Source organism: Saccopteryx leptura, chromosome 2 (genome assembly GCF_036850995.1).
Source record: "Saccopteryx leptura isolate mSacLep1 chromosome 2, mSacLep1_pri_phased_curated, whole genome shotgun sequence".
Taxonomy (NCBI): domain Eukaryota; kingdom Metazoa; phylum Chordata; class Mammalia; order Chiroptera; family Emballonuridae; genus Saccopteryx; species Saccopteryx leptura.
The window spans coordinates 6,453,601-6,579,339 of NC_089504.1; the positions used below are offsets into that span (position 1 = coordinate 6,453,601).

At 53.2% G+C, this 125,739-nt stretch overlaps 5 protein-coding genes, 1 non-coding gene and 1 pseudogene across 10 annotated transcripts; 4 read left to right on the forward strand and 3 right to left on the reverse strand.

Moving 5' to 3' along the window:
• Positions 1 to 4,467: 4,467 nt before the first annotated feature.
• USP20 (ubiquitin specific peptidase 20) lies at positions 4,468 to 41,990 on the reverse strand. 5 transcript variants are annotated; one of them, XM_066366922.1, is made up of 26 exons: positions 41,881 to 41,947; positions 38,254 to 38,422; positions 31,148 to 31,253; positions 29,515 to 29,611; positions 26,649 to 26,702; positions 24,820 to 24,882; positions 24,092 to 24,271; positions 22,954 to 23,050; positions 22,418 to 22,487; positions 21,617 to 21,730; positions 20,384 to 20,462; positions 16,307 to 16,754; positions 15,801 to 15,941; positions 14,981 to 15,096; positions 14,561 to 14,733; positions 13,830 to 13,924; positions 10,942 to 10,975; positions 10,703 to 10,748; positions 9,613 to 9,793; positions 9,396 to 9,522; positions 8,824 to 8,993; positions 8,652 to 8,733; positions 7,617 to 7,725; positions 6,646 to 6,748; positions 5,638 to 5,709; positions 4,468 to 5,158 (listed from the first exon to the last, which is right to left on the reverse strand). In XM_066366922.1, the coding sequence occupies exons 4-26, from the start codon at positions 29,593 to 29,595 to the stop codon at positions 4,998 to 5,000; spliced, it is 2,796 nt and encodes a 931-aa protein (XP_066223019.1). In that variant the 5' UTR covers positions 29,596 to 29,611; positions 31,148 to 31,253; positions 38,254 to 38,422; positions 41,881 to 41,947; the 3' UTR covers positions 4,468 to 4,997. The 5 variants fall into 5 exon arrangements, 4 of the variants coding, with proteins under 4 accessions (XP_066223019.1, XP_066223020.1, XP_066223018.1 ...); XM_066366923.1 differs by lacking the exon at positions 38,254 to 38,422 and having other exon boundaries at positions 41,881 to 41,945; XR_010749164.1 differs by lacking the exons at positions 31,148 to 31,253; positions 38,254 to 38,422 and adding an exon at positions 5,828 to 5,999 and having other exon boundaries at positions 5,018 to 5,158; positions 41,881 to 41,990.
• A 103-nt stretch (positions 41,991 to 42,093) lies between these two features.
• On the forward strand, positions 42,094 to 50,771 carry C2H9orf78 (chromosome 2 C9orf78 homolog). The gene is made up of 9 exons (XM_066366925.1): positions 42,094 to 42,253; positions 42,611 to 42,670; positions 43,593 to 43,644; positions 43,778 to 43,848; positions 45,072 to 45,149; positions 46,790 to 46,987; positions 48,145 to 48,281; positions 48,389 to 48,487; positions 50,430 to 50,771. Exons 1-9 carry the CDS (start codon positions 42,171 to 42,173, stop codon positions 50,519 to 50,521), a joined length of 870 nt encoding a protein of 289 aa, XP_066223022.1. The 5' UTR covers positions 42,094 to 42,170; the 3' UTR covers positions 50,522 to 50,771.
• A 156-nt stretch (positions 50,772 to 50,927) lies between these two features.
• On the forward strand, positions 50,928 to 51,031 carry LOC136396571 (U6 spliceosomal RNA). Its single transcript, XR_010749832.1, has one exon. It is a non-coding gene; the product is annotated as a U6 spliceosomal RNA (small nuclear RNA).
• Positions 51,032 to 52,946: 1,915 nt separating this feature from the next.
• TOR1A (torsin family 1 member A) lies at positions 52,947 to 62,939 on the forward strand. The gene is made up of 5 exons (XM_066366927.1): positions 52,947 to 53,175; positions 53,765 to 54,030; positions 56,420 to 56,595; positions 56,679 to 56,806; positions 62,108 to 62,939. Exons 1-5 carry the CDS (start codon positions 52,995 to 52,997, stop codon positions 62,356 to 62,358), a joined length of 1,002 nt encoding a protein of 333 aa, XP_066223024.1. The 5' UTR covers positions 52,947 to 52,994; the 3' UTR covers positions 62,359 to 62,939.
• A 1,714-nt stretch (positions 62,940 to 64,653) lies between these two features.
• TOR1B (torsin family 1 member B) lies at positions 64,654 to 73,061 on the reverse strand. Its single transcript, XM_066366926.1, has 5 exons — positions 72,761 to 73,061; positions 71,876 to 72,141; positions 70,325 to 70,500; positions 68,362 to 68,489; positions 64,654 to 66,679 (listed from the first exon to the last, which is right to left on the reverse strand). Exons 1-5 carry the CDS (start codon positions 72,993 to 72,995, stop codon positions 66,438 to 66,440), a joined length of 1,047 nt encoding a protein of 348 aa, XP_066223023.1. The 5' UTR covers positions 72,996 to 73,061; the 3' UTR covers positions 64,654 to 66,437.
• A 1,129-nt stretch (positions 73,062 to 74,190) lies between these two features.
• LOC136391169 (ubiquitin-conjugating enzyme E2 variant 1-like) lies at positions 74,191 to 75,709 on the reverse strand (annotated as a pseudogene).
• Positions 75,710 to 85,761: 10,052 nt separating this feature from the next.
• PTGES (prostaglandin E synthase) lies at positions 85,762 to 117,562 on the forward strand. The gene is made up of 5 exons (XM_066365568.1): positions 85,762 to 85,870; positions 87,492 to 87,708; positions 104,791 to 105,154; positions 108,514 to 108,596; positions 116,894 to 117,562. The coding sequence occupies exons 3-5, from the start codon at positions 105,026 to 105,028 to the stop codon at positions 117,141 to 117,143; spliced, it is 462 nt and encodes a 153-aa protein (XP_066221665.1). The 5' UTR covers positions 85,762 to 85,870; positions 87,492 to 87,708; positions 104,791 to 105,025; the 3' UTR covers positions 117,144 to 117,562.
• The last annotated feature ends 8,177 nt before the right edge of the window (positions 117,563 to 125,739 follow it).

Consider the following 125,739-nt stretch of genomic DNA (forward strand, 5'->3'; position numbering starts at 1 on the left):
GCGACTCCGCAGCAGCTGGCCAACGCTGGCTCTGATTCGAGCTTGTTCCAGGCGCCTGGACGGTGTCCGTGTTCCCCCGATATGACCACACTGCACCCTCGGGTCTGACCCACGGAGCTGCTGCCCGCGTGTCCTGTCTTTATGCACCTACTTGGACCAAGCGTTTCTGTGGCTGGCACCTCTCCCGCCATCCACCTGGGCCTTGCGGCCACTCGCGCCTGCCCCTCTGAGGTCGGGAGCAGGTGGCGCAGCGCAGCGCAGGGCGGACAGTTCGTTTCCTGGTGCGCTCTGGAGGCCGCCTCCCTGACGCACGGAGACGCCCGCGGCGGAGGGCTCCGGCCTGCCGGTCTGGCTCCTCCGGTAGGTCTAGGAAGCTCCTCGCCTCGGGCGGGCGTGGCCGGCCTCTCCTCCCGGACCTGCGGGCCACACCTGGGCCCGCCTGCTGGGTGCACGGGCGCGACGGCGCCCCTACTGGCAGAGGAGTCGGTGCCAGGGGAGAACTGCGTCCCCAGCAGGCTGCCTTAGAAGAAAATGGAAGTGGGCAGAGGTAGGGGTTCAAGTGTGCCCTGCCATGTTTTATTCAATCTCTGGAACTGTGACATCCACGGGACAGTCTGGAGACCAAACTCTGAACTGCGGCCGCAGAGACGGAGGCACGGGTCTGAGTGGGATGGGAGCAGGGGGGGCAGATGGCATGAGCAGCCCGCCTAGCCCTGTGGGGGTCAGTCCCTGGTGTCCTGACCCGAGAGGAAGTCTAGTCCCTGCCTCACCCGCCCCGCCGGAAGGAGAGGCTGTAAGCCCTCTGAGACCAGAGATTTAAGGGCAAATGCTGCACACCAGCCCTCAGCAGCCACTGTGGCTGTAGCTTTTTCTTGTTTCACCCATTAGGCCCTGATTTAAACACTTCTGTCTCTGTCCAGCTGGTAGCGTGAGTGACATTTACTTAAATGACCTCTCATTAGCTAGGGCCATCGCTGAGCCACAAAGGAACCGAGAAAGCAGGAACTGAGACAGGCCCGTGTGACTCTCTGAGCCAAGAGGCCAAAGCTGGAGGAGGAAACAGGGACTCCCCCCTCCACCACGGCCCCCCAGGAAGCAGGGGGCCAGGGTCTCTGCCCCCAGTGGGCCCAGCCTGCCACAGTTCCAGCTCTCCAAACACCCCCTCATCCGGCTGCTGTCAAATCCAAGGACAGGAGAGCATGTCCTAGCTCATCCCTGGGGCAATTTCCTGAACACACTTTGTGCAGAAGGCTGACTGCTCTCCCTCAGCTTTTCCTAAGGGCACCCGTTCCTTGGGTGCAGGCCCTCCTGGCTGGAGGTGAAGCTGTCCGAGGGAAGGGAGCCAGAGGGAGGAGGCTGCCTCCAGAACACCACTCCTTCCCCAGAGGTCCCTGGGGCTCTCACACTGGGACCGAGGAAGGCTCGCAAGTAATTCGTGTTTGCCCTGACCTCACGCCAGAAGGAAGGTAGGAAGTGACCCGTTTTGGAGGCTGCCTTTTGCAGATGTGTTTCTGATGCGGGTTTGCGAGCTCACACTCCCCAGCCTGCAGGGCGTGGCGCAGCTGGACGGAGTCCCAGCCTGGCCCACCCAGACCGGGGGACAGTGAGTGGGAGAAAGAAGACCAGAGGCACCGCCCAGCACTTCCTGTCTCCGCTCAGTCTGCAAGGTGAACAACCGCAGACTCCTGATCTGTCTTCAGATTCCAGCATCTAAGTTTGGCTGAGCCGCCTAAAAGCATGGAATTTCAAGAGAAAATACACAGCTCACAAAAGTTAGGGGATCAGGGAACGTACACTGCATTTTCACCAATGAAATAAAGTTGGTTTTGCATCTCATTTGCATAATCAGACAACTTTGTCTTGTCATTTGCTTTTCTGATGTTTTCGTTTAATTAATATAAAAAATCAAATTCTTTCTTTTTATCGCTTCATATTCATTTTGAAGCATCCCCTACCTTTTGTGAGCAGTGTATAAAGCAGAGGTCCCCAAACTACAGCCCGCAGGCCGCATGTGGCCCCCTGAGGCCATTTAAACGGCCCCCGCCGCACTTCTGGAAGGGGTACCTCTTTCATTGGTGGTCAGTGAGAGACGCAAAGCATGGCATCGCTCACATACAGTACTACTTCCAGTGACGTGGGATGCACGCCTCACGGCTCCGGAAGCACGTCACATCACTTGTTACATCTAGCAGTGACAAATATGGAACCGGACATTGACCATCTCATTAGCCAAAAGCAGGCCCGTAGTTCCCATTGAAATACTGGTCAGTTTATTGATTTAAATTTACTTGTTCTTTACTTTAAATATTGTATTTGTTCCTGTTTTGTTTTTTTACTTTAAAATAAGATACGTGCAGTGTGCATAGGGATTTGTTCATAGTTTTTTTTATAGTCTGGCCCTCCAATGGTCTGAGGGACAGTGAACTGGCCCCCTGTGTAAAAAGTTTGGGGACCCCTGGTATAAAGGAAACATTTTAGGGAACCACTTGGTGCCTGTTTCTCAACTTCCTGCAGAATAAACATATGAAACCCCCAAAGTCACTCAGTCCTCCAGACAAAACATTTCCACTCTCATCCTCCATGTTAAACGAGAAAAGCCAATCACAATACACACACCCTGGGATCCCATTTACATGTTCAAATGTCACACGCATGTGGTAAACTGCAAGGAAAAGGGAGGGAGGAAGGAGCCGCAGCCGGGCGGGGCCTCTGGTGGGCAGGGTGGCGGCGTTCCGAGGGCCCCAGAGGGCTTTCTTGGGCACTGGCGGGCACTGGCACCATTCTGTCATTCCTTACGTGAGCACGTTTCTGCACACTCAAGTCTGGGAGGATCTGATAAGTTAATGTTTAAAAACATACAAATCTCAAAGCCCTCCCCCTCCCCAACTGGGGAGAACAACTGTGTTAGGCTTGCTGGCTGGTGTACCGGCTGCACGGCCTTTCCCTGATGAGTGCTCCCTGTCAGAGCCTATGTAAGGCCACGGGTGCTGGCCCTCAGGGGAGGCTGTGGATGGCCCACTGGGAGGGGCCGTTTTGCTGTTCAAGCGTCTGAGGAGTGGCTTTCCCTGACTGTCTGTCTGTCTGCCCGCCGTTGTGAGACTCTATAAAATGGGAATGGCCCATTGTCTTCGGCCTCCACAGCTCCTCTACCGTCTGCCCGAATCCAGTGTGGACCTGCCTGGCTTCAGCCACCGGCATTACACCAACCCAAAAAATATTTTTAAAAAACAGCCCAGCCTCAGGGACTGTAACACATTAGCATCACTAAATGTCAGGGAGCACCCAGCGAGGACGAACCTCAATATGCAATAGGCCTTGGCGAGGAAAGGGACCCTAGGCAGTGGCGCCCTTGGGGTCCAGGGAGGGTAAAGGTGGCTCAGTGTGGTCAGAAGGGGACCAGTCTGTGGACGTGCTGGCCTGTTCCCTGGCCACACCGGCCCACGCCTCTGGGGCTGGTTCCAGGAGAAGGGCCCTGACCGGTGACTAAAGCAGCTCAGCCTTTCATACCTGCAGCCCCTGCTGCCTCTGGTTTCAGAGCCTGCAAACCCCCTCCCCCCACACGCGGCCTTCAGGTTTCCCCTGCAACGACAGACGGCAGCCAGGGCTGTAGGGAACGCCTATGGGTTTATTATGCCATCCCAAACACAGACTAGACCGGGCAGAGCCGGGCGGGAGTCCAGCCTGCAGGGAGGAGCCTCCAGGTCACACAGGGCAGCATGCGCCTGCAGGGAGGAGCCTCCAGGTCACACAGGGCAGCATGCGCCTGCCGGGCCTTGCGGTGGGGTCGCCGCTACAGCAGCTTTCCAAACAGTGGGGTAAATGTCAAGAAATTCCAGCAATGTCTCGTTCTGTGATCACATGCTGCGTCAGCGGGGAAGGTACCAGGTCCCAGTGGACCGAGATCACAGGCCTGAGCCACATGTTGCAAAAGCTTCAGGGGCTCGGCCGGGACCACTTGCCGGAATTTCCGTGACATCTGCTTCTACGGAGACTGAAGGCCACAGCATTCGAGAGCTTTGGTGCCCGGACCTTCCCCACCCCCACATTCACTTTAGTCCTGCTGTTTCCTCCAGCGGCTTCAGTGCCACCAGAGCTGTGCTTGGTGGTCCCCGGGCCCCGGCAGTGGCCTCACAGCATCCAGAAGGCACACCTCCATGACGGCTGCCCTTGGGCCACCTCCAGGGGGCAGAGTGGGGAGGGAAGTGCTTTTCTCTAACATCAGTAAGTGACAGCAAATAGCAGCTGGAGGTATTTCTGTTCCACCCAGTTCTGTCCTCTGGTTCCCTGGCCGGGCAAGTCACAGCCGCTCCACAGCCACTCTGCAGCCCCCGTGACGGGTCAGCTGCCTCCAAAAACAACCCCCTCTGAGTCCCAAACTCCAGTGAGTCGTTCGTTAGTCGCAGGAAAACCACGAGAGCAGCCCAGGGTTCAGGAGCCACTGGGCGACAACCAGGAGACGCAGGGCGGCACAGCGGGGCCTTGGGGGAGCGGCCCCAGGCCCCCCACTCCTCAGCTCTGACTCTGCCCCGCGTGCTCGGAAATGCTGACCCTCTGTCCCAAGGCCGCAGCCCAGCTGAGAGCTCAGGAACAGGAGCTGGGCCTGCTAGCGAGAGGGCCAGCCGGGGGATATGACCACAGCGACCGCGACAGTGATGTGTGGGCACTTCCAGGACAGACCCAAGTCAACGCCACAGAGCCGTGTCGTCGAGACCAGCCTGAGGTGGGTATACTTGCCAGTCCCAGCGGTCACACCGGGAACCTGACAATTCTGCTTCTTTACACACCTGGGCTTCCATGGCACCAGCCTCTCTCCCAGGTGCAAACATACCCTCCACAGGACAGGGGCCTGTGGGGACACCAGGTCACCCGGCCCAGCGGGGCCCAATCCACTGTCCTTCCAAATAGCCTCATGGAAGGTGTGTTCAGGGACCAACACTCAGGGGACACAAGAGGGTCTCTGGAGAGGGAAGAGGGGGTTTACAGACCCACCCAGCAAGTCACACGGCCCGGGTCTCAGCTTCGATCTTCTGCTCCCCGTGGAGGCTCTCTGGGTCCTGCAGCTGGGCCACACTCTGCCGGATCGCGATCTCGGGCCCGCCGCCGTACAGGTGGTGCAGGTAGGCCCAGGTCTCCTCCGAGATCTGCCCGTAGTCAGCGCCTGCGGGCCCAAGAGGCCACTGCTCGGGGCAGAGCTCACCGCCCACCCCATGCTCTTGTCCCCTCAGTAAAGCCACTGTCTTGGCAGTGGGGGCTCCGGGAGGGCCAGGCCCCCAGGGAGGGAGGGCCGCCACGGGCTTCTGTGCAAAGCTCTCAGAGGGAAGTCTCAGGATTCTCCAGTACAGCCCTTCTTGGGGGACCCAGAGGGCACGTCTCTGGCTGCGCCCCTCACCTCCCAGCGCGGGGTTCATAAGAAGGAGGAAGGACCGGCAAGCACAGCCGGCAGAGGGGCCTCAAGGACCCCCAGAGGGCCAAGCAGCTCCGTGCACTGACTGCGGCCCTGGGCCTGGACCCGGGGAGGGGGGGGTGTCTCAGCCTGACTCAGACAGCGAGGGGGCTCCCAGAGGGCCCGACTGACAGCCTGCAGCGACAGAGGGGCGCTGCTGGCTAGCGGGGGCGGCCAGGGCCGGGGAGACTCACCGGGCTTGAGTTGGATGTGGCCACTTCCTTTCACCTGCGCGATCCTGCTGTTGTCAATGGGGCCCGGGGGCTCTGGATCAGACAGCTCGGGCTCAGCACCTCTGCCCGGCGGGTAGAAGCCCCACTCCCCGCCCCCACGTGGCCCTCCACCCTACAGGTAAGAGCCAATCTCAAGGTGCGACTCCCAGACCTTGACCTCAAAGAGGCTGTCCTGGGCCCAAGGGGGCAGCGTGAGGTCCTCACACGGGGCGGGTCTCGGGGTACCAAACGCTCATCTCCAGACGTCTGAGTACCAGAGGGGCTCGCAGGGTCCCCGGACCCAGCAGAGGGATTTTCAAGGACTGTTGCACTAACTTCTGATCCTAGGGTGGGGGCACAGGGGCAGGGCCAGCACTGGGTGGACATCACCCTAACTCTGATGGCAGTTGCCACTCACTGAGCACCCTTCCCATGTACCCCAATACCTGACGTAACCCTCAACTACTGTGTCGGAGAGACCTGTGCACAGAGCGTGGGGAGGTCACCGCCCAGGTCAGAGCTGGCAGAAGGCAAAGCCAGGGCCCCAGTTGGGGCCCATTGCCCCCACCAACACCTGGAAGGCTGGGGTGTCCCGGTCCACTTGCTGCCCGGGGTAGGGGGTAGGGGGGCTGAGGCCCCGCCTGGGGGTGGCTGAGGCCCCGCCCCCTCCCCAAGTTCCGGCAGCTGCTTGCGCTCTGAAGGCAATGACCCCTGCGCAGGGCCTCCTGGCTCTGTGAGGGGCTCTGGGACCTGCCTTGTGAGGGGCCTGTTTCTACCCCGCTACATCGAGGGCTCAGAGGACACTGTCCTCTCCTACGAGATCTGACAACTAGGGCAACAGAAGCCCCAAAGGAAAGGGCCGGGCCTGGGTGGAGACAGGCGGCTGTTCACTGAAGAGGTGGGCAGGTGCAATGGTGGGGCCCCTCCTACGCCTCCCGGGACGCTCCCAGCAGACCCTTCAGGCGTGGAGCCAGGGCCCGCTCCACTCACCGTTGTCTCTCCCCTTGACGAAGGCCTCCCACTCCCGGAACCACTGCATGCTGACGCAGTAGATGACGCCCGGTGACTCCTCGGCCTGGAACGCCTTGTTCAGCTGGGCGGGGCGGGAGGGACAGGGAGCCGAGGGAGGGTCCCCGTGAATCTCCCGACACCGCCCAGCCCCACCCCCGCTCTGACACACCACCAGATACCAAGGCAGGAGATGCAGAACTCCCACACAGTGCAGAGGAAGTGTCTCCCACGTCCCACCAGTCACACAACTGCCGCTAACATTTTGACGAAGGGCTTTCCACGGCCTTCTAAGAACTACCGAGAGCACGTGATTGCTGCTGCTTTCCCCGCGGTCTAGAAGGGGCTCCCGCACAAACTCTTCTGTCCACACCGTGTTTCAGTGGCCACAAAGCACGGCGCCCTCTAGCGTCTTTTGCCCAGCCCTCTACTGTTGAATGACAGACGGTCCCCAAGTCCCCAAGTGAGCGGCAGAGGGGAGCTTGGGGCCTCCATCCTCACACACACCTGTCCAGGTTGCCACCTGTTTTGTTCCCTGAATGCACCTTCCCATGCCACTTTGTTCTCAATAGGGGGACTCTATCCCCCGGGAAAACACCTGCCAATGTCTAATCTCAGTGGTCACCAGCATCGATTAGATACAGGCCAGGGATGCTGCTAAGCCTCCTGTGACACATGGGACAGCTCCCACAATACTCATCCGGCCCCCAGTAGCAGTACCCTGTTCCTTTAACAGCTGCTTACTAGTACGCCAAGCAGGTAGACCCAAACTTACCAAACCCAACCACTCTGCCCCTACAACTCTTAAACATCTGGCCAGGCCTGCGGCCACTGATCTCCCACAGAACGCAGCCTCCAAACCGAGCCCGACTGACTCTTGTCCTCAAGTCCCCACGTGTCCCCAGCAGAGGCTGGAGGCTCAGCTCCCCCACGCCACCCCCACCTGCATGTACCTTAATGAAGGTGTCGACCTCAATCCGCCTGCGCCTGGCCAGCGCCTCGATCTCCACCTGGCAGATGGAGCACACGTAGAGGTGGTTCACAGCAGGGCCGCCCCCAAACCTGCAGGGGGCGGGGCAGAGCACACACACAGCCTGAGGGGGGTCCCAGTGGGGCAGGCCGTGGAACTTGCTGGAGTGATTACTGCTGTCCACGTGGCCAGTCCTCCTCGTCCGTGGAGGCAGCCTGGCACTGGTCCCCTGTGCGCCCTGGGCACAGCCTCTTCACCCATCTGTCTTCCTCACTAGACTGACAAGGGTGCCGAAGCACCTGCGGCCCAGTACCTCTCTCATGGCTGAAGGACACATGAATGCTCTCGCTTCCTCTCCTGGCTACTGGGCAGGGCTGTGGTGGCTAAGCGCCTGACCAGCTGGACCCTAAGGACAGTGTCAAAGGGGAGCTGCAGGTCCTTGTACAGGTGGGAACATGGATCCCACAGGATTTGCGATGCATCACCCTGTGGGCTTCTGTCCCACCCACCGACAACAGGGCAGAGTCTGCCCCTGACCTGCAAGTGGGTGGGCAAAGCCGGTCCAACAGGAGGCCGGGGCGCCAGAACTCCGTGGCCTCTTCTTCCACACCCGTCTGACCCCTCTCTTGAGGCCATGGCACATCCTGCCCGCCTGGCTGCAGTGACTCAGGCCTGAACTGGTCCTCAAGAGAGCCACAGGCTCTTAGTCCTAATGAACTTGAACTTGGAAGGCTCTGGACAGCACCAGCCCTCGGCCACTCGAGCCGGCACGGGGCAGGGGAAGGACGCCACCAGCCTGCCCTGCAGCCAGCACCCCAGGACTATCTGTGAGGGGGGCCAATACGCTTGCTTTTCCTAGGGCGAGTTTCCTGCCCCTTGTGACTGGAAGGACCCACCAACGCCCACAGATGACATCTTTTTCAGGGCGGACCCAGCTGCAGGGGAAGCCCCGGCCGAGTGGAGGCAGCGTGGGGGACAGTCCTCCCTGCCGTCCTGTCCTGCCCTCCCGGCGCCGTACCTGCCGTGCAGGTGCTCCCACACGCTCTGGGGCAGGATCACCACCAGGTCGTCGATGTAGTGGTGCTTGTTGGGCGGGATGCCTGCAGGGGAAGGCACAGGGAGGGAGAGGTGGGGGCTCGCCCGCCTGCCCCGCCTGCCCCACCCTGCGACCACAGGGAAGGCGCCCTCACCTCCGTGACAGCAGAGGAAGGTGTGGTTGGTGATGGGCCCCGGCTCAGCGAAAGTGTTGAACTTGTTGAGCCATTCCCGGGACACGTAGAACCGCAGCAGGCTGGGCTCCCGCATGGCGGCCAGGGACACCACCTGCTGCCGCTCCCTCACAGCCTCCTCGCTGCTCTTCCTGGGGCAGGGGGCGGGGTGGGGTGGGATGGAGACTTAGCAGCAGCCCTGGGCTCACCGCCCTGCAGGGGCACCAGACGCCCTGTCCAGGGTTCCCTTCAGAGCACTCCCACTTTCCGAATCGAACCCCCGAGCCCCTCAGCCATCCATCCATCTCTCAGCGGCCCCACCACCTCTGCCAGAGACCTGACCACCATCACCTCCCACAGGGACCACCTAGAAAACCCAAACCCAACGCCCTAGGCTCCCCGCTCCCCACGGCCAGAGGGCTCTTTCTTAAACACCTGAACCCTTGCCCTGGGCCTTAAAACCCTGCAGGCTCCCCAACGCCATAGTGCCCAGAGGCCAGCCCCGGGGAGCAGGGGCGGGAGGTCCGGGCGCAGCGCCTGCCCGGGGCGCACACCTGTAGAAGAGGACGTAGGCCTCGGCGCTCTGCACCACCGTCTCGTGGACCTCGGTGACATACTGGTCATCGAACTCATACCACTGCCCGTTGATCACGTTCTGGCAGTAGGCGATATAGTGGCCACCTGTGCCGGAAGAGGCGGGCAGGCTGCAGATGCCCCAAGGAACGAGCGGGGGCAGGGCGGGGCGGGCTGGGGTGAGGTGCCGGGACTCACTGCCTGCCGTCCCATGGTGGCAAATGACCGAGAGCAGGTCGTAGGTGGTGATTTGGGACGTGCACTCCTTGGCGAGGAAGGGGCGCAGGTCGAGCCCCTCAAGGGGGAAGGAGACGTGGGTGCTGATTTTGAAGGAATACATCACCTCGTGCCGAAAGCGTTTCAGGTGAATGCACAGGATCTGGGGGCGGAGCGGGAGTGGTGGTCATTCCCGGGCTGGCCAGGGCCCTGTGACCCTGGGGACCCTGACAGAGGCCTCAAGGCAGGGCTCTGGGACACTCACTAGCTACTGTTTGACCCACTCGGGTCTTGTCACTCAAGTCCAAACAAGCAACCCAGTGGCTAGAGCCTTCCCAGGGCCCAGGCTGCTGGTCGCTCTGCCCCCTGACACGGAGGAATTCTGCGTGGGAGCCAAGCTGGCTCCTTAAGTCCCACAACAAAGCAGACGTGAAGTGGGCTGAGCTGTACCAACAGGACCGGCTGCCGAGGGGCCGTCCCGAGAGCTGGCCCGCCGCGTTTACCGTCCCCAGACTTCGACAGCCAGTGCTGTTGGCTCTGACTGTTAGAAGGCTTCTCCGCAAAGGCTTTCCAAACCTGCTTGGGGCCATCCCGGGCAGCCACGCCTCGGGCCACGCTCCTCTGCTCCCGCCACACGGGCCTCCCTTGGCTCAGCCCTGCCCGTTCCCACTGAGGGGCTTTGCCACCTGCCCCTGCCCCGCTCTCCCACCATGAGGCCAGCACCAGCCCACGCCATCGCCTCAGAAAGGCCTTCCCGAAGCCCCGTCAGCCAGGTCCCCTCCCCTCCCAGCTGTCTGCGCCAGGGGGCCCCCTCAGCGCCCCGACACCTGCCTCGTGGAGGCCACGAGAGAGAGCGCACCATATTACAAAGTAAAATGAGCCCTGTCCCTGTGCCAGACCCTCCCGGGAGATCCCTCGGCCACAGCAGCAGCACCCCCCCCACACACACACACACAGGCCTCTTTAACTCGGAGCCTCTGAGTCAGGGAGGGGCTGGCCTCTGCCTGTTCCGCTGCCACCGGCTGGCGAGGAGAGGGCCTGGCAGGCTGAGGCGCAGGGCTGCTCCACTCACCTCGGGCAACCGCAGGACCTTACAGTACTTCACCCCGTTCCGCAGCCTGGGAGGAGAGAGCAGTGAGGGACAGTGGGTGGCCCGGCGTGGCAGCTGAGGGCCGGACGAACGCCCCACCCACCCTGGTCCCCTCTGCAAGGTCAGGCTCGAACCTCCTGGGGAAAGCGGGGCCTGAATGTGGAACAGACAGAGGGCGGACACAGCAAGTTGGGGAGAAGCCCCGGAATGCACACACTTACTTTTTACACCGTTCACAGCTGTACATGTTGTCACCTGGGGCAGGAAATACAGACACAGGTCAGCAGGGACGGGAAATGGGGAAGCAGAAATGCACGTAATGGTTTATGCTAAAGAAATAAACCTGCAGCATGCTGCCTGCAAGAGATGTACTTCAGCCTGCGAGACACACAGGCTGCAAGTGAAGGGATGGAAACATAGTCCATGCAAATCGTAACCAGAAGAGAGGGAATGGCTACACTTATGTCAGATAAAACAGACTGTTGAAATCAGAAGAGACAAAGAAGGTCACCATAGTGACAAAGGGGTCAATTCATCAAGAGGATGTGACTGTTGTAAATATAAATGCACCCAACACTGGAGTACCCCAATACTTAAATCAAATATTAACACAACTGAAGGATGATACAGAAAGCAACACAATAATAGTAGGGGACTCCAAAACTCCACTCTCAACACTGGCTCAATCATCCGAACAGAACAGGAAGGGACCGCAGACCTGAAAGTGTGGATCCCATGGACCTAACAGGCATGCAGAACGCCCCACCCCGCAGCAACAAAACCCACGTCCCCAGAACAGGTCACACGCCAGACCACAACGCAAGCCTTAGCAAATTTAAGAAGACCGAAATCGTATCTAGTATCTTTTCCAATCACAATGGTATGAAACCAGAAACCAATAATAAAAGGAAAACTAAAAAATTCACAACAACCGGTGGGTCAAAGAAGAAATCAAAAGGGAATTCAGAAAGTATCCTGAGACGAATCATACACCAACAAATTGGGTAACCTAAAAGAAATGAATAAATTCCTAGAAATGGATAAATGAAAATAAAATATACCACCGCTAATGAGATGCAGAAAAAGCAGTCCTAAGAGGGAATTTTATAGCAACAAATGCCTATAGTTAAGGGGAAAAACCTCAAATAAGCAACCTAACTTTAAACCTCTAGAAATTAGAAAAAGAAGAATAAACTAAGCCCGAAGTGAGAACGAAGAAAATAATAAAGATTAGCACAGACCTGAATGAAACACACTAGATAGACAACAGTAGGGGGGAAAATCCATAAAACTAAGAGTTGGGTTTTTTTGGGAAAAGATAAGGAAAATTGACAAACCTTTAGCTAGATTAAGGAAGAAAAAAAGAGGACTCAAACAAAATTATAAATGAAAGAGGAGATGTTACAACTGAAACCACAGAAATACAAAGGATCAGAAGAGACGACTATGACCAATCATACACCAACAAACTGGATAACCTAAAAGAAATGAATAAGTTCCTAGAAACATACAACCTACCAAAATTGAGTCATGAAGAAACAGAAAATCTGAACCAATCACTAACGACTAAAAAGACTAAAGCAATAAAACAAACAAAAAATACACAAAAAAAACCTCTCAACAAGGAAAAGCCCAGTGGATTCTACCAAATATTCAAAGAAGAATTCATGCCAACCCTTCTCTAACTCTTACAAAAATACTGAAGAGGAGAGATCCCTCCCAAGCTCATTTTACGGGGCCAATATTACCCTTATGCCGAAGCCAGATAAGAACACAGAGAGAAAAGAAAACTACAGGCCACCATCCCTGATGAGATTCTCAACAGAATTCTGGCAAATTCCACAGCACATTAAAAATGATCATACTCCACAATCAAGTGGAATTTATCTCTAACACACCGATGGTTCAGCATATGCAAGTCAATAAATGCGTTATACTATACTACATTATCAGCAGAAGGAAGGACGAAAATCATATATATAATCCTCTCAGTAGATACAGAAAACCACTTGACAGATGTCAGTACCCATATTTTCATGATAAAATTCAACTAATTGGGTGTATAAGGAGCATACCTCAACACAATAGAGGCCACACGTGACAAGCCCACAGCCAACACCAGCCTCCACAGGGTAAAGGTGATAGAAGAATCAGGGACACTAAAAATCACTCTAAAATCAGGGTCAAGGCTGGCCCTGGCCGGTTGGCTCAGCGGTAGAGCGTCGGCCTGGTGTGCGGGGGACCCAGGTTCGATTCCCGGCCAGGGCACATTGGAAAGGCGCCCATTTGCTTCTCCACCCCCCCTCCTTCCTCTCTGTCTCTTTCTTCCCCTCCCGCAGCCGGGGCTCCATTGGAGCAAAGATGGCCCGGGCGCTGGGGATGGCTCCTTGGCCTCTGCCCCAGGCGCTAGAGTGGCTCTGGTCGCGGCCGCCCCGGAGGGGCAGAGCATCGCCCCCTGGTGGGCAGAGTGTGCCCCTGGTGGGCGTGCCGGGTAGATCTCGGTGGGGCGCATGCAGGAGTCTGTCTGACTGTCTCTCCCTGTTTCAAGCTTCAGAGAAGTGCAAAAAATAAAAAATAAAATAAATTAAAAAAAAATCAGGGTCAAGGCTGCCCTCTCTCACTCCTCCTAGTCCACATAGTACTGGACGTCCTAGCCAGAGTCAACAGAAGAACAGCAAAAGGACAGAAATGGGGAATTTCAAAATAGGAAATACTAACAGCCAATACACTTGCAAAAAAAAAGTTCAAAGTCATCAATAATCAAGGAAATGCAAAATTAAGAGAAAAATAACATTTTTGTCTGCCAAATTGGTGTAAGGAAGGAAGGGAGGGAGGGAGGGAGGGAGGGAGAGAGAAAGAGAGAGAAAGAAAAGAAAAGAAAAGAAAGAAAAGAAAAGAAAAGAAAAGAAAAGAAAAGAAAAGAAAAGAAAAGAAAAGAAAGAAAACAAACCAGGTGAACCCCTAAGAGCTACAAGGTTGTGGATTAGGAGAGTAAGCGGTCGCAGGTCCAGCCTGGTGGGCAAGCTCGGGACACTGATGGGTGAGACCCGGGAACCTGGCGCTGCGTGCCAACCCAGCGAGCCCGCCCACGCCGGCCTAGCCTCCTCACCCTTCAGCTCATCAGCGGCAAAGAAGGCAGCGAGGCAGTCTTCCAGGGTGATGACCGGCCCCCAGAACCAGCTGGGGGTACAGGATACCACGAACCTATGGAGACAGAAAGGGGGTGGCAGGGATGCTGCTAGACCCTGGGCAAGGGTCAGAGTTGGGGACCTCTGGGCTGAGGCCAACCTGGGCCCAGGAAGGCATCTTGGCCCAGTGGGTGGTGGCATGGACAGAGTCTGGAGCCAGATACCTGGGGCCACCAGCCAGCAGCTCAGTGCCCTTGGAGAGTGACGTCATCTCTCCCTGAGCCTCTCCTTCGCCATCTGTGAGGGGCCCTGGCCACGCTGGCCATGCCCCAGGCACAGCACAGGTTCCTAGGCCAGGCTGCTAAAGCAGGCCACGGGCACCAGGGGGCTATGGAAAGCCTGTTGCCCTCCGCCAGGGCCAGGCCTGCAGTCCAGCTGCCACCCTCCTTTCTAGCTGCTGCTTGGCCACTCCTGTCATTACCTGCCTTCCAGTCCGAGGGCCCACCCAACTCAGGCCATCCCCGTACAGACAAGGGACGCCCCCACCCCACTTAGCCAGTACCACACATCCTTCAGCCTTGCGCCCCTCTGGGCTTGGTCATGCCTCCAAACACATACTTTGCTGTTTAGGGTCTGTCACCTGCCCTGGCCATGAGTCCCAGGAAGGCTGGGCCGGGACAGTCCTGTGTCTGCAGCGGGTGGAGGGGCGTACCGTCGGATGTACTCCACGATGAAGGCAAGCCAGCCCTGGGCGCTGTAGCCGTCCCCACAGGCGCCCGGCTTGGCTGGCACATTCTGGTAGATGGCCGAGTGGAGCTTGGCCAGGTCCTCCTTGCCAGGAATGGGCAGTGAGAGGTCCTGAAATGTCTCCACCGTAGTGGACACCTGTGGGGTTAAAGGTCAGCCTGGGTCTCCACCTTCTAGAGTTCCACCCTGCTCGGACCAAGCAGCGTCTGCACCCCAATCCCCAGCCATCAGCCTGCAGGTGAGGCAGGGGGCTGCTCCCCAGCCCTCCTCCTGGAGGAAGGCAGGGGCATCAGGTGACAAGTGCCCTCTCACCCCACCCCCGCCCCCAGCTGAGGCTGCTGAGGCTGCTGCAGGCAGCAGTCCCTCCCCACTGCCGGGCACTCACCCGGTCACAGGTGAGACACTGCACCAGGCTGAGGATGGAGCCGTCGAAGATGTCAGAGATGACGCTGCGGTAGCGCTGCTCCTTCCTCCGCCGGCTGCCCGTGCTCAGCACCTGGGCTGGGGGCACAGCGGGAACTAGGGCCACCCCCCCGGCTGCCCGTGCTCAGCACCTGGGCTGGGGGCACAGCGGGAACTAGGGCCACCCCCCCGGCTGCCCGTGCTCAGCACCTGGGCTGGGGGCACAGCGGGAACTAGGGCCACCCCCCCGGCTGCCCGTGCTCAGCACCTGGGCTGGGGGCGCAGCGGGAACTAGGGCCACCCCCCTGGCTGCCCGTGCTCAGCACCTGGGCTGGGGGCACAGCGGGAACTAGGGCCACCCCCTGGCTGCCCGTGCTCAGCACCTGGGCTGGGGGCACAGCGGGAACTAGGGCCACCCCCTGGCTGCCCGAGCTCAGCACCTGGGCTGGGGGCACAGCGGGAACTAGGGCCACCCCCTGGCTGCCCGTGCTCGGCACCTGGGCTGGGGACACAGCGGGAACTAGGGCCACCCCCCCGGCTGCCCGTGCTCAGCACCTGGGCTGGGGGCACAGCGGGAACTAGGGCCACCCCCCTGGCCTGCCTGGGCCCAGGGGCCAGAGCTGGGGTGTGCCTGGCCAGCACGTGGGGCCCTATCTCTGGCCGGGTGTGCAATTCATCTCCTGGCGCCTCAGGCATGGTCCGTAAGGTGGGGCTCCCCACTCGTGTCCCGGGGGTTTGGCAGGATGTCCCCTCCCCACCCTGAGAACAGGCGCGGAGCCCGCCCACCCAGCCGGCCCACAAACCTTTCTTGAGCACATAGGCTGGCCCCACCCTCACGGGGCTCGCTCGAGGGGGGCTGCTGGCCAGCTTGGCGTGGCCCTCGTGGCGGCGGACGGGGCTGCAGGGCCGAGACGTGCTGCGCATGTGGGCCTCGTTGTCGGGCTCTGTGGGCAGAGAGGCGGCCGTGCTGGCCAGGGCGGCAGAGCCAGCTCCGGGGCCTGGAGTGGAGGGGGGCAGGGACGACCCACCAGCACCTCCTACAGGGACTGAGGCCTGAGCCCACCATGTGCCCCGTCTGTGCCCACGCACACACCTCATGTTTACCGCAGAGGACTCGGCTCCGGGGGGCTCTGAGTCCCACCCCAGCTTTATCAGCTTTATGAGCCTGGACACATCACTGAGCCCACTTCTCACCCAGCTGGGCCTCGTGGGAGACCCCAGTGGGGGCAAACTGAGCATGTCGGTGCTCGTCCTGCAGGAGGTGCTGGACAAACAGCTGTGGTTCCCCGGGCGGCCGGCCGGCCGGTACCTGGAGTCCGGCAGGGGCTGGTGGACTGTGGGGAAGGCGGCTGAGCCTCTGGGGGCCGGTGGTCCAGGGTGGCCACGGCGGTGTCCACATCGGCGTCCTCGTCCACTTGCTCCGAGTTCGTGCGCTGCTGGCCCCAGGAGAACTTGCGGTCCTTCATCCGCTCCTTCTCGGAGATGGCGCGGCCCGCCTCGTCCCCGATCAGCAGCTCCGTCTCAGCTTGCGAGCCGCCTCCACTGCGCCCCTGCCCGTCGCCCTCACCCCTGTCGCTGCCTGAGTCACAGGACAGAAACTCGTCCTCGGATGGGCTCCGGTCACTCTCCCTCTTCTCATCCGTGTCACTGGAGTCCGAGTCCCGGGCCTCCGACAGGGTCGTTGCTGCTGCCAACACTGGCTCCTTGAGCTCCTCATGCAGCTGGTCCATCAGGCAACGCAGGAACTCCTGAGTGTCCTGGAACCAGGGGCGGGTGGGCCGTCAGCAGGGCTTCCCCGGGGTGGGAGGAGCCTGCCACAAGCCCCCTGCTGCTTCTGATGACAATAGTCACTTTTTTTTAAAGATTTTATTTATTCATTTTAGAGAGAGGGGGGAGAGGGAGAGAGGGGGGAGGAGGAGCAGGAAGCATCAACTCCCATATGTGCTTTGACCAGGCAAGCCCAGGGTTTTGAACCAGCGACCTCGGCGTTCCACGTCGATGTTTTATCCACGGTGCCACCACAGGTCAGGCCAGTCACTTCATCTAGCAGGTCCTCACTGGTGCCCTGTGCGGGTGTACCGGTCGACTCCTCCCAGAACCCTCCATGGCAGCCTGTCCTAACCCCCGCTCTGCTGAGCACACTGAGGCTCAGAGAGGGTGAGTGTCCCCTGCCAGGTCACACAGCAGCTGTAAGGTGGCGGAGCTGAGATTCCTACCGTGTCTATCTGACTCCCAGCTGCTGCTCTTCATCACCTGTAGCCTGGCTTCCGACTCAGCGCGGGAGAGAGCAGAGGTATCACATTTAGCCACTAAAGTCACCGTGCTCTCTAAAGGAAGGGACACTGGGGGCAGGCAGGGAGCCCCAGAAAGAAGGAAGGTGACGTGGGACACGAGGCCTCGGCTAAGTTCCACAGGCAGCAGTGCCACCTGCAGGCCAGGCCGCCTGTACCCTCGACCTGCTCTCATTCTCGGAGCCCTGCTGCGGCCACCATGCCCGCCTTCCCAGGCCCTGAGCAGGAGCACAGGACCTCACCTTCCCACAGACTGGGTATGACTTGCGCTAAGCTGTCACTTCAGGTCTCAAGTCACAGTGGTGACACTCTACTCTGCCTGCTCTCTGACTGTGTCACCAGCCCAGCAGGACGCCGGGGCAGCACAGTCTCTGGCACAGCCGGCCCCTGAGCCTCGCCGAGAGCGACGTGCACCTGGGAGGGGCTTTAGGGCGGTGTGTCCCGACCGTCGGCCTGCGGCCCAGTGCCGGCCCGCCAGAAACCCGGAAACCGGACCGGGGTTAAACAACACTACTCAGCCTGGCCTGTGCTGGTGCAGCGGATAGTGTCCACCTGGAACGCTGAGGCCGCCGGTCCAAAGGCCTGGGCTTGCTCGGTCAAGGCGCATACAAGCTACCAACGAACAACTGAAGTGTGGCAACTCTGAGCTGATACCTCTCGCTCCCCCGCCCTTCTCTCTCCTTTCCCTGTCAAGTCAATAAACAAAATCTTAAGAAAACAAACAAAAACTCATGGTTTTTAAAATGTCTGAAGATGGTGACAGCAGCTGGTCTCCTAAAGCTGGGGGCATTTCGTGCTATGCTGGGCCCCTGGGGTGAAGCCCGGATGTCACCCCCACCCCCAGCCCACCTCCTGACCACAGGGGGCAGGCATCGTGCAGTGGCCAGACCCAGCCCAGCACCCAAAGCCCCGCATCAGATATGGGGAGGGGGCCTCGCTCTCTCCATTCTTGTGTGTGGGGGGGTGCTCAGCATGGATTTCCTTGGGCAAAATGCCAAACTCAAAGATCAGAGAAATTAACCACTTCCTTATCTGGTGTCAGGGTGGGGGGTGAAGACATGAGTCCCATGTCAGGGGCACTGAAAGCTTCTTTAGAAAACAGGCCCCCTAGGCCCTGGCCGGTTGGCTCAGCGGTAGAGCGTCGGCCTGGCGTGCGGAAGTCCCGGGTTTGATTCCCGGCCAGGGCACACAGGAGAGGCGCCCATCTGCTTCTCCACCCCTCCCCCTCTCCTTCCTCTCTGTCTCTCTCTTCCCCTCCCACAGCCGAGGCTCCACTGGAGCAAAGTTGGCCCGGGCGCTGGGGATGGCTCCTTGGCCTCTGCCCCAGGCGCTGGAGTGGCTCTGGTCGCAACAAAGTGACGCCCCGGAGGGGCAGAGCATCGCCCCCTGGTGGGCGTGCCGGGTGGATCCCGGTCGGGCGCATGTGGGAGTCTGACTGTCTCTCCCCGTTTCCAGCTTCGGAAAAATACAAAAAAAAAAAAAAAAGAAGAAGAAAGAAAACAGGCCCCCGACACACCATCTACTATTCTTTCTGGTTCTTCCTTTTACAGCACCTTCTGGCCACCGAGAGGCAACGGCTGTGTCTACAAGTCAGACTCAGAAATGTCCCGATCTGGGTGGAGGTCAGGCAGCAGGCGAGTGGCCCTACTCCACAGCGTCCTCACCGAGAGTCCAAGGGCCAGCAAGGCACCTCGGGCAGGATGAGGGTGGCCCTGAGGGATGGGACGGCTCCCCCTAGGCCTAGATCCCATCCCTGCGGCCTGTGCTGTGTGACCTGGGCGAGCTGCAGAACCTCTCTGAGCCTCAGCTCCTTACCAATAACACAGGGGTGACAACAGGGCCCACTCTAAGAGTTCTGTGGGGACAAACAGGGCTGTGCCTATGTGGCAGGTGGCAACCTGACTTAATAAACGGCAGCTGCTGGATTTTGATCCCTGTGCAGACATTATCACTCGCCAGAAAGAGTGGTGTTCAGGCAGCGCCGGGCTTCTCAGCTGGGAGCCTAGTGCTCATCCAGCTGAGGGATGAGCAGAGAAGCGGCGAGCAGCTCGCCCAGGGAAGCGACGGGGGCAGGGCGGTGGGGGGCAGGGCGGTGGGGGCCGAGGCGTCCCTCACATGACCGCTGCCGCTCCTGGCCCCCCCACGTTCTGGTAGCAGAAACAGCACCCCAGACAGGGCCAGCTCCACCGGCAAGCCCAGCAGTGAAACCCCAGCTGAGTGACAGTCAGGGCCAGAAACTGCACCATGATCAGCTTGGGTTGGGGCCGATATTTCTATGTGGCTTCATTCTGCTTCATCTTAGTCTCATTATTTTATGCAACAGAAGATATCGGTTTCAAAGGGGAGCTCTAGATTTACAAGACTTCTGATAAAATGTTTATTTTAATAAAAGTGAAACTCTGCCTGTGGTTTGGAAAATGAGAAACCACATCCCACTCGGAATATGGTGCTGAGGTACATTCTGGAGTCAGCCTGCCCGAGGTCAAATCTCCCTCCACCGCCTGACCAGGCAGTGGCGCAGTGGACAGAGCGTCGGACTGGGATGCGAAGACCCAGGTTCGAGACCCTGAGGTCGCCAGCTTGAGCGCAGGCTCATCTGGTTTGAGCAAGGCTCACCAGCTTGAGCCCAAGGTCACTGGCTCAAGCAAGGGGTCACTCGGTCTGCTGTAGCCCCCCGGTCAAAGCACATATGAGAAAGCAATCTATGAACAACTAAGGTGCCACAACAAAAAACTGATAATTGATGCTTCTCATCTCTCTCTGTTCCTGTCTATCTGTCCCTATCTATCCCTCTCTCTCTCTCTCTCTCTGTAAAAAAATAAAATAAATAAATTTTCCCTCCACCATGTGTACCAGCCGTGTACCCTGGGCAAGCGCCTTGGCCGCTGAGCCTCGGTCTCCCCGTCTGTCAGGTGTGTGGGCGGGGAGAGAACCCCAGCAGGTTGCTAGGAGTCTCCAATACCTTCAACGTGAAGGGCTCAGGCCCCCTCACGGCACGGAGCGTCTGCCGCCGTTTTCCACGGTGTTCTCGGCTTCAAAGCAAGGCCTGGTCGGTAATGGCCCTGCGTGTCCCCGGGGCAGCTCAGATGGCCTACCTGCTGGGCATAGCCTCGGAACATCGGGTTGACCAACTTGATCCCGTGGGACAGGCTGGTAGGAAGCACGTAGCTCGGGCTGCAGGAGACCAGACCCGTCAGTGCAGGCGCCCTGCTCCGAGCTCCCACCCCCTGAAGGCTGACAGGCAGCCCGCCGGGAGGGCCGATCGGACTCGCGAGGGGCTTCCTGCACCTTCGGGAGGTGGTGACTGGCCAGCAGCCCCAGCGGGCCCACCCGGCCACGAGCTCTTGACCCGATGCCATCATTTCCCACTAGTCCCATGACAAATCTACTTTAAAACTGTTTCCATTCCAAAATAATTATTCTGGTTTTTCTCATTTCAAAAGTAATACATGTTCATTACTGAAAAATCTAGTATAAAATATAGTCAGTAAGCAAGCATGGTGCCAGATGGGCACTAGATTGACCAGCGGCCTCACTGGGGAGGTGATGTACGTGTCTAACCGTCACGTTGTCCACCTGAAACCAATATAATACTGAATGTCAAGTGCAACTGAAAAAGAAAAGTCTAAAATTTCAGAAAAGCCCAACAAAGAAACATATCACTAACAGCACCACCCAGAGATAAAGTACCATGCACACTTCTAGATTTTTCCATGAAAACACAAGCACATACACAAAATTACATGCAATGTATATACGTAAGTACACGTGGCCTTTTACAAAATTGGAATTATATAGCATCATACTACTTTATGATCTGTTTCTGCATTTAAAAATTTCTAAACCTTCATTTTAAATTTTCCCACTTTTTACTTTTTCTGGAGAAATGGGTCTAATCTAAGCTCCTGCTCTTTAATTCATGTCCCACTGAGCTAAAGCGCCAGTCACCACCTAGGAGGTCTTCCTGCGCACAGCCACGGCTGGGACTCAGGAGCGGTCACGATGGCTGTCTGGGCCTTGGCACTCACACCTGTGACGTGGCTTCGGCTGCAAGCAGCACCAGGTTCAAATTCTAGCTCCCTCTCTCATTAGTTGTGACCTCGAGCAGGCCCCGTCAGTCTCTCTGAAACTCAGCTTCCCCAGCTATAAAGCAGAGCCTGCAATGCCCCCCACCTCCTAGGGTTGCCCGAAGCGTTGCCTTCAGCATTGCCAAGGGCACAGTGCAGCAAGGGCCCCCGGGGCTGAGTGCCTAGGAAGTGCCCCCGGAGCAGCAGAGAGGAAATCCCCACCCAGCCCCAGACACCTGCCCCAGTCGGGCTGCCACTCACCGTCTTCTGTGCCAGACCTCAGACACCAGCTTCTGGTAGCTCTTGCACAGGGCTGGCTTCTTGTCTGTGCGCACCAGACCTCCACACTCTAGGAAGAACTGGGTCAGCGGGGGGCTGGGGCACGGGGAGTGGAGTGGGTCGGGTCAGGGGAGAGAAGGGGCATGCGGCATTATTTAAAACCAACCAGGAGAGGTGCAAGCTCTGTGTGTGGGGGGGGGGGGGCACACTGCAGCGCCTGGAGCTGAAGATGCCTGTGGATGCCTGCCACGTGCTGAATTCTGTCCCGCAAATTTATATGTTGAAGTCCTAACCCCCAGTGCCTCAGAACGGGACTGTTTTTGAATACAGGGTCTTTAAAAAGATGATTCCATTAAAATGACATCATCAGGGTAGGCCCTAATCCAATGTGACTGATGTCCTATTAAGAAGGGGAAATTTTGCCGGACTGGTGGTGGTGCAGTGGCTAGAGCACTGACCCGTGACGCTGAGACCCCAGGTTGAAACCCTGAGGGCGCCGGCTTGAGCATGGTCATGCCAGCTTTAGAGTGGGGTCTTCTGCTTGAGCGTGGGATCATCGACATGATCCCATGGTCGCTGGCTTGAGCAAAGGGTCATTAGCTCAGCTGGAGCCCCTGATCAAGGCATGTCTGAGAAGCAAGCAGTGAACAACTAAAGTGACACAACTATGAGCTGATGCTTCTCATCTCTCTCCCTTCCTGTCTCTATCTCTCTGGCAAAAGAAAAAAAGGAAGGAAATTTGGACAGCTCCTCGGCCCCACTCCCAGATGTGGGACAACCTACCAGTTGGACAGGGCCTGCAGGGCCGCGTTCATGTAGCAGGAGTTCCCAAGGTTCTTCATGCCCGTCAGGCCTAGAAACCGGTGCATGGGGGAGGGCAGGTGAGCGCCTGCCCCGCGTGGGACCCTCACAGTCCACACCTGGAGACAGGACCCAGCCAGAGGGGGACACGGGGGGCTGGGGTTCCCCCCAGAGATCTGCCAAGTAAGCTAACGTGGTTTCCACTCACTAGTACGGTCACCTGAGTGTCTCAGACAGGACAACTGCCCTCCATCCATTCCCGGCCCACTGTCCGCACCACGGGCAAGGGGGTCTGTGCAGAGGGGCCAGCCTTCCTAGTGTCACACACGGAGACCGGGCAGGAGGACCCTCCAGCCTCCAGGACTCGGCTGGGCAGCCGGCCCTCCAAGGGAAGCCACGACGTACCAGTATACAAGCCAGCCGTCACTCTGCCCAGCACCCGGTGCGGGCACAGCCTCCCCACCCAGAGCTGAGGCCCCAGCCTGGCCCACCAGCCTCCCCTGTTCTGGGGCCGCTACCTCGAGGTTTCAGGTCGTCGTCCTCCGACTCGGACTCTCCTTCATCGGCCACGGCAATAGGGACAGCTTTCAGAGGGTGGGAGGGCGGTGGAGAGTCCTGTGTGCAAGAACCGGAGAAAGGACAAGAGGGGGTGAGGAGGGGGGGAGGGGGGAGAGGCACCGACAGGCCTGCTGCGTGGAGGACCCGGTGGAAAGAGCTGGAATTGCTGGCCCCGCCCTGGGAACTTGTATAGAGAATAATAATTATTTATTTCATTTATAATACATTTGGGAAAAATAGAGACAAAGAATAACAACATGCAATCCTACTGTCCTGAGGCAACCAGTTAAAAGTCTCTATGTAACAAAAGTCTATATGTATTCGTATAAATTTTTGACTGTTAATAGACCTGTGCACGCACGCGCACACACACACACACACAGAGCACAATACAATGTTATTGTAAGCGTTACTTTATAGTCTTTTTTGTAAAAAAAATCACAAACAGCTACCACATCTGCAAATGTATTCCACAAACCCTACTGAGCACTGTGACACGAAGGTCCCTGAGTGCGGAGGAGGTGCAGTGCGCAGACACCTCCAGGCCTCCCAGAGCTCCGGGCCAACCAGACAGCTGCTTACAGCCCCAGCCCGAGGCCGGGCTGTTGCGAGGGCTCGCTGAGCCAGCCACCTGTGAGGGCCGCACGGCGTCCTGCTCGGAGCATCGCCTGGGTGGTTTCCAGGCGTTTCCCACAGAGAAAGTCACAGCCCTGACGACTCATGATTGCCCTGGGACCCGTTTTAGATCTGGAGCTGCCAGGGGCTCTCCCAGGCCTGGCAGCGTCTGCGCTGGCCCCTGGCTCGGGCTCACCCAAGCCCTGCATTTACACACGGGGTCTCCCCCTGGCGTGTGCGCTCCCTGAGGGAGGCCCAGATCCCAGTCACCTGCGCGTCCTCATCGCCTCACACAAGCCTGGATACAGAGTGGGGTTCAGTGAGCATCCGCTGACACGAGCGCCCCTAAGCCACCAGGGAGTGGTGACCAGGCAGAGGCACTGTTGGGACACACTAATCCATGCTCCACGGGGACTCTGGTCATACCGCCCCGCCCCGGACACATAGTACAACCGAGCGAGCTGAGCCTGCCGTAGCCCTTACCTGCTCAGAGAATCTGGGTGAGGAGGCCGGCAGGTGAGCCGCCGGCCGCCGGGAACACCTGTGCTCCTGCAGCGTGGCCCCAGCCGCCCGGAGCCGCGGCTCCAGGAACACCTCCTTCTCACAGGCATAACACCACACCCGGAACGTGGTCAGGTTCACCGTCAGGTTGTGCTTTTTTACCTAAAAAGCAAGGCCCAAAATAAGGTCAAGGACACACAGACCTAGGGTCTGACCTGTGGTGGCGCGGCGGATAAAGCTTCGACCTGGAACACTGAGGTCGCCAGTTCAAAACCCTGGGCTTGCCTGGTCAAGGTGCATATTGGAGTTGATGCTTTCTGCTCCTCCCCCCTTTCTCTCTCTCTCTCTTTCTCTCTCTCTTCCTCTCCCTTCTCTAAGATGAATAAATAAAATCTTGAAAAAAAGAACACACAGGCCTAACAGGTGCCCCAAGCCGGTGTCGGCTGCATCGCCCCTCAGCTCTCAGCAAAGACCCCGGGACAGAGGCCTGGAGCTGCGAACCAGTCTGCCTCCTGCCAGGAACGCAGGGCTGCCGCTGAGCAAGCGCCTGCCTGCCTGGGTTTCAGCTCCGCTTCTGTGCTGTGATTACTCCCACTTTGTGGAGACAGCCGTGAGGCCCAGAGCGGGGAGATGGGCCGGGAGGCGGCCGGAGCAGGGGCAGGAGCTCTGGGCTGCCTGACCGTGGGCCCTGCTCCGGCCGCCACACTCACCTGCGCGTGAATGGTGCTATGATCAGCGAAGGATTCTCCACAGCCAACGTAGGGGCACGCGACCTGGGAAAAGAGGGGAGGAGAGCGGATTGGGGGTGGCCCAGGAGAGGGTGCCAGCGCAGTGAGCCGGCGTCCCCCACCTTCACCTGAGAGGGCTCTGTCCAACAGGGAGGCTCCGCCACTCTGCGGAAACACAGGTGTCTACCCCTCAGGCTCCAGAGAAGCTGTCCCTCCCTCTCCTGGAAAAAGCCTGGGCAGGGCCACAGCTGGTCCTGGGCAAAGACCCTCTGTGCCTCCACTTGTCCCTATTTACCAAATTCCTGATGGGCCAGTCACTGGGGTCTACAGTTCTGGTGGGATGCCTGGGTCTCAGCCACTTTCTAGTGGGGGATGCTGGATGGGCAGAGGTGGTGGGGCCCAGAGCCGATCCGGTGCCTTGTGGTGCAGCCAGCATGGCCCTGACCACCCTGCCTCTGGTCTTGCCCTCTCCCCTCCCAAATCTACCCATCCACCAAGGGCCAGTGCGGGCCTCCCCACGGCAGGCCTCCCCATGGTGGGCCTGCGTCTCCCCGGGAGCGCGTGCGGGCCTTTCCACCCGTGGTCAGCCCTGCACAGGCTGGCGAGGGCCTTTCAAGTCAGAAGGGACGTGGTTTTCTGCATGAAGTTTCTGTATCTGTCTCTCTGGGGGAACTGTGGGCTCCCAGGAGGCGGGACCATGTCTCACACTTCCTGTCGTCCACTCGGGGGCCCAGATAGTGTCTTACAATCTCTTTTATACTGAGTGTCAGGACCAAAAGGATGAAGCCAGGGTCCCCCGGGGGGCCCTGTGTCTTCTGCAAAGACAGAATTGAACTGTGACATTGTCACCACCTCAAGCTGTCTTTTTTTTTTCTACTTGCATTTGTTTTTTAAAAAATATGAAGTCATTTTTAGTATGATTTTAAAATGTAAAACGTGTGTGTAGAAAATTTGAAAAATACTAGAGAATTAGAGAAAAATCAATATATCAATATTACCCATAATTCTAGTACCCACCAAAAACCATCATGTTATGATATATGTTGTTGGTCTTTTTTTATTTATTTAATTTTTTCATTTTTTATTTTATTCATTTTTAGAGAGGACAGAAAGGGAGAGAGAGAGAGACAGAGAGGGAGAGAGAGGAGAGAGAGACAGAGAGGGAGAGAGAGAGAGAGAGGAGAGACAGAGAGAGAGAAGGGGGGAGGAGCTGGAAGCATCAACTCCCGTATGTGCCTTGACCAGGCAAGCCCAGGGTTTCGAACCTGCGACCTCAGCATTTCCAGGTCGATGCTTGATCCACTGCGCCACCACAGGTCAGGCTGTTGGTCTTTTTAATAAACAATAATCAAAACACGACCAGATCCTACTGGATGCTGTGGACAGCCACACCCCTTGCTACGCCCATCACAGGCATCTTCTCCTGGAGTTCCCTCCCCCACCCTCCACAGGGCAGGGATGTCCTTGTGCCGTGGCTCCTAGTCATCAGTGGGACAGGCTGCTGCTAAAAGTGCCCAGGCTCAGAGCAAGAACACTAAATCAAGACTAACAGGCACGTGTGAGTAGGAAATGCTGCCTCTTATGCAGATGGGCCCATCCCGTCCAGAATTTTCTTAGACCTGCTTTTTCCTCTTGTCATTTTTAATGGCTGCCAAGGTGGCCAGCCAGAGACTTGGCTGACTCCGGGGTCTGCTTGGCTTGGGAACCGCACCTGAGACATTCACGCGCTGTGTCCCTGCCCAAGGTTCCGGCAGGGCCCAGAGGGGACAGGCGTTCCCAGCCTAGCACACCCGGCAGCTGCTCCGTCTTACCTGGAGGCAGGCCCACAGGTTCGGCCCAGAAACACCACAGGTCTGACAGCTGCCCTGTGGGAGGCGAAGGAGAAAGCTGGAGCTGTGACAGTCTGAGGGGGACCCTCCGAGCCCCAGCCGCTCCAGCCGGGGAGGGCACACCACCTCGCTGACACTCAGGACTGAATGTCTCCCCTTAGACGCTTAGTTTGCACCAGAAAGGCTCTCACCGGCCCATGGATCTAAATTTGTTCCCCATTTTACCCTTTATTGCTTGACTTGTGTTTTATTATGTGCCTGCAGAAACATTTTCCATACAATTATTGAGACTTAGACCCTTCATCTGCAATCTCATTACACCTTCTCTTCTCCCCCCCCCCCCCAGACAATGGGCTCTAGGAAAAAGAGGTGGCCTGTTTTGTGTACTCCTGTGACAGTGACAGGGTCTGTACAAATTAGATCAATATACTTGTGGACCACAAAAAACAACCAGGTTATTGGTGATCTGAGTGACAGAGCCTTCTTCTTGTCAACCAATGTCTCCCCTGCTCATTCTAATAACAGAACGCGGGAACTCTGGCTGGGCCCTTCGCCAGCCAGCTGCGGACGGGTTTCTCAACCCGCACTGTGATCATGGAGCTCAGTGCCTCACACGAGATAGTTTACTTTTTCTTCCTTGTGAGCTGCCAGCTTGTACCTCGCCCCCTGAGGGGCTCTTTAAACCATGCTGGCTTCATTCTGTAGGTGCTGAAGGCATGCTCTCTGAAACGCAGACCTAACATGTCTCCAACCGCTCTCACCCAAACACTCCGAGAGGCTGCACGGCCCAGCCCACGCCTTCCCGTGCTCTGCCTCCCCCTCCCCATCTCAGTCCTCTCCCAGTTCTCACACTCCCCCGTTCCTGCCTCCTCTGGAGGAAACGTCCTCCGGTGGGTTCCCTTAGTCCTCTGGGCAGACTCGGAAAGAAACTCAGCATCAGACAAGGCAAAGGCGCAGGGCCTAGCGCAGTCCCTCCTCCCAACCGCACAAGAAGCGAAGCTACTTCAAAAGAAGTCACAGGTACTTTGAAGAACTGATCCCTCATGCTGGCCAGGACTAAACCAGCTCAGGCCAAAGGCCAGCAGCACCTGCTGGTGCAGGGAGGCTGAACACCGGCCTGCATGCCCGGAACAAAGAGCTGACAACATGCCTAAGAACCCGACCCAACGACCCCACTTCTGGGAATGTGCCCTGCGTGGGGCTCTGTCCCTGCAGCAGTGACATTTCTACAAGACCGTTCATCACAGCGTCACTTGCTCCAGCGGTAGGTGGCAAAGAGCCCAGCTGTCCACCCACGGAGGGTCGGTTATAGAGTCCACACGGTGAAACAGAGTGCAACAAGACAAGCAATGGGAGAGCTGTCCCAGTGGACCACCGTCAGGAACCTCCAAGGCACGTTGTCATGTGAATTAAGCACGCTATAAAAGGGTCTCCAGTATGCTACCTTCTATGAAATAAAGGGGGAAAGGAAAAATAAGCCTATTTTCATATGTTTGCATGAAGAAACTGAAAAGATGCAAAATAAACTAATGGAAGTGGTTACCTGAGAGTGGGTTGGGGAGGGTGTGCACAGGGGGCGGGAGGGGGCTTCTTGACATTTCTTTCTCTTTTTCTTGAATAAGAGAAAGTCTATTTAGAAAATCACAGAGGTTAAAAAAATGAGTCGTAGAAGAAACGGGCCCAGGAAACAAGTTACAGAGGCAAAGAAGGGGCCTTGGAGCTCAGGGGACCTGGGGGGGGGGGCGGGACAGGAAAGGTGTGGGTGTGCTCAGAGGGGGAGAGCGCCCCACATTTCTATTCTTTTTTTTTTTCAGAGACAGAGAGAGAGTCAGAGAGAGGGATAGACAGGGACAGACAGGAACGGAGAGAGGTGAGAAGCATCAATCATTAGTTTTTCGTTGCGCATTGCGGCACCTTAGTTGTTCATTGATTACTCTCTCATATGTGCCCTAATCAGGGGGGCTACAGCAGACCGAGTAACCCCTTGCTGGAGCCAGCGACCTTGGGTCCAAGCTGGTGAGCTTTTGCTCAAACCAGATGAGCCCATGTTCAAGCTGGCGACCTCAGGGTCTCAAACCTGGGTCCTCTGCATCCCAGTCCGACGCTCTATCCACTGCGCCACCACCTGGTCAGGCCATTTCTATTCTTTTATTTATTTATTTTTTACATTTTATTTATTTATTTTTTTAGAGAGAGGAGACACAGAGAGAGAAAGAGACAGAGAGAAGAAAGAGATTGAAAAAACAGAGGGAGGAGCAGGAAGCATCAACTCTCATTTGTGCCTTGACCAGGCAAGCCTGGGGTTTCGAACCGACTCAGCGTTCCAGGTCGATGCTTTTACCCACTGTGCCACCACAGGTCAGGCCCATTTCTATTCTTATAATCTTTCATTTTTGAACCATGTGAGAGTCTTACCTATTCAGAAAAATTTTAATTTAACATAGAAAGACGGTGACACATCCTCCCTTCTCAGAGGCCCACCTCCTCATGGCGGGTCACCCTGAGCCCTCCCCCAGGCACGCGGGTAATAAATACTGTCCACAGAGTCTCAGCGCAGTCTCAGTGCAGAGTCTCAGGGCTGCCGGTTCCCTGCCCTAGAGAGGCTCTGCGCACCTGCTGCGGGGGCGGATGGGCGGAGCCTCGGTGCCTCCCAGACAGGCGGGAGGGGCAGTGGCTGACAGTGATGACACCGGCCCAGAAGGCCCCTCGAGCAGACGCCAGCTTTGCCTCTCCCGCAGAGAAGCGGAGGCCGTTGCGAAGCCAGTTCTGCTGCTTCAGGAATGTCGGTACTCCAGAAATGTGGAAGCCCTGAGCGTGGGTCTCGGCCTCATAATGTGTGACGCTTTACCTTAGATTTAAGCAGCAAGTTGTCTTTGGTCACCTCCCCTACAGAGTCAAGGTGAGGGCAAAGGTCCCTGGAGTCCCCCATCCTGGCCTGGTCTCACCTACAGGAAACACAGAAGAGTCCCAGGTTAGATACGGCAGACGCTGCTTAAAGGAGGCAGGGAGGCGGGTGGTTCCGTGCAGGACGCGGGCCTCATGACGTCTGCTCGTGAGCAGGGGAAGTTGCTTCACCTGTCTGAGCCTCACTCTTCTTGCCTGGGAGCTGGGGTGAACAGAACACCACCCCTGGGTTGCTCGGAGGGTTCTCAATGGGCCTGTGCGAACTGGTGGAGTCGGAATCAGTCAATGTCACCTTTCTGGCTGTGATACCGCACCACAGACACACCAAAGGTGTGGTACCACTGGCGGGACTGGGTGAGGGGCATGCAGGACCTCCTGGTACATTTTTGGCAACTTCCTGTAAACTATAATTATTTCAAAAGACAATGTTTAAAAATAAATAACTGAATAAATGCCTCCACCACCCAAATATTTGAGCAGAAATCATACCAAGGACTCTGACTGCTGATTCTAGCTCCAAACTGTTGCCAAGAAATGTCCAAAACCATCTGACCAGTGGTGCTACAGTGGAAAGAGCATCAGCCTGGGATGCTGAGGTCTCAGGTTCAAATCCCCAGAGTCACAAGTTTGAGTGTGGGCTCATCTGGCTTGAGCGCAGGCTTACCAGCTTGAGCGCGGGGTTGCTGGTTTGATCATGAGATCATCAACATGATCCCATGGTTGCTGGCTTAAGCAAGGGGTCACTGGCTCGGCTGCAGCCCCCCCCCTCCAGCATCTCACCTACCTATCAAGGTACATAGGAGAAGCAATCAATGAAAAACTAAAGTGACGCAACTACAAGTTGCTGCTTCTCATCTCTTTCCCTTCCTGCCTCCCTCTCTCCCTCTCTCTCTTGCAAAAAAAGAAAAAGAAAAAGAAAAAGAAAGCCCAAACCAGCCAAAGATGTAAGTGGAGTAGAGAAGGGTTAATGAAAGGCAGAGGCCATGTGTCCACTAGAGGGAGGTAGACACCCAGGCCCCTCTCCTGAGCCACCTCCCCCACCCCAGATGGTCAGCCAGGCATCCCAGGCTCCCAGCCAGAACAGGTGGGCCGGCGAGGTGCCAGGTGCCAGGTGAGGCTCCCCCCAGCACTGTCCGAGGCGGTGGCAGCCAGCCCCGTCTTACAGCCCCGGCAAGGGCTCCTCCGTGCCCAGGTCTCACAGACAGGCGTGCTGGAGCTAAAGCTGAGACCCAGGTTTGTCGGAGCCTTAAGGCCCCTGCTCACGTTCTCTCTTTCTGACTTACTGAAAATGCAAACCCAGGCGGGAGTGGACGGAACTACAGCATCACGCCCCCCACCTGACCACCACCTAGCTTCAGCAATTAATTCGAGGCCAGCTTTGATTGCCTTCATCTCAACCTCCCACTTCCTCTTTTTTGCAGAAAATCCCAGATAGCCTATCATTTCATTCATGTATGTTTTTCTAAAAGAGAAGGACTTGGAAAACAAACAAACTAACTAACAAACAAACCAATTCTATTATTTTGCCTAAAAAGAAAAATCCATACTCCTTCCTCAGTCTGTGCCTGAGGGCCTACCTCTGTGCACAGCGACGCCCCCAGGAAGCAGCCAACATCCACATCCTCCGTAGACAGTGGACACTGGTGGGCAGCGGGCCGGAGTGACAGGTCTCTGGCTGGGAGCCTGGGGAGACAAGCCGGTGTGCCTCAGGTAATGCTACTGTTCTCTGGTCACTCAGTGCCGACCAGCAGCGCTAGTGGGCCCTTCCCGGGCATGGGCAGCCAACATCCACATCCTCCGTAGACAGTGGACACTGGTGGGCAGAGGGCCAGAGTGACAGGTCTGGCAGGGAGCCTGGGGAGACAAGCCGGGGTGCCTCAGGTAGTGCTACTGTTCTCTGGTCACTCAGTGCCGACCAGCAGCGCTAGCGGGCCCTTCCCGGGCACGGCAGGGCCTTACCTCTGTGTTCCCACGAGGAGGGGCCTTCAGAGGTCTGAGGGACACGGGGCCTCTCCAACTACGGCTCCTTGTGGCCGTCCCAGCCCTGTAACCCTCAGGACAGAGGGCTCAGTCCCTTCCGCACAAGTCACTGGGACCCTCAGATCATCCTTCGAGCCTCCCAATGACACTGTGCTGCTCAGAACTCCTGACCCCCAAGTCCTGAGCAGCCCCAGGCTGCAGGCACAACCGGGTCATCCACATGTCACCACTGCCCCCTCTCCTCAGTGGCGATTAGCAGCTAACATTTAAAATGGTCACATGACAATGACAGGTGCAAAGTTCTCAATTCTAAGCCTCCTCACTCAAAGCCAGATTCTGGGGTCTTTTCAGCAGCTTGCACTTGGTCCCATGTTACTTTGAGCTGCAGTATGTGGTTTGTTTGCTTGTTTGTTAAGTGTCTTTGATATATAACTCGTGTGTCCAGCTACATGGTGCAGCCAGGTTATAAGCTTGATGCCTAGTGCCAGGAACAGTGCCCACGACAAGGATGACGGTGACAGGCCCACTCTTGATTCACACATACAATCAAACTATTTAAGTTTCTGTGATTTCAGATAGAAAAACCAAAAGCCGTGTGGCTAACACGCCTGTGCTCTCACTGCCCCTGTTCTGCTGATGAAGAAAACAGAGCGGAGCCTAAGCAGCTAAGGACCGCGCCCAGGTCAGCCATTGGCTGAGGGCCGTGGGCGTGGCGCTGAGGCGTTCTGCCCCCATCTCTAAAGCCGGGGTCTGCACACGTCTCTGTAAAGGTACAGGTGGTGGTAAATATTTCAGGCTCTGCTGCCACTTCGATCCTTAACACATACTCTTATTTTTGTTTTTTTATTTACAATTCATTAAAAGTATTTTTTTTATTCTTGCCCTGGCTGGGTAGCTCATTTGGTTAGAGCGTCGTCCTAATATGCTAAGGTTACAGGTTCAATCACCAATGAACGCATAAGAATCAACCAGTGAATGCATAAATAAGTGAACAACAAATTGATGTTTCTCTCTCTCTCTCTCTCTCCTTATTCTCTCGTTAAAATTAAATTTTAAAACAATTCTTAGCTCAAGGGCTTGACAAAACCACCTGGGCCTACTCCCCGTTCTGCTGGCCCCGACGCTACCGCCCTGTGCTGTCTGGCCTCACCAAAGGGAGCCCCGATCACTGGCAATCTACACCCCGCTGCACACACAAATCACCGGTTTAAATAACCGGAGTATTGGAGATCTTGCTCCCTGGCATACGTCATCAGTTTGGCTCAAATAAACTCATAAAAATTCTCAATAAATAAATAAGTAAATAAGGCAAATGGCAAAGAATAGTCCAGAGCGTTAACCTGGCTCCACATTTTTTTCTAAGCAAGTAATCAAGGGTGTCCACAAAGACAGGAAACAAAGCTATTCTGTAGCACTGCTTATACTGGGGGACACTATATATCATCTCAGTGAGCAACAGGCAACGAGGTAAACAGTGACAGTCACACACCGTTGCACTACCGAGCCACCAAAAATGGTGAACAGCTACAGCAAACTATTTTTATGAGTAGAGTACACGCTAATGATGAAAAGCATAGTAAGTGCATAAACCAGCGAGCTACTTACTGTTGTCATCAAACCTCGTGCCCCGCACATAATTGTACCTCCTGTACTCTTGCACTACGGACAGTGGTGTGCTTACACCAGCATCACCACAAATGTGGGTGCTGCCTTACGCTACGATGTCACAACAGCACAATGGCTACGACCTCGCTAGGAACTTTTAGCTCCATTATAGTCTTACAGGAGCGTCATATCTGTGGTCCATCACTGACCAAAGTCGTCATGCAGTGCGTGTCTGTAGACAAAAATAATCCTCGGCGCGAGAAACTGGACCAGTGCTTGCCTGGGGCGGAGGGTGAGGCTACACCACAAAGAGGCAAGAGGGAACTTTCTGTGGTGTTGGAATGTTCTAGATCTTGACTGGGGTGGGATTTAACCAGGTCAAACCTTGGGAAGTATAGCTGAAAAGTGCATGCATTTTTTTTTTCTTTTTTCATTTTTCTGAAGCTGGAAACAGGGAGAGACAGTCAGACAGACTCCCGCATGCGCCCGACCGGGATCCCCCCGGCACGCTCACCAGGGGCGACGCTCTGCCCACCGGGGGGGTGATGCTCTGCCCATCCTGGGCGTCGCCATGTTGCGACCAGAGCCACTCTAGCGCCTGAGGTAGAGGCCACAGAGCCATCCCCAGCGCCCGGGCCATCTTTGCTCCAATGGAGCCTTGGCTGCGGGAGGGGAAGAGAGAGACAGAGAGGAAAGTGCGGCAGAGGGGTGGAGAAGCAAATGGGCGCTTCTCCTGTGTGCCCTGGCCTAAACAAGATTTTGCGAAGGGAGGGGAGGGGGCTCTCAGAGGGAAGAGACTCGAGCACAAAAGAGGTCCGCAGAGAGACCAGAGAAAAGTCCCGAGAGGGGTGCCCCCGGGGGTCAGACAGGAGGGAGAGAGAGTTGGGAGTCCGCGGAGAAGGAAAGATCAGGAGTGGAGGTTTTAGGTCAGGTTTCTCTGGCCAGAAAAAGGCCTGTGCGGTGGAACAGGCGGCACAGAGACTAAGGACGGGTGCGCAAATAATTAGAAGCCGTGTATGTAAGAGATCTCCAATCAGTCCCCAGCTTTTTTGGCGATAGTAAAATTGGTGAGGGTGTTAAAACCGAAAGTCCCTTCAGGAGGCTAATTCAGTGGGTTCTGTGGCCTGGCCACAGCAGAGAAGAACAGTTTCTTCTTCTTTATGGAGGAAGATTCCTGTGCCCCCACAGCTGCCCTCAGTTCTCGGAGTGGTCAGATTTGAGTATTAGCATCCTAAATCTCAAGGTCTGGCCACAGATGGATAAGGTAAAGTGGATATGCTTGGGATGTCTCCACAAGCACACGCACTCGGACGGAAAGACTTCCCTGATGTAGTTACGATTTCGGACAGGGAGTCTCGGAGGAAAGAACACAAGGGTGGCCGGAGGCAGGGGACTTACCGCACCGTGTGCCAAAGTGGGTGGAAGGTCGGAGATCCTGGTTCTTTCTCGGAGGGGATGAGGAAGAGGAGCGGTCCTTGTGGACTTCAACTCCTCCTGGGTTTTGGCACCAAAATGTAAGGTATTTTTCCCCGCCGAGAAGGAATGAAGGGGCCAGAGCCACCAAGTGTGGAATAACAAAAGGCTTTATTGAGTACAGAGCACGCATCCCGCCCAGCGAGGTTCCCTGGCCCCGAAGAAAGAAAGATGGAGGCCAGGGAAGTCGCCTGCATTTTTATTTTATGTAAATTACACCTCAGTAAAGTTGATCAAAAGCACTTGAAATCACAACTTGTCTGCAGTGACAGAAAGCATCTCAGTGTTGTCTGGGGCTAGGGTGGGGAGGCAAAGAGGCGCCATTTGACAACGCTCTCTGAAAGCATGCAGATTATTGGATATAAATTCTACTTCAAAATATTGATTTAAAACTCTGGAATAAAGTAAGTGACTGAGACCTATATTATTAATACAGATAAAAATCTCAGAGAATGCTCAGTAATAAAAACAAGTTGTACCATGTCTCACCTATTGGGACGGCTACTAACGGAAAAAATAAAAAAAGAAGAAGGCCCTGGCCGGTTGGCTCAGTGGTAGAGCATTGGCCTGGCGTGTGGAAGTCCTGGGTTCGATTCCTGGCCAGGGCACACAGGAGAGGTGCCCACCTGCTTCTCTACCCCTCCCCCTCTCCTTTCTCTCTCTCTCTCTTCCCCTCCCGCAGCCAAGGCTCCACTGGAGCAAAGTTGGTCCGGACGCTGAGGATGGATCCATGGCCTCTGCCTCAGACGCTAAAAAAATGGCTCCAGTTGCAATGAAGCAACAGCCCAGATGGGCAGAGCATCGCCCCCTGGTGGGCATGCCGGGTGGATCCTGGTTGGGCACAAGCAGGAGTCTGTCTCTCTGCCTCCCTTTTCTCACTTCAGAGAAATAAAAAAGAAAAAGAAAACAGAAAAGAACAAGTGTTAGAGACAATGCAGAGAAACTGAAACTTGTGCACCGTTGGTGGATGTAGATACACCTTCTACTACGGAAAACAGCATGGAAGCACCTCGGGAATCAAACACAGCATCACCGATGACCCAGCCGTCCCGCTCCTGGGCACGTGCTGGAACACAGGGACTTGACCAGGTCTTCGCGCACCCACGCTTATAGCAGCATGAGTCTCCGGAGCCCAAGGTGAGAGCAAGCTGAGTGTCCACAGAAAGATAACTGGAGAGACAGAATGTGGTCCACCCACACAAGGGAATAGGATCCAGCCTTGAAAAGGAGACTCTGACACCTGCTGCAACACAGTGAACCTTGAAAACATGCTGAGTGAATAAGCCAGACACAAAAGGGCACATACTGTGTGAATCCACTTATATGAGGTCCCCAGAGCAGTCAAGCCCATAGAGACAGGAAGGAGAATGGTGGGTGCCGGGGGCTGGGGGGGAGAATGGGGCGTCAGGGAGTCATGGGGACGGATTTTGTTGGAAATGATTACAAAGTCCTGGAGCTGGATAGCGGGTATGGTGGCGTCATGTGAATGAACACTGTACAGGACACCGGAGAACGATTAAGATGACACCTTATAAGATGATAACTTTCCTAAGTTCTCTTTACTTTTTTAAAAGTTGCAGGAGGATACATAGTATGACACCATTAAAAAGATTTGATTCAATTCCCGGCCAGGGCACACAGGAGAATCACCCATCTGCTTCTCCACCCCTCCCCCTTTCCTTCCTCTCTGTCTCTCTCTTTCCCTCCCGCAGCCAAGGCTCCATTGGAGCAAAGTTGGCCCAAGTGCTGAGGATGGCTCTGTGGCCTCTGCCTCAGGCGCTAGAATGGCTCCAGCTGCAACGGAGCAACACCCCAGATGGGCAGAGCATTGGCCCCATGCCAGGTGGATCCTGGTCGGGTGCATGCAGGAGTCTGTCTGACTGCTTCCCGCTTCTAACTTTAGAAAAAAAATTAAAAATAAATAAATAAAAAGATTTGAAAAAGCTGGGCAGGAAGAGAGATTAGGAAGTGAAAGCGTCAAGGAGCAGGACAGATGCTCGTCCCATTCGATGCACTGTCACACTGCTCACATGCCTCTGTGCTCCCATCCTTCAGGCCTGGCTTCACTGTCCCCTGACCAGTGAAGGCATCTGCTGGCCACCCTGCTGGAGGCTGTCACAGCCACTAGCCTCTCCCCCAAGACAGGCCCTCTCTCCAGTCCAACCTGTACTGAGCATGCTCCACACCATGGGATAAAGACCCATTTCTGTCGTCCTAGTTGAATGCCTGTCTCTACTCAAGAATGCAGGCGCCCTGAGGACAGGGAGCTCTTTTGGTCACAGTTGTATCCAAAATGCCTAAAACAGCGTCTGGAACACAGTGACTTCCCAGTCAGTATTTAATGGCTGTATGTGTACTGACCAGGGATTGAACCAGGGGTTGACCTTTGCAACCTCTGTACTCTGGGACAATGCTATCTGGCCGTGGCCAAAAACTTCATCTCTAATGGCTGAATAATATAGTATAACAAGTCCAATTTAAGTTACATATACCTTACTTAACTACTTTCCTACTGTGGACACTTAGGGTATTTGTGTGTGTGTTTTGCCTACATAAATAAGGCGTCAGCAATATTTTGGAATATGAATGACTACATCTTTGACCAAAAGAAAAATTACTGGGTCAAAAATGGATGTTTAGAAGCCTCCAGATATAAATCGACAAACATCCCTCCAGAAAGATTATACAGATGTATGTGCCCACTTAGCATACCCAACATAGAAAATTTAAGATTCACTAACATTTTTTTTTAAGTTAATGGTTAAGCCTTGGTTTATATGAATGGAAAACGTTGAGCGGGGATACCCAGAACAGAGGGTGCTTAACATTCTTCACAGAGAACCTGAAGCACGAGGCGTCCGCATGTCTGCGAGGACTGTGCCTTACTTATCTCAGCTGTCCAAGTTTTCCCTCTGCTTTATCTTGGTCCCCAGCTAACACTGAGAGGGCCCCTCCCTCAGGCAATGAGGTGGATAATGGAAACTGGGCCAGGCACGGTCCGCCCTCACGGGGCTCAGAGTTCCAGATTTCAGCACCAGGCTACGTGTGCAGCCACCGGGGATGTTAGGACAAAGGGCAGCCACCTTTTATCGCAACACGCTGGCTGTTTCGCACACATCAACCCTGGAGTGGACTGTAACTACAGAAGGCAGTAACAAGATGGCCAGCCCTGCGTTCAGCTCCTCGCTCTTGTTGCTTGCAAGCTGTGTGTTTCTAGGTAAGCCACTCAACCCTCAGTTTCCTCATCTGTGAAGTGCGATGAAGACAGAAACAGGGCTACTGAAGGGATGGAGGAGACAGTGCACGGATGCAGGTACCCTAACGGCTTCTGATCACGTGGACTTTCAGGGTGGCTCAGTTTGCATTTATCTGCACAGCAAGGATACTCAAAAAATATTTAGTCCTATAATTTGTGTCACTGGCCATGTTTTATATTTTATCGGTCAGGAAACTGAGATTGGTAGGAATGTAACTCACATGCTTCCAACAGCTTTTCACTCAGGGCTCCATCGCCCAGGGCAGCCGGGCCTGACCGGCCCAGCCAAGAAATGTACTGTGTGGACCGAGTACGACACACACCCGGGAGTGCTGATTCTCAGTGTTGCTTTCTAAGATCCAAGCTCACCTCGTGGTGCTTCTGACATCAAACTAAAGCCGGGAGACGGAAGCCCAGGGAGTGAAGCCTCTCCGACAGCTCTCCTGTTCCTAGGCGGCCATCGCCACTGCTGCCAGGGACTTGATTCCCTTCGTGACTTCCAGATACAAGGCACTGCAGAACATGACTAAACTGGACCCTGGATTAATGGGAAAAGGGGCATTAGTGGGACTACTGACAAATCAGAATATGGACTGAGCTGTGCCCCTAAATTTACGTGGAAGCCCTAGCCCCAGTACCTCGGCACGGAATCTTATTTGGAGACAGGGTCTTTTTTTCTTCTTCTTTTTGTGTTTACATAGATTCTAGTGTTGCCCCAAATGCATCCCCCCTCCCCCGTATTCCCCTCAACATCTCCCCCTCCCCATAGCGCCCTCCCCCCTTCCCTTCAGGTTTATCCCATCCTATCATCCCCCCTTTCCTTCTGTCCTCTTTTCCTCTGGCCCCTTTGATCTCTGGAGACAGGGTCTTTAAAGAGGTAATTAAGTTCAAATGAGGTATTTAGGGTGGACCTTAATCCACTCTGACTGGTCTCCTCCTCAGAGGAAGAAATTTGGACACAAAAGGGGGCATCAAGGACACGCACAGAGAAAGGACCATGTGAGGACACAGCAAGGTGACTGACGACAAGCCAAGGAGCGAGGTCTCAGAAGGAACCAAATCTGTGGACACCTTGATCGTGAACTTCCAGACTCCAGAACGGTGGGAAAATTAATTTCTGTTGTTTCAGTCACTCAGTCTGGTGTACTTCATGGCAGCCCTAGCAGACTAACATGGCATTCTATCAACATTAGAGTTTCTGAAGATGTAACTGTTTTCTGGTTGTGAATGATAATGCCCTTGGTCTTAGATGATTCCCCTGAGATATTTAGGGGTAAAGATGATTCATGATATCTGCAACTTAGTCTTAAATAGATTGGCAATAATAATGATGATGATAATGAGTATATATATAGAGTAAATAGGGCTAAAATATTAATAATTGGTGAATCTAGGTGGAGGGTATGCATGGGATTTCATTCTATTATTCGCATAACTTTTCTGTAAGTTTGATTTGTTTTTTCATAATAGAAACCTATGAAAGATTCCTTTTCTCTTACTTAAGGTGGGTGCAGGGAGGGGGTCTTTTGGAAAAGGTGACCCTAACTCAACAGCAGGAGCCCCAAGATCTAGGGCCTAACCTGAGCTGGACACGATAACCACCTACACTCTCTTGAGGGAGGGCTGCTGCTCCTGATCTTTTAGAGGAAGAAGGGAAACTCCGAGATGGGAAGCCCCTTTACCAAGGTCACACAGCGAGGGAGTGACGCAGCTGAAAAAGAGCCAGGTCTGCCTTCCTAGCCTTTCGCCCCCTACCCTCGGTGCAAAGAAATGGCGTGCACACAGTAGGCATTTAACAAAGACTGCAAGGGAGAGATACGTGCACTGCTGAGTGAACTGGGTCCTGGGAACAGGCCCTCTTGAGAGCAGCTGGGAGTCAGTGACGTGCCTGCCCCTAGCCAGTGCCCACAATGCCAGCCAGAGGGGTTGTGCCCTCACCACAGCGACCCCAGGGCAGCTCTCCCTCCTGCCCCACTAGAACTGCCTGCTCTTGTCCTGGGGAGGAGAAAGCAGGGGGAAAAGAGGCTGGCTGGCAGGTCTGGCAAAGGGCCCACCTGCTCCGGGCTCGGGTGAGGCTTTTACGACGCCTCATCCTCAGTAAGGGCAGGCCCTCCTCCTTCCCTGTGGCCTGCCTCTAGAGAGGGGAAAGCGCCTCCCCAGGGACGCAGGCATGTGGGCAGTACTGCCGGGCTTGGCACCAGCTGCCAAGCCCAGGCCTCTGGTGCCCATTACTCATCGTTTTCCTGGAGGTTCTGGTGACATCCTCCTCCCAGCCAGGAACCAAGATCCTCAGGACAGGAAAAATGATGCTGCCAAGCCCCCCCATAACAGAAGGACTCCCCCTGACCTGGTCCTCAAAGCATTAGCCATCCCACACCCCTCTGCCCCTCAGAGCACACACCCTTTCCCTCCCTCCTGCCCTCTTTTCTCTAATAGACTTCCAAGCAAGTCCATTTCCCCTAAGTCCCCAACATGTACCTTCCTTTAACACAGCCTTAATTCGCTGAGTCTGCCATTCTTCTGACTCTCAAAGCAGAACTCCAAGCCTCCTCTTGCCTTGGCAAGTCCTGCTTCCCACACACCTCCTGTTATCCTCATTGGCCCTATGCACCTTGCCACGCCCAAATGGCCCCCTGTGCTAAGCTGATACTAACAGACCTAATTAAATCCTCATAAGCAGGAGGTGGGAAGGCCTGGCAACATTGGAAGCTAAATCCATCTCCACCTCCATTGCTAAAAGAGGAATGAGTCTCAGAGAGTGAGAGTTAACTGGCTAGAGGTCACAAAGTTACTAAACAGCTTTTGACCCAAGCCTAAAGGCTGTTATGAGAAGTCCTGAGTCTGCCTCAGAAGTTCATTTGTCTCAGTCCACGGGAGAGAACAGCAACCTTACAGGAAGCTATCCCAGAGAAAAGGCAGGCATTCCAGAAAGGCTACCCAGCCTCAGAATGGTCTTCCAGAAGAGGGGACCCAAAACAGTCTCCATCAGCACCCCCTCCCAGCCAATGAGCTGTGCTAACAGCAGCTGCAGCAAACATTTACTGAACTGTCAACTGTGCCAGGCACTGTGCAAAACAGGCAGCAGAGGTAGGCCTGCGACTGATCCCTGCTCCACCTTCCAGCTGTGTAACTTGAGGCACTTCCTGCCTCCCTGAACCTCGGTATTCTCATTTGCAAAATGAAAAATATCTGAATCTACTTCATCAGCTTGTTGGGAGAGTTCAATGAGATAATGTTTCGCCTAGTCCCTGCCACACAGTGAGAGCTTAATAAGAGGTGGTGCTTTCAAAGGACAGGACCGGCCTATAATGAGAAAAGGAAAACTACTATTTAAGGGGGTTCCTAAAAGTCTTCTAAGCCACTATGTATGCAATCAGATATTTCCTAAGCGTTTGTTGATGCCCGTATTTCAAGCAAGCTTAGTCTTCACAGCATCCTTAGGGTGGAAGGGGCAAAAGGCAGAGCGATAGTCCTTGTGACAAGGACGAAAACAGGCCCCCGGAAGGTGCAGGGAGACGGCCGGCTAACACCCAGGAAGGGGTCTTATGCCTCAAACCCTTCCGAGCGGATTAAAAACACCAGACGCGCATGTCCGTGCGGAGAAATGGTCGGGGTCATTTTTAGCGGGGCAGTCTGTGTTGGGACTTAAAATCACCATCACTAATGAGTGGTCATCTTTTGTCCCTAAAGGGAAAAATACAATTCAGGGTCCAGACACAGAGGAAATAAAAGTCAGCGCCCCGAGACGCCACACGTATGCTTTCAACCCTGGATCAGGCCCCGGCAGAATAAAAGAGATGGCGGCCCCCTTCCGGAGAATCAACGAGTCCCCGGGGTCTAGATTTGGGGCGGCGGGATCCTAGAGGACCCCCGTGCCGGCCGGACGGGGGATGATGGCGGCTGGGGGATCCGGGACTCCGCTCATCTGGCCTTGGTGTTTAGCGCACCTGGCAGGGCCCGGCCCCCTGAACCAGCCGGCTGCAGCCTGAAACTCACCTGCCGTCGCTACCCCGCCACCGCAGCCTGTCATTCAAACGTGCCCTCCGCTGCGCAGCTCGGGGTTTTGGCTGCCCGGCCGACCTCGCCCCGCCTCCTCCTCCTCTGCTGCCCAATAGGGAGAAGCATACGTCACCCCCACGTGGGCGTGGCCAGATGGTCTGGGAGCCGGCAGGGCCTCGACAGCGGGGCCGGCGCTCTGACATCACTGCTGCGCGCCGGAAACAGCCCAGGCCACCGCGCAGCAGCGCAGCAGCGCAGCACCGAGAGCGCGGGGGCCCGGCGCCACCATGCCGGTCACCGGGAAGACTTTCCGCCGGCGCCGGGCCGATTCGGAGTCGGAGGAAGATGAGCAGGACTCAGAAGAGGTTCGGTGCGTTTGGAGCGGGGTTTCCACTGGGCAGGAAAAAGAGAAACCGGCTTGGGGACTCACCACCGGCCGGCCTGGCGCCTCGTTGACTACATTGGTAACAGTGAGCCGGTGTTGTCCCTTTCTGCAGACGAAGAAGTGGAGGCTTCTAGGGGTGAGGCCGGCACCACTGAGGCCACATAATTGGAAGAGGTGTCCGCGGGATGGGCAGTGGATCTGACTCCCGCTGGGTCCTAGCGCCGGTGCGCCTCTGGACCACTGTGCCGGCAGCTCAGCAGTCGGCTGCGACGCTGGTCGAAGCTGCTTGTTTGACTCTGAGTGCTGCGGAGGGCTCTCAACCTGTACATTGTCTTTTTTCAGATTAAAACTAGAAGAGACCCGAGAGGTGCAGAACTTGAGGAAGAGGCCCAACGGAGTGAGGTGTGGGTACCAGGGCGGGGAGACCCAGAGGAGGAGGAGGTGGGGGTTACGGACACGCCCCCGTCCTGGTCGCTGTCACAAGATAGCTCCCTCAGACCTAGCCCCTTCTCTTGACACACTGTACACCTTCCTCTACCCTGAAAGAGGTCCAGTGGTCTTTGAAAACGTTTAACCAGGGGATTCCCCCAGCTTTGTGGTCTTAAGGTTTGCTCCAGAGGTGCAAAAATAGGTCACTAACTCGTATTTTTATTGCACTTTGCTAACTGTGAAAGCACATGGATTGTTAGTTTGGAAAATTTAGAAAAAGATAATCAAGAAAGTAAACAGCACCCGTAATTCTCCCATCCACGGCTAACTAGTGTTAACATTTAATGTTCTTTCCAGTCTGAATGCTTTCTCTCTTTTGAAAAGAGTAGTGAGAACTTTTATTCTATGCTATTTTCAACTTATTGTGACATTGTGGACATTCGCTCACATTGTGAGTTATTTTTCCAAAAACCTGTTTAATGGCTATATAGTACTCCACCACAAGTATGTGCAATAATTTAGCTAATTCCCTATTTGGGGACCTGTAGGTAATTTAGTATTTTCATCAAATAAAGCTGCGATAATATTTTCCTACATTTGTTCCTAGCTTCATTTCGCCAGAAGGCAAAAAGTCTTAGAAATGAGGTTTCCAAGCCAAGATAATGCCAACTGGCTTTATAGAACCGTTCACCACCTCATCCACCCCCTAGCCTGGCATCTAGAGTGTTGTTGAGCCCTGTTTTATTCCGGTAGACTTTCTCAGCTGGCTTTGGTATCCACCCTCAAATCTCGCCCTTGCAGGAATGTTGCAATCTAAAAACTTCCTAAATGTTCCTTCTCATCTCTGAAGCGTGCTCTTTCTCCCTCTGCCTTTTCCCTTTCTGGCTTTACTCAGTGCTGTGGCGCTGCTGGTGGGAGAGAAGGTCCAGGAAGAGACCACTCTCGTGGTAAGTGGTCGGGTCCTCTGGGCACTAGAAAGATGTGGGATGCCCCTCAGTGGGTGATGGTGGTTTCTTCAGAAAAGAAAATTTGCTGCCAGTTGCATAGATGTTTCTTCTCAGCGGCATCTGCTTTCTGCAGGATGATCCCTTTCAGATGAAGACAGGCGGTATGGTGGACATGAAGAAACTGAAGGAAAGGGGCAAAGATAAGTAAGTGTGGACACGCTGAGCTACAGGTGCGCCTGGAGCCCCTACCGGGGTCCCTGTGCCCCCACAGAGTTAGGGCCTGCAGCAGAAGCCTTAGTGGGACCGCTTCAAGTATGCTTGTTGTTTTTTTTTCTTTTTTGTGACAGAGACAAAGAGAGGGGCAGATAGGAACAGGCAGAAAGGAAGGGAGAGATGAGAAGCATCAATTCTCTGTTGCGACACCTTAGTTGTTCACTGATTGCTTTCTTATATGTGCCTTGACCAGGGGGCTACAGCAGAGCGAGTGACCCATTGCTCAAGCCAGCAACCTTGGGCTTCAAGCCAGTGACCTTTGGGCTCAAGCCGGCAACCATGGGGTCATGTCTATGATCCCACTCAAGCCAGTGACCCCACACTCAAGCCGGATGAGCCCATGTGATCTCAGCGTTTCAAGCTTGGGTCCCCTGCATCCCAGTCTGATGCTCTATCCACTGCACCACCTCCTGGTCAGGCTCAAGTATGCTTTCTGCTTTGTAAACTAGATGTTGTTTAAAAATAAAAGGAAACCCTTTAAAAGTGAGCTTAGAGAGATGAGGAACACTTCTTTTGTAAAAGTGCATTGGTTATTGTCTTTCAAATCCATGTGGAAGTTTTATTTTTCTCTTTTAAGAAATCAACGCAATTATAAGAATAATACTTCCAAACAATGCTAAAGTAAAAAATTAAAATATCTGCTAATTCTCCAGAGGAATCTCCAGAAAACCAATAGTTTGCTTACATATATTTATTTTATTTACATAACATCTTTTCCCCCAACTATAAAAAACTACACTTTTAAAAAAACAACTTTCTTTTAATTTTATTTATTGATTTTAGAGAAAGAGGAAGGGAGGGGGGAGAAAGAGAGAAGCATCGATTTGTTGTTCCATTTTTGTACATTCTTTGGTTCTTTTTTTTTTTTTAACTTAGACAAATTTGACAGGGTGACATTGGCCAACTAGAGTACTTAGATTTAGAGACAACATCTCCACATCACTCGGACAGTCAACTGGTTGACTCTTGTACCGTGCCCTGACTGGGGATTGAACTCACAACCTGGCCGATTGGATGATGCTCTAATCAGCCGAGCTTCCTAACCAGGGCAGGCTGTTCCGCTTTCCTGTGTGTACTTGTTTTGTTGGTGTACCACAAAACAGCCTTGTTGCCTTTTGCTGTTAAAGCTCTGCTTCACTGTCCCCTCCTTTCAGGATCAGCGAAGAGGAAGACCTCCACCTGGGGACATCTTTTTCTGCGGAAACCAACCGGAGGGATGAGGACGCCGACATGTAGGTGTCAGTTTGTTCGGCTGTGAGCAGTCGGGGGTGGGGGTGGGCTCCAGCCAGACACAGCGCAAGGTATTTAGTCACAGATGACATTTCTAGACTTATCCAAAGACGGAATGTGTTGGGCCCTCTTGGCCCACCTCTCAGGCTTGAGAACTTTGAAAAATCTCTGGTTTGTGAGATTTAAGATTTCTTGACTAGTAGTAACATTTCCCTAAAACAGTGGTCCCCAACCCCCAGGCCGCGGACCGGTACCGGTCCGTGGGCCATTTGGTACCAGTCCACAGAGAAAGAATAAATAAATTACATTATTTCTGTTTTATTTATATTTAAGTCTGAACGATGTTTTATTTTTAAAAAATGACCAGATTTCCTCTGTTACATTCGTTTAAGACTCACTCTTGATGCTTGTCTCGTAAGTTCGACAATTATAGTTAAAAATACCACTATTTTTACACCAGCCGCATAATTTTATTTTTGTGCATTTATCCATCCCACCCTAAAGGCCGGTCTGTGAAAATATTTTCTGACATTAAACCGGTCTGTGGCCCAAAAAAGGTTGGGGACCACTGCCCTAAAACATCCCAGGGATAAACATTGGATGGCCTACTTTTTATGTTGCCAGCAAGGCTGTTAACAACTACCATCTCCCAAGCTCTTTCTGTCTTTAAAGAACCTTACGTAGAATAAAACCAGTAGATCGGTAGGACATAATCTCACAAGAAAGTTGGTGCTTTAAGTTGTAAATTTTACCTTGATGAAAAACCAGAGTTATTTTTCTCACCCATCCGTGGACTGATGAAAACTTGATGGTGGGCATACTGCCCCTCTGAGAAGCAGGCCTGGGCCATCCGCCCTCTCTCCCACCCACTCCCGCATCTCCCACCCACCCACTCTCTCATCTCCCACGTACCCACTCCCGCATCTCCCACCCACCCACTCCCGCATCTCCCACCCACCCACTCTCTCATCTCCCACGTACCCACTCTCTCATCTCCCACCCACCCACTCCCGCATCTCCCACCCACCCACTCTCTCATCTCCCACCCACCCACTCTCTCATCTCCCACGTACCCACTCTCTCATCTCCCACCCACCCACTCCCGCATCTCCCACCCACCCACTCTCTCATCTCCCACGTACCCACTCCCGCATCTCCCACCCACCCACTCTCTCATCTCCCACCCACCCACTCTCTCATCTCCCACGTACCCACTCTCTCATCTCCCACCCACCCACTCTCTCATCTCCCACGAACCCACTCTCTCATCTCCCACGTACCCACTCTCTCATCTCCCACGAACCCACTCTCTCATCTCCCACGTACCCACTCTCTCATCTCCCACCCACTCCCGCATCTCCCCCCCCCCCCACCTTACCTTTTTGCCTTTCTCTCTCCTAAGCTCCAAGGGTCCGCTTTTGCTTCTATAACTTCTTTCTGGAGCTTGTGCAGCCCAGCTGGCTCATTTCTACTACCTCTGTAACTTTCTAAATCAACTTTCTCTTATAATTTGAAACAAATAAAAGAAAACTTCCTCATGGAGTGCCACTGCTCTGTGGGCCAGTGTTGGGCACCGCTAACGGGCAAGACGCCTGCTGTGACTTGCTGCCCCTGCCTGAGCCCTGTGCGTGTCCGGTTTCAGGATGAAGTACATTGAGACGGAGCTGAAGAAGAGGAAAGGGATCGTGGAACACGAAGAACAGAAAGTGAAGCCCAAGAATGCAGAGGACTGTCTTTACGAACTCCCGGAAAACATCCGCGTCTCCTCCGCAAAGAAGACGGAGGAGATGCTTTCCAACCAGATGCTGAGCGGCATCCCCGAGGTGGACCTGGGCATCGAGTACGTGTCAGACCCGCGGGCCCGCCCTCCGCCCCGCCCCGGGCTGGAGGAGGGCTCTCTGCTTTCCAGTTAAAAGCTGAGGGGACTCTTTCTTTTTTTTTTTTTTTTTAAGATTTTATTTATTGATTTTTTTTTTTTTTTTTTTTTGTATTTTTCTGAAGCTAGAAACGGGGAGAGACAGTCAGACAGACTCCCGCATGCGCCCGACCGGGATCCACCCGGCATGCCCACCAGGGGGCGACGCTCTGCCCACCAGGGGGCGATGCTCTGCCCATCCTGGGCGTCCCTATGTTACGACCAGAGCCACTCTAGCGCCGGAGGCAGAGGCCACAAAGCCATCCCCAGCGCCCGGGCCATCTTTGCTCCAATGGAGCCCTGGCTGCGGGAGGGGAAGAGAGAGACAGAGAGGAAGGAGAGGGGGAGGGGTGGAGAAGCAGATGGGCGCTTCTCCTGTGTGCCCCGGCCGGGAATCGAACCCGGGAATTCTGCACGCCAGGCCGACGCTCCACCACTGAGCGAACCGGCCAGGGCCTGAGGGGACTCTTTCTTTATGGGTCTCCCTGGAAACCCACATAAACCATCTTCTGTCTGGAGGGCTTCTCTGAAGAGTAGGTCAGAGTAGTTAAAGACACGTAAGGGACCCTGAGCACTGAGAGCAGTGTTTGTTTTTCTTTAGCCTGTTCACAGCTCTTTGGTCAGGCCCCTGTATTCTATTCTGCTCCAGCAGGAGCAGTGTTAAAGGCTTAGCCGCCCGACAATCCTCCTCTTGTCTTCACGACAGAACACCTGCTGTAAAGCGGGCTGTCGTGGAGAAAGTACGGTGGTCAGAATCCTCTTCGGGTGTCGTGGAAAGTTGGGAGGCCCCGGCTCTCACCGCTTCGCTGGCCTTTCTGGTTTGTGAGCCTCATGTAGGCGGTTCTCTAATTCTGGGGGCTCAGCTTCCTGCTGATCAGAGGAGAATCGCCCCGCCTCTCCAGTAGCCGTGAGGGCTCCACTGAGCATATGGCTGGAAGGCAGTTGGTAAATTGTGCAGAGCTGTGCCCCCAGGAAGGTGACTTCCTTACGCTGTGGTGGGCCGCCCGCCTCACGCATCACTTCTCTCTCGGGACCCGAGGTGCGGCGATCTAACACGTGGCACGACTCCTTTCTCCCCTCAGTGCTAAAATAAAAAATATCATTTCCACGGAGGACGCCAAGGCCCGTTTGCTGGCAGAGCAGCAGAACAAGAAGAAAGACAGTGAGACATCCTTTGTGCCCACCAACATGGCGGTGAATTACGTGCAGCACAACCGATGTAAGCGTCTGTGGGGAAACAGCCCCTCTCCTGCCTCTGCCCCATTGGTTTGAGATCCCCCAGTTCCCATGTTTTGTCTGACATGTCCCCTGGTCTCTTTTGGCCAGTTTATCACGAGGAGCTCAATGCCCCCATTCGGAGAAATAAAGAAGAGCCCAAAGCCCGTCCCTTGAGAGTGGGTGACACAGAGAAGCCAGAGCCTGACCGTGAGTACAGCAGAGGCCTCAAGGCTGCCTGGAGTGGTCACATCCCTCAGTGGCCCGTGGAGGCAGGCGGCACTCGGCAGGGGGGGGCTCGGACTTCGGGGCCAGAGCATCCGGGTTTCAGTCTGTGTTCTTGACCATGGCCTTGTGCCTTCCTCTTTGCAAGCCTGTTTCCTCATCTACAAAATGGGAGCAGTAATAAAACCTACCATTTGGGCCCTGGCCGGGTGGCTCAGTGAATAGAGTGTTGTCCCTGGGACACCTAGGTCGCAGGTTTGAGCCCCGGACAGGGCACATATAAGATACAACCAATGAGTGCACAACTAAATGGAACAACCTAAGTGGAACGAGTTGATGCTTCTCACTCTTCCCTCCCCTCTCCTCTCTTTCTCTCCCTTCCTCTCTCTCAAATCAATAGTAAAATAAAAATTAAAAAAAAAAACACAAAAAACAACCTACCACTTGGGGTTGCTTTGAGGATTCACTGGGCTATCAAATATAGATTCAAAAAATTAGAAACTTTCAATAAACCAAAATAAATGAAAAATTATTCATAATTTCACCACCAAAAAATGATCACTGTTAACATTTTTACATACAACCTTTCAAACTTTTTTTTTTTTTTTTTTGTACCTTTCTGAAGCTGGAAACGGAGAGACAGTCAGACAGACTCCCGCATGCGCCCTACTGAGATCTACCTGGCACGCCCACCAGGGGCGACGCTCTGCCCACCGGGGGGCGATGCTCTGCCCACCAGGGGCAATGCTCTGCCCACCAGGGGGCGATGCTCTGCCCCTCCGGGGCCTCACTCTGCCGCAACCAGAGCCACTCTAGCGCCTGGGGCAGAGGCCAAGGAGCCATCCCCAGCGCCCGGGCCATCTTTGCTCCAATGGAGCCTTGGCTGCGGGAGGGGAAGAGAGAGACAGAGAGGAGGGGGGAGGGGGGGGAGTGGAGAAGCAAATGGGCGCTTCTTCTATGTGCCCTGGCCGGGAATCGAACCCGGGTCCCCCGCACGCCAGGCCGATGCTCTACCGCTGAGCCAACCTGCCAGGGCCTCAAACTTCTTTTTAATACATACAGGAGACACTGTATGTACACTTACTAGCATGTCATTGGGTTTTACTCAGTCGTCCACCCTGCATGTCTCTCCATGTCAGTAAATATTTCCTTTCTCAAAGGCCGTGTCATGTTGCATTGGAAAGACATGTACTGTAGTCTAACCATTTCCCTCTGGTTGGGCACCTAGGTTGCTCCCCACTTTCCCCTGTTTAAACAGTGTTTTGATGCTCATTCTGGGCCATGCCATGTCCTCAGGCCACATTCTGAAAAGCTGCCCGTTCTGCCAGCAGCATCCCACGTTCACCTGCACCAGGTGGTGTCATCTTTCTCATCAACTCTGGGATGATTCCAAGGAAATGCGAAATTGGCTGAGCCTTCTGAAAATCCAGCCTGTTACTCTGATTCTTCTTTCTTACTTAGGAAATTATTTTCTTACCATCTTGGTTTTGTAATCTTTGATTCCCAAAGAGCTTCGTGTTAAACACGTGGTAAGCAAGGACTTCGGAGTTTCATGCTCAGTCTCTCTTCACTGAGTGGCCTTGAGCCAGTCACCTAACCTCTCTGAGCAAAGATGGTAACGTGCCCCTGCCGGGATTGCTGTGAGGGGTAAAGGAGGTCATATCTGAAAGGATTTAGCGCCACGCCTGGTACATACACAAACCCAATGAGGCATAGCGACCACTGTCCACCTGGTCTGATGCTGATGTCGGCATGTTTTGGCCGGCACCTGACTCTACCACGTGTCTGTTTTTATTCACTCGATAAGTATTTCCTGAGGCCCTACTAAGTACCTGTTCACTGGGGTAGGCACTGGGGCTCCTGTGGAGAATGGCCCTTGCCTGGTGACTTCCAGCGTGGCAGACGGCCTTTCTCTTTCCCTTCACAGGGTCCCCCCCTAACCGCAAGCGCCCCGCTAACGAGAAGGCCACCGATGACTATCACTACGAGAAGTTCAAGAAGATGAACAGGCGGTACTGAAGGTGGCTCAGGGGGAGCGTGCAGAGTGGGATGTAAACCGCACTGCCCTCGTCCTCACGATGAGAGGCTGCCTGGACAGAAACCTGACCGTCCGCTGGTGGGCGGTTCCAAAAACGGACTCTTCCTCCGCTGGTGACCTCGGGATTTTTCAGGCTCTGAGTTTGTAACCTTTTGAAACAAAACAGTATGTGGTTTTCTTGTTTGGGGGCAAACTATTCTTGTGCACATTATTAAATCTTGTTTGTAAATATGTTGACTTTCTCTTAATATTTGCCCTGGCTCAGGAGGAAACAGCTGTGTGTTCAGGGTGAAATAATACCGTTTACATTGTGCTTTTATTATTATGTGTGAAATCCTGTTTCCTACTTTCAGTGATCTGGGGTAGGGTTCAGAAATGCGTCCTTCAGTGCTCACTTTGGTAGCACGTATACTGGGGTTGGAGCGATACAAAGATTAGCGTGGCCCCTGTGCAAGAATGGCGTGTGAATTCGTGAAGTGGTCCATATTAAAAAAAAAAGAAACGCATCCTTCACTATTTCCAGTGGATTCGATGGACAGCAGAAAAATCGACAGGATCAAAGGGACAGTGGTATTTTCTGACTTTTACAAAGTTACCTGTTTATTATTATTTTTTTAATTTATTTATTCATTTTAGAGAAGAGAGACAGAGAGAGAGAGAGAAGTGGGGAGGAGCAGGAAGCATCAACTCCCACATGTGCCTTGACCAGGCAAGCCCAGGGTTTTGAACCGGCAACCTCAGTGTTTCAGGTCAACGCTTTAGTTACCTGTTTCTTTTCACTAAGAAGGAAAAAATTCATCTGTCTCTATCACTTCCGCTCTCTGGTATTAAATATGAAATGAATCCAGCCTTGTTCACGTTGCGTCTCTTTACACTGGCACCAGGCACTGTGTTCAGAGCCCCAGGGTAGGGCAGCTCAAATGCAAAACTAAATTACTGGGAGCTTCTCATTTAATTCAAGAGACGCAGACAGGCTCCAACCTGTTAGCTGTCAAGGACCATGCTGCTTGAGCTGTCATTTTTCCTGAGTCATTTAAACAGCTTGGCATGAGGAAATAACCAGTCGGGTGACTTCTGGGCTGACTTAGAGCATGCACTGTGGTTAGAGACGTTTGGCTTTTGAGTCAAATCTGAACCCTGCTCATGGCTTATGTTTCTGGATGAACCCCTTTCCCTTTGAACCTCGGTTTTCTCATCTGTAGAATGAAGATCTTTTGTTGTTCGTTCTCTTGCTCCAGTACAATGCAAGGTGAAGGTGAATGCAGGAATCATATGTGCCTAATTTTTTTCTTGAATCCCAGGGTCCAGTTCATAACCAGGCCCATAGGCAGTACTCAAAACTATGAGTAAGTGAGTGGAAGTAACTTTACAGTTGAGAAACCTGACAGACACTACCTCATCCAGGGGATGAAGGTCAATATCAAGAGTCATAAATCATGCTGATAGTCTGTACCGTTGATATAATATTATAAAAATAGCACATTACTTCTAAAGTATATTCCTTCCCAAAACCTATAATCCTAGACTAACTATGAGACAAACATCGGACAAATTCCAATAGTGGGTCACCTTACAAAACATTTGACCAGAACTCCCTCAAACTGTCAAGGTCATCAAATTCAAGGAAAGTTTGAGAAACACAGCCGAGAGCAGCCTAAGGAGACATGACAACTAAATATAGTGAATCTTGGATGAGACCCTGGATCAGAGATAGCACATGATGTAAAAACTAAGGCACTATCTGAACGAACTTGTTAGACCAATATAGGTTCATATATAACAAATGTAACATACAGATGTTAATAATAAGGGAAACTATGTGCCAGGTGTGTTCTGTATATCTAAAACTGTTAAAAAAAAAATCTTAAAAACAAAGTGGCCTGACTAGGGGGTGGCGCAGTGGATAGAGTGTAGGACTGGGACACGGAGGACCCAGGTTCAAGACCCCCAAGGTCACCACTTTGAGCGCGGGTTCATCTGGTTTGAGCAAAGTTCACCAGCTTGGGCCTAAGGTCACTGGCTTGAACAAGGGGTCACTCGCTGTGCTGTACTCCCTCCACCTTCCCCGTCAAGGCACTTATGAGAAAGGCAATCAATGAACAACTAAGGTGCCGCAAGGAAGAATTGATGCTTCTCATCCCTCTCCCTTCCTGTCTGTCTGTCCCTATCGATCCCTCTTTCTGAGTCTGTCAAAAATAAAAAAATCCCACCGCTGCCACCAAAAAAAAAAAAAGAAGAAAAAAAGAAGAAAAAAAAAGTGACCACCACTGGCTTCTGGCGCCCACTTCCTAGTGCTGAGAACTGCTCTGCCCGTCACAAATATGGCAGCTCCGGCGTCGGAAAGAGGACCGCCCCATGCAAAGATGGCGGTGACAAAGGGGCGGAACCGGAAGCGCCCTCGGGCGGGAGCGCGGGTCCAAGGCTCGAGCACGCGCAGGGCGGAGGGGTCCGGGCATGAAGCTGGGCAGGGCTGCCCTGGGCCTGCTGCTGCTGGCGCCGCTGGTGGTGCGGGCGGTGGAGCCCATCAGCCTGGGGCTGGCCCTGGCCGGCGTCCTCACCAGCTACATCTCCTACCCGCGCCTCTACTGCCTCTTTGCCGAGTGCTGCGGCCAGAAGCGGAGCCTCAGCCGGGAAGGTAGGGGCCGGCGCGGGGGGCCGGAGGCGGAGGTCGGGGCCGCAGGGCAGGAAGCCCGGGCCGCGCCGAGGCCGGCGGGGCCGAGACCTGGAACCGGAGCGGGTGGGGCCTGGCTCCTGGGCCGCCGCCAGACACAGCCCGGACTTTGCTCGGACGCTTAGGAGGCGAGCCGCAGGTTGACGCTGCTTCGCGCAGAGACGGGGGTGTGGACGGTGGTCAAGTTCCCCTAAGGCAGTGTTTGCTCCTGGCTGTCAGCGGAGCCGGGAAGGGTGGCGGCGACCCTTCCGGTGCGGACCCGTGGCGGCCGAGCCGCTGCCCTTTCCCTGCGCGGCCCTGGGGCGGGAGGGGCAGACCTGTGGTCAGGAGTGCACGCTGGTGGCCGGGGCAGGGGAGCCTGACTCCGGCCGGGGAGGCACTAGCTGAGGGAGGGGCTCCTGTGCCCACCTGCTGTCCCTGGGCCACGTGCTTCGCAGGTGCTTGGAGAGCTTAGCTGTCCTTGCTGGCTTCCACGTGAGCCTGTATACTTGGCGAAATTTTGCCAGCCAGTGTGGGCCTTCCCCTCTTCCCTGACTGGCTGTGTTTTTCACAGTTCTGCAGAGGGATCTGGACAGCAAGCTCTTTGGGCAGCATCTTGCAAAGAAAGTCATCGTAAACGCCTTGTCTGGCTTCATAAGCAACCCGAAGCCCAAGAAACCACTCACCCTCTCCCTGCACGGCTGGACCGGCACCGGCAAAAATTTTGTCAGCAAGATCATCGCGGAGAATCTTTACCACGGTGGTCTGAACAGTAACTATGTCCACCTGTTTGTGGCCACGCTGCACTTTCCACATGCCTCCAACATCACCCTGTATAAGGCAAGCGCAGGACTTTGGAATCCTTCCTGCAATGGTGCTCGGTTTGGGGTTTCTTGGTTGTAGGGTGGGATTCGGGAATTTCGTGTTGAAATAGTGAGCCCTGCAAATGGTGACCTCTCAGTTCCCCATTGAGAGGCTTGGAAGTTACCGAGGGTAACCGAGATACCTGGAGCAGTTAACGCTGTCTTACTTTGTGACTTCCAAAAACAGGCCCAGTGTGATACTCATTTTAGTAAGTGGGATCATAGGATTTTAGAGATGGACATGTTCAAATCCAACTTAAATATGATCAAGTCTAACTTATTTTGTGAAAGAGGAACCGTCTCTAGAGAGGCCTGCGTTTGTTTAACTGCAGTGTTGTAAATTGCTTTTATTATTTTGTATCACTGGTTAACAGCCTGGGCTTTGGCAGCAGACACCCAGATTTGAGTACTAACTTTCCCACCTACCAGCTCTGCAATCTTAGGAAAGTTGCCTGCCCTCTCTGAGACTCGGGTTCTTCATCTGTACAGTGGGGGCGGTGAGAGTTCAGTGAGCTCTGTCAGGTATGTGTCATGCAACCTGGCACATGAGCATTCAAATAAATGTTAACTATCACCTTTCCTGGTCCGTATAACAAACCTGCAGGATGGCAATTCAGCCCTCACCTGTGTAAACACATTTTTCCCTGCTGCTTGGGTGAACATGAGGGACATCAACTGTTTAAGGTTCCCAGGAAGGGATTTTTAGTTCTAAAACTGGGAAAGTTCCAGACAAACTGATGAGTTGTTCATCCTAGTTAGCACTCAGGCTCCACTGCTTACTAGCTGTGTGACTTTGGGCGGGTTACTTAACCTCTCTGTGCCTGGGTTTTCTCAGCTGTAAAATAGGGAATGCAATAGTGTTCTTTAGTGTACAACTTTGATGGGAGATCACAATAAAACATGTGAACAGTGCTTAGAACAGTGGCTGACCTGTAGTGAGTGCACATTACATATTCTCTGTTATTGCCTGAAAATCGGGGTAGCAGAGTGGAAAACCTTGGCAGCTGGAGCCTAGCAGATCTGAGTGAAGCCTTGTTTAAACAGTGACTTCCTTTGGGGCCACAGACTCTCCTGAGGGTCCTCCGCTGTGAATAGAGGCTAGTCCTGCCTGTAGAGCAGAATTACTCTGAGGTTAGTTGTGTACAATGGAACATGGTAACTGACCATAGTAGCCAGGCAAAAAGCAAATTTATAAGAAGCTAAGACCTACACTGTGCCCTGGCTGGATGACAAGAGCATCGTCCCAATACGCCAGGGTTGCAGGTTGACCCCCAGTCAGGGCACATACAAGAATCAACCAATACAGGCATAAGTAAGGGAACAACAAATTGATGTTTCTCTCTCTCCTTCCCTCCCTCTCACGCCCTCCCTTCTCTCTCTAAAATCAATAAGTTTTCTTTCTAAAGACTTACATTGTGACGTCCAGAGTCTTCCTCAGAAGACAGCTAATTTCTGCTCTTCACTCTGTGGGGAAAAGCCGGGAGGGCACATAGTTCAAATTTGGTCTGATTACAAAGGTCTTTTCTCCTTCTTCTGCTGATTGCTTAGTATTTTAAGAAGTACCTGAATATGTTCTTAGGGAAAGTTTCTGTTTAAGCAAAGCCTCCAGTCACTGTTCCAGAAACTCAAGAGTGTCCGCTTACCACACTCATGCCAAAGCACGCTGCTCGAGTTCAGGCGCCTCACTTCACGGAGCCTGCATTTCTTTCTTCCCCCCTCGGAAAGTCAGCACCTCGGGGCTGCTCTAAGGACTGAATGGCAGAATAGTTCACTTGGTCTCTGCCTTCTTTCTAGAAGGATGGTATACCCAGGAAATATGTTTATGTTGTCATTTTAATGACAAAAGACCAGCAAGTCAATGCGTTAGCATTGACAGGACATCTCACAGCGCAGGAATGACAAGTGTGGGGCTTTGGGGTTCAGATACCAGCTCTGCCATATAGTAATTTTATAATCTTGGACAAGTTGATTAAGCTCTCTGCACCTCCGTTTTCTCTTCTGTAAAATGGGTATAGTAACGCCCACTAGGTAGGACTGGAGAGGAACAAAAGCTTGTGTGTATAAAGTTCTCAGCACAGTGCCCAGACCTCAGTACGCGCTCTGTAAATGTAGTCTTTGTGGAAGCAGTTTTAGTTTTTTATTTATGTTTATTTTATTGATTTTAGAGAGAAACTAAGAGAGAGAGGAGCATCTATCTGTTCCTGTATGTGCCCTGACCGGGGATCGAACCGGCAACCTCTGCACTTCGGGACAATGCTCCAACCATCCGAGCTCTCAGCAGGGCAGTTAGAGTGTTCATAGTGCTGTTGGGTATCCTAATTGCACTTGCTGAGGACGTTGTGTTGGCTTTCCCCCTTGCCATTCAGGATCAGTTACAGATGTGGATCCGCGGCAACGTGAGCGCCTGTGCCAGGTCCATCTTCATATTCGATGAGATGGACAAGATGCACGCTGGCCTCATCGATGCCATCAAGCCTTTCCTAGACTATTACGACCACCTGGATGGCATCTCCTATCAGAGAGCCATCTTCATATTCCTCAGGTACGCTCCGGGCGGGGACACGGCTGACACGCGCTGAGCCCAAGCTGAGCCCAGCCCTCACCCACTGCGCTTACACTTTGCAGCAATGCTGGGGCGGAAAGGATCACGGACGTGGCTCTGGATTTCTGGCGAAGCGGGAAGCGGAGGGAAGAGATCAAGCTCAGAGACATGGAGCCTGCCTTGTCTGTGTCGGCTTTCAATAACAAGAACAGTAAGTGCAGGAACCCACGCCCTGGTTTAAACTTCCCCATCCCCGGATCTGGGTAGAAACACAAGTGCTTCTCGCCTTTCAAAGACCGGTTCTGAGCAGACTTTGCGTCAGAAACTCCAGGTGACCCTGGTGTGTGGACAAGGCCCACCGGGGGTGAGGACGACGGAGACGCAGAGACCCGACTCCGGAGACCAGGTTCAGTGACGCAGACCCGATTTATTCAGGGAGTAAGCTAGCTTATATACACAGGTTCAGCCTATAGGGTGTTACAGCGTGTCCTTCACAGCCAGTGGCTGAAAAGGTCAGGGAGCTGCCTGGTTGGCGCTGAGTTACTTCCTGACAGCGGGCGAGCTCCCTCCTGGGTGTGCCTAGGAGGGTTTCAGGTGCTCGAGTGTTCTCACAGCATTGCATCAGCCACAGCTGCTAGGAGTGCGCTCTGCGCTCTGCCTACGCTGGTGGACACCAAAGCCGGAGAAGCGATGTTTTAAAGAAAGAGAGAAATTGTTGATCATGAAGAGCTTGAAAAGAAGTGCTTGTTTTCTTTAGCTAAACTATTTCCTTTGTAAAAGAAAGGCAAATGGTTGAGCAAGGAAGGCTGCCGTAGGCACCTCTGAAGGAGATGTCTTGTTAGGTCCCTTTCTTTGTGTGTGTCACCCCAGAACTCGGAGGTGCTGTGCCTGAGACTAACAGCCAGACAGCGCTGGGTCCTTGTTCTGTGCTGGGTGCTGGGTGCAACCCTCTCCCTGCCTCTTTTCTTAATCTTCACAATAACCCAGTGGGGTAGAAACTGTTATTACAGTCCCCGTTTTACAGATGAGGACGCTGAGATTCCCAGAGTAGAGCAGCTTGCCAAGGCCACACAGCCTGCTAGGTGTCCCCGGTTTCAGAGCCCGCACTCAGGCTTCCAAGCTCCGTGCTATTCCAGTGAATCGCACACCTGAGACTCGAGCCCTCGGAGGTGGAAAGCCGCCATGATGGAGACACGTGCTGGGTAAAACCCGTGAGCTGTGCAGGTTGGCCGTTACCGTCCATTCTTGGCTCTACTTGGGTTTGTTCTTGAGATTACAAAGCGAAAGGTCTCCTTTGAAACAGACTTGCCAAGAGATGTGTCCTCTGTAGTTATGTGAACAGTGTGGGATATTTTATGTCGATTTGTGCAACTGGAATAGTATTGATAAAAGACAGAGTATTTGTTCAATAGTTTCTTGGCATGCCAGAAAGTATGGACATGCGCACTGGACACCTTAGCCTAAATCCTGCAGTGGGTGAGGCCAGGTGCCTAGAACCCACCTTATTGGCAGCTACGGGGGAGCCAGGGCACAAGCTGCAGAGTCACACAGACCTGGCTCGGCCGCTTATTGACCATGGCCTTGGGCAGGTGGCTGAAGTCTTTCTCATGCATTCGTTTGACAAATAATTATTAAGCAATGACTAGGTGGCAGGCACTGGTCTAGGAACCGGGCACATAGCCATGAACAAAAACACAGAAATCCTTACTCTCCAGGGGTTTCCGTCCTAACGCTAATAAGTAAGTAGATGTGTAGGATGATGGGCTATATCAGTATCTAACAGAGGGAGAGATGTATCTTCCTCTGCCCTCCCCCCAACAGGGAGAGAGTTATTAAAGAAAGAGTTTGGGAGTGCTGGGGCGAAGATGGGCTGCAGTTTTAAATAGATCAGGGAAGGCTCTATGTGAGGGTGACATTTGAGCTGACCCAAGGAGTGGGGGAGCGAGCCATGTGGGCATCAGCGGGAACAGCATGTGCAAGAGCCCTGAGGTAGGAGTTCGCCTGGATCTCTGTAGCTGGTCCAGGATGGACAGAGGAGAACAGGTCAGATAAGAGCGGAGACGGGGAGGGGTATGTGTGTGCGGAACGCGGACGGCCTGGGCGCCATGGTGAGGCTTTGGGGTTGACTCCATGTAGAGGAGGGAGCCCCTGGAGGGCTTCTTGCAGATGGTGACATGGTTGGAGTTAGTTTTAACAAGACCACACAGGCTGCTGGGTGGGGCACAGACTTCAGGCAGCAGGGACAGGGACACACACCAGGAGCTGCTGTAACAGCCCGGGGGAGGAATGCTGGGAGCTTGGGCTTGGATCAGCAGGTGGGTGGGGGATTGTCAGATGAAGATGCATTTTGAAGGTGAAACGGTAAGATTTCCTAAAGGCTTATGTGTAGGACTGAGAGAGACGAACCAAGCATCTGGTTAAGCCGTTGGAAAGGTGCCTGGCCATTTAGGGAGCGGGCTACGGAGCCACAGGTTTGTGGGAAGGGTGGGCAGCGGAGGCGGGCACGGTCGCCGAGTGATGATGGGTTGGCAGCATCCTGGCGGAGAAGAGGCGCCGACGACTGGCTGTTCCAGGGGAGTCTGAGGGGGCGTCAGGCTGAGGATACAGATCGGGGAGGGTCTGCAGGTTCCGAGGACACTTGTTGTGCTGTGTCTGAGGGCGCCAGCACACTCTTCCTTGTTCAGACTCGGCCTGGAGGTCACCTCCTCAGCCAGACCTTGCCTGCCCACCCGGCTGGTTTCCCTCTGCTCTCCTTGCCTCATCGCGCCGTCTGTGTACTCAGCCCCGGCGCCATCTGATGTTGTCTGTTTACTGGTTTCCTGGGGGCTTCCCGATTATGAGCTCCTGAGGGCAGAGTCCGAGTCTGCCTGGCACTGTGCTTTATTCCCGGGGCCCGGGGCGTGCCTGGCACGTGTCAGCCTTCAGGAAAGGCGCTGTCCCAGTGCGCTCGCTCGCGGGAGTGGGAGCCGCCCCGTTACCGCTCGGGTTCTTCCCGGCGGCCTCACACTCCACCCATCCAGGCAGTCAGAGGTGTGTGTGTGTGTGTGTGTCAGAGAAAGAGACAGAGACAGGGTCAGACAGACAGGAAGGGAGAGAGATGAGAAGCATCAGTTCTTAGTTGCAGGACCTTAAGAGTTCATTGATTGCTTTCTTAAATGTGCCTTGACTGTGGGGCTACAGCAGACCAAGTGACCCCTTGCTCAAGCCATCAACCTTGGGTCCAAGCTGGTGAGCCTTGCTCAAACCAGATGAGCCCGCGCTTAAGCCGACGACCTTGGGGTGTCGAACCTGGGTCCTCTGTGTCCCAGTCTGACACTCTATCCACTGCGCCACCGCCTGGTCAAACCAGAGATTTCTTGAGCACCAGTGTGTGCAAACCACTGTTGGCAAAGAAAAGCTTAAACCCCAGTTTTGGCGTTGTGATGTGTAGTGAGAAACATATATTTGGTATTTCTCTGTTTCTGGCACAGAGCTCCCAAAAGCCTTGGAATTTCCTAAGTAATAAGAGCCATATGCCTGACCTGTGGTGGCACAGTGCATAAAATGTCGACCTGGAACGCTGAGGTCGCCGGTTTGAAATCCTGGGCTTGCCTGGTCAAGGCACATGCGGAAGTTGATGCTTCCTGCTCCTCCCCCTTCTCTCTTTCAAAATAAATAAATAAAATCTAAATAAAATTCCTTTAAAAAGAGAAAAAAGAGCCATAAAGGTATATTCGTAACAGACTTCTTTCACAAACAGCCTGAGTTGGTGTTGGTCAGGGCTGGGCTGCTTTCCAGGGAACCTCCGGTCATTAGAGGGCTGGGGCGTCCAGACTGGATCGTCCTGCCTGTGTGTGAAGCCTGCCTACGTAAAAACTACAAAGGATGGGCTCGGCGAGCTCCCGGGTCGGCGACCCCGTGTAAGTGTGGGCTTGTGGCACACTGGGCGAGGGCATGGGAGCTCCCGGGTCGGCGACCCCGTGTAAGTGTGGGCTTGTGGCACACTCGGCGAGGGCATGGGAGCTCCCGGGTCGGCGACCCCGTGTAAGTGTGGGCTTGTGGCACACTCGGTGAGGGCATGGGAGCTCCGTCCTGTTCCCGAGCTCGCCCTCTGAGCTCTTGTTTCTTCTTTTTCAATTACAGTTTACATTCAGTGTTAGGTATTGGTTTCAGGGTACAGCATAGTGGTTAGACAATCGTACTTTACAAAGTGTTCTGTACCCGCCTGACCTCATACATAGTTATTATAATATTATTGACTCTATGAGTCTCTTCCATCTGGCTGTTCCTGAGTTCTAGTTTTTTGGTTTTTTTTTTTTGTATTTTTCTGAACTGAGAAGTGGGGAGGCAGATAGACAGACTCCCGCATGCACCCGAATGGGATCCACCCAGCATGCCCACTAGGGGGCGATGCTCTGCCCATCTGGGGGTGTTGCTCCGTTGCAACCGGAACCATTCTAGCACCTGAGGTGAGGCCACGGAGCCATCCTCAGAGCCCGGGCCAACTTTGCTCCAATGGAGCCTTGGCTGCGGGAGGGGAAGAGAGAGACAGAGAGGAAGGAGAGGGGGAGGGGTGGAGAAGCAGATGGGCGCTTCTCCTGTGTGCCCTGACCGGGAATCGAACCCGGGCCTTCCACACGCTGGGCCAACGCTTTACCACTGAGCCAACCGGCCAGGGCTAAGTTCCAGCATTTAATAAGAAACTGGCAATCTAGTAAGTAAAATGTTCCTGAGTTCTGTGAGCCACTCTAACAAATGAGTCGAACCCTGGAGGGGCGTCATTGGAACCTCTGTAGCTGGTTGGTCGGAAGCGTGGGCGATATCCTGGACTTGCAGTTGGCTGAAGTGGGGGTGCTGAGCTCTCAAGTGTGGGATCTGATGCGGTCTCCAGGCAGTAGTGTCGGAACTGACTGAAGTGTAAGACACCTAGCTGGAGTCGGAGAGTTGCTCGGTGTGAAACAAACCCACACGTGGGAACTGGGGTCCGACTCAGCCCAGGACAAAGACATGAGAGGAGAGCAGCAGGCGGACAGATGCCGGGTGTGGTCCAGAGGGCGCTTTGTCATCTCAGGCTGGAGCAGGGTCTGGGAGGGGCGTGACTGGGTGGGCCAGAGCCACTCTTATCCTGATGACCCCACACGGCCTGGTGTTTGTCGCCCGGATGCTCTGTCTGCTGTGGACGCGCCGGCAGTGGCAGTGGGTTTCGTCCCTGTTGCTACCCCAGCTGCTGACCCAGTGAGTCCCACGTTTCCGGAATCAAGAGTGTCTGGTCCCCCGCGCACTCCTCTCCTTTCCTTTCTTTGAAACTCGGCCTGTGAATGGTGCCTGGTCCAGGCTGCAGGCACACGGGGCTGGTGGCCTCTGTCCCATTTCAGATCCTTGAGTCACGTCTTAGGATCCTGAGCTCCCTGAGGGCAGGGCGGGCTCCACCGCCAGGGGCGGGCACCAGTCCACACCCGGGAGAGGAGCGTGGATGGCCGGGTGGGCACGGACCGCTGGACGGTGGATGAACAGCGCCTTTTCCTTTTCACAGGTGGTTTCTGGCACAGCAGCTTAATTGACCGAAATCTCATCGACTACTTTGTCCCCTTCCTCCCGCTGGAGTACAGACACCTGAAAATGTGCATCCGTGTTGAAATGCAGGCCCGAGGCTATGATGTCGATGAGGACATTGTAACCCGAGTGGCTGAGGAGATGACGTTTTTCCCCAAAGAGGAGAGAGTTTTCTCGGACAAAGGCTGCAAGACTGTGTTCACCAAGTTGGATTATTACTACGATGACTGACGCTCAGGAGCCCTTGCCCGGCTGGGCTGGAGGAGAGCGAGCTCGAAGTGCCCACCTTCCCCCACTTGGCCCCCTGAAACAGGAGTCCATGAATTGTTCCTGTTAGACCTGCCCGGCATCTCCGGGCCCTGGTCACTCGGCAGAGCCCGCAGGCCTTCCCCTTACAGACAGGGGCCCGGAAAAGTCCGAGCCTTCCAGAAGGAAGGGGCCGCTCCCGGCCCACTCGGATCAGGGCTCGTGATTTTCTTTTTTTTTTTTTTAAGGACTTTATTAATTTCTCAGGAGAGAAAGAGAGGGGGAAAGAGGAATAGAGGGCGAGAGAGAGAGAAGGGGGAGGAGCAGGAAGCATCAACTCCCATATGTGCCTTGACCAGGCAAGCCCGGAGTTTTGAACCAGCGACCTCAGTGTTCCAGGTTGACGCTTTATCCACTGCGCCACCACAGGTCAGGCAGGGCTCAAGACTTTTTAAAAAATCATGTTTTAATTTTAAGTTTCTGTTTCAAGGAAGGATGAAAATTTTACTGAAGATAAAACTATTTAAAATGGTTTTAACATTATGAGAAACTTTTTAGACTCTTAAGTTGTTGGCTTCGTGTGTTTTTTAAGTTCCCATTCTTTTACACTGTGATGTCTTTATGGCAAAAAAAGGCCAAGTCCTTGGTCTCTGTCCCCCGGGCTGGAACCAAATCTGTCACAGGATAACCATCGCAAGAGGCAGCGAAGTATTCAGATAGAAGGACAAGGATGTAGGAGGACACAGGCACGGCAGAAGCGTTGAATGTCCTTCCCAAGGGCATTCGTCTCAGCGACACTGAACGCTGGTTAGAAACGGATTCTCCGAAAGGAAGGTGTGCCAGCTTGTCCCTTGCCAGTCATTGAGCTCTACCAAGGAGAGCCCTCCTCGTCCGTTCATGATGGAGCCACGTGCTGTCTGGCAAGTTACGCCATATTTAAAAACCGTACTCATTTATCACTACTTTCAGTGGTTAATTAGGTCTCCCAGCTTCCTATCCACGCCCCTTTGAGGATGCTGAGAAGTGTTATTATTAAAGCCAATAGCTACTATTTTATAACTGTAATTTCCATATAATATTCCACGTAATATTTTTGAAGGAGACATATCCCTGCCCCGCAGGCCTGACGCGCCTAAGCTGTGAGTGCAGTGCTCCCAGGAGCGGTTCAGGTTGGAGTGGCGTGAGGCGGGCACAGAGACGGAGGGGCCTGGAGCAGGCCGGCTGCTCACCCCGCTGCACAGGGTGCTGCGCACCATCGTGGGGTTCGTGGAGCTCGGTCCGGAGATGCCAGGCAGGAGCATGGAGCGCCGTGGGAGACGGAGCATGCCATATGTCACAGCTCGCCTGTGCACCGACACACAGGCCAGGCTCCTGCAGGCGGGTGCCCGAGCGGTGTGCACAGGTCTGGTGTTGAGCAGGCCAGGTGGGGGGGCAGCCTGGCTGCTGGGCTGACGAACGGCTACCGAGCCTGGGTAGAGGCTCCTCCAGGCTGCCTGGGCCTCCTAGGGACAGCCCAAGTGTTGGAAGGTTCTTGATGTTGAGCCCAGGTGGGCCTGTTGTCACATCCCCAGGAGTCACACATTTGGGCTTATCATTCATTGGAAGGTGGCAGCCCCAGCACCTGGGGGTCCCCAGTTAGGGAACACAAGAGGTCCCCTAACTAAACTTGGGAAACTCAGTCTAGTCGAGGTGGGCTGGCAGCCAGACCCAGGGCCGGTCTCCTGGGACATGAGCTCCCCCCACTGAAATGAGGGCAATGGGTGCAGTGACAGCCAAGAGGGTGTGAACTTTCTAGAAAGTCCGTCCTAGGAAAAGGGTTGGTGTTAACAATTCACTGGTAGAGGTAAGATGCCAAGTTAAATGGGACTAAGCTGAGATCCGGGGGGCAACTAGGATTTCATTTCCAGTTCTGGGCGGCAGACCGGGCATTAGTTTTCCCGGGATGAGCCTGGCCTCGCTCAGGTTCAGAAAGTCAGCAGTCACATTTCCCCATTAATCTTAGACGGTATCAGATAGAAGTGCAACTCTTTCTATACCTCCTCCACCTGTGAAAATATAGTGGGAGTGTGCATAGCTCAGCAGCTAGTCCAGGCTAATGTACTTGTTTGGGGACGACAGCCCGTAGGGTAGATTTGGTTCCGGAAGGTGCAGCCTGCCAACCGGCATGTTCAGGGTACAGTGAGCTTCACACCTGAGTTGTTGAGCCTTTATTACAAGCTCAAGCTTTTCTGAGTTACCAAATACATAAAGTAGGGGGGAAATTTTGCAAATGACAACCCACATGATAAAATTTTTTATTTTATATTCACTAGGTCAATTTAAGCTCCTGTCTACATCTTACGGGTTGGGGAGGTTGGGCCACGATCAGCCGTGGACTTTTCAAGTTACAAATCAGTAACAGTGGTCCAAAGGTGGCCAACACGTGTTGAGTTTATTGCATCATTGTAAACAAAACCTTTTAAAAATTCATTGATTGATTTTAGAGAGAAAAGGAGAGACATCAATTTGTTCCACCTATCTGCATTCACTGGTTGATTCCTGCATGTGCCCTGACCGGGCATCGAGCCGCAGCCTTGGTGTACCGTAGTGTAGTGGGACAGGGACCGTGCTCCAAGTAACCAAGCCACCTGGCCAGTACGTAACAAATCTTGTCTCCAGACACCCAAAAGATTATGAAAGAAATGTAACTTAGCTCTAATTTCAGCATTTGTACTTAAAGATTAAAGCCTCACCTTGGCATTTTTAAAGGACTAAGTGTGATCCTCTATAAGGCCTTCCATGTCATAAAAATATTCATTCTACCAAATCTACATAAAAAGGCTCCAGGTCCTCATTACATTTGTAGGGGTCTGATTTCCCAGTGACCAGGGCAGTCCAGCCTGGCACTGTCACAGAGGGTGTCATGACACCCAGGACCAGCCACAATTCCTGACTAACGTACTTGGTTTAGTAATTTTTTTACTGTACATCACCACGCACTTGACAGTAAATTATATCATTTGTTTCCAGAGTTTGTTAAAAGAATAGGTAATTAATTCCATCTGTGTCCTTCCCATGTTTTAAAAAAAAAATTCTCTCACATCTTGGCCTCTTAGCTAAGATCAAGTGTAAAATAAGAAGCATCCTAGATTTATCTTCTCTAAGATTCAGAAGCAAAAACATTATAAAAATAGGCACACCCTTGAAAACTAGTGTTACCAGTACACTTTGGCCGTGCAGACTGCAAGCTGACCACTTGGTCTGGGCACGTCATCCACGGAGATGAACCTGGCCTAGGATTCCAGGCAGTTCTGGGGAGTAAAGTGAGAGACTGACGTATAAACCAACAAACATTTCACCGTGGGGACTGAGGATTCAAATTAAAAACCAACAGTCTCACTGCAGGTCGACTGGGGGTGAGGGGTGGGGGCATCCAATGGTAATTGACGTTAAGTAGAAGAACTACAAGGAGGGCGGGAGCAGCCCACGGGGGAGGTGAGCGGAGGTTCCACGAGTGGCCAGAGCAACGGCCAGCCCGCGAGGTCCTGTCTGTCCTGGTCTGTGGCACAGGCAGAGGACGGGGCCCCCGCCCCACATGTCCGCCCGCGGGATGCTCCTCCACCTAAGGTGCCACCAGTTTCAACTGAAAATCCTTCAGGTCAGGGAACGTCCGTGTAGACATGGAGCCAGAGCAGGACGTCCCGCAGTGAACACAGTGCTCCCAGCTTGCAGCAGGCCCCTGCGCGTCAGCTATGACGGCAGCTTCTGAGGTAGGAACAGCGGGGTCTCAGCACGGCTGTTTTGAAGGCACAGTCAAGGACAGTAAGGGGTGAGGGAGGGCGCATTGTACGAGTCCGTCTTCCGCTGCAATGACAGTTGGATTGCTACCACGCGGCAAAATGACAAGTACACTCAGCAGATTAGGGGCTCATCAAAAACCAGCTCTTAAGAAGCTTCCAGATCCCAAAGTCCACAGGTGGAAGGTGTGCAGACCCCACTGAGGTCTTCAAAGTGCTTCGGAAAGGCCCGGCCCGGTTCGGCCAGGCCCACTGCGCTCCCAGCTGCTCCGACCCTGCTCAGTGAGGTCAGTGGAAATTCAGCCGGGACTGAACGGTCTTGCAGCCCTTGTCCGAGTAGATTTCTTCACCTTTGGGGAAAAACGTCATCTCCTCTGTCACTCTGTTGACAACGTCCTCGTCGATGGCAGAACCACGGGCCCGCATCTCTGCCCGCACACACATCTTCACGTGCGTGAGCTCCAGGGGCAAGAAGGGGACAAAGTAATCGATGAGGTTTCTGTCTATGAGTCTGCTGCGCCACAGGCCACCTGCGGACAAGACACTGTCACGGTCACCTGGCCAAGGTCACTGCTCTTACAGGGCCTGTTTTCTTCCTTTTTTCTTTTTAAAATTAATTTGAGAGGAAGGGAGAGAGCGAGAGAGATAGAAACGATCTGATCCTGTGTGTGCCCTGACCAGGGTTCAACCCGCCACTTCTACGTATCGGGTCGATGCTCCAACGAACCGAGCCATCTGGCCAGGGCCCAGGGCCCGTTTTGAGAGCGACCCACAGTCCACTCTTCATGTCTTTCCCCCCTTGAAATTCCCTTTTTGTCAAGTGTGCAGCAAGCCTGACGGAAGGGTTGACTAGATACCCTGCTAACTGGCTTCTAGAATATGTCAACCTAAGAAATGTCCAAAGCTATAAAGAACTGTTTTAAATTTTTATTAGTTGAATTTGGAGAAAGAAGGAAAAACACATCAGTCTGTTTTTCCACTTATTTATGCATTCATTGGTTGATTCTTGTATGTGCCCTGACTGGGGATCAAGCCCCCAACCTTGGTATTGGGACAACACACCCTTTTATTTTATTTTGCAAGAGAGAGAAAGAGACAGAAAGGGAGAGAGATGAAAAGATTCAACCCAGTTACGGAATTTAAGCTGTTCACTGATTGCTTTCTCATATGTGCCTTGACGGGGGGCTCTAGCTGAGCCAATGACCCCTTGCTCAAGCCAGTGAGCTCGGAGTTTTGAACCTGGGACCTCAGCATTCCAGGTTGACGCTCTATCCACTGTGCCATCACAGGCCAGCTGGGTCAACACTCAACCAACTGAGCTACCCAGCCAGGGCTATAGAGAATTTTTATAAAAATTTATTTGAGCCTGACCAGGCAGTGGCGCAGTGGATAAAGCGTCGGACTGGGATGCGGAGGACCCAGGTTCGAGGCCCCAAGGTTGCCAGCTTGAGTGCGGGTTCATCTGGCTTGAGCATAAAGCTCACCAGCTTGGACCCAAGGTCGCTGGCTTGAGCAAGGGGTTACTCGGTCTGCTGAAGGCCCGCGGTCAAGGCACATGAGAAAGCAATCAATGAACAACTAAGGTGTTGCAACAAAAAACTGATGATTGATGCTTCTCATCTCTCTCTGTTCCTGTCTGTCTGTCCCTATCCATCCCTCTCTCTGACTATTTATTTGAGCCAAACAGAGGACACACACCTGGAAGCAAGATCTCAACAGACTGAGAAAAATGCTTACTAGAGTGACAGTCGCAGTTTCTTTTTTCATTTGGAATTAAGGAAGGAGCATTAGGAAGGTTAAATGAAGATGGGAGAAAGCAAGATGGGGACTGGATCACAGGGTGGCTAACAAAAGGTGCTCCTCTGAGGGCAGTTATGCCTTCGAGGGGTCTGCCAGGCAGAGTTACTCTAACACTTTAAAGATGTGTTAACCTAGATGCACAGAAGCAAGGGGCAGGGTTTGCTAAAGGCAGAGATAAGCCTCTTACTACAGAGTTACGTGTGTGGGCATGACTACCCACCCCAGCCTGCCTAGTGAGAAGTTAGGATCAGATCACCCTGGGAGGTTACTCTTCATAGAACCCGAGAGGTGCCCTAGGGAAGGCCCTGGGTCAGTAAAGCCACGGAGGGGAGCGGAGTCGTGGCTCTGTGAAAGGCTTAGACAGAAGACGACTGCTGGCTGGGTGAAGAGGCGCACCACCCTGCAGACTCACTGTGCTTGTTGTTGAAGACGCCGACGGACAGCACGTGCTCCAGGTCGTTCAGCTGCACGTCCTCCCTCTTTCGTCCTGTCCGCCAGAACTTAAGGGCTGCCTCAGTTATGAGGTCCCCGCCTGCGTTGCTGCGTTTGCCCAAGACACAAAGATTAAAACCACATATTTAGACATCTGTGCCAGGGAACAGATGGACAGCTGTCAGAGAGAAGGCGGAAAAGAGGACTGGATCAAAGAAGGTGAAGAGACTAGCCAGCAGCATAGATACATAATACACATATACAGACGAGTGGCCATAGCTAGAGGGAAAGGGGGTGTGGAGGTGGGGGAGGGCAGGGAGCAGTGGGGGAAATGGGGGTGTGGAGGTGGGGGAGGGCAGGGAGCAGTGGGGGGAAGGGGGCATGGAGGTAAGGGAGGGCAGGAAGCAATGGGGGAAATGGGGGTGTGGAGGTGGGGGAGGGCAGGGAGTGGTGGGGGGGAAGGGGGCGTGGAGGTGGGGGGGGCAGGGAGCAGTGGGGGGGAAGGGGGCATGGAGGTAAGGGAGGGCAGGGAGCGGTGGGGGAAATGGGGGCGTAGAGGTGGGGGGGGAATGGGGTCCTGGAGGTAGGGGAGGGCAGGGAGCAGTGGGGGGGAAATGGGGGTGTGGAGGTGGGGGGGAAATGGGGGCGTGGAGGTGGGGGGGAAATGGGGTCCTGGAGGTAGGGGAGGGCAGGGAGCAGTGGGGGGGAAATGGGGGCGTGGAGGTGGGGGGGACAGGGAGCAGTGGGGGGGGAATGGAGGCATGGAGGTGGGGGGACAGAGCAGTGAGGGGAAATGGGGGTGTGGAGGTGGGGGGGAAATGGCGTGGAGGTAGGGGAGGGCAGGGAGCAGTTGGGGAGAATGGGGGCGTGGAGGTGGGGGGGACAGAGAGCGGTGGGGGTGGAATGGGGGCATGGAGGTAGGGGAGGGAGCAGTGGGGGGAAATGGGGGCGTGGAGGTAGTGGGAAGGGCAGGGTGTAGGGTGGGGGGATGGGGGCATGGAGGTTGGGGGGATGGGGGCGTGGAGGTAGGGGCAGGAGGGCAGGGTGCGGGTGGGAGAGGGGTTGGGGGCGGGGGGGCATCTATGTGTTGTGTAGATGGTGTTATGTTGAGTTGTACACCTGAACCTGTAGTTTGCCAACCTTGTCAACCCAATAAATTTAAAAAAAAACTTCTGTGTCTTATCAGAAACGTACCTGTTCCAAGGTCAATTCTTAACCAAGAAATATTTTCTAAGTGTACTAGACAAAGAAAAAAGTGTTTGTCCTCAAGGAGCTTAAAATCTGCTTTTTCAGAGCTTGCTAACACAATGCTATGACTTTTTTTTTTTTTTTCTGAAGCTAGAAACGGGAGAGACAGCCAGACAGACTCCCGCATGCGCCCGACCAGGATCCACCCGGCACGCCCACCAGGGGCGATGCTCTGCCCCTCCGGGGCGTCGCCCTGCTGCGACCAGAGCCGTTCCAGTGCCCGGGGCAGAGGCCAAGGAGCCATCCCCAGCGCCCGGGCCATCCCCGCTCCAATGGAGCCCCGGCTGCGGGAGGGGAAGAGAGAGACAGAGAGGAAGGAGGGGGGCGGTGGAGAAGCAAATGGGCGCCCCTCCCATGTGCCCCGGCTGGGAACCGAACCCGGGTCCCCTGCACGCCAGGCCGACGCTCCACTGCTGAGCCAACCGGCCAGGGCCGCTATGACTTTTTGTAACCCTCAGAAACACCGTGTGCAGGTGATGAAATTGCCTGTTATCAGCAATGACTTCATTCATTGTCTCCTGCCCTCTCTCTGTGTCATGCTGATACTGGTAACCCCAGAATAAAAGAGATCAGGAAGTCACTTTTGCCAGGCTGGCACCTTTGTCCCGGGGAAATAATGCTGATGGTGACCAGGACTCCCTCCGAGCCCTGAGAATGAAGGGCAAGGGCGTCGCTGAGAAAGCACTTCCACTGACCTGAGAAAGATGAAGATTGCCTTCCGGTAAGACACGCCATCCACCTGCTCGTAGTAGTCCAGAAACGGCTTGATTCCATCGATGACACCGGGGTGCAGTTTATCCATTTCATCAAATATGAACACGGAGCTTGCACAGGCGCTCACGTTACCCCGAATCCAGCTCTGTAACTGGTCCTAGACCAACCGTGAAAGAAACAGAATGTGGGGACTGAAAGGGTGGGCCAGGGGGTGCAGAAGTGCTCCCCTGCCCCTCGTGCTCTGAAAGGGGGAAACAGAACTCTCTGGGGCTTAACGAAGAACTCTCAGAAACTGCACCCTAACCTGCATTCACTGGGTAACAGCTCACCCAAAGCGTCATCTATTAAAAGTGGAAACTAGCAGAGACAGATGCTAAAATGCAAAGTGTTTTCCTAAATCATATACATGCTAAGTGTCACTTTTTAAAGGAATAAGCTAACATGAACATTTATCATTTCATTGTTGACCAACCCATAACTTCCATCTCCCTGTGGACTGAAGTCTCAACTTTACCAGACACACCGAGGAATGAGAAACTAGAGGGATACTTGAGGGCCGAGGACCCACGGCTTTTCCTGGCACCAGGAACAAAACTGCTGACCTAGATGACATTTGACGAAAAGCATTTTCTCCGATGCTCTCTTGAAACAAACAAAAAGACACCCAAGCAACAAGCCCTCGACCCCAAAATACGAAAGGCCCTCGCCGCTACTGTATGTCTAGAGATGTATGAAAGAATTTAGAAAGCAAGAAAACGATTCTCTTTGTCAATCTTTCCTATCTTACTGTTTGTGAGACCTAGATTCGCTCTTGCACTTCCTTGTTCAGTTCAGTTTCTGTTTCTCTTCCTCCTCACAGACCAGTAGGAATAGTAACCTTTACAAGGATGACATTCATTTAAATGAGAGAAACCTACTAGACAACTTTATATGAATAAAATGTGGAAAGACTATTCCAAAAGAGGAAAGGTCTTAAGGTTCCATTCTTTGAGGCTTTCATCTGAAGAAAGCAACGCCAAGGTTATGAGGATGGGAAGGCAGCGGGAGTCAAAGCTGTAGTGGAGGAAACAGCGCCTCCGGTGGCCCCTGCCAAATGCAGAGACGGGGCTGTGTCCAAGCAGATCATTAAGCCATTTGAGACCACTCGCTTAACCAAGGGCTGTGATGGGAACGCTGAACGTGCTCCTTCATTGCAGAAAGTGGCTACCCTGCCACCCGGAAGTTAGAGGAGATTTGGGCCCAAGATTCTGATTTGCTACCAGGTCACAGAGATTGTAAGGAGCAAGTCACCCCCACCTCTCTTGCCTCCATCTTTTAATGGAAATATCATCAACGCCACTCTATTATTTTGGAATTAAGAGAACAGAAAGTTGTAGGAGAGCTCTGCAAATGGCAGATGGTTATGGGGGTGAGTGTGCCTTAACTCAGCAGGGCCTGGGACTACTGCAGGGGGAAGGAAGGAAGCCGGCCTGGAGCTAGCAAGCACACGGTCCACAGAGTGGAGGGTGGGTGGGAGAACAGGGTTCCCTTGCCTGGTACAGTTTTATCTGCTGCTCGTGAGGGAAGTGCAGAGTCGATACAAACAGGTGGACAAATTTACTCTTCAGGCCTTTCGAGTGGAGATGTTCAGCCACAATTTGGCTCACAAAATTCTTGCCGGTGCCAGTCCAGCCATGTAAGGAAAGGGTCAGTGGTTTCTTGGGATTGTTGTTGTTCCTGAAGCCAGTCAGCGCCTTGAGAATCACCTCGGTGGCCAGATGCTGCCCAAACAGCTTCTCCTCCAAGTCCAGCTTGAGGGCTGCAGGAGCCAGCCGGAGAACAGAGTAAAACACTCATTAAACATGAACGGGGGGAAGGCAGCCCTCTCCCCAGCTGGCCCAAGAGAGGCACAGCCTGGCTTTCTCCACCTCCCTGAGCTATCACCAGTGAGTTTCACATAACCCCCTACTGGCTTGCCCTTTGATGCTGATGTAGAATGGAAGTGGTAAAACTGACATTTCCCAGAGCGTTTTCTCAACCTGTTGAGATTTTGCTTCCTGGCAACTGTTGTCAGTTTGGCTCAAACTCATAAAAACTCTTACAGGCTTGGATATTTTAAAATGGGTTTTTAGAGAGGAAGGAAGAAACAGAAAGAGAAAGATCCACTTGCTGCTCCACTTATTCATGCAGGTGCCGTGACCAGGATGGAACCCGCACCCAGGCATGTTGGGGATGATGCCCCAACCAACTGAGCCACCCGGCCAGGGTCTTGGACATTTCGTGCACAGAAGGCGCGACTTCCAGGGTTGGGGTCCCGACCGAAGTCCCACCGGTCTTCCCCGCCCTCCCCCCCCACCCCCCTGGGTAGCGCTGTGTGCGGGGCGCCGGATGCCCACGGGGGCCTGTCCCTCGCGCCCCTTGAGGCCCACCCGCCGTACCCGAGGCGTTGAGCGGCTTCTCCTTCGGGCAGCACTCGGCGAAGCGACAGTACAGGCTCGAGTAAGATACGTAGCCGGTGAGGATCGATGCGGCCCCGATGGCGATGGTCATGCTGACGGGCTCGATCGCCGCCACCGCCTGGGCCGCCAGCAGCAGCCACAGCGCCCCGCCGACCCCGAGCCGCCCGGCCGGCAGCATCGCCCCGCTCGCAACCTGCCTCTGCCGGTGACCCATGCGCCCCGCGGCCGAAGGACCGGTGCGCTTCCGGGTCGCGTCACTTCCGCCCGCAGGCCCGCCCCCCACCCCGGGCTGCCAGGTGGGTGAGGGGCGTGGCTCCGCGAGTGAAACGCAAGCTGTCCGGCGGCCCTTGGCCTCGGGGGAGCCCCTGCCCAGCGCCGTCGGCCTGTTTTCTCACGAGCTTCTCGCTGGTCCCACTCTGCCGTAGCATCCTCCCTGCCTCCTGGAGCCACGAGGAGCGCTTCTCAGGCCGACCCCCTGCCTGCCTTCCTGGCACACTTGCCGGGCTCGCTGGGGGCCAGCGCGACAGACGCGCCCTGGCCGCGCAGTCAGACCCCGAAGCCTGTCCTTTCATTCCGCGGCGCAAGGCAGGCCCCCCGCTGGGAGGGCCGCGGGCGGGAGAGTGGCCCGCCCTCCGGAGCTTCTGGGCCAATACGGAGCCGGGGGAGCAGCCCGGGGCGTGGAGCAGGGAAGGCTCTTGTCTAAACCGGGAATTAGGAGTTCGCCAGGCAAAAAGTGAGGAGCAGAATGACCTACACAAAGAACAGAATATATGAGATGTGCCATTTGGGAAATGGAAATATTTCACCTGGTGGAGACCCTTCCTTGGTCAGATAATCTTCAAAATCTGGAGCTCTCATACCCCTCAGTAGATTGCCTGGTTATGTAAAATAGAGCATTCTGCGATCCCTCCCTTACCTCCTACTCAGTTCCTAGATTTCACCCTCCAACAGGGCTGCGCCGAGGCTGAATGGAGGACACAGCTGAGCCTCGGGCCGGGGGGACGCGCAGCTGCAGCGCTTCCGAGGGGCTGGGGCGCCAGCTCTGCCCGGTCCTCCCAATCCCCTGCCGTCTTCCATCCAATTGTCTGCATGCCGTTGTTTTCTCTAGCAAGGACCTGGAAACATCGAATGCGGTTCAGCACCCACAGAATCCATCTCTGAACTTATCTTCCTGAGATCTCGCTCTTTGGATGCAGTAGGAAATTTTTCCTGACAATTCTTTTAAATTAATTTTAGAGAGAGAGGAAGGGAGAGAGAGAGAGAGGAACATCGAACTGTTCCTGTATGTGCCCTGATTAGGGATCGAACCGGTAACCTCTGAGTATCAGAACGATGCGCTAATCAACCGAGCTACCCAGCCAGTTGTTTTTTTGTTTTGTTTTGTTTTAATTGTATCAAGACTTGCCTCTTTATTGATTGCTGAAACACTGTCCTCTGCATCTGAGAGAGTTTCATCTTTTCTGTAGACACCACTAGACACCAAAGTTTTTGCAAGAAAATCTTGACGCTCCGTGGAGTCTGCCATTTTGCCGGCACTGATATGGCTTTTGAGTGACCCCTCCATTAGAACTATCAACTCCCCTCATGTAAATTTTGTTACAAATACTACAAGGGGGAGTGCTACTGGGTATTTCGAGCCACATTCAGTTTTAAAGCTGTACGTTCGGATTTCATAAACTATTCGAGTCCATGGTGGCTGCCATCTTGCATCACTGTCGCTAGAAGGCTGGTCCCTTCCCCATCCCCCATCGTCCTCTATTCATTATGCCGCCCGTTCCCTTTCCTCTTTCTGTCATTGCTCTGCTGGAGCATTGCCTGCGGTGTTTAAATTGTTAATCAGAAACATTCAGAAACACCAGCTGGACTCCTAAGGCCATCATAACCTGGAAGCCCCAGGAAGGACTTGGAAGAGGGATGCTGCAGTAGCCAGGGCTCTGCCGGGCGCTTTCGCGGAGGGTGAGACTTTCAGTACCAGAGACAGCGCGTCCTGGTCAGTACCTGTTCCCAAGCAGCTCCTGGTTTGATTGAGGAGAGGTATCAGGACTCGTCAAGTGCCTGTGGCTGAAGAGATCAGCTCCCCCCCCCCCCCAGGAAGCACTAGGGGGTGCTGGTGACCTGCTGGTCTGAGGACTCAAAAACGTGGGTTCAAATCCCAACTCACTAGCTCTGACCTTCAAAAGGTCACCAAAAATGATAACAGCAAAAGTTTCGAAACCTAGATTATTTTAAATGCCAGCTGTTTATACTGAGCCCTGCCCTCATCCAAGTCTTGTCAGTGAATATTATTATATAGAGAGATGCATGGCACTTGGTGTTCTCCTTTTCTTTCTTCTCTCTCTCTTTTTTTTTTTTACAGAGAGAGAGAGTCAGAGAGAGGGATAGACAGGGACAGACAGACAGGAATGGAGAGAGATGAGAAGCATCAATCATCAGTTTTTCATTGTGACACCTTAGCTGTTCATTGATTGCTTTCTCATATGTGCCTTGACTGTGAGCCTTCAGCAGACCGAGTAACCCCTTGCTCGAGCCAGTGACCTTGGGTCCAAGCTGGTGAGCTTTGCTCAAATCAGATGAGTCTGTGCTCAAGCTGGCGACCTCGGGTCTCGAACCTGGGTCCTCCGCATCCCAGTCCGATGCTCTATCCACTGCGCCACTGCCTGGTCAGACAGGTGTTCTCCTTTTCTTGTTATCTTGTATGCAGTGATACAGAGGTTATTTCTATGAAATCTTAATGGGTGTGGGTGCAAGGGCTGCCAACCTGCTTAATAAGCAAAACATAATGGGGAAGGGAAGGAAATCTGATGTTCAGAGGTGCCCAGGGGACTTGAGACAGGACTGGAGTGCCTGCTCTCTCCATTCTCTCTCACCACTTTCCCCCTGCGGATCTGATCCACTCTTCTTCGCACAGCACCTGGCTCTGTGTGCCATGGTCCAGACACCCAGAGAGACCACACACTGACTCTTCTCCCCCCTATCACTCTCTCAGCCTCATTCCAAACTCCCAGGGGACGAGTTTGATTGGCCCTCCTGGATCAGGTGACCCCTTGATCCAATCAGCTGCAGCCTAGGGTGGGAGCAGCACGGTTGGGGTCAGTATGGCTGCCCCCACTGTAACTATGTGAATGAGGAAAGAGCTATCCTGCGAAGGGAACGAAATGCACATCCGTCTCTCTTGTGTTGGCTTTGAGTGCCATGACACCCCCCCCCCACTGCTGGTGTAGGCGACTGTGCATAAATGTTCAGAATATACAGTCAGCAACCTTATTCCCCACCCCTCCCCCCATACAAAGTCTCCATGCTGCCTCACCTCTCAGTCGCCCAACAACACTGTTCAGCCCTCTTCCAACACCTGAGTTTGTCCACTCATTCACTCAGCAGTATTCTTTGAGCATCACCGTATGCCAGGCAGTGTGTAAAGGTGAACACGACAGACTAGGGACCTCCTCTGTGGGGCTGTGCTAGACAGACAATAAACAAGGGAACAAACACACTGCTGTGGTCACTAAGGATCGTAATAAAGGCTAGTGAGAAAAAACCAGGGCATGGTGCTGAAGTTCCTTTACTGGATCCATCCTTTCTACTCATGTGGTAAGTTCCTTGGGCACATTATTTAACCTCTTTGGATCTCAGCTTCTTTACCTGTAAAATGGAAATTTCCACTACTTGAATTATTCAGGGCTCTCCAGAGATAACAGAACACTTGAATATATAAATATATTATATTTACTCTAAGGAATTGGCCATTGACTACCCTGTTTCCCCGAAAATTAGACATCCCCTGAAAATAAGATCTCACTCATCTCTAGGAGCAAAAATTAATATAAGACACTGTCTTATTTTCGGGGAAAGGGTAGATTGTTGTACATGGAAATAGAGTCACAAGAAATTCTTGATGGAATTCAGAGTTTGGCTGGTTATACTGATGTCTGTGATGACATGACTACAGTATATTAATTAATGTTGACTTTTTTGGTCAACCAAAATGTGAATTCTTGTTCTTGGAAAAATAAGACATCCCCTGAAAATAAGACCTAGTGCATCTTTAGGAGCAAAAGTGAATATAAGACACTGTCTTATTTTCGGGGAAACACGGTATCATTCCCTTCAAAAGAAGCCCAGGTGACAGTGCTTTGTACATGGCAGGGATGGGGGTGTCTCATCAAGAACAGTGAAGGGGCTCACGTTTTCCTCTGCTGGCCCGCTCACAAGTCAGCCTGCCGGCTTCACAGCGGCTGGCGAGGACGTGCCCTTCTCAGGTCAGAGATGGAGACTCTATTTTTCATGGCACAGCTGGTGACGATACGTATTTGTGAAATGAGTAGATGGCTGGATGCTCTCCAGTCCTAAGCTACACACCCAGGATCTTTTGGGGGAGCAACAGCCCCCCAAAGTCAGTTAAAGAGGTAAGGTAGCAGATAAGACCATTCTAGCAATAGCTGGCAAGATTGAAGCTGTGTGTGCCCAGAAAGTCCACTCCTCGAGCCTTTATTATAGCACGTATGGTGCCAATCCACTGGGGTTAGAAGCGGGGCTGCTGGGGACGGTGGCCGGGCCCTGGGCTCTGGCTGCCCCTGTCCTATCCCATCTTCCCACCTTTATTCCATTTACAGCAGGGAGGGTACAAAGCCCAGCCCTAAAGGGACCCTAATTTTCTCTCACTATGGAAATGGATAAACAAACAATTTAGACCTACAATGGAATATTATTTATATATCAGACAAAAATGGATTCACTTGAACTATGTGTATAAATGTCTATAAATCTCAGGAACCAGAGTTGAGTGAAAAAGAAAAAGTAGCAAAAAGGTAGAAATAGTTTACCATTTATTTACACATTAAAATACACACATGCTACACTGTGGATGGATACATTCATGTGTGGTTAAAGTAAAAACAAGACATGACAGGGAATTGATACACTCCAACTTCAGCATGGAGGTGACTTTAGGGAAGAAAGCCCAAAGGGGTTTCTTGGAGCTTTGGTTTTATTAAAGATACAAAGAACTGAAGGAAATATAGCAAAGTGTAGCATCTATTAAATCTGGGGTGTTAATGTTGCTTCCTTTAATGAAATAGTTTATAATTAAATACAAGTGTTAAGACGGCCTCCAGAGAGGTACCTTGATGATATCTGGAGAATCTGGCCTCTGGTCACCTAGAGAGTATTGCTATTTTTGTTCTGGGAGAAAGGCTAGACGGCATTCATTTCCGCAAACCTTGCCTGGCCGGCTGCTTGTCAGAGGAAGGCTGGTGTACTTCCTACCTGTAACCACTAGATGGGGCCAGCATGCAGGGTTAGAAATAGGGAGCCCCAATTGCCTCAACAACTTGAAACAAGGAAGAGGCCGTTTTTGCAAGAGAGAAGAAAAGGCAGAGAATTCATCTGAGAACACTAGAGGCAGGTAGAGGTAGAAAACAGCACCCAGGCAAAGAAAGGACCGCTTGTTGAAATAGCAATACCATGTACTGATGTTGATAAAGTACCTATTTTCTAGTCCTTAAAATTATCCAGTACATAGTTCGGAGGCCTGTAAATAAATGTCAACAGGGGTTCAGGAAAACTCCAGTTCCCAAGTCTGATTAACGTCATTCCATTGCAGCACCCAGAGGTGGGCGCACCTTCGGGAGGGCGGAATGATTCGTGTTTAGTCTCAGGTGCCTGGGCTTCAGCATAAAAGCCCAGAGTTCATATCCTGTTCTGCTACTGAGCACTTTGACCAGCTGGGTGACATCTTAACCTCACCAGACCTCAGTTTTCTGATCTGCAAACTAGGGATAATAACAGGGCCTAGTCCAGAGAACTGTTGCAAGGGTTGAATGAGATTATTTATATAAACGAAGTCCCTGGCACATGGTAAGCCTTTGAGAAATGGTAGAAACATTAGCCCCTAATGCCCAACCGGCTCTAAAAAAGCAATTCCAGGGAGCAAGGTCCAGGCTTCGAACCAGGAACGCAGAGAACAGAGTTGAATGTCCTCCTGCGGAGTACATAGTCCCAGATACCCAGTTATAGGAAAGGAGAGTGCTTAGATATTTGATGACTGTGTAAAAGGAACAGCTAGATACCCTACCACTTCCCCAAGGGGGAGGAGAGTGACCACATTCATTTCTTTCTTCACTCATTAGACAAGTATTTAGAGAGCAGTTTCCCAGTGAGTGGGGGGGGGGGGACTGGGACACAGCAGTGAGCAAGACAGACACGGCCCCTCCCTTCCCCGGGGACATACCGTCCAGTCAAGGCAAAACAAATATGTGGTGAGGATTTGAACAAAGGAGACAAGGGCAGGGACAAGATCTTGTGAGTGTGGGTTACGGACCCTGCGTGTTCACCAGAGGTGGGCGAGCCTTTCAGACATAAGGCTCTTTGGGGGAAAAAACTTAGTCAATATGTTCCAGTCCAATGACATTAAAATGAACATTATTGAGACACATTTGCATGTCTCATTGCTCACCTTTTAATGGGTGCAATTTAGTGATTTTAAATAAATTTACAGAGTTATGCAACCATTAACACAAATCAGTTTTAAAACATTGCATCATCCCAGGATGATCGCTCTTGTACATTACTCTTACTTCCTGTCTCTGCCCCAGGCAACCACGGATCTACTTTCTGTCTTTATAACTTTGCCCTTTCTGTACGTTTCATAGAAATAGACCATACAGTATGTGGTCTCTTGTGTCTGGCCTCTTTTCCTAAACATAATATTTTTGAAGGACATCTGTGTCATAGCATGTACCTGTGATGGTTCCTTTTTACTGCCGAACTGTACTTCATTTTAAGGATATGTTACATTTTGTCTAGTAATTTAGCAGCTGAGAGACATTTAGGTTGTCTCCCATTTCTGATTTTCACCTAGGGCCAGTGGGCGGACGGCACAGCTTCTGCCTGCTCTTTGGTACACAGTGTGTGTGTGTGTGTGTGTGTGTGTGTGTGTGTGTGTGTGTGTACTCTGAGAGAAGTCCTGTACTTGTAATAGAGTGGCAAAGGACACTCTGACCATCCTCCCAAATGCTGAGAAGCACGACTCGTAGACTAAACGAAGCTGATTTGGTGAAGTCCGTCTAAATTAGGTGGCACCGTCTGCCGTGCTAGTCAAAGGGCGTGGGTCTCTGCTTGGGAACTCGGCTCAGAGGCTCTGCTGGTGGAGGCTGGAGGACAGCGGTCAGCAATGACCAGACTGACACGCTGGTGAGCCCGTATCTCAGCCGTGGAGGTACTGAAGGTTTGCGGGTAGCAGTTCTCCTGGGAGCAGCGTTGAGATATGTATGCAGTGAGCCCACAGCCAACTTGATGCGCACAGGGAGTGGGAGAAAGCAAGACCCTCCTTCTTAGAAAACTGAGTGATAGCATTTTATTTTGAGGGGAAAAAAAGGTTTTGAACCTCTACAAAAGTAGAAAAGACAGTGCCGTGAACATCTTCCCCTGGGCCCACCCAATGCCAGCACGTTCCCACTTGGGCCTCCCTTTCTCTCGCTTTTTCACTGACCCATTTGAAAGCACTTTGCAGATATTATTAAACTTCATCCCTAAACCCTTTGTTTTGTATCTCCGAAAGTCAAGGACACCTGTAAAACCACACACAACACCACCATCTTAGCCAATTTAATTTTAATACAATAATATTCTCTATTATCCGGTCCACATTCAGATTTCCCCAGTTGTCTCCATAATGTCCTTTAGAGTTGTTTTTCTTTTCATCCAAGAGCTAATCAAGGATTAAGCCTTACATTTTAGTTGCCATGGGAAACAAGGCTTTGAATTTGACCAGAATGCGTGAGATCGCTCGTCTGCGTGGGAACTCGGACCAGCCAGGGCCTGAGCGGAGTTCTGTGCACACAGCCCGTGGGGGCCACCGCCCACACTTTATAGAGGGGTGTGCTCGCTGCTGTCCTTGCAGAAAGCTGAGCGCAGCGAGGTCTGGGAACCTGAAACGGACCTGAAACACCTCGTGAGAGTGGAGGAGCCGGGATCTGAACTCAAGCTGGCGACTCGGAGCGCCAAGACGCTGACGCGCCAGGGCAGGGACCGCCCGCCCCCCCCCCCCCCCCCCCCCCCGTACCCGCGCTTCTAGGGGCTCCCAGCGCCCCACACCATGGTGATAGGTGGAATCAGGCCGCGCCGGGTGGGCCGAGTCTGGGCGGTCATAAGGGGAACCCAGGTGAAACGCCAGAGCCGAGAGCAAAGAGGCGAGATGGCCCCGGCGAAGCCAAGGCACCGTGCTCGGGGTGCCCTCCTCGGCTAGGTGCCCTGCGGGGTAAGATTTTCCTGGTGGGCACCTGCCCCCTTCAGACCTCACAGAGGCTTGGAAGGGGCCTGAGCCACCCGGGAAGGGTCTCACAGAGGGAGGTGGGGTGCTTCCACTGTGGCCACCATTTCTTTTGACTTGAGAGTTTTGAAGAATAAGTACCCATAATGCATGTATATATTTTAAAACTTTTCTTAAAATGACAAGAACAGGACATATACAATGAAGAAAATTAGAAAATACAAAGAAGCAAAAATAAAAAATCGCATCCCCACCGCTGAGATACCATCACTGTTCAGAAGGATAAAAAGAACCTTCTGGAACTTTTACCACACACACACACACACACACACACACACACACACACTCAAGGAAGTGCTCGAGTTAGGGTTTCCTTTTCTGAGATGTAAGCCCATGGATGACGTACGTCACCGGATGACGAGATGCCACGGTTTTATCTGAGAATGTTTATTGTCCTTGGGAGAAGCTGAGTTAATTACTATCTTAATGAGATTTCATCTATGGAAACAAAACAAAATATACTGTTTTATGACCTCCTTTAATGAGTCAGTGATTTCCATTTCAGAAAATTCGCTATCTTATCTAAAGCAAGGTTTTATTAAGACATTGCCAGGGAGCCCCAAACTGGTTTTTACAGCTGGTTTGTGCACACGGGAGCTCAGTCCCGCGCCTGGTATCCTGTCTGATCACAGGCCCTTGAGGCTCTACGCCAGTGCCCCCGTTCTTGTGACAAGGACCATGGGAGAGACTGCGTCAGGTGTTCTATGGGAAGACTCCCCTTCTAGGTTTGTCTCTTGCCGCCTCCTGGCATCCGTCAACTTCTTCCTCTATCCCCTGTGTTGCCTCTAACCTGGAGTTAAGGCAAGGCCCGGTGGTTGGGGAGAGGAGCGTGTGCTGAAAGTTTCCCATGACTCAGGTGGGTAACCTCAGGCCGGAGGGTCTGCCCTGCCTTCCTGCTCCTTCTCCCCAGAGAGGAACACTGTTCTTGGCTGGGTGTTCTGCCTTGCAGACCTTGTTCTACTGTTTAAACAGTGTCGTACAGCTGTCCTTGTGTGTGGACATTTACTTTCGTTTGTACAAAACCCAGGATCAATACAAAAGCTATAACAAAGAAGTTACCGTGTAATTTGGCCGCCTCTCCATGTCTTCATAGGGAACCTCTGTCAATAGAACTTAAGATCACATTAGCTTCGGCTGACTAAACATCATGCTTCTTTGCTGTACAAGCTGCTGCTAAGCCCTGTGTGGAGAGTTTGGGGGATTTCCATTCAAAGTTTATGGACAAGATATATAACATCTAACTTACTTAGTGGACTTTAAACACACACATACACACCCCACTCCAGCCAGAGCGATCTTTTAAAAACCCAGATCCCTCAACTGCTTAAAATCCTCCCATGGTTCTCGTTGCTCTTGGGATGAAGTGCCAACCGCTTGCCTGGCCCAGCTCTCCTGTCCTGTACTCCTCAGGGCAGGACCTTTGCATATTCTGTTCCCTGTCCTGGAATGCTTTTCCCCCCACTGGAGCTCGTTCCTCCGCAGCATTGCCAGCTCTAGCTCTCTAATATAGCTTTCTCTGGTTATGGAAGAGAAATAAATCCAGAAAGTGCTGGTTTCAGGCCAAGTTTGTGGCCAAGCGTTTTCATTCTGTGCACCCATTAGGGCAGGGGTAGGGAACCTATGGCTCGCAAGCCAGATGTGGCTCTTTTGATGGCTGCATCTGCCTTGCAGACAAATCTTTAATAAAAAAAAAATAATGTTAAAAGTATAACACATTCTCATGTATTACAATCCATTCATTTCCTACCGCTCATGTTCATGGTTGTGGGTGGCTGGAGCCAATCACAGCTGTCCTCCGGGACAACACCAAATTTTTATTGGATAATGCGTAAGGTACATGGGTCGTTGTATGGCTCTCATGGAATTACATTTTAAAATATGTGGTGTTCATGGCTCTCTCAGCCAAAAAGGTTCCTGACCCCTGATCTAAGCATTGTTTATACTGGGCATGCATTGGAAACAACCAAAGTGTGCAGCACTGGGTAAGCACAAAACTGAATTCTTCTTTTTTTAACAGAGACAGAGAGAGAGTCAGAGAGAGAGATAGACAGGGACAGACAGACAGGAACAGAGAGATGAGAAGCATCAATCATTAGTTTTTCGTTGCGCATTGCGACACATAGTTGTTCATTGATTGCTTTCTCATACGTGCCTTGACCGTGGGCCTTCAGCAGACCGAGTAACCGCTTGCTCGAGCCAGCAACATTGGGTCCAAGTTGATGAGCTTTTTGCTCAAACCAGATGAGCCCACGTTCAAGCTGGCACCACGGGGTCTCGAACCTAGGTCCTCAGCATCTCAGTTCAACGCTCTATCCACTGCGCCACTGCCTGGTCAGGCACAAAACTGAATTCTTGATGTTTCCCCAGTTCATCATTTCTTCCAGGCTTCCCAATGCAGCCAATCGCAGCCTCATCCGCTCAGCTCTTTGAGTCAGGGACCTGGGCATTAGGATTTTATTTTATTACAATACAGCTTACCTAAGTAAAATACACAAATCTTAAGTGCACAGTTCAATGAATTTTTTCTTTTTTTGTATTTTTCTGAAGTGAGAAATAGGGAGGCAGAGACAGACTCCTGCATGCGCCCGACCGGGATCCACCCTGTATGCCCACCAGGAGCATTGCTCTGTAGTGGCCGGAGTCATTCTAGCGCCTGAGGCAGAGGCCATGGAGCCATCCTCAGCTCCTGGGCCAACCTTGCTCCAATGGAGCCTCGGCTGCGGGAGGGGAAGAGAGAGACAGAGAGGAAGGAGAGGGGGAGGGGTGGAGAAGCAGATGGGCGCTTCTCCTGTGTGCCCTGGCCGGGAATCGAACCCGGGACTTCTGCACGCCAGGCCGACGCTCTACCATTGAGCCAACCAGCCAGGGCCCACAGTTCAATGAATTTTTTAAAATCTATGTAGACATCCTGTACCTACCACCCAGAAGGAGACACAGAAATGTTTCGGCACCCAGGGAGTTTCCTCGTGTCCCGTCCGGTCAGTACCCCTCCGGCACTGGAGGTGACCACTGTTCTGCTTTCTGTTGACATTCTGTTTTCTCTAACACCAAGCAGCCAGCCTCTGTCAGTTCTCTGCTCCATATCTTTCTTAGCCTCATTGACTCTTTTTTTTAAGACAGAGAGGAGAGAGATGAGAAGCATCAACTCATAGTTGCTTCACTTAATTGTTCATTGATTGACTGGGAGGCTCAAGTCAAGCTAGTGGCCCCTTGCTCAAGCCAGCGACCTTTGGGCTCAAGCCAGCAACCTTGAGATCATGTCGATGATTCTGCACTCAAGCCAGAGACACCATGCACAAGCTGGCGAGCCTGCACACAAGCTGGTGACTCCAGGCTTTCGAACCCAGGACCTCAGTGTGCCAGGTCTGCACTCTACCCACTGTGCCACCACTGGTAAGGCAGGCCCATCATCTCTTATCTGGGTGACAACATCAGCATCCTCACTTGTCCCTTCTCCTCTGGCACCCCCTCCCCCCAGCAGCTAGAGACCTGACCAGGTCACCCTGCTGCCTGAGACTCCTCCAAGGCTTCCTAGTGCCCTCAGAGAGGTGCCAGCCCTGTGTGCTGGGCACCGCAACTAATCATCTCCTTACTCTGGGCACTCTGGCTGCCCCATCACCCAAGTCCTCACCACAGCCCAGAGGAGGGAATGGAGGCAGAATGGGAAATCACTGGTCCAGGGTTGCTATGGCAACAAGTGGAGCTGGGATACACTGACAGGTTCTCTGACTCCTGAGCCCATGCCCTTAACCGTGCCACTTCCGAAGGAAGGAAGGAAGGAAGGAAGGAAGGAAGGAAGGAAGGAAGGAAGGAAGGAAGGAGTAGGTGGATGGATGGTCTAGGACAAGGCTTGTTTATTTGTTTTTTTTTTTTTGTTTTTTTTTTTGTATTTTTCTGAAGCTGGAAACGGGGAGAGACAGTCAGACAGACTCCTGCATGTGCCCGACCGGGATCCAGCCGGCACGCCCACCAGGGGCGACGCTCTGCCCACCAGGGGGCGATGCTCTGCCCCTCCGGGGTGTCGCTCTGCCGTGACCAGAGCCACTCTAGTGCCTGGGGCAGAGGCCACAGAGCCATCCCCAGCGCCCGGGTCATTTCTGCTCCAATGGAGCCTTGGCTGCGGGAGGGGAAGAGAGAGACAGAGAGGAAGGAAGGGGGGTGGAGAAGCAAAATGGGTGCTTCTCCTATGTGCCCTGGCCGGGAATCGAACCTGGGTCCCCTGCACACCAGGCCGATGTTCTACCGCTGAGCCAACCGGCCAGGGCCTGTTTTTTGTTTTTTTAGAAATACAGGTACCCTTTGGAAAAATCATATGGCTATGAAGTCACTTTCTTGGTTGAAGAAGGAGAAAGGAGAAGGAAAGGGGCCAGGGGAGGGGAGGAGGGGGGAGGGGGGAGGATCTAGCAGTGCAGGACGGAGGTGTCTCTGCAGTGGAGGCTTTACTCCGCTGGGGCACTTTCCTGAGGACTGGCCTTGACCCAGCGGAGCGATAGGCCCAGCGTCTGAACCTTGACCTTCAGAGGGTTGAGAGGCAGGGGAGGGGGCCCCCTTGCAGGGCCTGTGGTTGGAGTGAAGAAAGCGATTGCATAAAAGTGGGGAGCCTGACCACAGCCCAGGTTCTGCCCCGCCTGAGTCACGCCTGGGAGGGCGGGAGGGGAAAGAGGGAACCCGAAGCCCCTCCAGTTCCAGCCGCCCGAGGCCTCCAGCTTGACACTGCTGAAGTCAGCGCCTGCTGAGCTCCAGCAGAGGCGCCTGGGGACACGGTAAGAGGCGGGAGAGAGGGCTGAGGCAGGAGAGAGGGCTGAAGCAGGCTCACCGGAACCCCAGGCCTGGGTTGGAGAGAGGTCACAGGTCAAGGTCTGCCTCCCGGGAGCTTCAAGCCACTCCTAATGTCGGGGAGCCTCTGACACAACCCCTGTGTCCCTAGCACCCGGAACAGTGTCTTGCACACTTAGTGCCCAGGGTTCCGGGGTTGAATGGATGAATGAATGGATGAATGAATGAATGGATGAGCTCGCAAGGCACCTCCACTGGGCACTCCGGTCTCCCACTTTAACTCTGCGACCTTCAGAAACGGCTGTTTTGGGGCCTCCCGTGTCCTTGGTTGCCATGAAGACTCACCCTGGCATTCTGGTTACAGACCTGTCATTTTCACCGCTCTGGGAGTGTGGCTTGACTGTGCAGAGCTGGGGAATGACTGACAGCTGGGTGCAAATTTGGCATCCAACCAGGAGGAAGAAGCATTTTCCTCTAGGAGAACGTGCAATTCAAAAGCCAAAAACTGCGCTGTGCCAGGGCCGGAGGGGTTGCATTGATGAGATGCGAGGGTCAGGCTCTCCCGGGGTGGCCACACCGGGCTGCCTGGGTCCCTTGTGCTGGGGGTGGGGGTGGGGGACCAGCAGGAGACATAGCTGGTCCTTTCCAGACTCCGAGCTCAGAACTTTCCCAGAACACCACCCCCAGCCCACTGCTCTGGGCCGAGCAGCTGAGAGAGCATGCGGTACTTGTGGCGGTTCTGACAAGGACAGTCCAGATTGGAAACGAGACCCCCGGGGAGGTCGGAGCTCCAGCTGGGCCCACGGGAGATCAGCCTGATGGGTCTCCACACCCTGCTCTGGGCATGTGCCCCTTCCCAGCCAGGTCTCCTCCCCACCTGGGCTCTCTGGAGAGTCTCTCTCAGGTGAGTGGTATACACACATGGCTGTGGGTGCGCACAGAGACTGATTGAGTCACTTCACTTCTCTGAACCCAGATTTCCTCATCTCTAAAGTGGAGATAACAATAGACCCACCTCCTAGAGTTGTTACAAGAAGACAATGAGCTAATGTTTATAAAGCGCTGGGCACAGTGTCTGGCAGGTAAAGGGAGCTATTATGATCATCAGTCTTGTTATGTAATAATTATTATTTTTATATTTATTTATTTATTTTTTGTGACAGAGACAGAGAGCGGGACAGACAAGGACAGACAGATAGGAAGGGAGAGATGAGAAACATCTCCTCTTCCTTGCGGCACCCTAGTTGTTCATTGATTGCTTTCTCATATGTACCTTGACCAGGAGCTACAGCAGACCGAGTGACCCCTTGCTCAAGCTGGTGAGCCTTGCTCAAACCAGATGAGCCGCGCTCAGCCTGGTGACCTCCAGGTTTCGAACCTGGGTCCTCCATGTCCCAGTCCAACACTCTGTCTACTGCGCCACCGCCTGGTCAAGAATAGTTGTTATTTTATCACTAAGTTGAACCACCCGGCGTGTGTCCCCAGACCACACTGAAGCTGTCGCTCAGCTGCCCCTCGGGAGGGTAGGGGGAGGCTGTTGCCAGGTCTTACGTTGTCTTGAAACCAAACTGTGCCTGATCAGCCCCTGTGTCTGCCTTTCCCCTGCAGTGCTGGTTGGTCTCTTCGCTGGACTGTTGCCTGCAACCTGCTCAACTGCGCACAACCACAGGCTTGCTGGCCTTTGATGGGTCCACATGGTCAGCGTCATGCCCAGAGAAGGCCTGGCAGGAAACACGCAGTGAGGAGCGGGCTTCTGGCTGCAAGGGATCATCTGGATCAATACTCTGCTCCTCTGGGCCAGAGAGGACCTGGTTTCCGGGGCAAGGTGAGAGCAGGGAGGTCTCCCGCGGTGGAGTTGGGGGGGGGGGTTAAGAAAGCAGTGAGGGGCTGGCACAGAAAATGGCTTACTCTACGGTAACAAAAGGAAAAGCAGGATTGGAAATGGCCTTCAATGAGGTCTTGGCTTCTGGTGGACCGACTGCCTAGTAGAGCAGGTGGTAGAGCGGCACGAACTAGATCCGGTTGGGGATAGTTGGTTTGTTTCGGTGTTGATAGCGCAGAGCTGCACGCAGGATCCCCGGGTAGAGGTGCTCGCGGGCGGATGCTCCTGGTACAAGCCAGGTCCTGAAGCGGATGCTCGGAGGGACTTATTTGTCAACATCCTTTGCACTGCTCCTGCTGCTGCTCGCAGAGACCCTTGTGCCGCTGAGCTCAGCCTCCTCTCCGTGTGTCTGGGCTCCTGAGCTCACACCACTGTTCCATCTCTCTCTGGGTGTCTTCCATTCACACCTGGGAGCACCTGTTCCGGGGGCGCGCTCCGCAGCTATTGATTTTATTGGCTGTTGGCTAGCCCCCATTGGTTGCGTGTGGTCAGGTGCTCTCTGCTGTCCAATCAGCTGTGGCCATGGTGGGTGGACCCAAGAAATGGGGGAGAGGTATCTATGAGTGTGTGTGTGTGTGTGGGGGGTGTTGGTGGGGGCCGTGTGAACCCCCTTACAGGGGCTCAGGCTGAGCTTGTCCAGTACATGGTTTCCAACCAGACCATCAAGTTCCTGGGGGACCCAGCAAGACCCCCCACCCCACCCCACCCCTTCTCCTCCATGTTTGTCTCTCACCTGGTACACACACATCATGATTCTTATCCTGTTGTAAGGTGATCAGTTCTTTATTCTTTACTGGTCTCTACCCGCATCTCTACCGGCTTGGGACTGGTGGTCATTGGTGAGGGCGAGTGGACTTCATACACCCAGCCCCAGCCCCTAGGCTCTGGTCTGGAATTAGACTGGTCTGGTTGAATCTCACTTGTTAATACACTGAAATATAGAAAAGAAAGTTTTTAGCAATAGATAATTTTAAAGGCTCTTAGCATAAGCAACTTCCTTTAGCTTCTCTTCTATTTTAATCTCTAAATAACCCCAGAACTTACTTAGGTTTAAAAGCCCCTACCCCTGGCCTCGCCAAATCACAGAGGTGTCAGGGCTGTGCTGTAAATCCTAGAACGTGTAGGAATGTTTTTGTTAGGTATGCGAAACATTTATCACTACTGTGTGATCATCTTCAAAAGCTTATAGTCTTAGTATGTAGAAATATTTTTTTTATTTTTAATGGATCCTATAGATAAATGTTGTAACAAGACAGTAAACTTTAATGGGCTTGTAGCGAAATTAATGAATATGATTTATTGCCTTTGTACCATGTTCATGGAGCTCCCCCCTTCTTCCTGTACCCCAACCAGTATATTTTTGTCTTTAAAAGTGGGCCCCAAACTGTGTTCAGGGCCACATGATCTGACTGACTCAGGTCTCCGTGCGGTCACCGGCTTTAAAATAAAGACACCTTAATTTGGCCACTTAATTGTGTGGCAAAACGTCTGTTTCTCGCTGTTCCGATACAACAACAACACCAGCACCACCCACCAGCAGTGACAGTTTATGGTTAATGCCAGGCACAACGCTGCGTGCTCCCTGGATGATCTCAGTAATCCTGGGAGGAAGGCCTGTGATCACGCCCATTTCAGAGACGGGGAGAATGAGGTTCAGAGAGGGGAAGCATGGAGCTCAGACAGGAAGCCATGGTGCCTGACAGTAACCAGACACTGGCTCAGGCCTTGTGCCCCTTCCAGCTCCCCAGTCGCTGGGCCATGGCATCTCCAGGCCTCAGTTTCCCCTTTTCTAAAAGTGGGATAAGAAGATTTAACATACGAGATTTAACAGAAAATCAGCACCTTTCAAACTGTAAAACTCAACCCCTAGGTTGGCATTATCGCAGATGACCTTTGGGTGATAAACTGGGCTTTGCAGAGTCAACCCAAGTCCAGCTTGCTTAAAATCAGCCCACGACCCGGGCACATCCCTCCAAGGCAGCTGCCGCGTCTTGATGCGCAGGGCTCGTGGTCTGAACAGAAGGGGCTGCGTTTCGTCTGAGATTCTAATCACATCTGTGGCCTTTGCACCGTGTGTCTTAAAGAAATAAAACCCCAGAAAGACTTAAGTCTCAGAACAGTATTGTAGAGCTGCACTGTCCAATATGACAGCCCCAAGCCAGACGTGGTCCTCGAGCTCCTGAAGTGTAGAAAGTCCAAACTGAGATGTGCCACAGTGTGAGATTCACACCTGACTCTGAAGACCCAACAAGAAAAAACATAAACTATCTCATTAATCCTTTAAAAATAATGATTGCCAGGTTAAAATGAGAACATGGTGGATATATTGGGTTAAATAAAATATTATATTAAACTGCCTGACCAAGCGGTGGCGCAGTGGATAGAGCATCAGACTGGGATGCAGAGGACCCAGGTTTGAGACCCTGAGGTCACCAGCTTGAGCGCGGGCTCATCTGGTTTCAGCAAAGCTCACCAGCTTGGACCCAAGGTCGCTGGCTTGAGCAAGGGGTTACTCGGTCTTCTGTAGCCCCACGGTCAAGGCGCATATGAGAAAGCAATCAATGAACAACTAAAGTGTCGCAACGAAAAACTAATGATTGATTGCTTCTCATCTCTCTCCATTCCTGTCTGTCCCTATCTATCCCTCTCTCTGACTCTCTCTCTCTGTCTCTGTAAAAAAAAAAAAATTATAGTAAACTGAATAATATTCCTCGAAGATAACAGGTCCTAATCCCTGGAACCTTTAAATGTTACCCTTTATGGAAAAGGGGTTTTACTTTGTAGCTGTGATTCAGTTAAAAGTCTTGAGATGAGGAGGTTAGCCTGGATTATCCAGGTAAACCCTAAATGCAATCACTTGTATCCCCATTGGTGGGAGGGAGAGGGAGATTTGACACAGCCACCCAGAGAAGAGGCGGAGGCCGTGTGACCACGGAGGCAGAGAGTGGAGCAGGGCAACCCCAAGCCAAGGAATGCTGGCGGCCACGAGGAGCAGAAAGGGGCGAGGAACAGACAGAGTCTCCCCGTGAGGCTGTGGCAGGGAGCACAGCCCTGCTGACACCTTGGTTTCAGACTTGTGGCCTCCAAAATTGTGAGAGAATAAATTTCTGTGGTTTTAAGTAACCAAGTGTCTGGTCATTTGTTTCAGTAGCCACAGAAAACAAATTGATTATTTAAATTAATTTCACTTGTTATATATATAGTTCTAACCTGGCTACTAGAAAAAATTTTTAAAGATTTTATTTATTGATTTTTATAGAGAGAGGGTGAGAAGCATCAACTCATAGTTGCTTCACTTTGGTTGTTAACACGTTGTTTGTTTCTGGTATGTGCCTTGACCAGGCAAGCCTGGGGTTTCAAACCAGAGACCTCAGCGATCCAGGTCGATGCTCTGTTCGCTGCACCACCACAGGGCAGGCGCTACGTGAAAATTTTAAATTACTAATATGGCCGGCACCTGTGGAGGCTGCTGTAGCAGCTGCTCTGGTCCGGGTGAGCTTGGGCCCTCCTCCCACTTCCCTACTGTCCGCAGAGAAGCCAGCCCGTCCCTGGTTCCTTGTCTATTGAACCAGGACGACACTTCCCACTTGCAATCCTCGGGTTTCTGGGAGTCCAGAAAGGGATCGTTAGATTTATTTTCAAGTTGGCAGTGTCAGTTAAATAAATCTTTAGTCTTTGGTTGAATTATATGAAGTACGCTCTTGCTGGAGGGTCACCTGGCAGGTATACAACATCCTGTGCACATGCAGACATTTTTAGAAACACGAGAAGGCATTACATTCGTTTCCTAGGGCTGCTCTAACAAATTAGCAGGCACTTGGTGGCTTCAAACAACAACGCTTTATTCTTGCAAAGTTCTGGGGGCCAGACGTCTGCAATTCAGGTGCCAGCTGCGTTGGTTGTGAAGGGGTCAGCGGCCTCCTCCAGGTGTGCCGCCCTGGCATGGGAATGATTTTTAGCTGAAGGCAATTGAGACTCAAAGAAATGTTTACCTCTCCCTTAAAGAATTTGGTTTTTACATTTTTTTAATGGATTGATTTTAGAGAGAAAGAAAGGGAGAAAGAGAGAGAGTTAGGAACATAGATCTGCTCCTGTATGTGCTCTGACCGGGGATCAAACCAGCAACCTCTGTGCTTCAGGACGATGCTCTAACCAACCGAGCTATCCAGCCAGAATAGAATTTAAATAGGGGCCTAGTCCATAATAAGAGTAATTGTCAGAAATAACTTTTTGTGACCCGTCTATAGGGCAGGGCAAACTTTTCATTTCAAAACATCTGCTCTTCTTGTCGTCATGTAAATGACCTTCCTGAAGCCCCAAGGCACCTTACCTCATCCTTAGGTTGGAGTGCCAAATCGTTCTCCTTTGAACTTCCTGTCTCTGCACCTCCCCTGTATGTGGGGGTCTCATACATGTATAGGTAATTAAATTTGCTTATTTCTCTTGTTAATCTGTCTCATGCCCATTTAAGTATTAGATCACCTGGAAAAACCTAGAAGGGTAGAGGAGCCCCCAGCCCCCAGTTACTTCTAGAAGCACTGAAGGGCTCCCTCGTCAGGGCTCTTTCCTGGGGGCTGTCTCTGGGGGCTTCTGGCAACGCTTGGCAGTCCTTGGCTTGTGGCTGCAGCAGTTCAGTCTCTGCCTCCCTTGTCACATGTCCTTTTCCTCTGTGTCTGTCTGACCCTTCCTCGCCTTACTCTTGTAAGGACACCAGTCACTGGATTTAGAGTGCACCTTAAATCCAAGATGATTTCATTTCAAGATCCTTAACCTAATTACATCTGCAAAGACCCCGTGATGGTTATTTTTGTGTGTGTCTGTTTGGCCATGGGCGCTCCTATTAAACATTGTTCCTGGGAGTGTCTGTGAGAGTGTTTCTGGATGAGATTAGTGTTTAAATCAGTGGACTCGACTTGCAGATGGCAGATCACGGGACTTCTCAGCCTCTGTGATTGCATGAGCCAGTTCTTCCTAACACCGCTCTGTGTGTGCATCTCTCTGTGTCTGTTTCTCTCCTGTTTGGGGGGAGGGGTGTGGAGACAGGAAGGGAGAGAAATGAATCAACTCATAGTTGCAACACTGGAGTTGTTCATTGATTGCTTCTCATACATGCCTGACCAGGGACGGGGGGTGGGGTGTTCCAGCTGAGCCAGTGACCCCTTGCTCATGCCAGTGACCTTGGGCTCAAGCCACTGACCTTAGGCTTCAAGCCAAAGACCTTTGGGCTCAAGCCAGCGGCCATGGGATCATGCTGACGATTCCGCACTCAAGCCGGCGAATAACCCTGCACATAAGCTGGCGACCCCACGCTCAAGCTGGCGAGTCTATGCTCAAGCCGGCAACCTCAGGTTTCCAACCTGGGACCTCAGCGTCCCAGGTCAACACTCTTATCTGCTGTGCCACCACTGGTCAGGTTCTCTCCTATTGATTTTATTTCCCTGGAGAACCTTGACTAATACAGATCCTATTTCCAAATAAGGTCACAGTCACAGGTGCTGGGGGTTGGTGGTTAGGACTTGGACATGTCTTTTTGGGGGGATGCTATTCAAGCCCTAGGCATGTCACCCGGGCCTTTGGTAGAGGCTGGAGGGGGCTCGGCAGGGACTCTGTGCCCGTGTAGTTCTGGATTTCAAGCTTCCACCTGTGATCTCTTTACTATGGTTGTTTTCTCTTCCCGGAGCCTCAAGGAGCCCTCTCTGAAAACTGGAGCTAAGAGTGTTATGAGTCCTTACCCCGAAAAGTTGTGTGAGACCACTTATTCGCTGGGTGGCTGGTAAATTACTCAACTACTCTGTCATGTCAGTTTTTCATTTATATAATGGGAATAATAATAGTGCCTCCCTTAACCAGATGTTATAAAGATTAGATAAGTTAATATTTCCTGGGCCTGACCAGGCAGTGGCGCAGTGGATAGAGCATCGGACTGGGATGTGGAGGACCCAGGTTCAAGACCACGAGGTCACCAGCTTGAGTGCGGGCTCATCTGGTTTGAGCAAGGCTCACCAGCTTGAGCCCAAGGTCGCTGGCTCGAGCAAGGGATCACTCGGTCTGCTGTAGCCCCCCAGTCAAAGCACATGTGAGAAATCAATCAATGAACAACTAAGGAGCCACAATGAGGAGTTGATGTTTCTCATCTCTCTCCCTTCCTGTCTGTTTGTCCCTCTCTCTGACTCCCTCTGTCTCTGCCACAGGGGGAAAAAAAAAATTCCCGGGCATGTGGTGAACATTATATAAGTGCTGTTTAAAAAAAGAAAATTGCATGATGCCTGGCTCAGGGGAAGTGCTCAGAAATGCTGGCTGCTATAATTGTTCAATTTATAATAAAAATGTTGGCATCCATTGTATTAGATAGAGCTGATGAAACGCCCTATCAAGATCTGATGTTATCCTTGCTCCGGCTTGGATGCGGACAGGCCCGCTTACTCACCCTGTGTTGAGTCACCCTGAACTTGGAATCGGGCAGGTTTCATATCGTTTCACAGGGTCCTGTGCTCAGTTTAATGCTCTCCTTCGGCATCTTAAAACTTTTAATAACTTCTGAACAAGAAGGTTTGTGTTTTCGTTTTGCACTGGCCCTGCAAATCACGTAATGAGATCTGCTTTGAGCCACAATTCTTCCTGTGCTCGTAATAGGGGGTGATGGGGCCCCTCCTATCTGAGCTGGCTCACGGGCTCACAGGGACCTTTACAGACTGGGTCACAACGGCTAGGAAACATGGGACCAAGGGCAGGCTGATGGCCTGGCAGCGGTTTTGCCTGAAAGAGGAGCTTTAGGGTAGACCCAGCGTGTCCTCCGGTGTCAGAGGGGCAGTGAGGAGGAGAAGGGAGCGCGTGTGTTCTCTGTGGCCCCGAAGGGCAGATCGAGCTCGGCAGAAGCAAAGAATTTTGAACCAGGAGAATTATGCAAGAAGGGAGAGGCTGGCTTGAATTCAAACCTCAACTCTTCATGGGGTTAAGAGCACGGGCTCTGGCTTGGGACAGCGCCACTCTGCCCAGATCTGTGACCTTACAGACAGTCTTAGCCCCAAGCCTACTTTTCCATTTGTAAAGCGGGCCTCATAATGCTCCATAATACGTGGTGAAGATAAAACAAGGCAGATTTATACATAAAACACGTGAAGGCAGAGAGAGAGAGAGAGAGAGAGAGAGAGAGATACACACTGATTTGTCATCACACTTATTCATGCATTCATTGGTTGATTCTTGTACACACCCTGACTAGGAATTGAACCCGTAACCTTGGTTTATCGGGACGATGCTCTCACCAACTGAGCTCCCCAGCCAGGGCATTGGTATTACCGTGATTGGGCTCGGTGAGTTCCCTGGACGGTCAGGGTTCAAGTGGGGAGGGACCCTCGGGGAGTTGCAGACTCGGTCCTTGCATCAGAGCCAAGGAGGAAGCACGCACTTCGCCCCTGTGGCAATTTCAGCATCTGGCACATTTGGAGGATTAGTTGAAAAACCCACAGTCATAAAAAAAACCCTGTCTCCATGACAGAGGCCCCAGGGGAAAGCGGGGTGGTGCTTCCTGTGGAACTGAGGAAGATTTGGCTCTTGGGGGGCTGTTGAAGTGGGAAGGTTCCCATTACTCCTGCCTCTGAAAACCTCTGGCCAGCTATTGCCGCTGAACATGATCCCAAGAATGCAGAGCTCCCCCCCAGGGCCGCCTAGGAAATGGGTTCCTGATGTGGCTGAGAGCCAGCCACTGGCCTCGCCCGTGGGAACACTGCGTCGGTGGGTGGTGAGCGTGAGAGCGCGCGTGCCCTCCGACATCCGGGCAGCTCTCACGGTGCTGGAGCCACTGCCTGGAACCCCACTCGGGGTGGCAGTAGCTTCCCTGGAAACAGCTTGGCAGTGGTTTGTGCTGAGACCAACATTTCTCCTCTCCCTCTGTCCCCATCTGCCTGTCCTGTCAGCTGTGTCATGTCCCCAAGCTGCATTCAGGAAATGCCCCTTGCCTGACCACAGCTCTGTGCATCAGTAACGGGATCTGAGGCCAGAGTCTGAGGAGCAACAGATGGGTTGCATCAGGGCCCCGCTCTGTCAGAACTTGGAAGAGCCACGTGTGTTTCTCTCCCCTGGGACAGGAGGAGGGGACGGGCACCGCACCCGGCCCCGGGAACTCACCAGCATTTCTTGCACACGATCAGGCTCTGTGCAAACACTATGTTGGGTGTGTAAATACAGTTGTGAACATGACAGTGGTCCTGGCTTTTCTTTTTCCTTTTTAACATAAAACTAACCATTTTAACTTTTTTTTTTTTTTTTTTCATTTTTCTGAAGCTGGAAACAGGGAGAGACAGTCAGACAGACTCCCGCATGCGCCCGGCCGGGATCCACCCGGCACGCCCACCAGGGGCGACGCTCTGCCCACCAGGGGGCGATCCTTTGCCCATCCTGGGCATCGCCATGTTGCGACCAGAGCCACTCTAGCGCCTGGGGCAGAGGCCAAGGAGCCGTCCCCAGCGCCCGGGCCATCTTTGCTCCAATGGAGCCTTGGCTGCGGGAGGGGAAGAGAGAGACAGAGAGGAAAGCACGGCGGAGGGGTGGAGAAGCAAATGGGCGCTTCTCCTGTGTGCCCTGGCCAGGAATTGAACCCGGGTCCTCCGCACGCTAGGCCGACGCTCTACCGCTGAGCCAACCGGCCAGGGCCTAAAACTAACCATTTTAAAATGTGCAATCTGGCCTTGGCTGGTTGGCTCAGTGGTAGAGTGTTGGCCCAGCGTGTTGATGTCCTGGGTTCAATTCCCGGTCAGGGAACACAGGAGAACCATCTGCTTCTCTCCCACCTCTCCCCCTTCTCTCTCCCTCTCCCCTTCTCTCTCTCTTCCCATTTTCTCCCTTTCCCCCACTCGCAGCCAGTGGCTTGATTGATTCAAGCGGTGGCCCGGGTGCTGAGGATAGCTCATTGAGAATCAGCCCCAGATGCTAAAAATAGCACAGTTGAGCATTGGCCCTAGATGGGGTTGCTGGGTGGATCCTGGTCAGGATGCATGCACGAGTCTGTTTCACTATCCCCCCTCCTCTCATCTTTTTTTTTGTGTGTGACAGAGAGACAGAGAGAGGGACAGACAGACAGGAAGGGAGAGAGATGGGAAGCATCAATTCTTCGTGGCGGCACCTTAGTTGTTCATTGATTTCTTTCTCATATGTGCCTTAACCAGGGGGCTACAGCAGAGCAAGTGACCCCTTGCTCAAGTCAGTGACCTTGGGCCCATGCCAGCGACCATGAGGTTATGTCTATGATCCCATGCTCAAGCCAATGACCCCATGCTCAAGCCCGATGAGCCTGAGCTCAAGCCAGCGACCTCAGGGTTTCGAACCTGGGTCCTCTGCATCCTAGTCCAACGCTCTATCCACTGTGCCACTGCCTGGTCAGGCTCCCCTCCTCTCGCTTAAAAAACAAAATGCAATTCAATGGCATTAAGTACATTCATTGTTGTGCAGCCATCACCACCATCCATCTCTAGAATTTTCATCTTCCCCAAAGAAAAGCCCGTATATCTTGAGCAGTCACTCCTATTCCCCCTCCACTTCAATCCACGGTCTGTCCGTATGGATTTGCCTACTGCAAACGTTTCATATAAATCATGTAAATCATATGTGCGGCTCTCCGTGTCTGGCTTCCCTCACTTAGCGGAGAGTTTTCCAGGTTAGCCCACACTGAGGCATTGTCAGTGCATCATTCCTTTTGATGGCTAATATTTCATGTGTGGCTGTTCAGTCTTTCCTTACCACTGGACGTTACAGCTGACCAACCTTGCTATTCCTCATTCCCAAGACTGGCTGAGCTCTCTGGCAATTTCCTGACTCAGGGAAACATGGAGAGAGTGAAAGGGACCTTAAATAACACATTAAAACTCACTGCCCCTTGCCTTGGCCAGGTAGCTCAGGGGGTTAGAGCATCATCACAATATGCCAAGGTTGCGGGTTTGATCCCTGGTCAGGGCAAACACAAGCAGGAGCTGATGATTGCATACATAAGTGAACAACAAAATCAGTCTCTCTCTCTCTCCCTTCCTCTCTCCCTCTTCCCCCCTCTCTCTCTCTCTGTAGAATCAATAATTTTTTTAAAAAAAGAATCAAACAATGAATGCATACGTAAGTGGGACAACAAATCAATGTTTTATTTTCCCCTCTCTCTAAAATCAGTTAAAACAAAAAGAGTTGCTGCCTCTTGCATGCTTAGCACACACCAGTCAGTTCCTCTGGGCCTGAGTCCTGGGCCCCACAGCTGGACCGGTCCTGCCTCTGTGGCCAGAACAGCCATCTACCTTGACCAAAGCCCAGCTCTGAGACCCACAGCAAGCACAGCCACCAACCTGAGCCCAGGACTCACATCCCCGAAACGGGCCTCACAGTCGTTTCTCCTTAGGAGGATGCAATACCATGGTGTCTGCGACTAGCCAGGTGTCAGGTGTGAGGGCAATGCCCAGTGACCCTGTGGCCATCACCCCCTCTGAGTGCTGTCCTTACGAGGAATGGCATCATCCCTGAAGGCCATCTTGACTGTCTCAGAAGCAGGCTTCAGGGGCAAGGCTGGCCTGGGGCCCCAGGCAGGCAGTCTGGCACGGGGCCCCAGGCAGGCAGTCTGGCACGGGGCCCCAAGTCAGCCTGCTGGGCTGATGGGCAGTGGCCAGGTTTAGCAAACCCTATACCCTTGCCCATAAATGTTAGCTTCTGCGCTTCTACACTGCTAGATGGGTGTTCGTGCTGCCAGTGTGCAAATTCACTAAACCTAAAACCACACCTGCCTTTTCCAGTCTTAACTGAGTGGTTATCAAAGGCAGGTGCCCTGGGGTGATGGCTCAGTTGTCTTGTTCTGGTCCCAGCCGGCCCAGTCACCAGTCCCACTCAGAGATGCTGGGCCTTCTCCCTGGCTCTCTGCTGTCCGGAGAGATAGCCAGGCTCTCCCCAGGGATTCCAAGAAGGGGGCGGGGGGGCAGGACTTAGGGCCCAGAACCAAACTCTGGAGCTTTTTTACTTATATTGGTCTAGACTCCTTTAGTTATTAAAAAAAAGAAGAAGAAAAAGAAAAGAAAGAAATCCAAATCAAATGAGCTTAATTCAATTCAACAAATTACAGTGGTGTCTATATATGTCAGGCACAGGACCAGTGCTTAAGGCTCCTCAGTGAACAAAACCAAGGTGCCGGCCCTAGGAAGCCAGGTGTTATATAGCAGAATGATTAAATTATAAGGTGTGTCATTCATTGAGTGACTGTGGATGAGAAAGGAGTCAGGGAGCGGGTGCAGACAGGCTGCCGAACCGATGAAGGTGATTAGGGTGTGTCTTATCAGAGATGGAGAGATCTGAGCAAACTTGAAGATGAGGTGTCAGCCCAGTGCACCCCTCTGGGCAGAGGGATCACCAGCCAGAGCAGAGGTCCTCTGGCATGTGTGAGGACCAGCAAGGAGGACCAGCCAGGGTGACTGGCCGACTGAGTGAGGCAGGGAAGGAGCGAAACAGAAGGTCAGAGAGAACAGATGGGGACCAGATGGGATAGGGCCGTGAGCCATTGTCCAAACTTTGGTTTTTGCTGTGAGTAAGATGGGAGCCACTTGAGAGTTTGGCGCAGAAGAGGGACTAAATGCCAGATTTGACTGATGTTTTGTTAAACAAAAAAGGGAACTCCTAGATTCCTAGACCCGGGTGAGTCAGAGACTGGGGCCTCAGTGTCTCTTCCATAACACAGCCTTCTCCATGCAGGGAGGGGGAACGGCTGCACACAGCTTCAGGCCAATACCATCCCAGTGCCCAGTCCTGGAGCCAAGAGGGGTCTATTGGTATCAGAATATAACCTCCCAGGGAAGGTCTCTGATTGGCTATGCTTGGACCAATCAGTGTCCCAATAATAGTAACATTGTGATTGGCTGCTTTGGGTCACATGTCAACCCCATACTGAGAAGATGGAGTGTGCTCATTGGCAGCCCCACCAGAAGTATATAGGCAATAAAGATACTACTAGTCCTGAAAGGGAGGGTGTAATCTCCCAAAGGAAGGTAGGAAAAAGAGGTGAGCTCGCAGACAAAACAGCAGTCCCCTGAATTGCTCATTTGGAGGGGAGTCCAGGGGTCCCATCAGGTGGGCTTCTGCCCCAGGGCGGGCTGCAGAGCCATCAGAAAGAGCTCGCTAATCGACGTTTGCCTCTTCTGCAGACCACAGACCACGTTTCCCAAACACTGCTTCCCAAAGGGGGGTCGATGCTGCAGTGATGACCACAATACAAATACAGATCTGACGCAGAAGGTCACTTCAAGGATAGTCTTTTTTTTTTTTTTTTTTTTTTAATCATTGTGTTTCCCCATGGTTGGCTGGAGAAAGACCCAGCAATACTCACTGAGGTCAGGGACCAGCAGCTGAGGTGGAGCCGCTTCCTCCTCTCTCTAAGCCTCCTCTGAAGTCAGACAATTACACAGCTGAAGGCCTGGGTCTCTGATCCTCAGGAAATGCCAAGGAGAGCGAGCCGAAGGGGCCGCACGGGGCTTTAGACACAGCAGTTCCTCTTTGCCCCGAGATGGAGAGTTGTGACTGCAGAACTTTTGTGGGCTTTTAAAAATTCTTATACAATAAGAAAAAGAATTTTTAAAAAATAAAAGATGTAAATATACAATAAAGTCATTGAAGATAGAGCTGGATGGATTTTTACTTGCATATCTACCTGTGTAACCATGACCCGGGCCAAGATATGAAACTTGTCCAGCACGTGAGCTTTGGCTCACTCTCAGTTCCAGGCAGGCACCGCCGTGTTCCCCGCGGGCCTCGAGGCCTGGCCCACGGGGTGCACCCCTCCCCTCTCCAGTCTCCCTCACCCCCTGCCAGGCAGGGGGCACCGATCCCATTATATAGGCAGAGAATGTAACTGGAGCTCAGGGAAATGTCACACCCCATCATCTCCTCCACCAGAAACAACACAGCGTGTCCCCTGACGGAGGGAGGCTTTAGGAAAATTCTTGGCCAAAGATCAGAGAAGAATTTGTCTTCCTTGCCAGGCCCTGGCTTAACTGGTTGATTCCAGCAGCCGATGAGGCAAAGATCCCTCCCAGGAAGTCACACACATCAGTCAGAGGGCTTCCCTACAAAGTCCCTCTTGTTTCCGGCTTCAGGTACCGGCAGGTAATGAGCTGCTCTTTGCCCGCTCTGGTTTTCCCGGTTTCTGCTGGTGAGGTTTCTGTCTTGTTGTTTTAGAGGATGCAGGCAGAACACAGCTCCTTGTTAGAGGAGGGACTGACACCAAGGGTGCCTTCTCGGGCTGTCTCTGGTCCATGACTCTGGGGCTGGTACAGTCACCAGACCACATAACAGAGCTTCTTGACAAGGAAAACAGCCTCCTCCAGTGGTTCCCCCAAGGTGGGGCGAGGCAAGGGAAGTCAGCATCCTCCGTCCAAAGGTAGAAACACCCAAGGGGCAGGACTGCACAACTCCACCCGACAGGCTGTCAGAGATAAAACTGAGTTCAGGACATTCAGTGCTTTCTATGTCCTGCCCCTGATTGTGAGCTAGCGCTGTCTCTCAGAGCTGGGACAGCGCTGTCTGGCAGCCCCACGCTCCAGAAACAGGTCTCGGTTTGCAAGTGCATCTTTTGTTCAGATAAAGGAAGGTGTGGCATGTTGCACATGGACAAGAAGCTATTCCCCACCTCCCCACTCCTCACCCCCAATCTGTCCCCCCAGCAGCAAGGGCAGGGGTTTCCAAGCATCTTCCTCCTGGCAGACCAGCTAGATAGGAATTATTGTCCTCATTTTGAGGAAACTGTGGCTCAGAGGCTCATACTGATGGGCATGCCAGGTGCTTAATACTTAGACATGACTTTCTTCCGTTCTCTCAACTGCTATGGAGAGTGACTGCCCGCTGAGTTTTATAGTCGAGAAAACAGGTTCAGAGAGGGAAACTGCTAGCCTGAAGCCACACAGCTGCCCCCCAAAGCTGACTCTGGGATTCCACCCGGGCAGTGTTTTTGCCCTCTGGCCTGTCCTTCCCTTGGTCTCTGCTGCTTTGGGCACAGGCCAGACTGACACTGCTGTCCCTTTGGGCAGGCCTGAGGTGGAGCAGGCACTGAATTCTCCCTCTTCTGCACTTCCCCAGGGCACCCAACCAGAGCAAGCAACGTTGGCAAAACTAAAGGGAGGAGATCCCCGAAGCCCTGCCCCAAACATGGGGAAGGGGCCCAGGGGGAGGGGCCACGGGAGAGGGGGACACAGCAAGGTGAGGATTTTTAAACAAGGGCTTCAAAGAATCTTAGGACACAAGCTGTTGGTGCTTACTATGGAAGAGCTGATGGATCTCTGGGGAAGTTCCCAGAATGAACGATCAAGCCATTCTCCTGGGAGCCTCTTGGGAGAGTCCAGGGGCGCCAACACAGGGAAGTCTGTGCCGCTTTCATATGTGCCTTGACCGTGGGGCCACAGCAGACCGAAGTCAAGGTGTCGGCGAAGCCAGGTCCCCCCGGAAGCTCTGGGAAGAATTGGTTTCCTAGTCTTTCACAGCTTCTGGAGGCTACCCGCTTCTTTGGCTCATTTTCCTTTCATCTTCAAGGCTGGCAGCAGAGTATCTTCCCTCCTCTCTGACCTCTGCTCTTTCTTCTTTCTCCCTCTGCTTGTCTACCTGTAACATCCAAACCTGCAGAGAGTTTTTGTAAGAGTTTATTTGAGCCAAACTGAGGACAGTTGCCAGGGAGCAAGATCTCCAGTGCTCTAGAAAGAATAACAGTTTTGCAGCTTCTTTCAAGCATTTGAAATTAAGGAGGGAACATAAGGAAGATGAATGACATGGAGGCAGGAGAAAGCCAGGTGGGGGTCCGACTGCAGGAGAGTTAAGACTGAGGACAGTTGTGTTGATTTCAAAGGCGTATTAACCTAGATGGACAGGGTTTGCCTGTGAGGCAAAGGTAAACTTTTTACTAAAAAGTTGTATGTCTGGGGCATGACTAACCACCATGACCTGCACACTTAGGAATTTTTTTTTTTCTTGTGGGAGAGACAGAGAGTCAGAGAGAGGGACAGATAGGGACAGACAGACAGGAAGGAAGAGAGATGAGAAACATCAATTCTTCGTTGCAGTTCCCTAGCTGTTCATTGACTATCTTTTCATATGTGCCTTGACCGTGGGGCCACAGCAGACCGAGTGACCCCTTGTTTGAGCCAGTGACCTTGGGTCCAAGCTGGTGAGCTTTGCTCCAACCAGATGAGCCAACACTCAAGCTGGTGACCTCAGGGTCTCGAACCTGGGTCCTACACATCCCAGTTCGACGCTCTATCCACTGCACCGCCACCTGGTCAGGCACACTTAGGAATTTAAGATCAGGTCACCCCATACGTTTTCTTTCCATAGAACCTTCCCCCTCCCCTTTTTTTATTCACAAATTCTTCTGCCTCTCTCTTAGGAGAGACCTTTGTGATTAAGTTGTATTCACCCAGATAATCTGGGACAATCTCTGCATCTCAATATTTTTGCCTATTCCACCTGCAAAGTCCCTTTTGCCAGGTCTGGTAACATTCACAGGCTCTGGGGATTGGGACGTGGGCATCTTTGAGGGGCCATTATGCAGCCTACCGCAAGTAGTGAAGTCACATCAATGTAGGTGTCGCGGTGGCTCAGGTGTCCTGGCTGAGCTGGAGACAGAGGGCTCAGTTCTCATGCCCACCATCTGCCCTGACTCTCAGGGGGGTGAGCACAGATCAGGGACACCTGCCGCCTGTGGAGGTCCTGCCAGGTGCCCTGCTTTTTTGCACCCCCAGAAGAAAGGCATGGCCATACACCCCTATTTTACAGATAAGGAATGCCAAAGCGAAAGCCTCAGGCCCCAAACGGCATCGCTCATTCTAAAAGCCCATAATATCAAACCCAGATTATTATTTTTTTCAAACCTAGATTTTTTTTTTTTTTTTTACAGAGACAGAGAGAGAGTCAGAGAGACGGATAGATAGGGACAGACAGACAGGAACAGAGAGAAATGAGAAGCATCAATTATCAGCTTTTCGTTGCACATTGCGATACCTTAGTTGTTCGTTGATTGCTTTCTCATATGTGCCTTGGCCATGGACCTTCAGCAGACCAAGTAACCCCTTGCTGGAGCCAGTGACCCTGGGTCCAAGCTGGTGAGCTTTTGCTCAAACCAGATGAACCCGCGCTCAAGCTGGCGACCTCGAGTCTCGAACCTGAGTCCTCTACATCCCAGTTCGATGCTCTATCCACTGCGCCACTGCCTGGTCAGGCCAAACCTAGATTTTAATACCTAATCTAATTGCAATGTCAACTTCTTCCAGGACCATAACCTCTCTTTTTTGGATTGATTTTAGAGAGAGGTAGGAAGAGGGAGAGAGAGAGAGAAGCAGTCATTTGCTGTTCCGTTTAGTTGTGCATCATCGGTTGCTTCCCATACGTACCCTGACCAGGTGTGGGATCCCGCAACCTTGGTGACTTGCAACAGCGCTCTAACCACTGAGCTAGCTGGCCACGGCCCCGGGTTTATCATCTTAATCAACCAGTCTGGGATTTTCTGGTCAAGCACCATCAGTAATCTGTCCTGTGAGCCCTCCCCATCCTTCCACACCCCGCATAGAAAGAAGAGACAATCTGCATGATAAAAATAATAAACCCTTCCCCTAAAGAAAAGATGTCGCTGGCTTCAAAATAATCCTTTCTTTCCTTTCACAGCTAGCGCCCTTGCCTCCCACCCCTTCCTGTAAAGACCTTTTATTTTTTATTTTTTAATTTTTTTAGAGAGAATAGAGAGACAGAGAGAAAGGGGCAGGGAGGACAAGTGGTTAACAACTCTCAGTAGTTGCTTCCCTTATGTGCCTTGACCAGGCAAGCCCAGGGTTTTGAACCCGCGACCTCAGCATTCCAGGTCAGTACTTTATCCACTGCGCCACCACAGGTCAGGGAACTCCTTTGATTTTACACAGCCCCTTGGAGCAAGCACCCTTCTAGTTGCTAGATGGGATTCCGCCCAATTCATGAATCCCTTAATAAAACCAATTAGCTCTTCAAATTTGCTCGATTGAATTTTTTTTTTTTTAACAGGAAACAGATTGGAAAGTGGGGTAAGGATTTGCCAGGGGCTGGATCGGGACACCCCCAGGATCCCCGTTGTCCCAGCACCTGGGAGCAGACCTTGCTCCGACGGCTGGGAGTGGGCGGGCGCTGAGCGCAGACTGGCCTCCTCGCGGCTCTCCCCGCCTCCTCTCCCGGCTCTAAAGACAGTTACGGGCACGGCCGCACGCCCGCGGCGCGTCTCCCCGGATCTTTCACCGTCAGGATGCCTCCTCCGGCCCTGGCGATAGTCAGCGGTCAGGTACTCCCGGCCTTCCTGCTTTGCAGTACACTGCTGATCGTCAAGATGTACGCGGTGGCCGTCATCACCGGCCAAGTGAGGCTGCGGAAGAAGGTACGTGCGCCCTCGGACCCCAGCCCAGCGCCCCGTGCGCGCGCGCGCTTCCCCTCTCGCTGCCTCGGTGGTTTCAGGGCCAGAGTGTGAGTGTGCGGGGCTGGGGACCAGGCGCCTCTCCCAGCCCTTCGGGATGGCTCCTCTGTGTGGCCGTGGGTCTGAGTAGGGCGCGCACCTCCCTGTCCTCTCTTTTCAGGGAGTTACTCACTCGCTGGGCCACCAGGTAAGTTCTAGGCACGATGAGACTCGACGAGTGCGGTTGAGCTCTTGAGACACCGGTCCCCGGGGTGGAGCGAGACCGCACAAACGCTCCTCTAACCTGGCGGCTTCCCAGGACAGGAGATCTGATACTCGGGTGGAGTGGGAACCGGCAAAACAGGACCCGAGAGCTTTAAGTGGAAATTCCCAACTTGCTGGCCAGGTCACTTACAAACCCTCCGCAGCGTTCCGGAGGAGGCCGGCCGACTCTCAGCTGAGCTCCACTGGAGATTTCAGGGAGGAATTTTCCCCTCTAGTCCGGTCCCGGAGCCAAAACAACAATAAAGCAGCTGAGCTCAGAGCCAGGGCGAGCGGGTGGACGGGACGCCGTTTGCGCTGAGCAGCAGGAGTGGAGAAGCTGCAGGCTACGCTCGCCCCACGCAGCCTGGATAGACGCAGAGCGTCCCAGGGGGCACCCACCGCAGCCTGGATGGACGCTGAGCGTCCCAGGGGGCACCCACCGCAGCCTGGATAGACGCAGAGCGTCCCAGGGGGCACCCACCGCAGCCTGGATGGACGCTGAGCGTCCCAGGGGGCACCCACCGCAGCCTGGTTAGACGCAGAGCGTCCCAGGGGGCACCCACCGCAGCCTGGATAGACGCAGAGCGTCCCAGGGGGCACCCACCGCAGCCTGGATGGACGCAGAGCGTCCCAGGGGGCACCCACCGCAGCCTGGATGGACGCTGAGCGTCCCAGGGGGCCCGTGCTGGTGACCCCTCCCAGGTATTTCCATAGAGGAAGCAGTCTTGGAAAGTGTGCCCCATTGTCCCCCAGTTTGTCCAGTTCAAAGGCAAGGTGAGGCGGGGTTTGGCATCCTGTGGCGGGTGGTGGACGCTGGAGAACCGGGCTCAGCCCTTGCCGCAGGTACGGGCAGGACGGAAGGCAGGGCAGCTCATTAGGTGAAGTAACTTCCTGGAGGCACAGGCATACTTATCACCTGGCCTCCTTCCTGCCGTGGACCCTCCCGGGCTGCTGCATGCAGGACCCCAGCTGGCATAGCTGCACGTTCAGCCACGGGGTCCTTTGGGGGAGCTGAGCGTTCAGTCCTCACCAGGGCCCTGGGGGAGGTAGTCCCTGTTCTCCTGGTGAGGAAGCTGAGCTGAAGAGGAGACATCACTCAGAGAGCCACACAGCTAGATTGGAACCCTCCTGTCCAGCTGCGGAGTTCACATCCTGCCACAGGGGAGTGGGTTCTCTCAATTTTTTATTTATTGATTTTAGCGAGAGAGGAAGGGAGAGAGAGAGAGACAGGAACATCGATCGGTCTGTTCCTGTATGTGCCCTGACCTGGGATCGAACCAGCAACCTCTGTGCTTCAGCATCGATGCTCCAACCAGCTGAGCTCACCCAGCCAGGGCAGGGGGGATGGGTTCTCAACAGTGAGGTGCAGGGTCCCAGAGCTTTCCTTTTTAGGTGAATTCAGGGAAGAGAGGAGACACACCTTAGTGAGTGCCTGTCGGCCTGGTCAGTGGGGAGTGGCAGAAGGAATCTTACTTCAGGCTGTCCCCAAGGGACTGTTTATGGTCACGAATTTCCCTCTCATTTCTGCTTGGATGTGACAGGGAGGCGACAGATACAAGTGCTGGCTCCTCTACCCCCCAGCCTGGGGCCTCGGCCCGTCTGGGCTTCCTCACGTGTACATCGGGGATAGTCGTAGTAGCGAGAGCTCAGTGCATGGTAGCCAGCAAATGCTTCCCCCGTCCCCAGTGTTTGTTCTCATTACTTACAACTGGATCCCTTCCTGGGATGCATGCAAGCCTACAGCCTCGCCCCTCCTGGAGGGAGCATTCAGCTTCTAAGGACGGGCCTCTGCCGGTCCACGCCGTAGCTGGCCCCTGGTCGGGCTGTCTTGCATTCCAGTTGTGTTCAGGGGTGACCAACCCCATGGACTGTGGACTCCAAAGGCAACTAACTGCTTTCTCACTCAATGCTGAGACCCTTTAAAGAATGTCACGAATCCATGGACTGTGTGCAGGGCCATCAGAATTGGTGGTTCCATGACTTAAGGGGCCAGTGGAGAAGAATTCTGGGTGTGGTGGCCCCCGATCCTGAGACTGGCATCAAGCATGGGTGACAGTCACCTTGGGGGACAGGGGGTAGGCCCACCAGGCAGGACAAGCCTGTCACAAGGGCTCCTGAGGCAGCAGCAACAGGATTTGCCATGGGGTGAGCAATTTAGAAAACCTGGTGCTGAGGTTGGGTTTGCTGTAGGTTGGTGGGGTTGGCTTACCTGGGTGCCAGCAGGGAACAGTGGCGCATGCGTGCGGGCCTTTGATGACCTGAGTGTGACCTTAAGTCCTTGTTTTGCTTTGAGAGTTCATTGAGTGCCCATCTTCTTCTGACACCAGGGCCTTTGCACATGCTGTTCCTCTTCCTTGATTGCTGTTGCTCCAGCCCTCCCTTCATCCAGTTAATGTTGGTGCATCCTTTAGGCCTCAGCTTTAATGTCACTGCCTCAGAGAAGACTTCTCTGGTTCCTAGACTCAATCAGGTCTCCTGTGAATGTGCTCTAGGCCACCCTTGTCTTCTCTTTCTTAACACTCACCACCTGTTCTTTCCTGGTTTATCAGACTGTGAACTCCACAAGAGCAGGGACAGGAGAACCTTTGCCTTAGTCTGTTCAGCCAGCCATAACGAAATGCCACAGACCGGGCAGCTTATAAACAACAGAAATTTATTTCTCCCATTTCTGGAAGCTGGAAGTCCAAGGTCAAGGTTCTGGCAGATTCTTTGTCTGGCGAGAGCCTGCTTTCTGGTTCATAGATGGCCTTTTTCTCTCTGTGTTCTCATGTGGCAGGAGGGACAAGGGAGCTCTCTGAGGCCTTTTGTATAAGGGCACTAATCCCATTGGGGAGGACTCCACCCTCATGACCCAATTCCCTTCCAAAGGCCCCATCTCCAAAGACCATCACATTGGGGGTCATATTTGAACATTTGAATTTGCGGGGGACACAAACATTGAGTCCAGAGCAGCCTTGTTCACAGCGAGCCCCCGGCACTCAGTATATGGGAGCTCGTGGATGAATGGACTAGTACTGCAGCAGACCCAGGCTACTAGGCCGTCCAACCATGCGAATAGTAACTCAGCTGATGAATTTCAGGCTTTTGCCAACCCCGAGGACGCCCTGAGACATGGAGGCCTCCAGTACTACCGCAGCGACGAGGACGTGGAACGCTGCCTCAGGCAAGTACCGCTGGGCCTGAGCCTGGCCCTCTTCTGAACGCTGGGGCTTGAAGGGTACCAGGCTGAGGCTTTCTGCCTTCCTGACCCCCGGACTGTTCTACTTTTAAAAAAAATTTATTGATTGATTTTTACAATGAGAAGAAGGAGGAAAGATATACAAAGAGAAAGAGAGAGAGGCAGGGGGAGTGGGGAGCATCAGGCTCTACTTTATTCATTGATTTGATTTCTAATTGTGGAAAAGTAATACATGCTGATGGCAGGCCCACCCACACCTACTCTCCAGGGCAAATGCTGTCACCAGAGTTTCTGCCCTTACAAATACTTGCACTAGGATTTGTCCTGCTTACCTCGGAGCCTCACACCTCACCCACTGGTCTGTAATGTGCTTTCTATTTATTTATTTATTATTATTTATTTTTTTAAAAGACTTTGATTTTTAAAAGACTTTATTTATTTATTTATTTTAGAGAGGAGAGAGAGAGAGAGAGAAAGAGAGAGAGAGAGAGAGAGAGAAGGGGGGAGGAGGGAGGAGCAGGAAGCATCAACTCCCATATGTGCCTTGACCAGGCAAGCCCAGGGTTTTGAACCAGCGACCTCAGCGTTCCAGGTTGATGCTTTATCCACTGCGCCACCACAGGTCAGGCCAAAGACTTTGATTTTTTTGGCCTGACCTGTGGTGGCGCAGTGGATGAAGCATTGACCTGGAAACGCTGAGGTCGCCAGTTCAAAACCCTGGGCTTGCTGGTCAAAGCACATATGGGAGTTGATGCTTCCTGGTTTCCCCTCCTCCCTTCTCTCTCTCTCTTCCTCTCTCTCTCTCTAAAAAAATGAATAAATAAAAAAAAGATTTTGATTTTTTTAGAGAGAGAGGAGAGAAAGAGGAGGAGGAGCAGGAAGCATCAACTCATAGTGGTTGCCTCTTATATGTGACTTGACTGGGCAAGCCTGGGGTTGAGCCGGCAACCTCAGCTCTCCAAGTCAATTCTTCATCCACTGTGCCATCACAGGTCAGGCAGCATTACTTTTTTTTTTTTTTTAGATAAGAGGAGGGGATAGTGAGACAACTCCCACATGCACCCCAACTGGGATCTACCCAGCAACTCCATCTAGGACCAATGCTCAATTGCCAAGCTGTTTTTAGCACCTGAGGCTGACATGCTTGGACCAATCAAGCTATCATCAGTAACTGGGGCCATGCTCAAACCAATCGAGCCACTGGCTGCAGAATGAGAAGAGGGAGAGAAAAGGGGGAGAAGCAGATGGTCACTTTTCCTTGTCCAGGAATCGAACCTGGGACGTCCATACACTGGGCTGACTCTAGCCAATGAGCCACCTGCCATGGCCAGCATTTCTTTTATTTTGAGTGAGCTTGAACATCTTTTCATATGCTTAGCATCCCCCAGTCACAAAAACAATTTTTCTTATTATAAAAATCAGACCTACTCATTGCAGGCAATGTGGATAATGTTGACAATATATAGAAGAAAAAGAGAAAAACCACGCACAATTCTAATCATTGTTAACATTTTCTTCTATCTCTTCTTTATCTTTCGGGTCTAAATATTTTTCATAAAATTAGGCGTGCATTGTATATCCAATTTGAGGTTCTAGTTGTTTTTTTTCCAGTAAACATTATTTCATGAGCATTTTCCATGTCAGTAAATATTACTCAAAAATGATTCTTTAAAAATGGCTGTGTAAAAATTCCATCAGAGACGAAGTGTTAATTTCATGTCACCAGTTTCAATGTTGGACTAGAGACTGGGCAGTTCCCTCTCTGCTGTTTTAAACCAGGGGGCTGGAGAGCGAGGGGGTGGCACTCCCAGGGCATGGGGGTCGTCGGTGGAGTTCCGTGGAGAAGCGGGAGGATGCGTAGCTGGGCAGGAGTGAGTCAGGAGACAGACCCTCAGATGGTTTTCTGCGTCACAGGCAGAAATGGGTGGGACACTGTAGTGTAAGTAATAGCGAGTGTTGCCTTAAAAGAACATCTGTTTTTTTTATTATTTTCTTATGGTTTTTCTCAGCCATTGAGAATAATATACATACTTGCGGCTTTTAACAATGGCAGCAATGTGTAATGGAAGAAGTGAAATTCTTTGCTATTTTGCCTTTTTTAATGTAACTACAGTATGGAGTCCTTCCTATGAGGCTCATCCATCTATCCATCATCCAGTCCACATTTAACGAGCACCTACTATGTGCAAGATACTTTGCAAGAACCAGTTGTGCTTCAGTGAACTCTAATCCATTCTGGGCACCCTTATGCCACCCTCAGCTTCGGCTTGACTCCCTGGGCAGTGGAGGATGTGGGTGGTCGAGGCAGCAGGCTGCCAAGACTGAGGTTCGGAGCCAGCTCACAGCAGCCACCAGGAGGATGTTTGGTGGCTCCCAGGATCTGGGGTTCTCTGTAGCCAAGCTTACTTGTAGCACAGGAGTGATTACACAGGCTTCCAAACACTTGGTTTATTTTTACCGGCCATAACCAAGCCAGCGGGAGACACTTCCACCCACCCAGTTCACTTTTTTTTTCCTTCTGATAAAAAATTACCCACTGCTGCCCTGGCTGGGTAGCTCAGCTGGTTAGAGCACTGTCGTGATACACCAAGGTTGCAGGTTCGATCCCCGGTCAGGGCACATACAAGAATCAACCTATGAATGCATCAAGAAGTAAAACAATAAATAGATCTTTCAAAAAAAAAAATCACCCACTGTCTGTAATAATAGTACTGATGTTAAAACGGTTGAGATTCAGTTCAGCACTGTTTGAACATCTCTTACCTAATGATGTTTCATATCCGCTTGGCAAGTATTTATGGGGGAGCTACCATGCCAGACCCGGAGCTCCTGGTCCCCTGGGCTCCTCCTCCTCCTGACTTCCCATAACATCACGGAAACTCGAGGGTGCAGAGCTCAGGATCACGCATCCGGTCGTCTGCTGCTGGAGAACCGGCTGGTTCCAGAGGGGAAGGTGCCCTGGAAGGAAAAGCTGGTTAAATATTAGACCAGCGTTTACAGGGCAGTCCGGGTCACCGTTCCGCACAAACAGGAAAGCCCACAGGTCTTGTTTCCTGGAGCGTCCGTCTGCCTTGCAGATGAACCGGCCGCAGCCTGAACGTGAGGCTGGCCCTGGGACGCCGGAGAGCGGCTGCCGGCGGAAACGACGAAAGCCGCCTTCCTTCTCTGCTATCCACCCACATCTCTGGCTTCCTGTATTTTGGCCAAACTCTTGAGTCTCTAGACCAGTGGTAGTCAACCTGGTCCTTACCGCCCAGTAGGGAGCGCTCCAGCTTTCATGGTGGGCAGTAGCGGAGCAACCAAAGTATAAATAAAAAGATAGAGTCGCCTGACCAGGCGGTGGCGCAGTGGATAGAGCGTTGGACTGGGATGCAGAGGACCCAGGTTCGAGACCCCGAGGTTGCCAGATTGAGTGCGGGCTCATCTGGTTTGAGCAAAAAGCCCATCAGCTTGAACCCAAGGTCACTGGCTCCAGCAAGGGGTTACTCAGTCTGCTGAAGGCCCGCGGTCAAGGCACATATGAGAAAGCAATCAATGAACAACTAAGGTGTTGCAACACGCAATGAAGAACTAATGATTGATGCTTCTCATCTCTCTCTGTTCCTGTCTGTCTGTCCCTGTCTATCCCTCTCTCTCTCTGAAAAAAAAAAAAAAAAAAAAAGATAGATTTAACTATAGTAAGTTGTTTTATAAAGATTTATTCTGCCAAACTTGCGAAAATCGACATAAAGTACTTGGTAAATTATTATTATTATATGCTTTAGTTTGCTGTAACTCTGCTTTATAAATTTTATAAAGTAAAGTTACTTCCCTACTTTATAAATCACCATTACTGTGGAACCGGTGGACGGTTAGAAAATGTTCCTACTAACAGAGATACAAAAGTGGGCGGCAGGTATAAAAAGGTTGACTACCCCTGCAGACGAAACCGCAGTGAGGAAGGTCTCTGAGTGGTCCCAAGGAAGGAAGGTAAATGCTTGACCAAGCTTTGGACTGTTTCTATTTGGAATGTGTAGACATAATGTGAGTGAGCTCTTTTGACAGGAGATTGGGTCTGGGGAGACCTCAGCCCTTAGACATCATTCACCACATTGCTTTTGCTTTGGGGGATGGTGAACCGAGGCCCAGGGAGGTGGAAAGCCGTGCGGAGGCCACGGTGCTAATGAGCTCCGGGGCAGAGCTGCAGGCTCCTGGCCCAGCCCTCCCTCTCCGCCACATGCTTTTTTATCAGTTTGGCCAAGGCGGCTGAGGTGGTCGGGAATCTGGCAAAACCAAGAGAGTGATATTAGCTCCAACAAGCATGTCCGAGACAAGGCTGGTGGTGGCGGTGACAATGATGGCAAAGAAGGCAGCTCACTTCAAATGCTCTGACTTGGTGACAGGTGGTGTTCTAAGCACTTCGTAGGGACCAACTTGCTCGGCCGCCCAGCAGCTGTTATCTCTAGAGCAGGGGTCCCCAAACTACGGCCCGCGGGCCACATGCGGCCCCCCGAGGCCATTTATCCGGCCCCCGCTGCACTTCTGGAAGGGGCACCTCTTTCATTGGTGGTCAGTGAGAGGAGCATAGTTCCCATTGAAATACTGGTCAGTTTGTTGATTTAAATTTACTTGTTCTTTATTTTAAATATTGTATTTGTTCCCGTTTTGTTTTTTTACTTTAAAATAAGATATGTGCAGTGTACGTAGGGATTTGTTCATAGTTTTTTTTATAGTCCGGCCCTCCAACGGTCTGAGGGACAGTGAACTGGCCCCCTGTGTAAAAAGTTTGGGGACCCCTGCTCTAGAGGAAGAAGCAGGTTTCAATTGAGCCCAGCCTGGCTGACCGCACGCACACGGGCTCTGCTCCTGAAGGCCTTCCCTCTGCGGGAAGGCGATCTGACTTTATTTTACACCTGCCTTTAAAACGAAGCAGCCTTTGTGTTGTATCAAACCTGACTTCGAGGACATTGCCAGTGTGTGTGGAGAGCCGGACGCTGTGGCCGCCAGCTTCGTCCCTGGGGGTAACGAGGTCTCCCCACCTGCTCATCACCTGATGCTGTAAAATGCAGTGAGTGTTGCAACTTCCGCTTAGGGGGAGGGGCCGGCCCCATGCTGCAGCAGGCCGTGCAAGTTCAGTCTAGTGGGAATTTGCTTGGGATGACTTTTACCTAGAACCGTGGTGGTTATTGGAATGACATGTTCTGCCCAAGCGTCTCTGTGGCACATGACTCCGTCATCTCTGTCCGTCGGGTCCCTGTGTCTCCCTGTCCTTGGCACCGCTGTGGTTTGAGACATCCCAGAGGGAAGAGGAAGGACCAGGCCAGAGAGCCACACTCTTCTTAGCGCCCAGCCACCTCTCCTTCCTCATGAGTCCTCTAGTCCCTAGTTGCTGGCACCAGGAGGGTGCCTGGTGCTACACGGTTTCCTGCAAGGGGCGCCTCCCTGCCTTGGGCCTGCTGTGAAAAGTGACTGTCTCCTTCTTTATCTCCTTCCCCTCACCTGCCACTTGGGGTTTGGTCAGCTAGTCTCTTAACTGCTTTCTAAAAAATAGACTCCCTCTTAACATATAAATAGATACTTTAAGGGAAAGTGAATGAATGGGTCTCCTACCACCAGTTACGCTTTTCCTGAAGCTTTTAGATAAAAATACGTAACTATGACAAAAATTATATACCGGTATGTAGCTAACAGTTGCAGGATAAGCAAAGCCAGCATATGCGACCCATTCATTCAGATAGGTTTCCTTTAAGTGTGTGGGTCCTAGAGCCAATGGGCCCTGAAACATCGCTGGCAGCAAAAATGAGGAAACCGAGGCTGCCCTACCTTGGGCACATCATGGGAAGGCAGGGTCCTCTGGAAGATAACAAGCTGGGGAAAGAGAAAGACGGCCGGAGAGGAGGAAGACCGAATAGGTGATGGCTGACTCCCTAGAATAAGCTCCAGGCAGGGGCCCGCAGGCTCTGAGCAGGGCTGCTGACAGGACATTGAGGACATCACTCACTCAGAGGGTCACAGGAGTCAGAGCTGACTCAACAGCACGTAACACACACACGACAGAAATACTTGTCCAGGTGGCATCATCTTGTGGGTAGACAGACCACATTCTAGGACACAATGTCTTCATCTAAAATAGGTTTTCCAAAAGTGTCTCTTTAAGACCATGTGGGGCCTCAGTGGATAGAGCGTTGGACTGGGATGCAGAGGACCCAGGTTCAAGACCCCAAGGTCGCCAGCTTGAGCGCGGGCTCATCTGGTTTGAGCAAAAGCTCACCAGCTTGGACCCAAGGTCGCTGGCTTGAGCAAGGGGTTACTCAGTCTGCTGTGGCCCCATGGTCAAGGCACATATGAGAAAGTAATCAATGAACAACTAAGGTGTAGCAATGGAAAACTGATGATTGATGGTTCTCATCTCTCTCCGTTCCTGTCTGTCTGTCCCTGTCTATCCCTCTCTGACTCTCTCTGTCTCTGTAAAAAACAAAACAAAACAAAACAAAACCATGTGAAGATGTCTGTCACAGCTCCATCCCCACAGGGTGGAGCCCTTTTAAAAGCACACTGACAGCCTCCTCCCTATAATTCCTGAGTAAGGTAAGGGACTTGCTTGGCTGGGGAATTGGAGTGGGCCCAGTCCTCAGTTTCCCTCTCTCCCTCTTCCCTGGGGCCAGGATCCAGCCAGGGCCTCCTCTCTCAGGTGTGGGAGGCAGCAGTCCCTTTATGTTGTCCCTTTATGGGTGAGACCTGCCCAGCTGGAGACTGAACTTCCCTTGTGGCTGGTTCCTAAGGTCCACAGAAAAGGAGAAGGGAGGCTCATGTCGGTTTCAAGATACAGCGACAGCGACACCAACTGCTGTGTCCTGAGTTTCATCCAAGGAAGATCCAGGCCCCACTGGGTTTCCGGGAGCTTTTGTACACTCTGATCTAATTCCAGACTCACGTTGCTTCTCCGGTCCCTCCCCACTCATCCTGCCTCGCTTTCTCTCATGCACCAGACTCCAACCACACGGGCCACTTTTCTGTGCACATACCGAAGCCTCTCCCTGGTGAGTTCTTGCTCTGTGTAGACATTCAGGCTGCAGTGCAGACCTCTTCTTCCCTGACCATACCCACCCTGCAGGGACCCCTATAGCATTGGGCTGCCTACAGCTCCCGGGGCCCTCCCTCCTGCCCAGCCCAATTCCTTTCTAGGAGGCCACATACCACAGCCCTTGCCTAAGGCTCTCCTTGCAATGGAAGGGCAGAGGACTCTGGGAAGGGTCACCACCCAGAGGGGCTGGGCTGGGCGCATCGGCCCCGGCATTGGCGAAACACAGTCCAGCTGCAAGGCCTGGAGAAGGGGCTTCTGTTCCAGCAGAGCCCCTGTGCCCCCCACCTGTGGCCTGTCTGGGGGGGGGGAGGTCATGGCCCCGGGCACTGGGCTCCTGTTGACGTGAGTTTCCAACATGCCATCTATGGCCTCAGTCACTTGCTCAGTCTCTAATTTATGGGACTCAACCTCCCCACTCTCCGTAAGGAAGCTATCCATTAGCGGGAGTCATGGAAAATGTGAACTGACTCTTAGCCAAACTGGGTGAGTTTTCTTTCTTGGTCATTTATTTACGGCAGGGTTATACACAGGCTTCTCCCCCCCCCTCCCCCTTACTCACACACTTGGTTATTTTAAACAAAAACGAAGCAGGATAGCACGTATGAAACACAGCTTCGCCAGAGTGGGCAGTCGGTTGGCTCCAGTGAGGGGAAGCTGTGTTGCTATTAATCCTGAAAGTGGGAGGGGGTGTGCTTATATTTAGGGGCAGAATAAGAGATAGGCATGGATTTCAGATTCAGATGCATGCTCTTGGGCTCTAGTCCATCCCACCCAGGAACTTCTGCCTTTGGAAAGAGCGTGGCCTCAGAAGCCCTCTTTGGTGGAAAAGAGCGTGGACTTGAGTCAGACCTAGGCCCACCCAGCTCTCACTCACCCCCTGGGAGCCTCCTTTTCCCGCCTGGAGCCCAAGGCCAGAGGGCAGGAGTGGGGAGACCGGCAGGAGCTGGGTCCTGGCGGGCGGTAGGGCTCGGTCAGACGCCGCCAAGCAGCCGCCCCTGGCTCCAGCCTGTTCACAGGGCGCTCTCCTCGGGCACCAGCTCGGGCGTGGCTGCACCTCCCATCTCGGGGCATCTCTGCCTCTGGCCATGAATGGACTCGAGCTGGGCGCCCTGGAGGTGGTGCTCCCCAGTGGCCCAGGGCCTTGCAGGGCAGAGGGCCCCAGCTTCTGGGACATTTTCAAAGCTGACACCTGGCTGACCACAGCGCTTTGCCTTTCCAGAGCGCACCGGAACGACATGGAGAACATCTACCCCTTCCTGTTCCTGGGCTTCGTCTACTCCCTCCTGGAGCCCAGCCCCTTCGTTGCCCGGATGCACTTCCTCGTCTTCTTCCTGGGCCGCATGGTGCACACCGTGGCCTACCTGGGGAAGCTGAAGGCGCCCACCCGCTCCTTGGCCTACACAGTGGCCCAGCTCCCCTGCGCCTCCATGGCCCTGCAGATCATCTGGGAAGCCGCCCGCCACCTGTGACCAGCAGCTGCCCCCCCCCCCCGTGCCGCCCCGCTGGCCAGCAGCCACTGGAGCTGTCCTTGGGGAACAGGGTGTCCCTTCGAGACTGGGATGGGCCTCGGGGCCTCGTTTCCTGGCACTCTGCTGGGCATGGGTTCCTAGCCCAGCTGGCCTGTGTGTGCCTATGTGTGCACACACGGGCATGTATGCCCCTGGGATTCCTGGGTAAAGCGGCGTTTGGAACCATTTAGAGACGAGTTGTCAAGATTGATAGTCCCTCCCCTCAAAGAACAGAGCATTGAAAACATCACTCCCTCTTCCTCTCTCGGGACAAGAAGAGGGCACCGAGACTCAGTTCAGGCTCCTAAACGTGATGACCATTGGGATCCAGGGCTCTAATAAAGGCAGACTCTCAGACCCACCGCTGAGGTGCTGGTTGGCCACTCTAGTGTGGAACCCGGGCCCCTGCGTTTTTCGAAAGCTACCCCACGAGTCGTAGCCATGGTCAGGCCTGGGAGTTCCTGCTAGAGGCCCAGACCCACCAGCTGTGGTGCAGTCATTTCTCTGGGGGGGGGGGGGGTAGTGAGGTGGTGGCGGCGTTCCGCCCCTTTGTGCCCTGTTGACACCTCCTTGTGCTCCCCACATTTGTTTGCTGGGTCTTCTCTCAGAGCAGGGGCCCATGGTAAGATTGACCTTCTCTTCCTGAGGCCCTGGAAGCTCCTAAGGGCTGTTCGTTAAGGGCAGTGGGCTTTGAATGACCAACCACTTGAAGGGATCTTCTGGCTTCTCCAGCCTCTGCAAGGTTTGAAAACCACAAATGTGCACCCCTGTGGGGAATTGGAGGTCTCTCCCAGACTGTTGTTTGGGACATGCGTGGCCCTGTTCTAACCATTGTGCATTGCTGCCTTCTGTCTAAACCCCCCTCCCCGCACTGCCCTTTTCTCCAGGATCTGGGAAGCCTCGCCCAGAACCTAGGCTTGCCTGCCTCCCACCGCTGTTCAGCTTCTGCACGTCTGTCCCTGCGGACTGACGGAGTGTGGGGGACTGAGAGCGTGGGGGGCCGCTCAGGGGACTCCAGACCTCACTGGAAATCCCGGTTAGCCTCCACCCCAAGCTCGGAGCAGGGAGCGGACAACACTGCCCCCTGGTGGTGAGATGAGCTTTCAGTCTTGCGCCGCAGCTGCACGTTGGGAAACGAAGGGCACCGTCCTGCAGATCCTGTATTGTGTGGGCCTGCTGTTTCTTAAACATCGGCTGGGAGCGGTGCTTGCAGTTTTTTTTTTACTTAATCCTTAGAACGATTCCAGGAAGGAGGGGCTGTAGATAGATAGTAAGGCTCAGAGAAGGGAGGTGGCTTTCCCTGACCTGGAACGGGGTAAGCCAGAGGAGTAGACCCAGTGTGTGTATTTATATTTCTATGTTTTCCCTCCTGGGGAAAGGGCTGCACGTCTAGTTCAGACCCAGATGAGGAGGGCATCCGATGCCACGGGGACCACGTGAACCTGGGGCCCCGGAGAAGGGGGCGGAGCCGCAGGAAGGCTGAGTGCCTTGTGCACTGCCGGGTCATTTAGTCACTCTTGTGAAACACCCGCTGCTGCCTGAGCCCAGCCCGAGGGCAGCAACAGCTGGGGGATAGCAGGACAACCCCACGTGCTCAGCACCCTAATGGGGGGACATGGGGCAGTGAGAATGCAGGGATGTCCAAAGATGGGCAAAGTTTGGACCCCTGGGCTTCTGCTGCTGAGAAGTTGAGGGGGTTGTAGGGGGTGTGGGAGGGGGCGGGGCTTAGGGACTTGGTGGGATTTCGAGCCTGGGTGAAGGGTCAAGCCGAAGTGGGACTAGGGCAACAGGTGTGTGTCCTCAGAGGGTGTCTGAGGCTGAAGTGAGATCAACAGGAAGGTGGGGTCAAAAGCCGGCAGTGGACACGGTGTGGCCCTTGCTCCCGACTGGCATTGACTGCACCCTGACTGCCCACCCAGGAGCTGGAGGGCCCAAGGCAGAGGCAGGTGTGGACAAGGGCGGGGAGGGGCTGGCCTAGCGTGCAGTCAAGAGGCAACTGGCAGAAGCTGAAATAGTTTTCCAGGGAAGAAAAAGGCCTGGGGTAGGGGGCTGTTCTCCTCGTCACATCTGGGGCAGGTCCAACCGTCCAGGATGGGGAAGGGCTAGGAGTGGCCTCCCGGAAGCAGCCGTCCCTATGTCTGCACGTGACCCAGGAGGGACAGTGCCTGTCAGTGGGCAGCAGCAGAGTGAGCCCGGCAAGTGAGACAACTCAGGAAGGGGGCCTGAGGTCATGTCTGCTGACCTGGCCACACTCGGTCACCCTCTGAGGCCATCTCAGGCACCAAGTTCAAGGTGACCTTGGGCACCAGTGAGTTCTGGCCTCATCCCTTCAGCTGCATGACAGGCTCCAGCCAGACTTGGGCCTGCCCTAGGGGCTGTGTCCTCCCTCCTGACGTGGAGTTAGGGGCGGGTTGTTGTGGGGAGAGGATGCCGGGCAGCGCCCAGGGCCTCAGGGCTGCAGACCAGGGCGGCAGACAAGGACTTGGGGGCTGAGCCCGGGCCTGGGAGGCTGGAGCTGCCCCCGGTCAGGGCCTGATGTCTGGGGGCATGTTCTGGGCTCTGAGTGTGCAGGAGAGGCCCGAGTCGGGGTGGGGGGTCATGCAGACCCCAGGGTCAGGGCACGGCTACGAGTTGGGGCCCTCTCCGTGACGTGTTGCCAGTTTGGTCTAATGCTATGGGAACCGGCACCCGCCCCAGTACATGTACCTAAGGAGGACGCCCGAGACAGCTAAGTCATGGCTGCTGCGCCCTGCCCACCTGGGCTCCCCAGTCTCCCATGAGCGCCCCTCTGAGGAACTCTCGGGTCTCCCTCCTTTAATGAATTTCTGTGACACAGGCAGAAATGACAGGACAAAGGGGCCTGGTTTGCACAGTCCTGGAGGCAGGGACAGAATCTGGGGACTCCCGGGGGAGGCAGAGCCCATTTCCCACATAAAGTCCAGGGGACTCTGGGGCCTCGGCATGTGTGTCTGTCGGGGCTGGTGGAACCCCAGGCAGGCTTCCCGGGAGAGGCCCCATTTGGATTGGAACCCGGATGGGCTTTTCAATAATTGTTAACTAGACTCACGTGTAATAGTCAATGCCAAAAGGTGTGGAAACGACAGAAAATCTCAAGAAAAGACTCTCACCACGCAGAGTCTGCCCTGTTTCAGTCTGGAGCTCTGGCACCCTTGTTCGCGCAAGGTGCCACGAGGGTCCGTGTCATCGCAACAGCCTTGCAAACCGGACCCCTGCGTCCATCCGCGCCCTCCGGCCCACGCCCCACCCCCGCCGGAGGCCCCACCCACGTGCTGAGCCTCCCATGTCCGCCTTCGGAGGGAAGCCCCGCGCTGTCTTCACCTGATTCACCGTCCATCTTCCCTGTAGCCTGTGAGGTCCTCGGGGACAGGGGTTTGGGTCTGTGTTTTTCCTTGTGGTGCCCACGTACCCTGCTCTTGGAAGAGCACCTGGATCCTGGGGCGTTTCCGTTTAGTGAATGAATGGTGGGTGAAATCAATGTGTGGAGAGAGAGGGATTCGTGATTGTTTTCATCCAGAATGGAATTCCACAACAAAAAATATTTATTGAGAGTTTCTCGGCACTAGAGACACCAGTGTGTCACAGATGTGGGTGGCATCTGCGCTCAGGGGCTCAGTCTCGCAACCAGCCCTTGGACTGGCCTTTTGTCATGGGTTGAGACCTTCCTTACTAATATGCCTGCACTCTCTCCCGGGGCTTTCCACCGGGTGGGTATCACGAATTTGAACCGCGCCCAGCATTCTGCCATCATCCCGGATACCCTCATCGTTTGTTTAATCTGCCCTTATTGTTGGATCATTAATTCTCCAGGCTGCATCAGCGTAAGGAATTGCTTTCATGGGCATCTTCGTACATACATCTCCGTGCACACCCATTTCCTTGAGGTATGTTTCTAGAAATAAAATCGCTGGGCCAAAAGGCATGCCTCTCTTGAAGGCGTGTGGTATATATATATCACCCTCCAAAAACAGCGGTTCCGACTTGGATAGGATTTTTAAAAGAATACAGGGTGGGGCAGTAGGAGGCTTACAGTTGTTCAGATGGAAAATAATACAATCGTTAATAAATAACAACGCAAGAATAAACCCTGTGTTTTTGTGTACTCACAACTGTAAAGCTCCTTTTGCCCCACCCTGGATTGTCCATATTCAGCCCAAGCAGAGAAATTTACAAAGGTATAGATCAAGAATGGAGACCACCCACGTTCCCACCTCCCTGGGGAAATCATCATTCTCTAGGAGGATTTGTGGCTTTCCAGACTTTCTCACTATGCATATCCGTTTTTCTGTGCTATGTAAATATATATATGCATATTATGTGTCATGTGCATAATATATTTACATATGTGCATATTAATATCTATTTGTATTATAGCTATGTATGCAGCAGCCACAGACTCTAGACATCTCCAAGAGAGAGAGGCTGAGTGAGGTAGGTCGTGCTTGTCCACCCTGCTCCGGGAGAGCCTGCCACGTGGCCACCTGGGCGGCAGTGGTTGTTGCTCCCCTTGGTATCTGCGCCAACCAGGACTTTGAGTGGCTTCACTTTTAAAAACTTGAATTATGAGCCCTGGCCGGTTGGCTCAGTGGTAGAGTGTCGGCCTGGTGTGCAGAAGTCCCTGGTTCGATTCCCGGCCAGGGCACACAGGAGAAGCACCCATCTGTTTCTCCACCCCTCCCCCTCTCCTTCCTCTCTGTCTCTCTCTTCCCCTCCCGCTGCCAAGGCTCCATTGGAGCAAAGATGGCCCGGGCGCTGGGGATGGCTCCTTGGCCTCTGCCCCAGGCGCTAGAGTGGCTCTGGTCATGGCAGAGCGTCGCCCCTGGTGGGCGTGCTGGATGGATCCCGGTCGGGCGCATGCGGGAGTCTGTCTGACTGTCTCTCCCCATTTCCAGCTTCAGAAAAATACAAAATAAATAAATAAAAACTTGAATTATGAAAGTAATAGAGTTTAAATTTCCATTTTCCAAATATAAAATGATAACATTAACACCCAGACGTGCTGGTGAGGCACCTGCTGACTGTCCAGGACAAGTCGACACTGTACTGTAACCCTCGCGGTAATGAACGGATTTTCACTGGCCAGGAGGGCTGGGTGGGGACGGCCCTGCTGCAGGGGGACCGTGGGCGGAGGGAGTGTGGTGGGAGAGGGGACTGAGATGTCGGGCTGTCTGAACAGCCTGGGGTGGGGGCGGGGTTTAGCAAGGCTCGAAGGTGGAGCCTCAGCTACCTGGCCTAGGTGACGGGACTTTACATGGGGTGGGGGCGGGGTTTAGCAGGGCTAGAAGGTGGAGCCTCAGCTACCTGGCCTAGGTGATGGGACTTTACATGGGGGGGCTGGGGAGCCATCAGAGGTGTTAGCCAGGGCGGGGGGGGGGGGGCTGGGGAGCCATCAGAGGTGTTAGCCAGGGCAGGGACATGACCAAGGCTGCGCTTTAGGGCAATTCATCTGTCAGCTTGTGCAGAATGGCCTGAAAGGAGTTAGGACAGCAGGCTGTTACTGTGGCCTGGCAGATCATCTGAGCAGAGGCTTCCTGGCCCCTCTCTAGTGGGTCTGGGGGTTCTGGGGGTACCGTGGGCAGACCGAGGCCAAGCTCAAGGTGCGATCTCCAAGGTCCACGGGCACCTGTGTTAGTTTTCTATGCAGTGTAACAAGTTTCCACAAACGAAGCAGCTTTAATACAACACCATTTATGATCCCGCAGCTTTTGTAGGTCAGGAGTCGGGCACAGCTTAACTGGGTCCTCTGCTCCGAGTCTCACAAGGCCGCACAAGGGGTCCTCCAGGCCGAGGTCTCACTGGAGCTCAGTGTCCCCTTCCAAGCGCACTCAGATGGCAGGCAGCATTCAGTTCCTCGTGGTGTAAGCCTGAGGCCCCCCAGCCGCTGGTGGGTCAGGACACTGGCGTCTGCTCTTCAAGGCCGGCCCAGAGCACCCCCTGCTTTGACTCTCCTTTCAGGGAACACCTGCATCCTCTTTTAAGGGCTCACTTGGTCAGGTCCGGCCCACCCAGGGTAATCTCCCTTTTGATGAAGTCAAAGTCAACTGATGAGGGACCTTCATTGCATCTGCTCAATCCCTTCACCTCTACCACATTCTGTTGGTTAGAAGCAAGTGAGAGGTCCCCCCCCCACACTCAGGGAGAGGGGACACGCAGAAGTGAGGCCACCCGGGTTGGGGATCACGGGACTGTCTTAGCATCAGACCACTCCTGTTAGTCCTTCCGACTTCTAGCTGCTCCCCGCCTGACTCCTCATATCCTCAGCTCAATCCCTTCCCACTCTTCAGGTTGAGTTATAGGCAAGAAGCTCTCAAACCCCTTCTTTCCGGCACCTGCAATATGGGAGGGGTTACCGACCACAGAGCTCGGAGCCCAGAGGACTGATGGTGGACGGCCAGCTGAGCTCGGGAAGGGGCTGCTCGCTCCCAGCAGGTGTTGAAGAGACACATCTAGCTCTGACCCAGGCTCCAAAGGGGACGGAAAAGGGAAGAAAGCACTTTTTTTTTTCTAATCTTCAAAGAGCCCCTCATGTAGTTGAGGCTATGACATTGGCCTGCTTGTTTTGTTTCTCTATCAGCTTATCAGTCATATTACAGAAAGTATGGAGATACGTGGATTGTGAGCCACGGTAGAATTTAAACGATTTACATTTTGGTTCGTGTTTCCCCAGGCCTTGGACAGCGCACGCAGGAAATGTGTGACAAACACCTTGGCACACGTTGTCCCCCCCCCCCCCCCCCCCCGTTTTGGATTATTTTTCAAAGTGGGCTTGGAGATGAAATTGCTGAGTGACGGCGCGCACACGTTTTCGTGGCTGTTGGTAGGTTTTCCGCATGGCTGGTGCTGATTTTCACGCTGTGACCCCTGCTGGTGATTGGGGATTTTGCTGGCCTCTTTGTCTTCCAAGAGAGGGCTGGGTCAAGAGCCTCTTGCTGGCCCAGTGATCTGTATGGGGAGAGTGAGAGTGTACTCCTGGCTCTTTGCCTGACAGTGACCCTACAGCGCCCTCAAGGGGCGGGTGGCAGAAGTGCAGGAGTGGAGGCACCATTTTGCTTTGGACCCCAATTGGTGCTTCCAAGATTCCAGGGCCCCTGCACCACATGTGCTGGTCTCCCTGGTCAGGGAAAGTGCCAGCGCCCCTCACCCCCTGCCAGGACGGGGAGTATATTGACTTCCTCAGACTCTAGCCCTCACTGTTCTCCTCCAACATAAACACCTAAGCACCCATTAACAGAGGGTAGCTTGTGCCAACAGCCTTATGAAGTGGCTTCCATTATTGTCCCCATTTACCGAGGCAGAAACTGAGGTGCAGAGAAGTGCCTTGCCCAAGGCAAAACTCTGGTCTTTAGTTCTCCGATTTGGGGTTTTCCAAGGGCCAGACTGCCTTTCTTTCCATCTCTCCCTCTCCATCTCCCTCTTATTCCCTCGCACCCCTTCTCCCGTTCCTTTATTTCAAACAACAAGAAAAAGAGGCAGATACACACAATGCTCTCTCCCAAACTCGCAAACAAAGGCAGGCAGGGGGAGGCTTCCCAGTTCTCCCAGCCTGGGACGGGGCCTTGAGTACCTTCTCCTCATGGAAAATTATATCCTGGGACTGGTGCCCAGGAAGCTCCCACATGGCCCTGAAATTAGGGCTGCAATACAACAGCAATGTTCGAATATATTTTCTTTTACAGGGAGGGCCCTCGGCCCCAGCCCTCAGCGCCCCAGAGCAACATGTGTAAACAATTAAGCTGGTTTGTTTTTTCTAGAGCGCTTGGGAGGAAGTGACATTGACAACCTTGCGCCCCACGGCAGGACCAGTGCCTCTGTGAGAACCCGCCTCCTCCCCCCCCCCTCTTCCAAAGCTGGTATTCCTGGGACCTGCCTTCCAGCCCTCAGCCGGAGCCCCCCACCTGGTGTGACCCCGTCTCTGCTGCAGGCAGCCCCAACCCTGGCCGGGCGTCATGACACCCTCCCTTTGGATTGCAAATAGAAAGGCTGGGCGTGCCTCTGAGGGCTAGAGCATTGGCAGCTGCCTGGGCAGGCCGTCCACTCACCCGCTCCCAGATCGGTGCTTCTGGGGAGGAGAGAAACACTTGCCTCCAATGCCCAGGGGCTCACTGCTTTGGGCCCCCGGCACCATCCCTTGCTGGTGCACGTCCCCTAGGTAGGGCAGCAGAGGTGAGCTCCTTGTGAGGGAGGACCCTGCTCAGACCACGACAGCCGCAGCTCTTGTCTGGTGGAAGGGCAGACCAGCATCTTCCAGAGACTTCTATCAGGCTGGTCTCTTTTCCAGGGCTTCCTCCTCCCAGGAAACTTCCTTGTGCCTAAGCCAGCCCCTAGGCCCTGGCCTCCACCTTCTCCCTCCGCTCATCATCCAGTCATCAACGCCTGTCCCTGCTGCGTCCAGGAAGCCTCCCAGATCTGCCCATTCTGTCTCCATCCGGTCCGGGAGGCTGCCCCTCCTGCCTGGACATCTGGCCTGGCCTCCGCAGGAATCTCTCTGCCTCCACACTCAGACCCAGGGGCAAGTTCCTCCCCCAAATAAATCCCCTCG

Coding starts and splice junctions, on each gene's coding strand:
- USP20 (XM_066366921.1), bottom strand. CDS start 29,595: ATGGGGGACTCCAGGGACCTTTGCCCTCACCTTGACTCTGTAGGGGAG. Junction 24,883..26,648: donor ACCTGTGGGCCTGCCTCCAG/GTAAGACGGAGC, acceptor CTCTTTTCCCAG/GTCGCGTGCCCCTACGTTGG. Junction 15,942..16,306: donor CAGCCCCTGCCGGACTCCAG/GTACCGGCCGGC, acceptor CTCTGCCCACAG/AGCCCGACAACGAGGCCCAC.
- C2H9orf78 (XM_066366925.1), top strand. CDS start 42,171: ATGCCGGTCACCGGGAAGACTTTCCGCCGGCGCCGGGCCGATTCGGAG. Junction 43,645..43,777: donor AGGAAGAGACCACTCTCGTG/GTAAGTGGTCGG, acceptor TGCTTTCTGCAG/GATGATCCCTTTCAGATGAA. Junction 48,282..48,388: donor TTACGTGCAGCACAACCGAT/GTAAGCGTCTGT, acceptor TCTTTTGGCCAG/TTTATCACGAGGAGCTCAAT.
- TOR1A (XM_066366927.1), top strand. CDS start 52,995: ATGAAGCTGGGCAGGGCTGCCCTGGGCCTGCTGCTGCTGGCGCCGCTG. Junction 54,031..56,419: donor CCAACATCACCCTGTATAAG/GCAAGCGCAGGA, acceptor CTTGCCATTCAG/GATCAGTTACAGATGTGGAT. Junction 56,596..56,678: donor GCCATCTTCATATTCCTCAG/GTACGCTCCGGG, acceptor TACACTTTGCAG/CAATGCTGGGGCGGAAAGGA.
- TOR1B (XM_066366926.1), bottom strand. CDS start 72,995: ATGGGTCACCGGCAGAGGCAGGTTGCGAGCGGGGCGATGCTGCCGGCC. Junction 72,142..72,760: donor GAAGCCGCTCAACGCCTCGG/GTACGGCGGGTG, acceptor TGGCTCCTGCAG/CCCTCAAGCTGGACTTGGAG. Junction 68,490..70,324: donor GCAATCTTCATCTTTCTCAG/GTCAGTGGAAGT, acceptor GGGCAAACGCAG/CAACGCAGGCGGGGACCTCA.
- PTGES (XM_066365568.1), top strand. CDS start 105,026: ATGCCTCCTCCGGCCCTGGCGATAGTCAGCGGTCAGGTACTCCCGGCC. Junction 105,155..108,513: donor AAGTGAGGCTGCGGAAGAAG/GTACGTGCGCCC, acceptor GATGAATTTCAG/GCTTTTGCCAACCCCGAGGA. Junction 108,597..116,893: donor GACGTGGAACGCTGCCTCAG/GCAAGTACCGCT, acceptor TTGCCTTTCCAG/AGCGCACCGGAACGACATGG.